Here is a 122,808-nt window from a genome sequence, read left to right as displayed (position 1 = left end):
AAATGTTTTAAAACAAAGTGCAGTAAAAGCATCATCGCTCCCTGTCTGTAAGCTGAAACAGAAATGGGTTTAATACTATGTTCACGTCAGCTTTTAACAGAAACAGCACACAGTAGTAGGGGGCACTCACCTGTACTATTATGGCTCACATGGTAAATTTAGCATACAGCACTCTGCTGTGGAAACCACTGTTTCTCTCTGAGGTCTGCTGTCATAAATGAGCACACAAATATGAAGATGTTGGATCCAATGGTATGCCAGATTAACCGTGGACAGACACAATGATGCACATACACACACACACACACACACACACACACACACACACACACAAGTAAACACAATTGAACGCACAATCTGCTGGCAGAGATACTTAAAGTTAAATAAGTGTTAGGAGCAAAGGAACAATTATGTATCAAATGGGACTATATTCCTGTTATTGTGGCTAAAGCTTTGAAACAGTATTATGACCATCATGTTGGGACAGAAATGTATTGAAAATATAATTGAACATTAAACACTAAAATCGTCTATCTCTAGACTGCTGGCAGTGGACACCACACCTTCGCCTGTTATTTCTTGCTTCCTCACAGTCATTGGCGCCTGGCAGTATTGACAATGTGCGCTGGATAGTCTCCCCTCAGGATACTATGACTTGTTGTTTTATATCTGTTTTATATCTCATTTTTAGCATACGGCTCCCTTGGTGAGGATGCCGGTCCACACATTTGTTGCCAGTATCTGAACTGTGAATCACAATGTCGGGCCAAACTGGATGGCAGCTCTGTGATTTGTTGATGCTTTCAATGGAATGACTCACGCCGTCTTGCTGTTTGGCTTGCTCTGTTGTTTCCCACCTTACAGATGGCCATGAATTATAAGAGTCTTCTAAGTTGTAATTCTGAGCCCCGACCAGCAGGTGGCCCAATGAAGGGGGTAAATTCTGTACAGGCACAGCTGCAAAGAACAGCCTTTCTCATTATGTCAAACACTTTGTAAGAGAGTCATGAGACTCCCTCACTTTTAAATATGTGAGTGTTCTGACCTACAGAGAGCAACAATAACACAGGCGGGATGCATGAATAATGGATTACATTCCCGCAGCACAAACACTACGTAGCAATTAAGCCTCTGCACTTCTGTTAACTGTTGAAACCCCCATTTGTTAGCGGTGATCATTGCTTTCTCTGAGAGAAGGTCCCATTATGTCTGTGCCGAAAACAAGTCAACAAAAACACACAGGGAATGAACAGAGTAGAACTACAGCAGCATGATATGTGGCTGCTCTTGGTTATCTTGGTGAGCTTTATGAGAGGTGAAGTGGACCTGAAACTTAAATAGAGTAACATGAAGATCAGGCTGCCACAGTGAAGGAAAGCAGGACACGCATAGGAGCCCTTATGTATTATTTAACAGGTGACTGATATCATTACACCCTCCTACACAAATACAACATTTGCATTGTAAATCACAAGAGTTTACTAATGTACTCATTGGTAGTCCTGCTGTTGGTTGAACACAACAATATGTGATAGAATATAATATATCGTAGGAAATCATCAGGAAAACTCACGTTGATTGTGCTCTCTGTATGCAGTCTTTCCATGTTTGCACTGTGTGTTTCTGCAAAGCTCAGTCAGAGCAAGAGACGTAGTGAAGCAGCCATTATTGAAAGTTACGTGGTATTATAATGAGTCAAACAAGCATCAAATCCACTACGGGTGGATGGGAGTTCTGGTGGATGGGTCAATCACACACAGGACTTTCACCCAAGAGATCGATTTTCGTGTCCTCTGTGAAACCAAAACGTTGAGTTTGAGCTTGCTATGTAATGTTGTTATGGTTGTTGCACAATGGTTTATTAGAAATTCCACTAACAGCAGTTGTCATTATGTACAGTAGTTACGTTGTACTTGTTGTTACATTATTATCATCAAACCATGATGTTTTTTCTAATCTTAACCAAGTAGTTTCGCTGCCTAAACCTAAACTTTCAATTCAAAACATCAACCACATGGCATTGTGTGTTTCCGCAAAAGTGATACGCACTAAATACCAAATACACCTAAGACTAATGGGAACTTAATCGGGACAGAGAGACGCAGGCCGCCATATTGGCAATTTTATAAGATGGCCGTCCTCTTTTGTTTATGTGCAGTCGTGAGCCATTGGCTACAGTTAACAGGAAGCTAAACTGTTAGCATTATTTTCCCTCCATCTCTGAAACACGTTGTGGATACTGTGTCATTGCGTTAAGTCTGACTACCTTATTTGGGTTGTTTTGCAGTGTCTGCATTTGTTGCCAATGCTGGAATAGCAACTTTTTCTGCAGAATTTTGCACCACTGTATGGTTAGGCAAAGTCTCCTGTCACAAGCTACATTTTCTAATGTCAGAAAACAGAGCCAAGTGAAAAATGACTACATGTCAAGGGGTTTTTATTACATGTTTTATTTTTTCCCAATGACACCAAAAACCTGCTTACTCCAGCTTTAAGACCATGTAAGTGATTCCAATCATCAGGTGATTGGCAATACCAAATGTGAAATGATAATCCCTCCAATAGATGAGATATTTCAGTTGAAAATGGTGGAAACTGACATTGCCATTGCCAGAACCATGCCTACATGTGCATTATTAGAAAGTTATTTGTTAACAGGGTTGTACTGGTTGTGACACCCTCAGTTTGGTGCAAGAAGATGCAAATAGACCACTGAAGGAGAGTGAAGACAGACAGCTGCTCGTGAGATGTTTTTTCTAGAGTGCGGTTCACAGCTGGAGCCTGAGTTTTCCCCGGGGCTCAGATGATCGTACTGTGAAAATCATGAGTTATATCCAAAAATTCCTTGATCCCTTATTGTGATTGTTGGCGCCGGTGCACAGTAAGCAGCCTGCTTTCCAAGGCTACACATTAAGGAGAGGCAATGAAGGGCAAATATTTCTCAAATATTTTTGTGGATTCCTGTCTTACTGTTATGAATTTGCACCCTTATTTTCTCAAAGGAAAGGATAAACCTCAAGAAGATGTATGTAGGTGTGTTGGAGGAGGTGCAGGACCACACAGGGCTTCAGAATGAGCTTTCATCATTCAATCCACCAACAGCCGCATAGAGGTGGCTCTCTGCCATGATGCAAACCCAATGATAATCAATCACGCTGTTGACTTAATGCACTGCAGTCTTTGAGTGTGTAGAGGAAGTGATTTGGTTTCTTCTGAGAGATTTCTTCTTTTTCTTTGTATGCCTCCAAACAGCAGTGAGGGTTCTGACCTTCTGTGCCCAGAAATCATGTGATGTGATGATTTCACACAATGTTAACAACCATGAGACACTGTTGAGTCCAGTTTTCTTTGGCGGGAGCACGATCTGCTGTTCACTTAACAGTTTAGATTTTACTCTCAGGAATGCACCAACACATTGGGAAATTTGTGGACTTGCTGTCTTACTGAGAAGTGGAAGAGAAGCTCAATGTCGACTCAATGCGTTTGGGTTAAATGAGATTGCCCCAGGATTTGTTTAGCCTATTAGCTTATCCTCAGTGTGACCTTGCTAAGCTTTGATCAGATCTGGGAGTCAAGATTCTTGACAACGCCACCTGGTGCCTTTCACACCAAGATATACTTTGTAAGTGAACTACTAAATACCTTATCTGAGGCAAGCAGGTTCATAGAAATACACAGAAAATGAACTGGACATGGCCACTGTCGTGATAGCAGCACAATCTGTGTTAAAAACACCTATTGTTCTAGAGGGGAGAGCACTACTGCTATTGGTTGCCACCAGGGACAATATCATTAACACAACAAGAAAATACTGATTGGCTGTCAAGGTAGGTTACCTGTTTGGAAAAAGTATGAAGTTCACCACCCGTGTTCTTGACTCTGGTGCCTACAGTCATATGCACACACACACACACACGCACACGCACACGCACACGCACACAGGCACAACCACTACAAGCAAGTGATACAATCAATATTGTGAGGTGCAATTTACCACTACAATACACGTGCAGTGTGCGAAGACGGATCCAGGAACCTACCCTGTCCCTGCCCCTCTGGACCTTCTTTACATCAGCTTCCTGTTTGTCTTAGGATGGATTTTAAGATTTTATTCATTACTTTTAAGGCGCTTCATGGCCTGGCTCCAGACTACATATTAACCCCCAGTTCTTTTGTTGGAAGCCCACGGATAAACCGGAGAACTCTTTAGTTCAGAGAGATAATATTTATTCAGGTCACAGGTAAAGTATGGCAGTGCTGGGCTCGGAATGGCAGAGCTCCCGCAGGATCTCAGTCAGAGCAAGCCCCGTTTCCGGGTGCTGGTCACATTTTATCTTCTTGGGCTGGGACTGCCTGTACAGAGGTTGAACTTTCACGCAACCTAGTCTCACTGGTCAGTAATTTCTGACGTGAACTTATAGAAATGTAATATGAAACATGTATGGGTGTTGTCCTTGAGGCATGTATCTATTCTAGCAAACTTACCTGTCAGAACAAAGAGGGCCTTGAAGATTCAATGGATTCCTGCTTATCAGGTTAACTGTCACACTGTACTAATGAGCACAACCAGTGATATACAGTATATGAGTTCAGTGAAAAAGTACAAGTCTAAAGTGAACAAAGTAAAAGCCAATTCTAACAGAGGTCAAGAGGGGGGTTGTTACCACCAGAAGGCTAGATAGAGTATACCACTGTACAGAAACTTAGCAGGACTATATGAAAGTACTGGGGCAACCAATACCACATGAGTCAGAGGTGGGGAGCCTAGATGGCTGCCATGGCAAAATAACTAAACGAAAGAAAATGTAAAGGAAGGCACAGCTATTATTATACTTAATTTAAGTAAGGCAAAGCAGCAGGAGCAATCTGCCTGCGGACACAGAATCATTCAAATGAATGCGTGATATAATCACGATCAGATAATTGTCACATTGAATAACAAACATTCTCTTTTACCTCAATGTGACTCGGAAGGACAACAATTGACAGATGAAAAGCAGCCCTTGCGCCAGTCTTCACGATCCTACATAACAATTGTTATACACAGCATATACATTAAATACATTTATATTGAGAGTTGACAATTAACTCAGCCATGCATTAATTTAGGATCGAACTTGTTGTATATGTGTGCATAACACACGGGTTCTCCTAGGAGCATAATAATCATTTACATTGAGGTGTTGCTTCTTTTAATTGCTGTGCAAATGCCTGGCGGGTGCCTTGCCCAGGGTTTAAGTGCAAACATGCACATTAAAATAGATATAATGGCCCAACAATGAAACCCACATCATAATTAAAAAGTAACATGCACAAAGTACCTTTGGCATTACACAGCACGACTACCCGGAAGTGCTTGGCAATCAATCTGACACCTATTTTACAATAGCCCAGTATTAGACAAATAGAGACTTAGTTCGTTGCATTGTATAAACGTTTATACATACCTTTGTTACACCAGAGCACCACGTATTCAAACATACAAGGCTGTAGAATTATCTGGCATCGGGGGATCTGTCCTAATTCGGCAGTAGGGACTGTTTTATAACAACTGGACTAGCCGCCAATGTATTATATGTTAGTCACTCAGCCGCTAGCTAGGCATCGTGATGTCAGGGGGCTACCGGGGCTGCAGAGGGACAAACTTCACCCAGACCGTGACTATTCTGCCGGTTACATCAGCACAAACGCTGGACACAGGGGGGAAAAGTTAGCTTGTGTCAAGGTAAAGCGAAAAACTGTTTCATGATGTCTTCTTTACGAGAAAATTAGTTATGATACCATAATTAATCGGCCAGGTTTTGAAAGCTAAATGCTAATTACACTGCTAGCTGTGGCTGTTAGCTGACAGCTGCTTAAACTGTGGCTCTGTCAGAAATCCCTCACTACTACTACTATAGAGTGGGTTTGCCATGTTGTAATGCGTTCCTAATGTCTTGTGAGAATTATACCCTAGTTGACTCAAAGTATCCCACAATTCATCTCAAACCAGATGGTCACTTAGTGGGAAATATATACCATCATGCATTGCTCTAAAGGAAAAATGACAGACGGAGGAAAGCAGAGTGATTAAACAATTCTATGAAAAATATATTTTATGTGAGCAGCGCATCACAACACAGACAGTCACAAAGTAGCCTACTTTGTGTTTGTTCATTAATTTAGGAAAATACACGTATTGCCTCCACATTTACCACTTCTTTTGTTCTTACCTTTCACAATGAAAGCCCTAGACATCACTGCTTACCAGGCTAACTTAAATTCACTCAGCATGTCTATGAAAGGCAAATTAAATAAACCATGTCACGTTTAAAGCAGGCAGGGCAGTCAGCGAAGCAAACTTAACGTGAATGCCACAGGCAAAAAAGAAAGAAATAAATCCAGCAAAAGTCCAAAATCAGAACAGGGCAGTAAATCTTCCAAGACATTGGTAGTCTCAGAAACCAATACATGCATTTGGTCAACAGAAGGGCTGGACTTGGACGGCATGCTCGAAGGCTCCACATGAAATGATTCAATCCGACAGGAAGTGGTGTGTGAGCAGGTGCATATACATGTATACTGGGTTGGTGATTGGTGATGAGTTGCAGGTGTGGAGAGTGCAGTGGCGGGAAACTGAACCATAGGAGGAAGCTGGAGTCCACAACACACAGTGTGTGAAATACAAAACGGACAGTCTATACTAAACACGTATTTGTGTTTATTCATGCACGTGAACACGTTTACACGAAAGATGTGTTAGCATGTGAAATAACCCCAATTTAAAGTGTTCAATTCAGTTAACAGGTTTATTTCCAACAAGCTCAGATACATGATTGTATGGGGAGATTAGTAGTCCCTCTGTGGCAGCAGTTCAAATAATATGCGTGAATGTATGTTTTACATGAGGGTGTTTACGTTCACAGGTCAAAAATATGCAGGATCAGTGGTTCCCAAATTATTTGCCAGATACCGTTCTACATCCCAGCCAATCTCTTCCACCTAAAGGCATCAAGTTCAATCCTGCACAAATAATCAGAACACACATGTTAACCATTCTTGCTTCAGCTTCCAGACCGTAGTCAGGAACCACAGGGAGACTTTGTTTTGCCTCGAGGGCTGAAGTTGATCCTCACTTCAGGGCTAACCGCCTTCACTTCAGCCTTTACTGCTGGAGCTGTCGGAAACTGGAACATACACCGTACGTTTACTTCCACTACACAATCACCAATAAATGAAAATGCAGATTTCAGGTCGTTTCAAACACAAATCAATGAACATTTTATGGAGTTGCGTGAGCAGCCAGGTGGATCTCTCACAATGTTGTTTATGATGCTGATAAATATGTCCTGAACCCAAGACCATCGGAGGCCTCAGGGAGCACTTGATCAGCGGCGGCAGGGTGTTTTCAGCTTAATAACACACCTAATAAAATATACCCGGCAACAAAGATTCAATAAATGTAAGCCATTGCTTTTAAAGAGCAAAGAGGATGGGTGGAGGCGAAGACGCACACATAGGCCCAGAGGAAGATATCATGAGAGAGAGACAATGAGAGAGAATGCCTCTCCACCTTCGTGACTGATGTCCCAATTGACAGTTTCCCCGATTTTTGCCAGTTTTCGGCTCAGCTGATGTGCTGGAGCAATGTTGGGTCAACATTAATTCATTATTTTAAATTATTATGTTAAATTAAAATTGTATTATTATGATTAAAGTTTACACAGGATATTTTTACATGTTCAGTCTACTCAGAAGGAGTTTGGGTTCCTTCTGTGTGGAGTTTGCATGTTCTCCCCGTGTGAGCATGGGTTCTCTCCGGGTTCTCCGGCTTCCTCCCACAGTCCAAAGCTTCAGTGATTACTCTAAAATTGAGCGTGACCCTGAATACAGGATAAGCGTTAGATGATGGATGGATCTTTATATCTAGGACTTCCATAAAACTGGTGAAAAGAAGAACCTGGTGAGAGCGTGTTGTTTCTGTATAGGAGACGAATGCCGAGGACGGTTGTAGACTACGAGGTTAATTACCTGAACCATTAAGTATTCTCTGGGGAACCGACTGACTATTATTTGATGGGCCTGCTGGTGGGCCTCGGATGGGAGCCAGGCTTTGGTATTCATTAGCCCCAGACAGAGCTGTAGGGGAAACCACCATGAGCAACTGGAGAAACCACTGTCCACACCCAAGCTGCCACAGTCTGTTAGGACCAAAGAATTAGGAAAACAATAGGTCTTACATAACAAGGCAGGGTTTAAGTGTTTTCTGCAGACTCCACTGTTGGAATGCATGAATCATCAACTTACAGGACAGTGACTGTGCACTCACAGTGTCCTTTAGCTAAGACATGCTTTGTATGTAGATACACAGTAATAACAGTAACAGTGAGAGTGGATTTTCATTCTGAATCATGGGCGTACCTGAAAAGCTTAATCTATCTGCAACACTGTTTGATTGATCGATAGTTCAACCACATTCTCAAAAAGTTCCACTGTATGTTCCACTTTCAGAAGCGTGCACTAGACTTCTAGGGTTTTCGTTTGATTGATTCACAAATTGGCATGAAAGAAAAAAAACAAGTTATTCTTACAGTCGATTCAGAGATGGCACATCAAGGAAGGAGCCAAACACATCCAGATGGTGCCGCCTGGAGTCCCGTCCACAGTCCTGCTGCTGCCGCTCTCAGCTTTCATCTGTCATCTCACAACACCAATCGCAAGAAAACTTGGCGAGACGAGACAGAAGAAACACCTGAGCGATAAGAAGAAACAAACAAACCCTGTGATGAATTCAAGCAACACAATGTCAAGAGTTGCAAATTAGAGCTCAGGATTTTTAATGTAGCTGAATACATGCTGACTATTTGGGGGATTATTTGAATTTCCCAAGGATTTTAATCAAAGGCGGGTGTGCATTCAAAATGTTAATGTGCTCACTAAAGTGTGATGACTAGGATCAAGGCTGGCCAGTATGGCAAGTCTGAACTTCTAAACATCCATCTGGAGCCAGCGAGGAGACTCATTTTGAACTAACTTGCAGAGAAGGTTGAATTGCATTATTTTTTCTTTTAAACCCAGACAAAAACTTCCCCAAATGAAACAAAAAAGAACATTGTTTTTTGTGTGAGGGCGTCAGGGGCCTGACCAGAATAACGCATATACGATGTGTTACAATCAGGGCGACATCATTTGTCACCTTCTAAAAGTGTCACATTTTCGGAGCTCAAATTAGGACCAAAATGCAGAAATGAGTTTGAATTTAATATTAAAAAACAGGGCAGGGAAGACACGGAACTTCAAAATAAAACAGAAATTAACTAAAAACAACCCAAGACCATAAACCCTCATAAAATGCTATTGTAAAAATAAAACAATTTTCTGGTCTGACCACTATGGTGAAGGCTTGGTTAGGTTTAAACAACTTGGTCAGGGTTGGGGAAAGATTGAAAATAAACACTTGGTTATGGTCAGGAAAGGATTGTGGTCATGGTAAAAAATGTCCTGGTGTCCGCAGCAGCAAAGAGCATACCTGTATTACTTTCACAAGGTATTCCCGTTTCTTTTTTCCCTCATTTCCATTCATGCTCCTTTGTCCACTATCATATTAAAGGAGTGAATGTCCCAAGAAAGACGTGTCCTTGATGAGTATGAGGAGCTGTCTCGTTATTGACTATCATACATATTTTTCCTGAAGTAAGGTTCCAGGTTGAGAGGGGCATGAATTTGCCTGTCTTTTCTTGCTAATGCTTCTACTGGATTGTGTCAGCAGTGCTGAGCTACTTCAAGGTGACATATTTATGAAAGAATATTGTTAGTGAGGGCATTTTTAAGAAAAGAAAACGAGTTTCCTGCTGTTCCTGTACTTATGAATATACATAAATCTTCCTTTTTCTACTTCCCATATGCAAATGCAGGAAAGGATTAAACAACAGAATTGATGTGCTCCTGACTCAGCTGCCACAGTCCCTGCGGAGAAACCATAAAAGCAGCACATGCCCCCATGCTGTCCCTGCCGTCTTTGCAAAACCTCTTATTTTGGCGGGACAAATGGGCTGTCAGGGACTTAACAAGGGTTATCAAAGTCAGCGCTGACGCCTGAACACCTTAAAGGAAGTGATCAAGAAAATGAACGCTTCAAGCATTTTTGTCATTCTCTTGGAGCGTTTGAACTTCCCTTTGTGCCACACTTCTCCCACAATGCATCGCAAGTTTGCCTACATAGAGGTTGAATATGTGTCAAGTAAAGAGTAAAGAGTTGCAGATGGCCTGAGTATTGTGGTAGAAGCAGATGTCATCCTGAGAAACAAAAGGGCATTTACTGTAAGGATGATACTAAAACAAAAAGGAAAGCTTACAACCAAAAAACGGAAGAAAGTAAAGCAGTCGGTCTACAGAGAGCGCAGGAAGTTGTGGGACACTGATTAGCTGCTGAGACAGATGGCGTTAGCTGCATTCCCAGTGAAACACTGCAGACGGCCCACTACCAGTCCTGGACCACCTTTAGGGCCCTTACAACTTTTCTCTCTCATTAATCTCTTTTGTTCCAGACTTTGGCAGTGTATTTTCTGATTATATTTTTTTATTTTTTCGCATTAATAGCTTGCTAAAATTGCTGTAAGTAAAACAAATCAAATTAAATTAAGGGGAAAATGCAAAAATAACCAATAAAATACATTTTAATTAGGGGCTGCCACCTTTAGAGTCACACACATTATTCATAGAAAAGTACATTTTGTGCACATATGTACAACAGAACAGTTAACATGCAAATAAATAAAAAAAAATGATTGCAAAACGGCCTCTGGAGCTTTCCAGTCCATTGGGTTAGATCATTGATTGTTGGCTAAGTGATGTATTAGTGGCTGCCTGCCATACATTTATAAAGCTGCTCATTTCCTTTTATTTTGGCACTGAGTCATTCCATGAAAAGTACTCTGAATATTTCTTTATACCATTGCATTATTGATAGTAAATAGTATGCATATTCTGGGGGGAAAGTTTTTTTTTAAACATCCTCCAGAGTCTTAGACTCATGCTTTAGATGGAAGTCCCAATAAAAACCACCCTGGATATTACATTTCAGATTGTACTCATTTGTTACACATGTTATACACAGAACAATGTCGGCTGTGTTTCTGACGAGAGTTCTGTTTTTTTTTGTTCTGGAACAAATCAAATCCAGCACATATTGCGCTATTGCATACTAGATTCCTTCTACATGCTTTGACACCATTAGCCAATCAGATGTGTGCAGAGAATATCTGTGAGCCTTATCCATTGGGGAACCAGCACATGCTCCTCCCTGTACAGAGGAAGATATGTGCTGGCAGCTGAGCCAGTGCAGATGAGGAAATGCCCCAGGCCCAGATGGCATCCAGGCATGGATGCTTCAGCTCTGTGCCATGGAGCTCAATTAGGACTGCCTCAGTTTTAAAAAAAAGCAACGTGGAATCACCATGTACCGACATCGTAATCCCCAAGAGGATGAGAATCACCCTGGTGGGATTAGATATTCAAGCTGGTGTGTGGGGGCTTCGGGACCAGAAAGAGCTGAATGAAGTGGCTGGGGACGTCTGGGCGAACTTAGCCTTCTGCCACTGTGACCAATGGATGGAAAATGTATGAATGAACTACTGTCCAGTGCAGAAATAAGTTCACTTCAGAGGGACAATCGATCTGTAAGAAATCTGTATGACTTACATTCGAGATGAAACAGAATTCCAAGAGTATCTATCTTCTGTATGGTGACGTATTTCTGAATGAAACAGGATCGGCAGGTCATAACGTTGGAGGGAACAAGATTTGATTGCTGATTGTCTTTAAAAGTTGCAGATTCGTTGATAGATGTCATGATATTATTGGATGAAATGAGTTGGTACTATAACTGATGTAAGCGTGTGTCATTTGTTTTCAAGGAAGAAAAGTCTTGGCATATTGTTAAATAGGTGCACAATATGAGCAGGGATGTGATCTATAAGGATTCAAAAGAAGATTTGTCATATCAGTTCAACATTAACATTATCTATTTATTTTTATTTAAAAAAAGGTTCCAGGTTTGTTTTTAAAATACATATATTCTGTTTGGGATGTAATCAAGTAGTTAGGTAACACAGGACTGGAATGGTGTCTGCTATGAAAATCAAAAGTCAATGTTGACTTATTTTGAGTTAGATGACTTAACAAACTGACTTTGAACCCACACCATAATATTTCTCTTAAACCTAACCAAGTACTTAGGTAACACAGGACTTTCACCCAGGAGGCCAGAGTTTAAGTAACGTTACGTGATGTTACTCTGTTGCATAGATAACATAGCTTTCTTACCTACATAACAAACAGAGTATCCGACCCACAGGCTTGTGCTAAATCTAAACAAGTAGTGATTTTGAACAGACAGTGTGTAAGTAGCATACATTGCACACATGCCAAACTGATGCTAGAGGTGCATGAATAACATCATGGTTTGAAGCGGAGGGCCACTGACCAAGCTGTGGTTTGGAGCGAGAACATAACAATAGTGTCTGGTGTACAATTACTAATCATTAGCGATGACTATACTCCAGAAAGTCTCTTCTATCTCATCCTGCCGGGACATCAAAGATGTCTATTCAGACACACAAGCAGATGTTCTGTGTTCTAGTGCCCAAGAGCTGAGGACCTCCAAAATGTCTGCCTGGTGGTGCATTATGTCATCCGAAAGCCCTTTTTATCATCATGTTTTAATGTTCTAAAGGAAAAGACATCACATCAAGAGTTTAGAATTCACATTAACCACTAACAGTCCTTAAATGCGATTGTGAATGACCTAAGGGACCGGTCAGGCAGAACCGACCTGGCCCATTAGGTTTCCTTACAAGGCTCCAAACCTTACACCATCCATTCCCAGGCACTTTGAGGGAATGAATGAACGTGCGTACTTCGTTGGAGGGTTGATGTTGTGTGCCAGGAAGAAAAAAATAAAAGGGATGCAACATGATCATCACAAGCTGGTGTAATAACATGATTCTGGACACAAACAACAGCAGCTTTAAGAAGGTTTGTTATTGTTTCTCCCTGTAGCTGCTGCGTAATGCTGTCTGGCAGTTAGAGGTGTAGCGCTCGAGGCCGGCTCGTGTGGATCTGCTGTCCATATGGGAAGAGATCCTTTGTCCTATTTTAAACACAATCACTGCTTTTTCAGCTGGCCTTCGGGGACTGAAAACAATGCAGCTTTGTCGACATACAGCGCGACTGCTGATTGGGTTGACATTTGCAGAGATCAAGGGCTGCTCATTTGAATAACTGTTATAATTAAATTATTTGAGAATAACAGGCAAAAACAAACTGAGCCCAAGTTGCATGGTTTGTGTCTTTTTTTCTCTCAGTACAATGTTACATGACGGCTTAAATAGTTATCAGCAAATCAATATGACAACACAAGCCTGTGATGTTTATTACATTTATCATCTGTAAAGTTGAGATTTAAAGTAGACATGTCATTAGGGGTGAGGGGAATCAATACGGGATAGTATTGCGATATTTTGCGTTGCAATATTCTATCAATCTACTATGATATAAACTATTAATATTGCAAATACAAATTAGACCTTTTGGTAACAATTGCGTTTTCAATCCACTAGATGGTGCTGATTTTTGTCTGGTGCCATCATGGATAAAGTCTGCGTGATTGGCAGGAAGTTAAAAAATGATTGAGATGAAGCCATGTAAACTTACTCTTATTGGATAAAACAGATGTTGATAAACTGCATCATTTGTAGCTGAAAGGGGGTAATAAATTGCAAAATATTTAAAATTGGGATAATACTGTGTCATGGCCCTGGTGATGTCATGCTCATTGCATACTTGTGTTTTGGGTTTGAACATTGTTACATGCTTTAATGTAAAAAAGCTGTCTAAAACACTCTGTTTTAGCGCCTGTCTTTTAAGCCCTCCTCCTAAAAAAGCCCAGTTTGCTCTGAATATGGTGCACTTTCTCGAAAATGTTCTCAGTCTGTGGTTGGAGATACTCAGATAGGGAGCCGGTAAAATTGTAATGAGCCTCCATGTGAAATCTGAATGGCTTGTTGTTTTCTGTTGTGGCAGCCCACAAAAAAACTGCCTGATTTCTCATTTCACAGCTTCAGATACCCAAATGTATGTGCACAAGCACCGAAAATTGAATATATAAGTAGTATAGAAGTATAAGTAATATATCCCCTTGAAATAATTGGATACAGATTTTGAAACCTGTGGGGGGGAATTTACCAAAGCGAACAACATAATATCTGACATTTACGTTTGGTTGCCCTACAGCAGCACAAATTCACTTTTTTCATTTTTTCTTTTAATTCAAGGTAAAGGTCAGAGTGATGAAGTGGCGTGTTGTTTTTCTGCACCCAGACACATCACTGAGAGAAGGAACGAACAGCTGACTACATCTACTGCTACTCCAGGGCTTGGTTTTGTTTTTTCATGCTTAAATGCTGGCTTTGTCCACTAGCTCGGTGTTGGCCTCCATCAGCACAAAAGGAGACGACAACCCAGGCCATGGAGGTTCACTTTACTTGAAGGTCCATCCATCAGCTGGCGACAGGAATGCATCTTCCTATCAACAGAGGGGGTTTGAATCAACGCCGTCGCAGCCGGCCTTCAGCAACACCAGGGTTCAAAGGACAAAGGAGCATTTGAGGTGATTTGTAGCCCTTCATTTTGGAGTTTCACAATCTGAAACTTTAGAGCTGTGATGCCATGATGCAGGTTTTGCTGCAGTGTACAGGGCTCGAGACACAGGGAGCCAATTTGGAGTGATGCATAATTTGGATGCCTCCTCCGTATCGAGCAACATCCCCTGGAAACCAAAGCTCCCTGCTGAGCGCCTGCTGCTAGCCCATACATATTTCATGAAATCAGAAGCTGATTAACTGAATGGGTGTGAATAGTTGCATTCACCAGAACAATCAGCAATATCAAGAAAATACCTTTTTTCATCATTTGAATTCAAGTTTTACAGCTCCATAATACGTGACCACGCACGAACACTCATAGACATACACAATTATTTCAACTTGGTGGTGCTGAGATAAATGTTTATCCACACATGGCTTCATGAATTCAAAATAAAAGCATTTATATAAATTGATATTTTTAGTCACCATGTAAACAGTGATTGCATCATGTAGAATTTAGATCAACTATAAAAGGCTGTTCTTTGTTGATACAAAAGCATTTTGGCAAATGTATTGACAGAAATGGTGCCAGGTGTGCCTTGTGTTTTTCTAGCAGTTTTTAGATGAACATGAAATATTAACTTTTCAGAACCAGCTGGAGCGCACCGCTTGTCAACATCACACTTGGATCAGGGAGCCATCAAAGAGGCCTTCTTGACCAATTCCTTCCTTTTTGTTGCCGCTACATGTGGTAGGACAATGCTAATACAGATGAAAGGTTGTAAAGATTGCCATCAAGTCACCTTTTTCTGGCTGGGATAAATGAGGGTATGATGCATATGTATGTATGATAAATATGTGTTGTTATTTTGCTCATTGAATATTATGCCATTTATGTCTATTTGATGGTCGGCCAAGTGTGTGGAACGCGCGTTGGTGGATAGGGCCGGACTTCTATGCCATTGTGGGGACGGGGAAAGCGCTCGCCCCGGGGGCGGAAATGCTTGACCGAAATCCGGTACGGGGAACCTGCGCACGACTGAGGGCCGACTGCTGGAAAAATACCGTGACCCTGTCGGAATCTAACTGTTTTTGTTGATTGCCTTTTTTGGGGGATCATGAGAGTGATGCAGGACAAGGACATTTTTTCTGACTTGCCTTCATGGAGGGATTGCGCCGCGTAACAGGATACCCGCGGCGGCGTCTCTTCAGACTGTGAGGCAAACATTTCACTTTTCTTTTTTTTTGTTCTTTTGCCGGGAGTTCAGGCTTGGACTCAGGACTCGGTTTGTTTTTGGACGGTTTGATTTTGTGGTTGAGGGTTGGGGTGTATGGACGCTGGGTTTGCAAGGGTTGAGCGTGTGTTAAGAGTGTCTTTCAATTGATTGTTAACGAGTCGGCTTTCGCCGTTAAAAAAAGAAACATTACGTGTCAGCCCGCCTGCCCGTTTGTAAGTGCAATAATTCTTTCCATTCCTGTCACTGATAGGGAGGCCAGGCCTTCCGTTGGTTTTCATTAGTTGGTACTGCGGCCATAATTTTCGCAACATTGTACAACCGATCCTCCCGAAACCTTATTTGTGCGTTGTGGCAGCAAGCGTCTAATTAAATAAGGGCGTGAACTGTTACAAGGTTGGTATCAGCGTTTTTTAATTATGATGAATTGTATATTTTTTCAGTAAGTCCTGAGCCCAAAACCTCTCTCTTTTATGGTCTATTTTCCCTCCTCTGCATCCAACACCAGAGCAACACCGAGAGCTCCACATCTGCTTGAATCCACGTTTGAGCGCCTGGTTGCACACATAGCCACTCTACAGGCTGATCAGCTGTTTTGCCCAATGTACTTTGCTAAAGGGTGTTTTTGAAGCAGCCACACATTTTGCGACGCATGTCGAGTTGAACGTGGCCTTAGAATGAACCATCCACTCTGACAATTACAAGGGGGGAACTCACATATAGCATATTTTAAAGGGATAGTTCGGAATTTTGGACATAAGACCTATTTTCCAACTCAGCCGGTGTGTTCGAGACGTCTGGAGACGTTTTCAAGACATTTCATTCAGTTCTTCTAGTTGCCGAGTTCGCTGTGCTATGGCTAGCACAAATCAATGGTTCTAGTTAGCATGGCATTAAAAACACTCATACCGACTCCACAGTGCACCCGAGGCAAATCAATTGTAACGGCAGACTATCAATGTACATATCTGTGTTGATAGAATGTTTGAAATAAAACCAACCTTGTATTTAAGGATTTATGTCTCAGCAGCAGCAGCAGCATGTCATACTTCCTAGTAGGCTATGGCAGCGGCGGACTGATATCACCTAGCACTTATAAGTTACCGGTTCTATAATAGTTTGTTTACCTGCTGTCATTGCTACAGACGCAGAGTAGCCTGGAGTGCTAGTTTCTTCAATCTAACAGAAATGGACACTTTTGGAGAATATACTGAAACTTTTGAAGACTCTGATGAGGAGTTTTTTTCCACCCAAACCCAACCGTACCTGTACGAGCCTGAATATACAGAGGAAGAATTGCGCGAGAGGGATGCTCAAAGGACAGAACGTGAACGAGCGTCTGTGGAGACCGAGATAGCCCCCGCTGGAGCTGAGAACCGGGACCGAACAAACGGAGACTGGTGGTGCCAGGAGGGACACCTCCTCGAGTCCGAGTCCGAGCGTTTACGGTTCTCCGGACGGAGCAGAGGTTCGGGTTTGCGGTGCGTAATTGTGGGTTGGCTGGGCCGTGGGCTGCCCGGTGTTTGCGTGAGGTCCAAGCGCTTTTCACCCAGGTCTGAGGGCATGAGGCCCGACAATTCGGCCCGGTTCAATTGCCTATTTACGGGCAGTATTTCGGGCGGCGTGTCTTAGAGTTTTGAGTCTGACGGAGAGTCCGCACGTGTGGATTCGTGGAGCCGCCCGCTGCCCGTTGTTGGTCTGAGCTCCAACGGCTTTTCACCCAGCTCTGAGGGCACAAGGGCGGACAATTCGGCGTGGGTCAGGTTTCTATTTAACGGCGGGATCCCCCGTAACACGTCCGAGGGTTTATGGTTCTACGGACGGAGCGGAACTGCGTGTTCGTGGTGCGTAATTGTGGGTTCGCGGGGTCGTGTTCTGCCCCATGTTTGCGTGAGGTCCAAGCGCTTCTCAGACAGCCTTGGGGGCCGACTAAAGGCTACTGTGTCCCGCCGTGCTTCTGTCAGGTGCTTCTCTGTTGTTGTGGTTACTTCACAACTAACCAGAGCAAAGTAAAATTCCGCTGCGGCTGAGAAACTAGTCCCTCAAAAAATGGATGATTCATGCGATGCGAGGTTAGTTTTGTTTCAAATATTATTCTATCAACACAGATATGTACATCGACAGTCTAGTGTTTTAATTTATTTACCTCGGGTGCACTGTGGAGTGGGCAATACTGTTTTTAATGCCTGGCTGACTAGAACCATTGACTTGCACTAGCCATAGCACAGCGAACTCGGCAACTAGAAGAACTGAATGAAATGTCTTGAAAACATCTCCAGACGTCTCCAACACACCGGTTGAGTTGGAAAATAGGTCTTATGTCCAAAATTCCGAACTATCCCTTTAATGACATGTTATGGTCAGATTTTAGGCTAACAGATAGGTGTCCTGAACAGGTCTATTTGGGAATAAAACTTTTCCTTTTTTCTGATCCCAACTTTTGGTATTTCTATTTGATGCTTTACTTTCTGTGCTACAATAATCTAATGTTTTGAGTTTAAATACATTTTCCAAACAAATATGAGTATATTTCATTGTTTGTTTATCAGCCTATATAAATATCTATTTTTGCAAACCCTTGAGATCTCCGTGCAATCACATGCCCTTCATACCTACCGTAGGGAGACCTGAAGGTCAAAGTAGTTCTCGACCGGCTTGGAAAGGGAGGGGTGAGCGGAGGGGTGGAGCAGTGTGTAACATACACACTGCTCCTTAATAACAGCACTAATCCACTTAGTATCTATTGTATTAACAGTGTGTGATGGGAAAGAGGTCACAGATGATGCAGAGACAGAACAGATACATTCATGCAGCTGCAAAGCATGTCTGTTTTGTTTTTTTCACAACAAGCTTTACATCACACTCACATTCTACATATTATGAGCTAATAAGGGACCATTTGGTATTTATGGAATGGACCACCGGAGGATAATGGGGGGTGGGGGGGTATGTCTTAATATTCTTTATTGAGGGGTGGGTCACCCAACAATTTTTAGTCATAGGGGACGTACCTCAGCTTTGGTCATGAAAACCGCAACATTTCAAATATAGTATAAAATTACATCTCAGCAACACATACATTTTTTAAGTTATATTGTTGGTCTTTTATTGTGGGAGGACAGCATGAGAGTGAAGTGATCAGAAGTCCGAAAATCCCTCCAGTGGGTCTTAAAATAAATAACGTATATAGCAAACATTAGGGTCCTGTGATTTAAACGTGGATGGAATCGCGGGACTGAATTCCATGGAATTTGTCAAAATATGGATCCAATTTATAAAAATGTTTTCTCTAACATTATAAGTGTTTAAGCACCTAAGCTGAAAAGGGGGGGGGGGACACACCAATATGTTTTATGCAGCAAAATATATGCCCAGATTTGGTTTCGTGATTTGCTGTTTTTAATTAATCTCAGTGGAACGCTGAGTATTTTTGTACAAAAAAACCGTCTGAGGGTAACGAAAAGGTGATAAGATCTGTTGACCTCCCCAGGTAATGGGTTGATATATATGCTGCTACATGTGCAGCCCATTCACAGATAGAGTTGATAGAGCAAACGCATATGGGCCACAGCAGGGGTTAAGTCCATGCAGGGTTCACCTGAGTCTTGCAAAGTCTTCATTTCACTTTGTATTATTCTTATAAAACGGTCCACTGACTGAGAAGCAGCGCGGGGCTAATGGAGATTCCAGAGTACGACACCAGTCGCTTCTCCTCTCTCTTCACTTTTGTTCTGCAAATCGCTGCTCTCTATCCTAGAGATAACCTTTCAGACTGAGGCCCATGTGAAGGTCCCTCCTCTTCAAACCTACGGAGCAGCACACTAGAGGCAATATCTCCTCGCTTTGCAGAAGTAGATACATTTCTCTGCTGCTGCATTGATGCTTTGACCAGGTATTCACATTTCCTGTATATCATTATCTACAAACCTTGGCGTGGCTTCTGCAGGGAATAAGAATTTGCAGTTGAGCCGGTGCCAGAAGTTAATTGCAACCTGCTGCACGTATCATCGTTGTTCGCAGGGAGGCAGCTATTTCCGAACTTTTCAGTCTCCCAGTCAGTCGGTGATGGGAAAAATGTTTCTCAAATATTCTATTTATAATTTCAATACACATCTAGCGTCTGAATATAGTTAGTCTGGAAGCAATTTCATGCATTTATTCACTGAAAGGTTTTTAGCCAGCACAGACTGACTGAATTAAGAACATTCCAGAAATTATATATCTCCATTGTTTCCCACTGTAGATTCGTTTCGCTTCCACAATCAAATAGTGCCATTCAAGGACAAATCAACATCCATAAGTTGGGACATCTGCAGGAGTGCAGGAGTGCATATTGCATTATGATACAGTTACCGAAAACAGCGCATCTTAAACAGTGTCCTGTTTCTAAAAACAGCACAGTTGTGATACATGTATGAACGCCAGGATGTGCGGATTATAATCATTTGCAGTTGCAGCCAAACAGGATATTGGTGACCTGTGTGTGAACTGCTCAGCAGATGGAGGTGGAGCTGTGTGCTGTATGTCAGGCTGTTCTCATACACACTGTGAATACCAAAGGTAATGTACTATAATTCATACATAACCCGTATAATCAGTTTCTGTGTAATCCACATCAAAATCTGTGTAGGGAAGAAGTTGATATTGAAGGATGGGTCTAAAAACACAGGACTTTCACCCCGGAGACCACTTAAGAACGCCATTTTCATAGTTGTTAGTCTTTTCTTTACCTAACCAGGTTGTTGTTGTTCCCTAAGAAAATGCATTCAATTATTTATTCTTAATTCTTTACATCGTATTACAAGATTTTTTACAAACTGTTTTTCTTTTTGTATTTACTTGCCCCATCCTGTCTTTTGTGTTTTCTTTTGTGGCAAAATGTCTGCATTTAAAGTAAAAACAACAACAACAAACAAAACGAGGAAATATTGTAGAATTTGTCCTCTAATCATAGGAAGCCCACAAACACATTACACCACAAGACAAACAGATGTCATGTGAATTGCAATAAAGGCCTCCGTGTGCTTCAAATGAAGAGCTTGTTGGATCGTCAAACTGTTTTTCAAACCCCTCCCTCACAGCTTGCCAACATTTGAATTGGCGGATCTGTACGACCACTTCACTCGCAGCCATTGGTCAGATGTACAGTGGAGAGAAAAGAGCCAGGATTTGAAAGTCTCTCTCTTTCTCATTATTCACAGAACTACTTCCATCACGTGTCCAGCCGACAACACAAGGACAGACCGCCCTTCTACATTTACCCCATTTACAATTGATCACACTCTGATCCAACACAGGCTACATCGAACGCCCGTAAGTGATGTCAGCTTTTGGACCAATGGTTTAATAAACAAGTTTGTTCCTTGCAAGCTTTGCTATACCAGCCAGAAATGAACGGTTTGTTCTGGTTCACAGATATGTTATTGATACGATTTTGTCAAAAACTACTCTTTCCACAAAATGAAGGAGGAGCAGAGCAGCTTGTCAGTAACTCATACGAGTCAGAAGGCCTTCAAACCTTATATGTGCTCACTTTACAAAGAGAGACTCCCGGTAATGAAAACAGCATCATACATTTCCAACATATCTATAATTTGGACATTTTGAAAGTTGTTCAATATATCTTTTAATTGAAAAAAGATTTTCCGATACCATTTTTATCTTCCTTATAACAATTCTGAGGGCTGCACGGTGGTGTAGTGGGTAGCAGTTTCACCTCACAGCAAGAGGGTCCCGGGTTTGATTCCCGGATCGGCCCAGGTTCCTTCTGTGTGGAGTTTGCATGTTCTCCCCGTGTAAGCGTGGGTTCTCTCCGGGTTCTCCGGCTTCCTCCCACAGTCCAAAGACATGCAGGATGGGGATAGGTTGATTGATGACTCTAAATTGCCCGTAGGTGTGAATGTGAGTCTGAATGGTTGTCTGTCTCTACATGTCGGCCCTGTGATAGACTGGTGTCCTGTCCAGGGTGTACCCTGCCTTCGCCCAATGACAGCTCCAGCCCCCCCACGACCCTGAATACAGGAGAAGCGGTAGACAATGGATGGATGGATAACAATTCTGAATCCCAAAACGTACGCATCGACCGTCCAGTACAGAACTGATTTATGATAATTTAGAACAGATTTATATTACTAAACCTGCATGAATGTGGTATGACTCTTATTGTTGCATGTCCTGGTTCAGGCTAACCCTTTGTAAAACATCAATAAATACATACAGATAATTAATTCCATTTTCAAACTTTCTTTCTTAACTTGCTAGCTAGACATTTGCTCACTCTTGCCGACGTTACCTTCTCTGCTGGCACTTGGAATCGGAGCATGTGCATCTCTCAACGGAGATGAGAAAGAGGCGAGATGACTGCGTACCCACTTCCATCATGGATATTAGATGCAATGATTGTGTTGTGTTCGGGAGCGGATGATTATACCCCTGCATGCTATGCCATCCACCATTTCAGGCTGCATTAGAGGTACTTCCTATACTAGAATCTGGTATCAGAACAGCTCTAGATAAGATATGTTTGCATCTCTCTTGAAAGCTTGAGGCCTGACATAAAAACATGCAATACCGCTTGTGTCCTTCGGAAACATTCTACTGGAGAGATAACATTCACTGCAGCTGCTCAAATGACACAAGTTCATTATGTCCAAGCACATCTTGCACATATATAACGTGATCTCATGCTCCAGCTGTTTTAGAGAAGACAGCGATAGTAATCTAATACGCCAGGCGAGCTGAAAACAAACGTTATCTTAATATTGTTCAATTTCACTGACTTAAATGTTCCGATAAATGTTCCGACGTACAGTATTGAGATGTGTCTTGAATCCCGAAGAGGCCATTTGTTTGAGGCGCCTGCCAAGCCTCCCTTCAATCAACCATACGAGAGGGACATCAGTGAGTCCTGAACCAGATTCTCCCCGGTGACCCCACACATGAAGCCTGACTCCCCGAAGCCTTTCATAGGCTATTTCAAAGCCTTGTCTGCGGTCTGGCAGCTTTCCCTGGAGATCACACTGGGATTCCACAAATCTCACCCATGTGTTGTCGAGTCCCACTCAGTGTTTTACAGCGTGGCTGAGCCTGATCCGGTTATGTGCATGCAAAATCCACGTTTGTTCACCACACCATAGCAACCCCTCGGTGATCTGTTATCCTATACTGTGTCGTCTGCGCCACTTCAGACCAAACTGCAATTAACTCCAGGGATTCGTTCTGTCACAGCCAAGTCTATTTTGACGTGTGAAAAATAAAGCGGTCCACCCCATGGTTAAATAAAAACAATTGTGGGAGTATAAGCATGTTGCGACATGTCCTTCCAGGGCCCCAGCGCACTCGGAATGCAGGTCTATTGTTTTACCTCGTCTCTCATCTCTAGTTGGAAGCTGGCCCACTGGCAGTGGCCTTATCTCTAATCTGTTTATCACAGCAGCGGCCACCACTTCACCCCAAGCCCTGACAGCTCCTCATTAGACCCTTTATAAGAGTTGCTGAGAGGGGACCAGACCGCCGATCAGGTCAGCGTGATGAGCGAGTCCACTCAAACATCGAGCACGCCACATTTGATCCCAGACAACACTCGCACTCCCTGCGCTCTTTGAACTCAAACGTCCTCTGGAGGTGCCAAATTTATGACGCCTCTCTCCAAAGGGGCCGCTTCCAATAAAGCAGGGAGTGTCGTGAAAGTGGGATGCAAGACTGGTCTCAAGTCGTAAACGTACTTACTCTTCTGGCATTTGGAATTGCAGGTCACGCTCCCCTCCGACAGGTGAAGATATATGATAGGATGAATTATTCCTTTACCAAAGAGGCACACTCACATGAATGACATGCAGCTTTATGTCTCTGGGCAGAAGAGCTCAGCAGGTAATCAAAAACAGGCCTGTTTCTGGAGGAGATCTCTTCTTTTGTGAGAAGTCGAGGTAGCCTATGGCCTTGTGTTATACACGGACTGCAACTGGCAGGAGTCGGACAGCAACATGAGTGATGATGTGAGTGCACGGCTCTTGTTTAGCCAAGGTTATGGCCTTCCATTTAAGACGTACATGTAAGATCCCTGAAAACACAGTGGTGGACAGCAGCTAACGTTAACCCTGGGGGCCAACGACAAGCCTCTAATGGGGATTAAGAGAGCAGCAGCAGAGCAGCAAGAACTTACAGTGTGACTTTATACATAATAAAAGAGAGTAATCATTTTAGAAGAAAAACACTGATTCGTACACATCACAGTCATGCTTTATGTCCACTTATTTCTTGGTGCATCATTTTGGGAAAATGCACTGATTCACTTTCTTAGACTTCGATAAGATAGATACTGTTTGTTATGTGCTGAGTTAGAGCCGACTCACCTATCTTAGCATAAAGACTGATAGAAGGGGAAAAACTTTGCCTTGCTTTGTCAGAAGTAAAGAAAAAACTCCTACCAGCAACTTTAAACGTCACTTTTAACACTTATCTCCTTTGTTTTTTCTGTACACAAACAGAAATGTAAAAATGTTTTATGGGGAGTTACATCTTGTAACTTGTTTAGCGCATTCTTGTAACACAACGTGCAAGTTAATATTTCTGTTTGTGAAAGGACTTTACAGCTGAGATAACGTACCAGTTCAAATTACAGGCCTGGTGGAGAGGCGATGCACTGCTGGAGCATCATAGGACCTTATTTAGAAAGAAATATATGGTATAGTGGTGAGAGGCAAAGTTTTTTTTTTAACCTGTTTGAAATGAGCCATCAATAACACATTGCTATGATGTTTGTCAATTTAAAAAAAAATGCAAGAAAGTTGCATTTTATTATTTAATTATTGACATTTAAGAATGCATAAATAAATAGACTACACACCCAAACGTCATGTAAGTGACGTCTCTCACTGAAGCTTTGATGCTTGTATCTTTCATACTCGGATGTTCTTACTCAAACAACAAGTTATCGCTCCTTCTTTCTTTTCCTGGCTGATAAAAAGAGTCACTGGATAAAACACTTCTGGTAAGATAACATTACATTTGTGATGGAAGGTAGCTAAGTTAGCTAGCTCACTAGTATAGTTCACTGAGCGGTTTCACACAACACAAGTGATGCAACGACAAACTGTGAATTTCAAAATGATCTTTTAAACCATATGTGTAATTTCCAAGGGGATCAAAGAAGGTATTTGTTTCTCGCCACTAACTTCCATATATTGTTTCCCAAAATAAGGTCCCAATGGGAACACCAGAAGGGGCGTGACTTCGCCTCTCTCACTGATTGAAGGATTGCCTCCACACGGCTCTCAACATGGCGACAGCTGAGCAACAGATAATGGTGCTAACAGTGCTAACTGGGCAAACAATGGCAACAGTGCTGACAGAGACACCGTTGAGAGCAGTTAGTACGAACCAGTGGAACACAACAGAGTAGGAATGTAAAAATGAAGCATACAAACTAACTGTTCACTGACAAACAGACCAAACCATGGGCTTTGTGAGAGTAGTAGAACAAAGCAAGGAGAAGGTGGGATTAGCCTCTACTCAGGTAGCCAGGACTCCATTATGTTTTCATTGCAACTAGTTGTTTGCTGCCCTATTAAAGGTCTTTATACGGCTCTGAATACCGTATAAAGACCTTTAGGGCGAAGGTATAGGCATATTTTTGAACAGAGCCTAGCATTTTATCCTAAACATTAGATACGCTTCAAGCGTTACTCAATAGACGTTTATAAATGAGTGTAACAAAGTAGTTTGTTCCCCAATTCGTTACAAATGACACTGAGAATACAATGTCTGCCTCTAACTAAATCATTTATGTTCGAGGACACAAAGGACACACCACTTTGCTGTCTTTTGTGAACAACCCTGTCTACTTTAGGCTCTTTTATTGTGTGTTGCACTAATAACTTTCCCCCCCTCTACACTTAACATTTCTTATAAGCCTACACGTTATTCTGGATTAATTTGTTCCGTGTCTGTCCACAGACCAAAACTCAATCTGTTGGGCTGTGTTTGTGTGGGCTCAGCCTGCTCTTCATTATGAATCATGATGGGATCTCCTCCGGAGTCTCCAGAAGGGAAAAATGTTCGTACCTCCCCCTCCCCCCTCCCTCCCTCCGCCCGCCTGGTCCCAGCAGCGCTGCGACGGTCAGAAGACCCACAGTTGCGGCGCTCAGAGGACCGGCAGCCGGCGGCTCTCCAGCCCATCTGTCCGCACACGACAAGGTAACACGACCCGCTGTTCCCCTCGTAGAGAAAAGCCGCAGAGGCTCCGCTCGCCTGCTGGAAACACGCTGTTTAATCCACCTAGAAACTTTAGGAGTCGCTCCCGACTTTTTAAACTGAAGTTTGATTGAACTTTTTTTTACTTTGCATTCAGTGTTTCAGTTTAGTTTGTTTCTCTCCAGTTATCAGCAGGAAAACAATAACAGGTTGCAGTCTCTTTAGTCGTTATGGTCGGATCTATCCTGAATGAGTCATTTAGAGGTTCTCGTGTTGCTAATTGCACCCACGTGTGATAGAAAAGGTTTTAAAAGTTCTTAAAAACGTCAGTGTTGTTACTGTTCGTCTGCAATACACTAAGTGATTTGTTAACAGCGCTAATTGTGTATTTAATGGATCAAACTGCGCACATGAATCTCCCAGTATGCGGCTCAGAATGACATTTATAGAATTTTCTGCAAAAAGGAAGGTGCAAGTCTTGCTGAGAATTCAGCACTATTTGTTCTTAAGTGAAGCTTTAAATGATCCTCTTTTTTCCCATGTTGGCAGAGCTGCATGACATCAAGGATTGTTTAGAGATGAGTCTGTGTGTGTGTGTGTGTGTGTGTGTGTGAAGGGAGAAAACAGAGGAATCCCTCACTGCTCTGGGAAACACCGGGGCTGTGCAGGCTCCTCAGTTTGTCAGTCAGTTTCTCTTGCAGTTTTGCCTCAAGTGCCAACTGTTATTGTGTCTGGTAACGCTGCATGTCGCTTCCACTGACAGGACAGTGGTGATCCTCACCTCTAGGCTAGAAATGAACTTAGTTTGGTGACAGAAGACTGTGGGGATGTGCTGAAGGATAGTCAGGAAGAAGCTTCAACTCTGAAAGTTTCAAAGAAATACTGATTATTACTATCAGACTTATTTTGTGGTGCAAACTGTCTAGCTTTGACACTGTGAAATATATTTAAACAACTGACATTTGAATGGTCTGGAGGCCATTTAATATGTCTTTTAAAAACTTGAAAGGAATATTTTACTTACATATTTGAAGAAAACTTTGTTTTTGCCTCCGCAGAGAAAACTCATGAATTTAAGTAAACGGGGGCCACATTTAGTAACAGCAAAACTTTATCCAACTTTATTCAAAACACTTGGGCATAAACAGTCAGTGTGAGTCAGAGCTCTTTTAAATAGTAAGGTTTCAGTGCATGTGCATGTGAGCATACAACTGGATATGGAACTTGGATCATGCTGCACGTGTGTGAGAGCTTTTAAAACTTTTGATATCATTTGATTCCTTCAATACTTTCCTCTGTTTTTGGGAGGCGTGAGAGAGAAATAACCTCTTCAAGAATTCAAGGTAAGACAGGGTGAGTCATTGATTACTTTGTGGGGGGGGGGGGGGGGGGGGGGGTATTACTTTAAAGCCTCCACAAGCCCAATAATACCTAATAATAATACCCCGCACCATTAGCCAAGAACTATGAAAAAATATGTTGCAGTTCCTTCTATAAACTTTACAACTTGAAGCAAAGTTTCATCAAGAATTCAAGGTAACACAGGCTGAGTTATTGATCTTCAAATTATCATTTTGGGGGAGAAATATTCACACAATAACCACAATTTTTACCGTTCAGTTTGCTGGTTGGGAGAGCCTGGGACACGAGAGAGACTGGCAACGAACAAATCACCCCTGTAGAATATTATCTATTACTCCATAAATGCAACGCTGTGTCACAACATTCTCTCAGGGCAACGTGTCAAGTTGTTCATGTGTTTGGATCCTTCTGTATTACGTTAGGCATAGTTAGCAAAGGTAGAGAGCTGTTTTTATTACTGTGAACTGTTCCCAAAGCTGTTAAGGTCTGCTTCCCACTTGAGCCATTTTTACACAGAGATACTGAACTTTGGTTTGTGTCATAATACCGCATCGGTGTCTCCTTTTATTTGAGTATTCCAGCCTTGCGGAACCAGAAAGAGAGCAGCGTGTAACAACAATGGCAGGCATACCAAGAGTTGACTTTCCTTTGCTAGTCGTGCACATTAACACGACTCTTCAGGCGTAAGCGAAGTTGCTGTGCATCATAACTGGAAACTTCTCCGCGCACATAACACGTCATCTCAACGTCACCCTCTGTTGCAGCTTCCCGGCGCTCCCCATTCACACTGAGGTCATCTCGCCGCCGTTACTTCCTTTATTGCCGACTCAGAGGCGAACCACTCTGACACCCCATTCCGTCTCCGTGCCTCGGTTGCGGAAAAAAAGGAGTGATAATCCCTTCAGGAAAAGGCAGTGTTAAAGGGGATTTTATGTTCGACTCATGAGTCACATGCTTATTTGGAGCTTTCTAACGGCACCATTTGTGAAAAATCAGTGTTGAATTCAGCACCTCATAGATACTTCATGAATATCAGCTCAGGAATAGAGCAGTTTGAGTTTGATGCGGGGGTGTGTGTTTACTTGTGGAGATGTCCTACAGTCTGTAGCCAGCATCCATTGCCATGGGAAAATATGCCGCGTGTCTTTGATGAGCTATCAGATCTGCCGAAAACATTTGGGCAAAAAGAATAATGTGTCGTTTTTGGAAGAAAACCGAAGGGATTTGTGTCAAGTTCAAGGCTTTGATTCTTCTGTTGACTCTATGATACGAACTCATGATTATATATGTTAATAATGAGCTTTGATTTCTGCGTTTTCACAGAAATTAACTTATGAACTGACTTCCAGAATGGAGCCCGTCACTTTGAGTTTGTCAAACGCGTCGTTTAGGACAAGAATGTTTAGTCAAAGCAGACGGTGTACACTAATTACTTCAGGGACTGTGCTTCCTATAAAGCGTAATCGTTTTTCCAACAAACTCGACTGCTTAAGCATTATGAAATGTTCAGTTACACTTCAGTGTTGATTGCAAACGAGATTGTTCTGGCAATTGATCCTATGGAGATAATCAGCGACATGGCAGTAATTTACAAACTTGGGCAGGTTCCAAGTTTCATCACGAGAGCCTGCGTAATGATTTAAAGTGCTGTCACAGCAGCTGGTGTTAATGAGGATTGCAAAGTCATAAGCTAGGACAACTGTAAGAATTGGACTCTCGTGAGCTCAGCAATTGAGCCAGATGTTGTTCTGTTTTCCATTTTGAGTAATACTTCTCCGTCTCGCTTTCCTCTATTTCTTGCAGAGTAGAGATGCTTCACATGGGCAGAAGACGCCAGAATCCTTGAAGATAACCTGAAGGCCGTGTAGGATACCTGATCTTCTTTGGTTGTTGTTCATACGGCGGGTGCAATGGCTGGTCTAATAGCTGAAGTCACGCTGCTGACGTGTTCTTTTCTCGTTCTGTACGTGAGTGTCTGCTGGTGCCAGCACGACTGCACCGGTGTGGACTGTCCCCAGCTGGACAACTGCATCGAGGAAGTGCTGGAGAGTGGCAGCTGCTGCGCCTCCTGCCTGCTAAAAGGCTGCAGTTGCGAGGGTTACCAGTACTATGACTGCATCAATGCTGGATTCAAGAACGGCAAGGTGGCTGAGGGGAAGTCTTACTTAGTAGACTACGGCAGCACGGAGTGTGCCTGCCCCATGGGAGGCGGTCGGATCAGCTGTGACTTCATCAGCTGTCCGGATATGCCACCGAACTGCATCGAGGTTTCAGACCCGGGCGACGGTTGCATTGAATGTGAACGCGTCGGATGCGTCCACGGGGAGCAAAAGTATGACGCCGGACACTCCTTCCACATGGAGCCTTGCCGGGTCTGCCACTGCCCCAACAAGGGAGGGAAGCTCATGTGCTACACTGTGCCAGACTGTGACCCGCACAAACCCCATGAACCGATTTTAGCTGCACCAACGGGGGAGGACACAGCCGGCACACGCAACAGTTACCCCTCCAGGTTTGACCAATTGGATCAGTTCTCCACACTGCATCACCTTCCTCCTAATGGGAATCTTCCTCTCTTCAAATCGCCGCCGGAGAAGGGGGAGCCAGAAGATTATGATTACGGCCCTACGGATTTCCCAGAGACTTTCCCTCATTCCCTAGACTTCTCCACCCCGTCCTTCTCCAAAAAGGTCATCTCTGTGTCCCGAGGTTCTGACAGAAACTTAGACAGGCAAAGCAAGCTGGAGCTGAGAGAGCGACACGGAGTTCATGACCATCCAGACCGAAAGGAAGTGACAGAAAGACCCCTGAGTGTAGAGCAAAGCACTATCAGTCCTCAAACGCACAAGGACACTACTACCTCTTGGCAGCCCTCGCAGGGTCTAACAAGTGGGCAAAGTGCCTCGTTCAGTGATCTGACAACACAGTCAGATTTTCAGAATCTATTGCATGCACTCAAAAGTTCAGATAGTGTCATCATTCCACTGACGCGAGGATTGGGGAGTGAAAAACACCCAGAGTATCCACATACAAGTCTAGAGAGTGTGACTCTTCATCAGAGTAACTCTGAGAGTAAGACACATCACCAAAATGCATCAGATGTTGTGACACCCAGTAGTTCAAAGAGTGAGATCAACGTTAGTCATCCGGTGAGAGGTACCGACAGTCAAACCAATCAGCAGAGACGATCGGATAGAGGGAATTTTCCGCCGTTCATGCCGGAAAGCCCACAGAGCCCGATCCATCCCCAAGCAAGTTCAAACGGTCAAGAGGAATTACAGGGGACCATCACACCGGATAGTGGGCAAGGGGAGCCTGAAGTAGAGGTGGTAGAAGAGGAGGAGGAGGAAGAAATAGTAACATTTCATAGTGTGACTGAGCCTGAAGGAAGTGATCTTCCCTACGAGATGAAGCCAGAACAACAGGAGACAAGCCACGTGGAGTCAAAGAGCAGTGATCCAACCAGCAGCTACCAAAGGACCACACCCGAGGTCAGCACCAGCTCCCCCAGGAGGCCCGAGTACCCCACAACCCCCACCGTCCAGTATATTACCACTTCCCAGCAGCCAGCGGGGGTTGAGCTGAACGAGAGCGAGCCCAGCAGAGAGCCGGGTCAGAGGCTGTTCAACCTTCCCAGCGAAGACCAGGAAGAGGTGACGGAGCGAGTGGAGGGGAGGCAAGATCGGACTGATGTGCTCGTCACACCTGATGGAGGTAAGACGGAGCAAGATGCTTCTTCCTATTTTAGAATGTATTCAACATCAGTTGACTACAGATAAGTTTACAGATTGGACACACTTGTGTTTTTCACTTTAATTATCAGCTGGACGACAACAAGACATTGATCTTGAGGAGTTGTAGCATTTATTCACCAACAGATAAACTACCCACAATGCACTGCTACATTCATGCTGTAATGTAACTCTGTAATGTTCATAAACACCGTCTCTCTCTCCACCCGAGACCCGCTAACATATCACCAGGCTGGAATACGTCGGTGAAACCATGACAGATAGAACTGATAAATGAACTGATGTGGTGGAGACTCACTAGACTGTCTGTTGAGCTTCATACTGCAGCTGCTGATAAATGATGATTGTTTGTACATCAGGTTATTGAAGCAACTGGGCAGCTTATTAGACTCAATGATGAGATGTTAACGTCACGTTACGTTAGTGGGATCGGGTAGTAGTTTTATGAATGCGTGTATGAGAACAGTATCAGAAACAATACCCGATACTTATTATAAAACATAACTTACATTTTCTCACCAAGTTACAGGACCGTCTCTTGCTCTCACTCAGACAAATACAATCCACCTGAAAATGAATCGTGGTATATCCCGCTTCATCAACCATGTGTTGCTTTCCCAGAAGAGATCACTATGTGATTTAATACCCAGTTGACCTGTTGTGAGAGACTATCTGTTCCAGCCAACCTGCAAAAATATCCGTCCGAACCTGCAAAGTGCAGATTTTATTTGTCATAGACATGATTGTCAGGCGGACTGAGGAGTGTGCGTTTGTGTTTGAGAGAGAGAGAGAGTGAGCGAGAGTGAGAGAATGTAAGAGAAGGTGGAAGGTGAACTATCACACACAATATTTCTGTTGGATGCTGCTTTGTCACCTGCCTACCCAAACCAGTAATGGCAGATCAGCTGACAACCAGATGACTTTGACCAGTGACGGATCAGTGAATCTCGTCTTGTTGTTAGTCATCTATTTGCTTCAATTTCATTTAGTTTTGCTGAATCGCTTTGTTTGAGGTCATTTTTTTTTTTAATAAACACCACTCTGTTTTGACCTTCTCATTCTTATTGACCCGGTCCTTAAGCATTCTTTTAAAGAGAGCCTGGTCAGCCGATTTAACCGGCCAATATATTACCCTACTGCAGATATATTGAAATCATCAATAATTGCACATACAGGTAGATAAAAAATTGTAGGTATTTCAGGCAATGGTAGGGGCAACACTGACAATTAATTGATAACCACATTTGTGGCTCCAAAAATCCTATAATAATCTCATAATCCTCTTCCCTTGAAACGGGGTGGCAGCACTACAAAACCATAAGTAACTGTTATTGCTGTGATATGAAGACTATAAATGGTTATAACAGGTCTATAACAATTCTTTGTTCACTCCGGCATTTAGCCCCCCATTCTGAATCCTACATAAATCATTGAAAACGTACTCTTCCTAATGTTTAGTTATACAGCATTGTGCCCACAGAACAAGGCTCCCTTTCTCTTCTAAATACCAAAGCCAGGCCATACGTCATGAGCGTATAGGAGGAGTGGAGACACAGTCCGGTCCCCAGGTACCTAAACGGGAACGTAAATAGTGGGCCTCTGGTCTGTCTGGAGCAGGGAGTCAAACACTCGTCCCGCGGCGAACATCCTCTCACAGCAGTCTCATACTAGTCCCCACCATCGCTCACTCAGCACACACTGCCTCGCCACTGTTTCCCTGCAACTTCCCCAGAGGAGACCGACACGGGAGCTTGAGGATCTGGATTTGGTTATAAATCCTCTCCGGCCTCCAGGCCTTTAGGTGGTTTTATATCAGAAGTGAGTCTTAGATTTAAAACGTTTTCCACGTGAGATTTAGGATCTATATATCGTTGTATTTGTTAGCTTCCTGATGCCTGAGGTGTTTGTGGTGTCCATCAAACAGCGTAGGCGGTTCTCTGACGTCTGCTTGTTGGATTTTCTCTCGGAAAATAAATATCCAGTTTCCATAGGTACCACCTTTTCAGTCATACAGTATAGAAACAACTGCTGCTCATGCCCAATACACAGTTCTACTCTTTACTTCAAAGAAAATGGAAACACATCTGTTCCTGTACATTTCACAACAGCAGATGTTAAAGCTCTCATGAACTGGCTGTACATTGATTCACAGATGTGTTAAAGTGATGCGATAGGACATTTATTTAGCTGAAAACGTCACAGACCGCTGTTTAAACGTTCGGTCCAAATAGTTTAGCAGGTCGTTGCACTTTACATGGGAAAGCGGAGTTATTTGATCGGTTGCTGATGCACATGAAGTGGCTTTTAAAAGGTGTGCAGCACCAGGCAGTAGCAGATCCAGATGTTGGTCCCCTGGAGGGTGGACATAAACCCAGATAGACTTTAGACTACTGTTGACTCTTACAGGGACTGAGCACGATGTGATGCATTACAGTAATCTTGCACACACTGCATACATTGTGTGCAATGAATATGATTTTCATCCAAACTCTACAGTAATGCAGGGAGATTATGAATCCAGTGAGTGTGCATCTATGTCTGCCTTTCTGTCTATCCACAGCTAATCTTGCATACTCCTGGACCTGTTAGCCTAATATTTTTGGTGCTTATTCATGACCACGTGCTCAAGGACTTCCTGTTGTTGCAGTGATTCACACTTTTGAAAAACATATTTTATTGACTGTTACCTTACATACCAATACAGCTAACATAGCTAATATCTAAAGGGGTTAACTGAGATAATTGCTCATGGAGCTAATATAGCTAACAGCTAGCGGGCTTATCAGAGCTAATAGCTAATGGGGCCGATACAGCTAACAGAGCTAACAGCAGGAGTCCCAGTTTTCTGATCAGAAGAAGCGTTAAACAGTCAACATGAAGCGTTACACAGTGAACACCAGTTTAGCTAGATTCAAATAAGAGAATATTTGTTGCGCAGTGAAAAATATATCTGATAAACTTGCGGTCATGACGGGGGTATTTGTGGTTTGTATTCATTCCATCAAACATTAGACAAAATACAAGATCACTCTACTGAGCGCCCTTTTCAAGTTGTTTAAATCATTAACTTAGTCAAAACAACAAGTAAATATTTGACATTTTGTTGACTGCAACAATTATTTGATTACCAAAATATTAGTAATTCATTTTCAGTCTGTTAATGGACCTGCATAAATATGGAGCTGACCTGTCTGCCCATCACGATCTAATTTAACTAATTCATGCACATTCACATGCCGATGGCACAGCCTTCGGAGGCAATTTGGGGTTCAGTATTTTGCCCAAGGACACTTCAGCTTGCGGATTGGAGCCAGGAGTCAAACCACCAATTGTAATCGAACTAGGACTAGCTATATGGAGTCAGTTCAGTCTCATTAATAATGAATGCACAGAGAAGGATTCACAAATGTATTTTGTTATTTATATATGAATTACTCTCTTCTCACAAATACATTTCGTTTTAAATAAATGTAATATAAATCCATAAATATATGAATTAAAAAAATATTTGCAATTTTCATCAAAAATGTATTTGTATGTTGTTACATTTATATACAAACTGTTAAACTTGAATTTACAAGACGCTTTTCATTTGTGAACTTGTTTGCATTTGTTCGTGAACTGGTCTGTATTTATTTGTGGATTTTTGAGACTCTCCTGACGTGGCTGGATTCACAAATGCATTTTTTTCAACAAGCCAATCAGATGCCTCCCTCGTTTTCAGCCAATCACATGACTGCATTCCCACGAGGGGTACCTCACCATGGCCAGAGCACAGCTTTTTCTCTGCGCATTTTGCGCATTTGTGATTGGCTGAAAACGAGGGAGCCTGATAGCTATCGTCAGTCTGATAGCTGATGGGTCCAAGATTGAGGTCACCGTGACCAAATATGAGTCCCATGTTAAAATTGTGTTTCGTTAGGTCACAGTGACCTTGACATCAGACCACCAAATTCGAATCAATTAACCCCCGAGTACAGATTTGTGCCAAATTTGTAGACATTCTGTACAAGATTTTCTGACCATAACTCATAACATTCATATACCACTCTAAAAGGATAACATTTTGGAGTGATGACATTTTTGGACAGACATGCATTTAAACGTTACTTTAATTTAGACATAGATAATTAAATATAGATGGTTTTGAGGCTGGTGCAAAAAAAAAAAAAATGAAGAAGCTCCTTTTTATGGTAATACATTTTTTAAAGGTTGATTAATCCAAAATGAAAATAATCATTAGGTACAGCCCCATCCATTTTAAGACATCATGCTGTCTAACACAGCACCACATACTGGACTGTAAAATGAATAATGTCTTTTCTGGCATCTCAACTCATATTTAACATGTAATTGAAGGATGGATCACAGGAAGGTTGTATTATAGTGCACTAGATTCCAAGTGTGTAAAGCTCTACACTAACATGACACAGTGTGAGACATATACACTCCACACATTTAATCAAAGCACTCTTTAAATAGAGCATGTGGATGATGAAATGCTCCAGTTCTTCATCCATTAGGAGACTGGTCTTAATCAATTAATCTTTTGATGAGATAATGAAATTATATAATCACTGTGCGTCACATTAGATTTATTTTCAGGCCATTTTGCACATTGATTCATAGTAATAAAGAGGCCGGTGGACTGGCTGTTGGACCAAGACCTGGGGCCTAAAAACAGAACAATCTCTGCCTGTTTCATCTCAATTTAGGAAGCCATTTAGGATATTAAACAATCTCTGTTTGATGCTTTTAATGCACTCTGCAACATAAACGGCATTACGATAATGATGAAGAGAAATTAAGTGCCCATCATATTAGAAATCCTACTACAAGATAACTTTTTACACGTCCTTCACTTGGAAAATTACGATCTTATTCTGACCTCTACCTACACTCTGCCTGTTTTCCCGTCAACTCTTCCAGTTACTCAGCGCTGACACAGTTGGTTTAGAGATCTGCATTATTTTGACAATCTGTTATGTCAGGAACACTATCGCACATTTACACACATTACTTTTTTGTTGAACTCCACACCTTTTGAATTTATATTTGGGGCTTCAGTCAAAACCTTCAGAGCTTAAAGTGAAATGAAAAATGCCTTTCTAACTCTTTTCGTTCACATCCCCATGTTGTACACAATCTGCAACTTTTAGCAGCACAGAGCTGGAGAAGGTTGTGAGCTCATCTTTTCAATGATCAAATCATATTCCTCCCAACGTCACCGTACGGAAGACAGATACTGGTAAAATGCTGCTTCAGCTCGACTTTAAGCCCCGAGAAAATTACCTGGCTGATTTAAATGCTACTTAAAAACGAATGATGACGCTTCAAATTTCCCAGACCATCGACTGCCAAGACGATTCATTCACGAATTTGATTGCTATGCCACATCAGGCTCTGCAGAGGCCTGAATGGAGGCACGGGGCTCTGACGCTGGTCCTGGTCACACATCACCAACACACTCGGCTTTTATTTGTTGCTAAGGGTGACGTTCAGACTGAGGTGGCAGATCTGTAGATCTGTCTTTAACATCACAGCCTTGCGTCTCAAGCAAACATCACACTCGACTCACTTCACCTTAGTTATCTGTACTCAAGCTTCCCAATATTTCACATTTCTAAACATAGATACAGGCTTGACAGACACCTGGGCCCGGTTTCCCGAAGCCTTCTTAAAGCCTTCTTAACGCTACGTCATTCGTAACCCCTACTTAGAGTTCCTACTTAACATTTCGCGTGTTTCCAGAAACGTTCTTTGCTACGAATCTCTTTCGTACGCCATATGTTGGTAAGGTTGGTCTGGAGCGCTCTTAGAGCCTTCTTAGCTCTACCGTAGCGATGTTTCAGCTCCTGACGCTAGTCGCCGCCACTGTACGGTAATCCAGAAATCCCTGTTGTGCATGGAACTGCACATTGGCAGTGTTGTGTTTCACCAGTGGTTTTAAGTCATTCAGGAAGAAAATAAAAATAAAATACGCATGCATTTCATCACAAGGCTCAGCTTTACCTCAACCTCAAAAGTAGCCTAGGTATATTAGAGTGTCATTTAATTAGCCCATTATGCCTAGTCAATGTCAAGGCATGCACAATCCTGCAAGCAATTTGGGAAATTGGCACATCGTCAAACAATTAAAAAATGTCATAAATGGACGCCGGTGACGCTTGTGAACGGTGGCAAAACTATGGCAGCGATACAACGTATCCTCGTGCTGAACCAAAGACGTCTCCGACCTCGGAGCCGTTTAGTTGGAATACATAATTTCATAAGGATCAACTTCAATCCCATAAATATGTTGACCGACGGCGCGGCTATATTGCATAAATTTCGACTACAACGGCAACAAATACGCATGTAATTAAGGATGTAATTCGCTCAATCTCCTCTGCTGTTTCTATATTTATTATAGGGCTGGGCGATATGACCTCAAATCAATATCACGATATATTGAGGAACTCACCTCGATAACGATAAATGAACGATAAGTACCCCCCCCCCCCCCCCCCCCCCCGCGCGCCTAAAAAATGCCACTTTAAAGGACTGTAAAACTACACTGTAGTTAAGATTTATATTATTTATTTGGTAGTATAAAATAACAAAGTATTAAAAATACAGTCTCTATAAACAAATTCAAAATATGGAGTTGTCAAGTAATCAGGTTCTCTATAACGGGAGAAACAAGTTGCATCCCTTGTAAACAAAATAAATTTCACATTTGCCACTGGAAAAGTAAACAATGACTTGTGCAAAGGTAATACATTTCACATTTTTCTGATCGTCATCGTCCTCGCTGAACCCAAAATGTTGCCAAACGATCGATGACGCATTTCTTTTGGGAACGAGGTGCTCTTCCTCCTCGACCAGATTTATGGTGCGTGTCCACAGGGGCGATTTTAAACGTGAGTGGACGCGCCGCTTCCCAGTATTGCACGCTTGGCAGGCTGCCACTAGAGGATGATTGACAGGCGCTCTCCTTTAAACAACAAATTTTTGCGAGCGTTCGCGAGCGTTCGCGAGCGTTCCCGAGGCGGCGAGTCGAGCCCGGCGCCTCTGATTAGCATAAAGTAGATTCGACTTCAACTTTAGGCAAATGAGGAGCGGCCAACTCGCGCGCCGTCTCTCGACATTCGCCGGGACGCTACCAGAATGCAATGCACGGCCTTTCACATAGACAATGAATGGGACGCGGGGAAACACCGCAGCCTGTGGACACGCACTTTTACTTCGGCTGCCGCGGCAGCAGCCGCTTCATCGTTTAAACCGGCGGGCTCCATTTTCGTCTCACCCACACTTTCCCTTCTTGTTACAGACTGGATGGGGTGGAGTCACGTGACTGCACACGCTGTATACGTAGTACAGTACAGCCGAGCATCTTAAAGGGACATGAACATACTGGTAGCCTACCTACACACACAGCCAAACAAGAAAAAAACGACTTTTCTTTTTTTTTTTTTTTAAACCGAATATACCGACATGGGCAAAATGACGTCGGTTGTCGTCGTAAATTTCGGTATCGGTACATTTTCGGTGTATCGCCCACCCCTAATTTATTATATCTTTTTTTTAAATCAGTATAGGCTATGGTAGTATGTTCAACCATGGTTAAATAAATGTTTAGGCCTCGAAGGATTTCTAGCAATGTTTTATTCTCAAACACTGCAATATCCTACATTTTATAATATAGTGCTGTCATGCACCTGCACATGAAATGGAAAATCGAACTCTGAGCAATCGATTTCAGCACTTTCTTTCTGGACAGCGCTGTGTACGTACGACGTAAGGAGTGTTTCTTAAGAAGACTCCTAAGAGACCGTTCGTGAACCGCGACTATAGAGGTAAACAACTTTGGTAAGTCATAACGTAGGAGTCTTCGTAGCGCGCTAAGAGTGGACGTTATCGGGAAACCGGGCCCTGTCAATTAAAGAATCATAGTTACAGTTATAGGGCCCTAGTTTCGTGGCGCAGCGCAGGGCGGCGCAGGGTGGCGGAGCCGGCGTAATGCAAGTTTCGACCCGCGCAGCCTTGCGCACGGTCAGTTTGGCAGTTTGGTGGATCGCCTGCGCCAAGATGGGTGTGGCGGCGCAGCAGGGGGAGGCGTCACAGATTCAGCTTGGCGTAGCGGAAGTTTCGTGGCAAAAAGCCTCGCCGAGACTGCGCTGAAAGCTCGCCAGCTCCGACCTGGTCTACTCTCGGCGCAAGGCGTAAATAAAGTCCATTCATTCAAGGCGAATCACAGCTGGCGGAGTGGAAGTTTGGCTGATGGCGCGCAGTGGGCACACGTCACCGAGACCTCACAGGCAGGTTTCCACAGTTCCAGGCACATTTAAATGCAATAAATAATCACAACAAATACTATTTAATGCAACTAATTGAATCAACACGTGAATTTATATCTATATAGATTGTCCCGTCACATCTGACGTCAGATCAAAGGCGGATGGCACGCGTAACGGAAACTCAGCCTCTCAGAACAAAACATCTCCCTCTCTCTCTCCTGTTTTTTATAATATCGGCATTGTTATTATTATGATACGCACGCACAGCGCGTGATGCGCGTGGTGGGAGCAGCGGCGCTGCTTCTGTCATCGGGTTGTCAAGTGACGGAACTTGCACTGAACCTCCCCTAACGCATTAAAGGAGAGGAGAGGAGCTCATTTGATTGGTGAAGATCTGAATCGGCTGTATTAATCCCAGTCCACGCCTCGTCTCCTCCTCGTCTCCCACTCACGCCTTCTTCTCCTCCCTCTTTCCCACTTGTGCGGGTGGGAGTGACGGGAGGCGTGCCTGCGCGAGCCTGCGCGGTGCACGAAACTTGCAAAGTCCAGGCGGACACACCCCGTCGGCGCGGCGCAGGTGAGCTGAGAGCTGACTGCGCCTGGTCTACGAAACTAGGGCCCATAGTTAGGATTTCTGAAGCCCACTTTGGGAAAAGACTATATTTAGTATGAATAGGAAAATGCCACAACATTTGATCTGATTCAAGTCTTGAAAGTAGGATAGGATAGGAATTTATTTATTTAAAAACAGGGACAATGCACAAAAAACATTAATCTCGTAAAACAAGAAAACATGTATTGAGCCAGGTTATAGCAATTTTGCTAATTTCCGCATGTAGTCCCTGGGCAGGTAAGAACAGATGAAACAACAACAATAGTAAAATCGTTGAGATGTGACAGAATAAAAAATGTGATGGCCATAGTATTCTACAGGCATATTTTAAACACACTAACATTGTGTTTGTTAAATGTTTTCCATATGAAATGCTTTTCACACTGTATGCGTGTATGTATTTGATATTTGTTATATGTGGTCATGGATTCCAAATTCTTGAAGGTGATATTTTCCTTCAAAATATCATGAAATATAAAGAAAAAGCATTTGACCCCTGTGCCAAAGTCCTGATGTAGCATGACAAGAATTTTCTGACAAAACTGTCTTCAGATTTGAGCTCAGGCAAACACAGAGAAAACTTTCACTAAAGTAAATTCAAAATGTGTTCCAAATGGGTAAAAGTTAGGACACAGCCTTGAGTTCTGCAATAGCAAGATATCAGTTGTCCTCCCTTTCATACTTTAGTAAAGGCCAGACGGTTTGGATAAATTTCTGGCCCCTGATCCCAAAGTTTCTTCCAAAAAGTGACACATTGCTGTGTCCTCTGTCGCATATGCAGGAGGATAAGCTGAGGAGGAGTTATCTGTTGGGGTGGCAGGACTTAGTCCAGATAAACTGCTTTCTCCAGATATCGAGTGCAGACAGGTGGCAGCTCATAATCTTTCTAGTGGAGATAGAGTGGAGGGCCGGGCAGGGCCTCTCTCCAGGCTGTTGATAATGAACTTTATTAGTTCTGATGACACATCGTCTCAGGATAGCACCAGCAAAGCATGCAGGATTTGGCAACTCTGCAACATATGACACAAGCGGAACAAGTTTTTGTTTTTAGTCATCTTAATGTTTTGGCATTCGTGACAGATGTTTACTCTAAAACACCCAGTTATTGTTGTCAGGTGAACGGCTGCTGCTTCTTATACAGATGCTAAAGGCGGTCTCGTGCTTGGTATCAGGCGGTGATTTCCTGGACTTGACTGCAAAGTACACCATTGAAGGCATAAAGAGATTAGGTTTTCTTTTCTATAGATACAGGTTTTTCCACCAGATATAAAAGACGTTCGTCCACTGTAAGTTAGTCCATCATGTTGGATCGGTTCAGGAAACTCACCACATTAATAATTATTATTTAATTCATGTCCAGTCTTCTGCTGGATTACCAGTAAAACAGAAGACGTCTAGATGGTCCATATTCATTTGTGATTTTGGATACAACAAAATAAGCTGTCAATGTTAATGGACACAAAAAAGGTTTATATACCATCATGCATTGCACTAAAGGAACAATGACAGATGGATGAGATTAGAGAGGGTTGTGGCACAAAAATAAGAATTGAGAGAAAAGGATCACAACACAAATGGCTACAAAGTACTGTTATTTATTTACTTATATGGGAAAATAGGCTTATTGCTCCTTTCACAATAAAAGCCAGAGACATATACCCGTCATCACTGCTTACTAGAGGAACTTAAATTCACTCATAGCAAATCAGATTACAATGTATTTATTCTTAAAAGAAAATCTGTATGTATATCATTATTATATTATTGATATAGAACTACCTCGATAGTGTGTAGGGAGTAGTGAATGAGTGAGTGTTTTTGGACACAAGCCAGGTGTTTTTCCTGGGATAAGAGAGTTTTGTTGAAAACCAGGACTCTCAATTCCCAGTACTCAACCCTGAAGCTCCTCGTCAGTTTTCTCTAGATAGCAAACTATTTGACACTTTTTTTTGCTGTTTGCAGTGCAGCACTTCAGCTGTCCCCCGTGTGATAGTTGTATAAACGAGGCTCAGCCAGTCACATATTGTGATCAGTCTGTCAGCGTGACAGAGTGGCCGGTCAATCAAACGAGGATGATTTATCTGCCAGGTAGCTGCTTCACACTCTGTCGCAGGACTCAGGTGAGTCGGTCCTGAAGTGGCTTCTCCAAAGTGAGTGACACGATAAATCATCTGTGATGACAACAGTTGTCTGAGCGAGAGGCTTAGAAGTACAGCTGTTTCATCTCTCTGCTTTTGGTCGGTTTGAACGGCATTCGTGCTCATGTTATTTCTGTGCATTGATTACATCTACGTGAAAAAGAAAGATGAGAAAACTCGACCTGGCACATTAAATACTGAAAGTACGCTTGACAATCAACTCTGCATTGAATACAGTTTACAACAATTATGGAAGCAGATCTCAAAACATTTTTCTATGAAACAATGGGTCATTGATTCCAGACAAGAGGTTTACAGAAGCAGCGTCTTATAGACCATCACTGTTGCTGGCTGAAATGACATTGACATGAATAATCCCCAGCAGATTTAATCAGCTTTAGCAAGGTAAAGCCAGCTGATTTTAACATACAAACCATGCCAAAGCATCATCAAACACACTTTAAAACGACACATAGGTCTGATGCTAAAAGACTCCATACATGTAGTCCTATAAGTCCCTGGCCAAAAGTCAGCAGCCTGCTGGTGATCCAGCTGATGATCCATGTGGACGACGTGGTGATTGACACGATGATTCCACACGTCAGCCCAGAAGCTGCCAAGTGGAATCTCATTTTATTACTGCAATTTCCCCCCCGCTGTGTCATTGTGCACAGAGCAACACAGGATGACGGAATATCAGGCTCTAAAGCATAACCACCGGAGTTGTCTCAAAACTTCCAAACTAACTGTAATGGGGAGATGGAGAGGGTGATAGAAACAGAGGCAGGGAGACGTAGCGCAGCGTCTTGGTTATTTTACTGTTCCAACAAGCAATCAAAAATAAATCTTGTGTTTCCATTCCATTGCCTTGGCCTCAACAGGTCCCCCCGCCCCCCTGTAAGAGAGAAACAAAGAAACTTGCCTTCCTGTGTCCCCACAGGACCTTATTTTTGGAAAAGATACTTACATCCATCCATCCATCCATTTTCTACCGCTTATCCTGTATTCAGGGTCACGGGGGGGCTGGAGCCGATCCCAGCTGTCATTGGGCGAAGGCAGGGTAAAGATACTTACAGTCATTGTCAAATTTGATCCTGTTTAAATTGTACATGAATTACAGATAAGGTGTGTAGCTAGGGCTGCCACAAACGATTATTTTGATAGTCGACTAATCACCGACTATTTTTTTCGATTAGTCGACTAATCGGATCATATGTAAATTGAATGTATAACATACAGTTTATCGCAAAAGCATGCAGCTGCTATTATATAACAATCATTAGCTTTCAGCTTGAAGTGTTTAAGGTATATGCTAACTAAAAATGAAGACAATTAAGATGATAGTTCATTAAACCTTTAATGAAATATGCTTGTAGCAACAAACAATTGTAGCATAAAGTGCAAACAGCTGAGAAAACCGATAAGGCACTGGCCATGTCCGTCACCAACATGTTCAGTATGGACTCAGTCAGAACATTTGCTTGCTGAGGTGTGCATGTAGCTGGCTTTGTAACAAAGCTGTCCATTGAAGAAGAACGTCCTTTTTTAGCTGCCGTGAAAGGCAAGTTCTGTCTTGCAGATATTGCATTGCACACTTTTTTCTTTTGTTTTCTTAAAATGCTCCCACACTTTTGAGCTCCGTTGCCGCCGGGTAGCCATGATACCTGAGAGCCCGTCGGTGACATCAAGGCTGACCCAGATTACGACTACTGCGCATGTGTGTCAAGGACGCAAAGGCAGACACGGCAGAGGAAGGTGCCGCAGCAGTTTTGAGAGAGAAAACAAAGTTTAAAAAAAAAAACGACACGTCGACTATTAAATTAGTTGTCGACGATTTTAATAGTCGACATAATCGTGACTAGTCGACTAATCGTGGCAGCCCTATGTGTAGCCTCTAATTACTTGTATTCACAGTCTTCTACTTCATCAATTTCTTGACTTTTAATCTTTCAATCTTTTAAATTGACAATCATCATATGTGTAATTCATGGCACAATTCAAACGGGTTGAAAATATATTTGTCTCTTGCCGTTGAATACTGTACATATTTTACAAAAGGTCCCCTTGAAATGATGAGATTTTGCCACTAGCTGCTCTGTTTCAACAATGTTAGGTCTACGCAGGCTGAAATTCAACCACTGTGTTCTTTTTGGAGATTGCAGTGACTTCAACCATGTAAGGGTAGAAGAACTATGAGTAAGGCAAAGTCAGTTAGCCTAAGCTAATATGGTGAGCAGCCCCACACCCCTCCCCAACGCCCCTACATCTCCCACACCGCCCCACTCTGTCGCCACACGTCATGTGTCGTCACATGTCACATGTGCCACCATTTCATCTTCATCTAATCCCAACCCTGGATCCTACAGTACGTAGTGAGTGTGTACGTCTTGAATGAGTCTTTTCCTAACATGACCACAAAACAAAGCAGTATGTCAACAACACTGCACAGATACAATAAAAAACAATACTTCTACATTGAAACTACACCACCCTCCAAACTGTTAATATAACATGTATTGCTATTGGTAATACAGGTAGCTCCTGGGAGCGTGCTGACACTATAGCTGGGGACTATTTCTTCTAACTGACAGTACAGCCTGGAAAGTGTATTGAAAGGTCTAATGTCATGCTAGGCTTGCTAGTATCGATAAAAAAATCGTTGTATCGTTATTTATTATGCCCATCTGCTATAGCGCTCTAAAACCTTAGTTATAGCTTCTTTAAGAATAAGATTCACAACTAAGGAAATAACTGGCTATATTTTTCCTTAACAGAACACATGTGTTTTCCTTAAATCAAGCCTCGACAACCACTGTGTGTGATCCAGATTCAAGGCCCCCCAGACGGTCCCCTGAGAAAAAAAAAAAAAAAAAAATGCAATCAAAATGCCAGTCACACTCCCAGGCCGTGACAGATAGGATGGTCATGGGATATGCCTCCCGCAATCTTGTCTGCTCATGGCTGTCCACGCCGCTACAACCCCAAAGAGACAAAAGGAGTTGTCACATCATCATCTCCAGAGAATGGGGTTTTCAGCTCTATGAGCAGGGCCCAGCTAGCAGACTCCACCGCGCCCGGCGAACGCAACACACAATTCCATCTGTTCACCTAGAATCACACGGCTTCCTGTGGGATACACAATAGCAAACACTGAGCTTATGTGCTTTATAAAGAATGTGACTTTCATCCGAAATCTGGAGTGGATACAAGCAACAGAGTTAACACGGAGCTTAAGAGACACATGTCTATATGTGTGGATTAGAGAAAGTCTTTACCTCTTTAAAGGAATTACCATACAACCAGTTCAGACTGGGCTTTGTTTAACATGTGCTGTTGGCTGAAGTGGCTGTGACTCCATTTCCTGGCTGGGTGGACATTTATCTCACTTTACATCACATCACTTACAGTTGCGTCATGTTGAAGCACTTGTTTCATAGATTAAGGGATTCACAGCACCCCGAGAGCGTGGATTCACTTGTTTGTCATGCAGTTGGCTGACACAGCGTCTGTTCCAAGAGTCACGTTGAAGGTTGGAATATCCAATTAGGAAGGGACTGCTGCCAATTTAGCAACTCTCTCATTATATTTGGCGATATTCAAGACCCTTTAACTAAAGTGGCCAATGACACACTTTGTGACTTTTTGACTGTCGTGGTCTTGGGTTTTGTTTAGTTAATTTCCTGTTTTATTTTCAAGTTCCCTGCCTCGCATTACCTTCCCTGCCTCGTTCACTCCTCCCTGTCCACTATTCAGGGATTTCTGTGTAGAGGACTTTATATTGAGCTCATTTGTAATATGAAAAATCATTTTTGGACACTACTCCCACTACCCTTTTTCTCTGTGCTGTCAATTGCATCACTGCTCCCACGCAATTATTAATTATTAATTAAAACAGATCAACAGTGGCTGGTGGACAATCTATCCTTTGAGTCCATTATAGATGTATTCATTCTCATTATACAACATTGCCAACTCACTATAGTTCGCTATATAGTGAGTCATGAGTGCCTTTTTGGTTTTCCCTCCTTTGTTCTGTGTATCATGTTGTATTTGTGTTGTCAGTCTTGCTCTATTCCCTGTTTCTTCCACCAATCAGTTGTCAGCCTGCCCTAATGTCTGCCCACCTGTGTCTTGTCGGCTGGATAGTTTCATGTGTACAGTATTAAGTACTGGATGCGGTCAAATAGTCTTTATTGCTTAGGAAGGTTCCTAACTGAAGAAATGACCCGGAAGTAAACAAGTGGCCGCCATGATAAGAGCTGTTCAAATTCTCTAAATGCAAAGGAAAGGAGCTCCAATGCTTCCTTTCAGAGCTCCTTTAGCATAGGATGCAACGGACCTTCCTATACGAAAGGAAAGGAAATCCACAATTCTTTGCGAGAGCAACATTTAAAGTGCCGCACACCTCGGCTGTTCATGAAAACAAACGATATGTGCATTTGCATATTTAACAATTACTTTCATGCAGACATATAGTAATTGGAATTGTGTTGATAAATGTGTGTGGACAGTGATAATAATTTAATGGTATTTGTATTTATTAATTTCAATCATGTTACAAATGTTTAAAAAAAAGAAACCAACACAACAAATTAAATTAAATGTAAACACAAACAGGAAGGAGGAGCTGCTGGAACTGAAGCCGGTCAGTGAACGAGCTGCTTATAAAATCAACATGTGGAGAATAGAAGTGGACGATGCGCTTTTTGTAGTCCATTATTGTAGTTTCTCCAACGCAGACCCACGTCACTCACCGGTGTGGATCATCAGCTGTCAGTCATCAGCAGCATTCTAATGAAGTAGCTTAGTGAAATTCTCTGAGCAACGCGGTCGTCTTTTCCAAAAGTTCTCTTTCCACCTTTCGTTGATCTTGTGACGTTTTCCCTCAAGGTCAAGGAAAAGGCATTAGTACCTCATTTTTTGACTATTCGACTGCAGCCCCTGTCTTTCAGTCAGTGTCAGGTCGTCTGCCTTGGTTTGCTTGTTGGGTGACCTGCCTGTTCTTATGCAGTGCCACATTGTCTTGAGTTTGGTCATAGATTTGGTATTTTCCTTTGTACCACCTCAGCCTTCTCCCCCGGTTTATGTTGTCTGTCAGTTCAGGTCTGGTACCAGCTTTTCTTATGAAAGCTGGCTTATGTTTAGTTCTGCCTGCCTGCCTCAAGTCCTGTATTTGGGTCTTCCTTTGAAAGGACAACCTTAACCTAATTATATTATCTTAACCTATCTTTTAAAAACGACTATACTTATGTTTTTTATTTTATTGAGTTGTGTACTTGTGTTATCCCATATGTTTTTCTAAAATTGTAAAACATTTAAATTTGGTGGCCTGTCAATATCCCCCATATACCCTTTGTGCATGTGTCAATGTTGTTGTCTGCCAGAAGCTGTTAAGTTATCAGAGACACAAGCTGAGTTAGTGGCATTAGTGGGAGCTCAGCTGCTTTTTCAGGGTATTTACTAGTTTTAATCACTAGGTTCGTTAGAGAGGAGGAGACCTCTGCAAATCATTTGGATTAAAAGGCGAGACCCTTGCTTCAATACATCGTAGGTAAGTTCATCTTCTTCACCGCCGACTTCATCAGCTCAGTGTTTCATGTCAGTTTGCTAACAAATCCGTCACGGTGAAAGGCAGAGCGAGCACATTTCTTTGAGACACAAACCAAAGAGTTAATCACTGTGATCGATCTTGGAGAGACAGAATGTTTGTCATCAACTCATCCTATCTATAACTCTCAGCACGGCGCTGCCACCTGGATCCTTGTGCCGTCGGTCAGCTTTCTAATTATATAAAAATGGGATTTATTACATTAACGTCACCCTTAAAAGCTTGCAAATGGACAGTTTTTTAATTACAAAAACAAATAAGTAGTGGATTTAGAGTCATTACAGCTGTTTGCAGTCCGTCCTTGGCTCTGCGGCCTGCAATTTGAAGCCAAACTGGTTTTTATCACTCAAATGCTTCCTCCAACAGTTGTTGATGAGGGGCATTTGCATTTGATTATTTATAATGACTTCCTCAAAATGGCAAATCAATTACAGTCGGAGTTTGAGAGGGAGAGAGAGGCTAATTTTGGGACAGGGACAATATTTAAATTGTTTTTATTCAGAAGCAATTAAATCCAGAGACATTTTTCCACAACGGAAGGTCAGTTTTTCCTAATTCTTCTCATTAGGTCATGTAAAACAGCAGTGTTTAACCGAATGTGTCACAGAAGGTGATCAAGTTTGCTTTTTTTAATAATTTGGTATGCATTAGGGGCGGGTTCAAAAGCTATACAGTAAATTAACGCAATATTTTGCATAGCAATATTGTATCAATACAAATACGCCAATCAATCTTTTATTATGTAATATATTGATGTTAAAAATACAAGGTAAACCTTTTGGTAACAGTTGCTTCTTCAGTCCAGTAGATGGTGCTGATTTCTTTCTACCGCCGTCATGGATTAAGTTGAGATTCACAGGAAGTTGTTCAAAACAAAGATGCAATAAAATGCATGAGTGAAAACTCCCGTTGTTGTTGACAAACTACATTATTTGAAAACATATATATAAATATCACAATATATGATATCCCAATACTAAAATGTTAAAAATCACAATAAGATTGTATTCTGACTTAGCCCGCCGAGAGCCTAGCAAGCTCGGCCTGACCGACAGCTGAGAGCAAGCGCAGCGGAGAGCGAGAGCAGCCGACCTACAGCGGAGAGCGAGCGCGACCGACAGCTGAGAGTGTGCGCCGCCTGACCGGCAGCGGAGAGCAAGCGACAGCGCGGATGGACAGCAGGGACGGAGAACGTGGACCGACAGAGCTGTGGAGAGTGATGGGTGATCCGGCTGGTGCTCCGTGATTAAATCTCTGTGCGGGTGAAGCTGGAGACAATCCTCCCTGTCTCACGCGCTCTGGTGCGTCTTCGCTGCTGCCTCCAGTCTGACGGAACCCGGGGGTGTGTGTCTGACAGCGCCGTGGATGATGGTCCGGGTCCGGTCTCTTGCGTTTCATTTTTACGGCTACGGTCCGTGTTAGCTTGTATGTGTGTGCTAACCACTTCACACCGGACTGCTTCAGTAACGAGGGTCAATACAAAGCTGGCTTTGCCTCGACACTGACCCTCGTAAAAGGATCTGTCCCAACTATACGGGACCCAGGAACTTCACCTGAGCCACATAGGCGAGCCATAGCGATACATCCACGTAAACATTGGTGCATGCTGCCGCTAGCGTAAGCATCGTCTCCGTAGCTCTCCGAGTAGGCTAACAGACGGAGCTCATTAGCATTTAAAGGTGCAGACACAGAAGCAGCCTGTTCTCAGCAGAGATCATTTGAGCAACTTTTAGACAGCTGAAATTCAGGACCATGGATGGGTTTGAGGCGATGCATATCGAAAACAGTGTTGTTGGAGCTCTGACGGCTGTGTGAAATTGATGAAAAACAGTATAATATGGGACCTTTAAGTTTAGTTATAATATTGTATCATGGGGCCTCTGGTGATTAGTAGCAGTAGCTGCTATGGCTGAAAAGACAAAGAACTGAGCTCCACTTAAAAACTCAAAGACATTTATCAAACTCAGTCATCTCCAAAAAAGTCACCTACAGCCCTCTTATGTGAGCACTGGAGACTTCAGAACAGTTTGCGACTGTTCTCAGCCTTCAGCCTGCGTTTCGTTTTTCATCAGAATTTGCTTTCAAACTTGTCATCATGCATCTGCGATTTAAGAATTATTAACCTTTCATGTATAAACTCAGCCAAAACACACTGTGGCAGTCTGAGCCAAAACAAACCAACATCAGTTTCTTCCAGATGGTCGTGTAATCCTCTCGCATTATATAAAATGCTTTCAGTGCAGCATTGTGCTTTGCACATTTCAGCCTCGCCTTCTCTCCTCTCATGCAAGGCTATTTTTTTGGTCTTCAGATCACCTTGATGATTCAGCTCCAGGATAATGTGCATTTTTGAGGGTTCAAACTTTGAAAGTCCCTGTCTTACCTTTAGCCTCCGACGGTCTTGGCCTTGTGGGGAATCATGTATGTTATTCACCTTCTGCTGACCCACGCATTTTTTTGCAGTTTTAACACAACTGTATTTGTTCTTCCGGTTAGCATACTCCTATTCAGCAACTACACTGAGACCATCGGATCACCACATCCATCAGCCATCACTGACTGGGAGGACGACATCTTAAATAATTTAAAACGTGGTGTTTCACTGTCTCTCCGCCAGGTGCCCATGTTAATGTATACCACAGATATATGATCATAGAGCCTAAATTACAATTTGTGGAGACCAAATTAAACCCATCTGTCCATCCAATCAACCATCTATCCATCCATCCATTCAATGTCCATCCATCCATCCATCCATCCATCCATCCATCCATCCATCCATCCATCCATCCAAGCAAAGTAATCACACTTTTGCTCTAAAATTGAAGTAAGAACGCAAAAAGAAGTAGGGCTCAAAGGATTACAAAAAATGCTCGAGGCAAAAACTCTGCCTCGAAGCTTCGGTAAATTCCTATCTCTGCGTTATGCGGCTGCTCAGCAGGGATCATTGGTCCACAGGGACCGTTTTGAGGAAGCCAGGACTTCAGAGTGCGACTGTTTAGGACACACATGCGACCCAAAATCAGTGAAGTGCGGCAACATATGTTCCTTGGTTGCACCGGCGCTCCAACATTCAGCTGGTCTGTTTATGTGTGTAGCAAAATATTTTTTTAACCACAGCATACAGAGATGAATCACCACAGTCTGAGCCAATCAGAGGTCGAGTAGGGGTGGGCCTTCGTCTCTGATTGGCTCAGACCCCGGTCTCTTCTTCGCTGAATGTTTGTGAGGAAAAGTAATCAGGTGGAGTGTTTTGAGCTTCAAAAATGAAGACAACTGGCGATGTTTTTTTTCGTACAGAAAAAAAGGAAAAGGCATTTTGCTGTGTCCGTAACACCTGTCTCCCCTCCCGTAAGCTACTGTATCTGTTGTCTCACGCGTCTCTGTCTGAGCCGGTGTGGTGAACCGGGCAGTCCGGTCAGGTGTAGTTTTAAGAACCGGCCATTTGATTCGATCTCCGGTTTGCAGCGGATGGGCCAACAGTATGCAGTACAGCCAGAGCTGGGCTGGGAACGCTGCCTTTACTGGCGGAGCGTCATCTTCCAGAATCGTTAAAAAGCACCAGAAACACAACCGGTACTGGGACAGGTCCGTGATGGGCCGAACAGCCCCCCCCCCCTCCCCGCTTTCGTCAGGCAGCCACAAACCGAAGCAGTGAGCAGTCACACATGATAGTAACACATAGTAACACTGCTTATAATATCACCAAAGACGCATTTTAAGTTTATTTTTAAATCATTTAGGTTATTTTAATTATTTGTTTGTGTTGAGATTTAAATAAAGAAAACACATTTTTTCCCTTTCTTTTTTCCTTATCTTTATTCCTGTTTCTAGTCGTTGACCGAATGTGTGAAGGAATTAGCAGTGTATATAGGAACTATATACAATGTAAATGTTTTATCCAATTACTCGATCAATCGATGGAATAATCGGTAGATTACAAAAATATTCGAAAACCCTAAAATGAAGCAATTAAGAAGCAACTCAGTTCAGGCAAATATATCATTATCAAGGTCAGTAGGCTGCTAAAAACAGAAATGTTAAATGTTCTTCTTCAATTAATCTGTCAAATAGCAGTGTGATTGTAAAGGTGTTCTTACACCTGGAAAGTTTTGTTTAATTTTCACAGTTGCCACTTCTTCGTCACAGTATGCAGCCGTCCTTCAGAGGACTCCATATCAGCTGTCGAAGGCTTGACTCTTGGTAGATTGACCTTTGCCGGATCAAGCTATCGAGGTCTAAAGTCAAGAGAAAACCCCTTAAATTAAGTCAACCAGGCTGAGCAGCAGGCACAAATCATCAGGCTCTCCATTAGCGTTGCCGACAGTATTGACTTGGCCGCGGCGGGGTGACACTGACTCGAAGGCAAACGGACCAAAGGGACACGATCCCAGTTATTTACGGTGTCAGTGGAAGCGTCTGATTGTCAGCTCCAAGATGGACGACCCTCAGGTGTCCTTTGCTGGGGCAGGGCTGCAATTCCCCAATTTAGCACAAGATCTTCAAGTGGCCAAGTGATTTTTTTTTCATTTGAAATCAGGGTGTGAAAGCAGCTTTACATGTGATAGATGGGAGGGTTGTGCTATTGCCTTGGGGAGTCAATGCGACCCCCTTGAGCCTCAACAGTTCTTGCGTCCTGCTGTCCGGTGTCAGCCCGACCGACTGAACCATCCCAGTCACCAAAACAATACTGCTATTCTGCAGCTGAGCAATCTACACAGATGACTCCAGAAGGAAGACGATTTCCACATTGCAGAATGCTCTTGTGGTAATGAACAGAGCATGAGCCAAGAGGAACATTTAAAAAACACTGATCCCAACTAGTTTCTATCATCGTATCGTACTGTCAGAATGTAAGACACAAGAGAGCACGTACTTCCTTTATTTCCACTGCCTCCAGCATTCTGCCTCGGCTCTAAATGGGAAAAAAGAGACCTTTTTTTATCTCACTATTGTTATTCCCAACAATGGAGAGAGTAACTGCTATAGATATTGTGAATCATGGATATTGATTCTCATCGCCTTTTATATTTCTGACATATAACTCAGCTTGATGGCTTTATTTTACATATCTTAAATGGATCTGTGAACCCCCCGCGCTTTGTTCGCGGCCAATGTCAGAGCCATTTTGCTCGTGGGGCTCTTCAGCAGTAAGCAGATCGTCTACATGAAAGGGATGATAATGCCGAGTGGGTCCCTCATATGTCACTAGGGTCCTTCTCCTTATCTGTGAATGCGTAGGAATAGCCGGGTCACGAGCACCGGCTGCCTATTTTCCACTACGACCCCGGTCACGTTGCTTTCAGTGTCGCCCGCCAGCTGTGAAGTGGAACATCAAGCAGCTCATCGTGCAAAAACTGCATTTGCTTTTGTGTTGACGACTATGAATATGAGACAAACACTTCGCACCTGCGGTGGAGGTCGAAACAAATCTTTGTTCCAGTGTTGAGGAGAGGAGGTGATTAGTAAACATTCCAAGCAAAATGTGGGGATTTGCAAACAAAAAGTGTTTTGCATTCATGCAATTTGCATTGCTAGATGCCAAGAAGGATTCATGAAAAAAAGTTATTTTGTATTTTGGATGAACCAACCATTAAACCTTCATTACTAAGAACAGATATTATGGTTCACCATACATATATACAATACATAGATTGAAATATGCTGCACAGTTTAATGGGATTTCATAATGGTTTAAAAGTATTTAGTAAACCAGGTGGCATTGACTTGGTTTGGTCGAAATTGGAGGTTGTAATTGAATAGCAGTAGAAAAAGTAGCTTGAGGCATTTTGTCTTTACCGTATTATATTTGTATGATAATGTATCAAATGACTGTGAAAACAAGGTGAAAGGGGTTTCTCGTGGTGATGAACCAACAGAGAATTAGCAGTTGAATCTGCATCAATATCCTCGGCTATTCGGCTCCGTTTATCTGAGTTCACGATCGGCGCTCTCATCATCACGGCGTCATTTTCGTTCGAGACAATTTTCAGGGGCAAAAAGCTGTTGAAAGAAAGGGCTCAGCAGTAAACGGCTGACTTCAGCAGTTTGAAACTAACTGGTGAACATATCTGGAGCTCAGAATATCAGGTGGCTACAAACACCACTCCAAATGGTGCTCTGTATCTGCAGGATGTGTAAAGAAGAAACTATATGCCAAGAAGTTCACTGTGTCAACCCAAAGAGGACCTAGTAAACTGTGTTGCGTTTTCTCTCTCCTTGTGTGTGTCTTATATTGTTTTTTGTGCATGTAAGTCTCCAGAGTGTCAAAGCCCAAATCTAGTAAGAGTGCAGCAACTGACGGTGTGCAAACGGAAATGTCCTTTTATGGACTTCTAAAGGAAGTCACTATCACTATTCCTTAGCAGTAAAACTCCTGTTTTCTGGTTATGATAAGGGGTGTGACATTTCTGACAAACACACTAAGCAACTGACCAATCACAACAGTGTGGGCCAGCTGACCAATCAGAGCAAACTTGGCTTTTTGGGAGGGAGGGGCAGGAGATTAAACATTGTTTCAAAGGCTGAGAAGAGCTGCTGCAACACAGACTGATGGGAAAATAAAGCATTAAGCATTTATTGAGCATTAAAATATGTAAGCATGTTCTAGTAGTAACCTTTATATACAAGTATGCAGCCGGAAAGGAGCATAACAGTGACGAGTGTGTTCACAACTCGTTTCTGCCACCCCCAAGCGACCAGAAAGATTCAAATCAAATAAAAATAGATTTTGACACAGGGCTCTACTTTACGGGGCAGAGCTGCCTGGTTCAACATTATGGTAAATTACCCTTTTTTTCCAGGAGTGAGAGGTGAAGACCGAAACCACTCTCGTGTCTGTGCATTACGTAGCTGCGAGATGGTGGCCAAGCTTAAACACTGAGCAAATGGAAACAGCTAGCGTGACCCTATCCAAAGTCAATAAAACACCTCTAAAGCTGATGAATTTACACATTGAATCATGTTTTTATTTTCAAGTCTCTTCACAATAGAAATGTAAAAATGAGAATTTGCGGTTGTACTTAGTGGAAGTGTTTTGTGACAAACAACAGTTTAAGCCTGGTAAAGATGTGGTCAGCGAGGACAAGGTTGGGTTTGGGTCTCTGAACAGACTCAATGGCACCAAACTTTGCAATGTTTCTGTGGTGACACATTCCAGGATGCTGCATCAAGTCACCAAGAAGTAGTTACACCACGCAATTCCACAAAACGGTGGGTTTTACATTTGGGTAATAAGCAGAGTACGTCACTTAGTGAGCTGTAGAGGTGGTGGGCAGAGCCAGGCTAGGTGTTTGCTCTGCTTCCAGTTGTTATGCTAATGAGCAACTCTGTCTACTACAAAATGATGTGTCCATACAACTAAACTGCACTCTCAATTACGTTCCCAGAGAAACTTATTTATTCCCAGATTGAACGGTCACACTTTTAAACACTTTGAAATGTGGTTAACTAACATAATCTCATCTTCTCATCTTATCTTCTTTCTCGCCTTTCTATAAAGGTATTTGGTAGACGTAAATGGTAGACAATGTGTGAGAATATAATAATAGGAGCTTGGAGTCTGTTTCTTTTCTCTCATATGCCAGGATATTTCCCCATTTAACTGTTGAAATGTTTCTTTTTCTGTTCATTTTCAACATTGGGACCCTGACTCTCCATAATGGATCCGCTCTAGCTGGCAGATGCGAGAGGTTGATTTGAAAGAGAGTCTCTTCTTTTTGGTGCCAGACGGGTAGTTCTTTCTCTGCTTACAGGGCCATGTCTGGTCCACAACTCAGCTCTAATCCAGACTGCTGCTGCTGCTGCTGGTGGACTCCTACCAGAATGATCCAGCCTGAAGCTGGCAGCGCTGAGCATAATGAAGTGTGACAGAGAGAGGATGTCCCAGGACATAAAGGAAATGACTCATTAACTCTTCTGGCGCGAAGAAGTTTAGAGTTGATTAACCATTTCAATGTTTTTATGAACCACATTTGTACAGTAAAAGCTAAATCAGATGTAGACCCCATTTGCTTACTTTTACTTGCTTGCATGCTTATCAAAAAGAAATCACGTTCCTGGGCCACATTTGGAGCATTGGTCTTTGTGATTTAGCCACCCTGCTGGCTCATATTTGGGGAGAAATGCAGCAGCCAACACTTCTCACGAGGCAGCTGGAGCCGGGCCCAGGGCGCCGGTGTGGACAGGCTGCTGTTGACGGCCGTCTAGGGCTGATAGATTGCCAGACATGAAAAGGGCTGACTGGTGGTGGGAGGCCGGATGGGCACGCTGGGCATCGCAGGAGATTAGCATTTCGAGGCAAAGAGCAATAATTGTGGAGCGCAACAACAAAGCCACTAGCCGTTGTTTCAGAAACAGGCAAAAGGGAAGTGGGAAATAATGTAGTGTGTGGTTTTACGAGAGTGTGAGACAAAGAGAAGACAGGGCTGGACTGTACAGGCTTTTCTTTTTTTCTTTTAGTGAAACCACATATTTCAGGGGCAGCCCTGAATCAGGGTAAAGACAACCCTTTCAACCCTACAGTCCATTATGTTCCCATCTGTTTTACACCCCGGCACCATACATATCGCCGTGGTAATGTTGAAACCTCTTCTGATGATTGGGAACGCATTTTTGCTTTTTTTTAAGCTTTTTATTCTTCTATTTTAAGTGTTTTCAGTTGGCGAGAGTTGGCGCTAATGTCAGTGTAGATCCTGAAATATATAATTGGATCTTGGGCAAAGGGCAACCTCTGTTTCTGAAAAGCCAACGCTGAAGTACCTTAAGACTTGCATTCTGTCTACTTGGCATCAGGGGGCGACTCCTCGGGCTGCCAAACGACGTTCAATTGTGTAGTCTGAGAAAATCCCCATACTTCTCACTTGATCTATTATCTCAGTAAACATTGTAAACATGGGTTTATGGTCTCAATCTCTCCATTCAAGTCTTCTTCAATCCAGCATGATGTTCATTTGGTAAATTGATGGTCCATTTGGAGTCAAACAGACTAGACAACAAGGTATACTTTAGTGCAGGGCTACCTGGTGTTTGACAGGTCGCTACCACGGGTTTGCTGCTCTGGGAGTTGTCTATGCTTTCGGTTAAGAACTCTAACTCTTCCACAGCAAGTTTTCAGCTTGTGAAAGTTCATTGCAACATTTGGTAAATATTTTTGAAACTTCTAAAAATGAGTTGTGTTGTATTTAGATCCACCTTCTCATATCACTTGTGGTTGGCAATCAACAATTGCGATGACCAAAAACCAAAATGGGGACGACCAAAAAACAAGACAGCTACGACCCAAAGAAACCAAGATGGCCACAGCCGAAAATAGAAAAGGTGATGGCCAAGAAAACCCAAGATGATCACGACCAAAATGCCAAACTTAAGGCTTCAAAACGGTAGTCCACAAACCAATGAATGACATCAAAATGACTATGACAACTTCTTATATGCAGTCCATGGTCTGGGACCAGAATGAATAGCAATAAATATTACAATATCAATATCAACAAATGTATAAATGAACAATGACTATTATTATGACTTCACAGTAACAGTTGACAGTCAAAGACAAATTGCCTCCTTTAACATGAAACAAATCCAATGATAGCCGTACATTAAGCATTGTAGAAGACACTTGTCAGCCTGTAATATGACTGAATTGCTATTTTCCTCGCCTGGCTGGTGGCCAAATGAAAAAACAGATGCCATACCTTACGAAATAATGAAAAGCAAAATCAGCGAAGATCCCTTACGCTCTGACAAGTCCTTTATCACGGAGCTATGACAGGCTAATGATGGAAACAGGAAGCAGGTTTCAGCTTAGTTGTAATAAACTGAAATGACATTTGGTTTTGATGGTCGCCATTAATCAGCGTGTTGAGCTTCGCTGCTCAGTCTGCTGCTCGGATGAGAGGAGGAGCAGCCGAACTCATCCCGCCCTGCTTACACCGCACCGAAAAGGTCAAATACTTTGTAATTGTTCTTCCTGCTGTAGTAGTCGGCGAATCCACATCTAATATGCCACTATCGAAGCTGCTGTGGTGTGTCATCCTGACAGCGTCCTCATATTGTTGCAGAGAGAGGGAGCCAATTCCACTCTGCCTGATTTACTGGTGTCGGAAGCATATTGATGAATGGCCGTGTTCCTGTGTGGGCGAGAGAAGCTTGCTTCCGTGCCAGAGCAGCGGGAGCAGAGGCAGTTAGCATCCTCTCATTGTTCTAAGCCATTACTCGCTCTGGCCCGCTCCTATTGTTACATGGTAAAAAGCGACACTCCCTGAATGCCTTGAGTGCCTCGTCGTTCCATTGATGGCGGCTGCACAAATAAACACGTCGAAACAGAAAGCACTCAGAGGCGGGAACGACAGAATCCATTATCGTTTCGCGTCCAGGAAAGAATATTTTTGCGACAGAGGCGGTTTTTGTTTTGTCTCGCTCAGGCTGGTTTGTAAGAACATGCCGTTCAACTTTTACTTGTCGCCGTGTGTTTTAACAACCTCTGAATATATATTTATTGGTTTGTGCAAGTTTACACGTGAAAACCCCACTGGAGTTTGACCAATGACACGAGAACTGCACAGTATAATTCATGCTATTATATGTATAATATTACTGCTTAAAAGCTGCACCAATCAATATTTTTATAGCAGTGAATCACATAACAATAATGTAATGTAAACGGCGTCGCTTATTGTGACATATGCCTTGCATTTTAGCGTTTTCCAGATTTGTTTTGGTGCCCACGATGTTACATTGTAGTTCATCCATCTAATTTAGTTTTCAGTGACAATGCTCTGATTAATTCACTGTTAACAATCTGTCAGATTCTTTTCTCAGGAGTGTGTTGAGACTAAAAGGAGAGTGAACATTGGACTTATGTTTATCAGATGGACAGAAACACGACTCCAAATTAATGCTAATGTAACTCAGAGCCCGGCTTGATGCATAAATTAAACTTTAAACTTTTTGCTAACACATTCACTGTCTTAAGAGGTGATGAGTTTGAATCATGCGGGCGGGTTAGGGCCATATGCATTGGCACATACATAGACCTACATCGCAGACATATGTTATTAATGACATGAAGAAGGAAAACACAGATACAATTCAGCCTTGTTCATAAAAATCTAATGACTCCAAAAAACAATATGCCAAGATGACAAAATCGCAATGCAGTTTTTATAGACTTACTGTTATTTAATTCGGTGAAGAACCTCCATTAACATCACTGTTGGTCGAAACTAACTGGCTAATATTTCTAGACAGCAGTGTGTGTATCAACGTGATTCATTAGAAAATTAAAATATTGTCTCTTCACAAGCATCCGTGTTATTAGTGGCTGCAGACTCACGTCTCATTGTGTGCGGATGTTGTTATAGGCTGTCAGGCGGTGCAGATGTGTCTGACATGTGTCTCAGTGTGGTGTGAGACAGTGTTGGGCCAGACGGAGTAATGATGGCGAGCAGTGTGAGGCCAGGCTAATCAGTCCACGCAAACCCCGCGGGAGCTCCTCAAGTGGACGGATGTCTCTTAGTTTTGGTCCATCTGCTACATAACAGGCCAGTGTTTGGGGGGGGGGGGGGGGGTTGGGGCAGTGGTGCCGTCATGTTGGCTCTTTCAACAGTAGATATTGAGAGGAAGTGTAAAGCTATAAATATATGTTTCCATTGTTTCTCAGTTAATTAGTAGTCTACTCCTGACTGTTGACCCTCTAGCTGAACCTCATGTTTGGCCTTTGGCCAGCACTCCTGGGACATACTTCAGCTAACAGTGGGGAGCTACGCTGCTTCCAACCTTCTCATTTAGCTTCAAATATAAATACAGTCTCGCAATTTCCTTTTCCTCTGTAGAAAAACAGACCAGGATGGTGTTTTTGCTCCCTGAAAACATTCTCGAGATCGATGAAAAGCAAACCAGGGGCCCGTTCCACGAGAAGAGTGGGGCTTAAAGTCCAAAACCTGACTTGAATGGAGCTCACAGATCAGCTGGGATAAAGCGATTGCGATCGATTTCAAATTCACACAGATTAATTACCATTCCGATTAATTCAAGACAGGTTTAAATGGTCAAGATAAGTCAGCGTGCACATTAGTCCCCGAGAGCAACTGTGAATGTGAGTCAGATGACAAGTATCATAGATCGAGACATCCTCGAAAAGTCATGTCCATTAAATGAATTGAATGGATCAAATTATTAAGTAAAACCTTACTATAAAACCTTACTATATCTTGGGTACAATACATTCTAACACTTAGTAATAACAGAAACAGAGTTTGCCTTCAGCTTCACTGGATACAATCCATTCTGACTAGGGCTGCACCAGCTGGTAAAAGTAGCATTCACATTGCATTTTGTAGGCAAACCTAAGAGTCTAGGTCAATCAATTCTGCTCTTTAGTGAACAAATCAATCAACCAACCACCAGGTTGTATGGATATGAATGGTGATGACAGGCTTTCCAAGCCGTGGGCCACATATGGATGAAATGCACCCGGCAAGGGCCACCAGGGAGAAGATCCTCCCACACTGAGTCCAATCCCCCAGGCGGACCCTACTTGTTTTATAGAAAAAGTGAAAAAAAATATCAACCTTAAATAAGATAATCACGAATAATATGGACTCCTTGCATAAATAAATCATGCATACATTTAAAAAAATGTATTTTTGTATCCTGTATATTTTAAATCAGCCTCTATTTTTCATGTCTCTACCATAATAGCGAGCTAGACAACTTTTTCAAGTCACCCATCACCATATTCACCAGCATCGATTATTGTGAGTATATATATATATATATATATATATATATATATATATATATATATATATATATATGGTATGATACATAAAACCCTATATGTCCCATCCAGAGAGACTCTTCAGCTTCACACATCACTTTACTTGAGATGAAAGTATTTTTCTCTCAACAAGGACATGAATTAAAGAGTGAAACACAGATGTTTTGCTGGTAAAATAAGACTTATCTTCTTCTCTAAACTTGACACAATTTTCTGAAGTCAGTGCTCATGAATTATGCACAGCAAGCTGACAGCCTTTGCTTTAAATGATTGTTTACTGAGCTTTAAAGGAGCTGCGACCGGGATGGATATAAATGCATAAAACTACTTTCAAAGTGAAGCTCAGAGCAGCAACTATTTAAGGCGTTCCTGGCTCTGTTTTTTTTTTTTTTTTAATCTGAACGTACACTGTGCAGTATGGGATTAACATAGTTTAGACGCATTCAATTTTGAAGTGAACACAATGGATATTACATCATGGAAATAATACAGAAAAGTGCTTAATCTGATCACAATGCTTAATTTGGCTCCCTGTGGGTCATTTCTCTCATGTAGCTGCTTTTAATTACAAGAAATCAGCTTCATGTTTCATGTGTGTGTGTGTGTTTGGATGCTTTTATGCATCACAACAATATGAGAGCTATTGACATTATTTTACATAAATTACCTAAACTTAATTTCACGGCAGTGTGAATATGAAGAACATGCAAATGTTCCGTACAGTATAGAGCAGGTTTATCGAGTTGCAAAACAAAAAGCTCTTTGTGAGTGTCTTTTCTTCAAAGGGCGCACGGGGAAGGTTGGGTGTGTGAATGAGTGTGTGCTGGAGAGTTCATGCTAATACGTGGATGAAAGCAGCAGGGCGAGACGGCTGCCGCTCTGCCGTGGATGTGACGGGAGGCCGAGGAGCAGCTCGGCTCGCGGCGTTCCATCCTCCGGCCGAGCTCCATCAGAGCAGCCGGGGAAGCTCGCCGCTGCACGCTCAGCAGCACGGTGGCCTGATCGCCATGATGGCTGCCACGTCAGCGGCCTCACAACGCAGCTCATTGGAAGCAAAAAACATTTTTCTTTTAGCATTACCAGAAATGTGTGGTTAAGAAACATGAAAAGCTTTCATTCAGTTCTGTGGATTTTTGATGGGTTCCTAATTTAACACATGTTTTCTGCTTATGGTCTTCAGTTGATCACATTGAAACAAAGCCATTTTTCCTGAGTGAGTGGATGGTTTGATGAAAAGCGAGCCCTTACTGGAATTGTCGTTAAAAATGGCTATTAATATTAACAACTGATTGAATTTACAGAGCCGTTCATGAAGCTATCTCATACAGATAATAAAACGTGTGGAAAGAAAACATCCAAAATACACATTTAGGTTTATATTTTATTATTTGTTTGCATCTGTGGATTTCTCCTAAATTGACCAAAGATGTTTATCTGATAACGCTTCATTTTCACGTTTAAACATAGCATTTTAAAAAACTTTTTTTACTGGGGAGGTTCCATCCGTTAAATAGTTTTACTCTATCCACCTGCAGTGTCTTCAAACGTACAGAATTATACATTCCGACCGATTTCTTTGTTTCTCTGAGCCAGAAACCTCCATTTTCCTGTTTCATTCCTCTCTGTATTCTGAAGGTTTTAACAGAGGGGTTAGTTCACACATTCACAGCCTGTTTTGTATGGCTCTTAACAGTATTTTCTGATTTATGGGGTGATAAAAAGAAATATTCAATATTATCTTCTCTATAAAAACCTTTGACTATAAGATGCCAACAAACTGAAACATGAGTTTTGAACCTGGCTGTATCTAGTGTTTATTCTGCCTAATTTGCATATTTAAACATAACATTTTTAGGAAACTTGTGATGCAAGAATTGTCTTAATGTAAGTAATCAACTGGGGATGACTCATGGTGACTGTTGGTTAAAATGTACCCTATTCACCTTTGTCTCCACAGGCCTCCACAAGTATTTTCACTGAATAGAACCCAAACACTAATGTCTATTTTTCTCAAACCTCATGTTTAAACTTAACTTCAACTAAACCGTTGTGAAATTGGAAGAGCCTGTGGTTCTGGAAGTATTCATTTTCCTTATTGCAAATTCCCCTTTCAAAGGTTTCTTCCTTTGATGACATCATCTGTGCTCCTCAACACAGAACTGCAGCAGTCTTTTGGATAATTCAACAACACTGTAGGTCTCTGTTAAGGTCCTCAGAAATCATGGTTCTTCCATCAACGGCTGGTGGCTCTAAATACAAGGCTGCCAAAGGCTTTATCAGGTTTCTACAAAGTAGAAGTCAGTTTCCATTTGCATTTCATGTGGAATTTCTAAGCTGGCTGATTTTTTAATATTCGTTGGCGTGTCCACCACTATAGTCCAGACTGAAGTGTCTCAACACATGTTGGATGTATACAGTAGCTCCATGCATGAATCCTACTGACTTCATTGCCAGGGGGTGAACGTTTTCATTTTTCCAGTGAAACCTGCCACAGGATGAACTGTCACCACGTTAGCAATCCCTTAGTAATAGTATAGTAATTATCATTGATTAATGCAGAAAATAATCATCAGCTTTCTGACTCTAATGCTAATATGCTGAACTAAGTTGGTAAATATTATTCCTGCAAATCATCAGCTTGTTAACTCTGTTATACACCATATTGCCAAAAGTATTTGCTCACCTGCCTTGACTTGCATTTAAGTCATAAGTGACATCCTATTCTTAGTCCATAGGGTTTAATATGACGTCTGTTCACCCTAGGGTTGGGCGGTATGAAGGTATTATACCGTGTGACGGTATAAAAGTGTCTACCGGTAGAGATTTTGCAATACCGTTTATACCGGAGAAAGTGCAGATGTCTGCTGCATCGCTCTGAGTCACTGTAATTACACCGCCTCGACACACGGGGCACTGCAGGCATTGCAGCAGACTGCTTGCGGGGTTGCATGAGCACGACGAAGAAGAAACAGCTCCTGAGAAATAACAATCATGGGGGAGGCGGAGAGTGAACGTCACAAGGAAACGGAGGCAGGGCGACCCACCCATGACGAAGAGGAGGAACTCGTTCTGAAAAAGGGCGCTACGTCTGTTGTGTGGAACTTTTTCGGATTTAGAAAATCCGACAACGAACAAAAAGCGATACTCTGCGCGACTGTTGCTGCTGGATGTGGAAACACCGGTAACCTCTTCCACCACTTAAAGTTAAAACATGCGAAGCAGTATTATGAGTCTTTCGCCAAAGGCACCCCGTATGACAATAAATCACATTGATGGAGGGAGATAACGGAGGCCATCACAACGCATACTTTTTCTCATTTGTTATTTTTATTTCTTATTAAGATGGAGCTCTGTGTTTACATTTGCACACACACTATAACTTAAGTTAAAGCTGGAGTTCAAATGTTTACCAGACATTTGCACATTCTTTGTGGCTTATTATTTATTATGTTATTATATTTTCTTTAAAATGATGTTATGCTGCTGTGAGAAAATTTAAATAAAAGAGGAAAATGATCAAATGCGACAGTATGGTTATTTTCAAGCCATTAATTGAATTTACAGGGGGAAAAACCATACCGTGATATGAAATTATTCATACCGTGATATAAGATTTTGCTCATACCGCCCAACCCTAGTTCACCCTTTGCAGCTATAACAGCCTCAACTCTTCTGGGAAGGCTTTCCACAAGGTTGAGGAGTGTGTTTATGGAGTGTGTTTTTGACCATTCTTCCAGAAGCGTATTTGTGAGGTCACACACTGATGTTGGACAGGAAGGCCTGCCTCTCAGTCTCCACTCTAATTCATCCCAAAGGTGTTCTATGGGGTTGAGGTCAGGACTCTGTGCAGGCCAGTCAAGTTCATCCACACCAAACTCTCTCCTCCATGTCTTTATGGACCTTGCTTTGTGCACTGGTGCACAGTCATGTAGGAACAGGAAGGGGTCATCCCCAAACTGTTCCACAAAGTTGGGAGCATGGAATTGTCCAACATCTCTTGGTATGCTGAAGCATTCAGAGTTCCTTTCACTGGAACTAAGGGGCCAAGCACAGCTCCTGAACACCATAATCCCCCTCCACCAAACTTTACACGTGGCACAATGCAGTCAGACAAGTACCGTTGTCCTGGCAACCGCCAAACCCAGACTCGTCCATCAGATTACCAGATGGAGAAGCGTGATTGGTCCCTCCAGAGAACGTCTCCACTGCTCTAGAGTCCAGTGGCGGAGTGCTTTACACCACTGCATCCAACGCTTTGCATTGCACTTGCTGATGTATGGCCCACCATGACCTCTGAGCACTATGTGCCTTAGCATCTGTTGACCCCGCTCCGTCATTTTACGTGGTCTACTTCTTGGCTGAGTTGCTGTCGTTCCCAATCGCTTCCACTTAGTTATAATCCCACTGACAGTTGACTGTGGAATATTTAGGAGCGAGGACATTTCATGACTGGACTTGTTGCACAGGTGGCATCCTATCGCAGTACCACGCTGGAATTCACTGAGCTCCTGAGAGCGACCCATTCTTTCACAGATGTTTGTAGAAACAGTCTGCATGCCTAGGTGCTGCTTTTATACACATGTGGCCATGGAAGTGATTGGAACACCTGATTTCAATTATTTGGATGGGTGAGTGAATACTTTTGGCAATATAGTGTAGCAAGCATGACCTCACAGAGCTGCTGGGTTGGCTGAAGACCAGACTAGAACGAATACTAACCTGGGTCAGATTATACCATGTCAGCCCATTCTAGCCCAGCGGGCTTGGATCAGGGATGATAATCAATGTCATGACGTCCCCACAGAAAGTCTCGTTGGACTCTTTTTGCCTTTTATGACGTGCTCCGTCACCGCTGTCACTTTGGCCAATGGGAAAGCACAGAGCGATCTCCAGTAACACAATGGTGAAGCGAAAGACGAGTGATGTTTGAGCTGTAGCCCTGCCTCTTTGATGCATAGGGTTGGGATGATATGGTATTAATCGTGGATATGGATAAAAAACAAACACTCTCAATAAGTTCATCATGGTGAATTTGCATTATCGGGATAATCCCAAATATCACCACAAGTGACTTGAAAACGTCTTGCTTGTTCCCATGGTAGACAAGTGAAAAATAGAGCCTGTTTTAAAAAAAAACTGGACATAATGATTCATTATAAACATGTATTTATACTTTATTTATACTTAATTCATTCTTATTTAAGATTATTTGATAGTTTTTCACTAAAAAGGATGTTCACTAAAAAAAGATCTGTGTTTTATCTGTGACGCAATGACAAAACAAAATGTAAAGTGTTACCAGCATGTCTAAGTGCCATTCTAAGAGTTTTAAGCAAATTGATGGCAATCAAGATAATATCATGGATCACAATTATTATTTAAGAGAATAATCGTGACATGAAAAGTAGAGATGACATCACACATGGTAAAAGAGGACCAGCTATGATTGGTCTGTGACCGATGTGTAGTCTTTATTGCCTTTCTGCCGAGTCCCAACTTTTTGACTCTATAATCACCTGATCTGACATAGTGACCATTGTACCAACACAGATAGAGTTTTGTCTTGGAAGCAGGGTTGTCTGACAAAATTCTTGTTTCGCACAAGTGGATTTGTGAGACACAAACCTCCCTCTTCCCATTTGGCTCATAGCTGAGTTTCAAGATTAAATTTGTGCTGAAGAAATCAGTGCAGAGAGGCGGACTAAACCACTTTGCGACTTTTATAAGGGGTGAGAGGGACTAGAGAGCCTTCACCATTTATTTTTTTTACAAAGTTCAGTGTGTTAACCGATATAAAGTCAGCCAACTTGAAGTTAGTTCTAATGCTAAAACAGAGCAAACAAACCTTTCATGCAAAGCTTGTTGAGGATCTACGCCTCCACCCGCCCCAGTACATACAAGCCGGAGCCCTGGATAGTCAGGCTCACTTTTCCACCCACTATGACACCGCTGCTTGCTCCAGATGCCTTTTGCCAGACATTATGCAGAAAATTTTTACTTTTACCCAGAACACCCCACCTCCGTCCGCATTGCTGCCCTATCGTTTGAGGCCGACTATAAGATCATAAACACCGACTCAATCTTGTTCACAACCCCATGTGTGGACTGCCATTCCACTTAGGATAACTTTCCTCAGACCTGAGTTTCCAGTCATAACATGGGCTACTGTATTCTGGTAACGTGACTGCTCCTCCTTATTCATCTGTTGAAATCTTAAAGGCGCCTCTGAGGCCTGGTGCAGTCTACCATATGTGTCTGTCTCACTGAGTACCGTGTTCACTCCCCTCTTCGGGCTTCTGGCCGTTCCATTCAGCGAAGCTGCGCTGACACCAAGGATTTACTGCTGTTTTTATTCCATCATTCCGTCTTGTGTGCTGGTGCTGATGTATGCATCCCCGCATGTGTCTGGGCCGCAGGTCCAGGTGTCTCTGCTGAAGATCTGCTGCAGCGCTGCTGCGCCGCCGGCCAGAAATGGGCCTCGGAAAACCGCCACTGCAACCACATGCCCCTGCTGAACAACGACATGGACTCCATATGCAGGTAAGCCATGTGGCCTTCGGTGTCAGACTAGTGTTCGTTTTTGCGAACATTTTTGGAAGCTGCTTCGGGGGGGAAAAAAATGAACATTTGTATAATTTGTTGGAGGAAAGAGTGGGTGGATCCAACAACCACAAATCCTAGTTTTTACGACTTTATTTTTCCCCCTGAAATACAGCTAAAAAAGTTACAACTTTTTAAAGAGATATCACACCAATTTTACACATGAAGTTCCATTTGCGCATCATAGGGACTACTACTACTAGCTCTGGAGGGAGCTTCCACGGGTTAGTTGGAGTTGGAGGTTTGAACAGAATCCTTGAATTCAGAGAGTTCTCTCAGAAAGACGTAGAATCGGGGTCACCATCATTCGCTACATGTGTTGGAACAGATCCACAGCAATAGACCATACCCTTACAAATAACATTCAACTCATGTGGCCGGTATGCAAAAAACAGATAAATCACAGCTGGTCTAATTTTGGTAAAACTTAGATCATGATGCAAAATTATTTCAATACGTGAGCGCTTAACATTGTGAAATGGTGGCAGTTAGGTTCAGGCAACAAAAATACAGTAATACGTAATGCCATGTGACTCAGTGACCTAGTGTCACGTGACATAATGCCATGTGACATAACCTTGTCAAGATAAAGATGTACATTTTTGGTTGCACGGTGGACATGAACGCAGGTCACCTGAATGAAACTGTGTTTGTCCACCACTTCTCCCCCTAAATCGTGTTCACCTGTTCAAATCCAGGCTGGTCTGTTGTCTGGACTAAAAAGGAAGCAGGGCTGCTGATTTTCATTCAGTGTGGTGAATAAATGTGTGTGTGTGTGTGTGTGTGTGTGTGTGTGTCCGTGTCAGTGTTGCAGGGAAGCAGTGCTGCCTCAGCTCTGTGAAGGAGAGCCGGTGTGAGTCAGGCATGACGTCAGCCAGAGGAGGGGACACCTGTGAAGTGGAGGAGGGGGAACAGTGCACCGATGACTCCTACCAGGTACAGTACTGTCTCACCACCACCAGAGAAAAGGTTTCTAAGGTTGGAGCATCGGCCATAGAGGTTCTTCATGAGAGCACCAGCTGGAAAAAGAACAAGGGAAGGAACAAGAGGAAAGTCGTGACTGAAAAACATGATGTCATGCGTGGATGGGACGCACATTTTTCTAGACAACAATTTTTATGTGGACCAAATTGATTAAAGGTGCTGCTTCCTCTTGAATAGCATATTAACTGTTTGTATGAGTCATGAAGGGTATAACGACAAAACTAGACCGTGCAAACAGTTGAAACGATCGGCAGGAACTGTGACTCCTTTGTAAATTCCATGATAACACGAACACGGTGTATTTTAGACATCCCCTGGAATATGCTGTTGTTTTGGCCAGGGTGAGATGTCAGATACCAATGCCAGCAGAGAGGCTTTTCTTCAGGTCAGACGGTTTATTTCTTGTTATTGGCAAACAGGTTGAATATATATTGATCAAGAACGGCCCGGGTCCCATTTCTGTCTGCGCCCTTCAGACCTTTGAATGCTTCCATATGGCAATGGGAGTCATGTCTTTTCTCAGAGTCGGCTCCAACAGCATTCCCCAATTCTCCAAGAGGAAACCCGGTGGTTTGGCCCGTGAGCCAGCTGTTTTTTGCCAGGTCATTGTTTTAGAAAAAAAAAAAAAAGGTGAGAGTCTGTTTTGTATGACATGTGGTTCAGCTTTAGGCTGAAATCCTTTACAGTGTGAATAAAGGGATGAACTGCTTAGTTGTTACAGTTTGTTTCCCCCTCCTCCGCTGGTAACAGGGCTTAATGTGGTGGCCATAAAGAGAGGTGTTGATTACAGACGTGAAGGGCACCCCAGTGACACCCTCCTAATAGGCTCTGCTGCTGTGTCTGCATGGGCAGGTGTGCTGCAGCTGCTGTGCCCTTGGCCTACGTGTGCGCAGTGAAGGACGGGGTTGCCATGCCCACCATTACCTGGCTTACCCCTGCGGTCACATCTTCCTCACCTGCTGCGAGGAGGAGGAAGGTCCGAGCCAGATGCCGCTGAGGAGAAAGCAGAAGCCCAGACCGACGTCCGTGCCCAGAGAAGGTATCTGTTACACACTGCACATGGAAAACATTAGTAATGTTGAGATTTACTGTACTGTACATTACAAACACCTCCTGGATTCAGATCTCTTGTGGAAGAGGAAGCTAACAGAGAGATGAAGTCACGCCCTTATTTTTGTAAAATATATGGTGGTAAAATTATCTTTTAAATTGACAAACATCATACGTGTAAGTCATGATAAAATGCAAACAGAATCAATAAATGATCTGTCTCTATCCATTGACTACCATACATATCTTTTCTGAAATAAAGTCCCATGAGGAACACCAGAGGGGCAGGATTTAGCCTCTCCAGAAGGCTGCTTTATAATATTGACAAGAATTCAATATCGGTTCTGTTTTATATTTTATTCATTTATTCAGCCTGTAATTATGACTCAAACAACATTTATTATTTCAACAAAGTAAACTTCCATGATGACAAACGCTGTATAAATGCATCATTATTCCCATTATTCACCGAGGTCTTGGTCTGTAGAGAGCAGGTGGAAACCTTTGAAATGTGAAGCTGAAGTGCCTTAAACTTGCATTCTCTCTGATGGCCATCAGGGGGTGACTCCTCTGGTTGCAAAAAGAAGTCTTATTGCATGGATATATGAGAAAATGACTCTTCTTCTCTCTTGGTTTATTATCTCAGTAAACAATGTAAACACAAGTTTATGGTATCATTCTCTAGTTCCACGTCTTCTTCAATTCAGCATGATGCTCATTCAGTAAATTACGGTAGATTTAGAGTCAAAGAGAAGATGAGGGTAAAGCTTCAGGGTGGGGCTACATTGTGATTGACAGGTTGTTAGCACAGCATGTTCTGGTCTGGGAGCTGTCCATGTTTAAATAAAACCATAAAAAGGAAAAGATTCAACACTCTGTTTTCCAAGATTTTTCTCAAGCTTTCTAACCACAACTGGCAAATTGATTAATGTTTTGCAGCTGTGAATAGCTTCTCCATGTTCTCTATGCATTTCACAGGGGGACAACAGATATTTGGAGTTAAGTTTTTCAGTTTGGATGCACCACAAACTCAAATCCTGCTTAAAATGAATATGTAGTATGGCACAACACAGGAGTCTTCAGACGAGATAAGCTATTCTACTTGTTTACATACATCATTCGTCAAATCTGGACGCTTGGTCAGTGGCCCTAGCTTTCAACTATAACATATAAGTTTCACCTCTGGCCTCAGATTCAGACCTGTCAGGGATGGCGTGTCAGTGTCTTGTTACATGCATACAGCCTCTTTTCAAAATTAACTTCCAATGTAGGTCGGCCCGCCACAGTTTCATGATGAACTCTGTATATCTTAACACTTTTTACATGGCTGCTGGGTGTGGGAGGATCCTCTCCTAAATGAGCTTTGTTCCTCGGCGCGTGCGCCACAATCGGTTGTAGGTCAACCTTGAGGTTTACAGCACCCCTTGACTTTACGTCGCTACTTCCTGGGGTGTGGACGTATGACTAGCCCCGCCCCCTCTCTGCCTGCATGTGCTTAATCTGACCTCCTCAGCAGCTCTGTGGATGAAGCATTTCACTGTAACCACATTGAGGGTTGGGTTGAATGTCACCATTTTGTCCCACATTGAAGTTGATGTCAGTCGAGTATCGTCCGAGTTTGATCTCCCAAAAAGGACAGATGCTCTAGCTTGATTGGTCAGGAGTCACGTTACCATTCAGAATGGTGGGACAAGATGCATGCAAGCTGTGATGAATCAGGAACAGATGGCAGCTCAGGCTGTTGTCTCTCAACTTGTGCCAGCAAACTTTTCCTCCATCTCTGATCCATCAAGTTCACAATACCAGCAACATTTTTTATCAATGAGATTGTCTCAATGCAAAAGCATCCGGATACCTTTTTGCATCTCCTCATATCCACTAAAACGCGGCTGCTTCTGTTCAGTGCATTGGTCTCAGACTCTGTCTTGTTTGCAGCTGTGCGCTTCATTAAAAGGAGTTTGCATGTTTTCCATCAATGACATCAGAGCGATGGGTGATAAAAGACTTTAAGAAGATTACTGTATGACACCTCATTCATGAGTGTTTGTCTGATCTCGCCTGTGCAACTTGATTATATTAGGAAAGCACAATAAAAGAGCTGAGAGGTTTTTGCAGCTGTTTAGTTTATATATCGGGACCAGGTGCGCGGCGTTTATTCACAATGCATTATTAGTCTGCTTTTGTGGCTGTTTTTTAATGGGCATAGTTGTCTCCAAGTGTGACGGTGAGGTAAGGTCAGCCTCCTCTCCTTAGCCTGTTATTTCATTCACAAGATCAGAGGAATTCCTCCTAATCCCGCCCTTAATGGGCCCTGCTCTAAGCATCGAAAGCAGCTAATTTCCTTCAGCTTTAAAAGGGAATTTAAGCGATGTCATTCTGAGGAACCAAACAACCTGCTGAAAGCCGTGAAAGCTTTAGGAGCAGGAAGTCTTCACGCTCTCAGTTAGTGTGTTTAACTCTCACACATGCTCCCAGAATGCATGAAAGATGAAAATATGGGTGACTATTATTATTTCCATGAGTTTTCAGTCTTATGACTCATCGCCTTTTAATTAAAACTGGAAACATTTTATCGCCCCGCTCCTCTGAATTTTAACCCAAGGTACTGGGAGATATTGACTTAATGCCCAGAACTGGATCCATCTCTGCAGAAATTTACTTTTGGGCCTTAGCCCTTGGTGTTTGGGGGGGTCTGTGATGAATTGACATGCTCATGCTCAGTACTGTGGGTTGTTGATTGTATTTTAGTCCAGGGGGCAGAGAGAGTGGATTATGCGTTCAGCAAATCTGATGAATCGTTATGCGAAATGCATAGTTTGCTATTTCTTGTTGTTTTTTTTAATGCAATTCTTCATCCGATGGAAGTACAAGAGGGCTGTAAATTGCGAAGGTGAGGTGGTTCAGGCATCTGATCAGGATCCTCCTGGCTGCCACAAGGTTTTCCGGTCACGTCCACGGGGTAGACCCAGAACACGCTGGAGGGATTATACATCCCAACTGGCCACCAAAGTATTAAGGCACCTAACACAGCTGCGGCTTGTTAGTGTGAGCGCCACCTAGCTGCTCACTGGAGTAACTCTTTAGTAATTGACAAACAGCAGGCAGCAAAACACTGAAAATATGGTTAACATGCAGGTGGCATCCTGGTTGTGAAAAGTGAAGCCAAACCTGAAGCGCCTTAAACTTGCATTCTCTCTACTGGCCATCAGCGGGCGATTCCTCTAGTTTCAAAATGTTTTTGTGTACCATGTGGAAGTCCCTCAAGAGAAAGTGTCATATTTTAGGTGAAAACTTAAAATGCTATTTTAAAGCAGCCTTTGTTATTGCTTCTTGTAATGATCTAAAACACTGGCTGTAAATGTAAAGGAGGAGTAGGTGTTGTTTTGTGTCTTCAAGTCAGTTTCATGACATCATGAATTGTGCAGGATGAATCATACCCTCCTCTCAACCCACTTAGTCTCAGACAGCAAGTTCCCCAAGGAGGCCTTCTCCATCAGTGCCACGGATGAAGCTGCCAATGCAGTGGAGGAGCAGAAGGATGTGGATGAGTGTCAGCTGTACCCGGGCCAGCTGTGCCAGCACACATGCACCAACATCTGGGGCTCCTACCGCTGTGGCTGCAACCAGGGCTACATCCTGCAGCAGGACGGACACTCCTGTGCACCAGGTACGGTGACTCACCTGGAAGGCTCACACGACTCTGTGACTTACGTCATCATGTTCCTTGTCTTTTTGAATCAGTTGATTTATTATCTCAGTAAACATTGTGATCTATAGTTTAAAGTCTTCTTCAAATAGACCTTACATCAGGGGATGCTTTAGGGCGGGGCTACCTTGTGATTGACAGGTTGCTGCCACAGTGTTGCTACCATCATTAACACGCTACCAATGCAATAAGCTTCAAAGATGACTTGAACACATGGCTGTAAATTTTACCTAGAAACTTGGTAAACAGCTTCACACCAGAATCCAGATGGATCGAGATCCAGTAAGGATCAGATCCACCCGTCGCTCCAAGATGGCGCCAAAATGTCAAACTCTTCAGGCTTCAAAGCCCTAGTCCACAAACCAATAAATGACCTCACAATGACCACGTCCAGTTCTTATGAACAGTCTATGGTCTTATCCCAAAGTCTGGTCTGTTCGGGTTTTCTTTCTACTGTATATGTGGGTAATCTTCACAGTCTTTAAAATTCTATTCATGTTGTTTCCTGTTTGACCTTGTGTTCCTTCACTTTTACTAACACCCCCAAAGTCTGACTGGAATTCACTGATGAGGATGATGAGGGATTTGCTGAACTATAAAACTGAAGTATTTTACTTCCAATAAAAGCTTAAACACAGTAAGCTTAACGTTAATGTGATGTGTATCTATGGTATTTGTACTGTGATTATAATGTGGTTAAACCAACAACAGATTTCCCCATCATACTTATGGCACTTGAGAAAGAGCCGTTTAAACGGGCTCATCAAAATTCCCCACAACCTCAAGTGAAAGATAATTTATTCACAGACCTCTATAAACAAGTTTAATGGCAAAGACATGCAGCCTGGGTCCAATTATGTCCCGTCATTGGGAAGTAGATATTATGTGGAATAAAACTCTTTTGAATATTGGTTTTATGCACCACAAACATGTGACTCTGAATACATTCTGCAGCGTTTTCAATTCATTTGAAGGTATGAAGTAATTTCCTTTTTGTAGTTCAACCCTTCAATTAGCCAGAGTGCTTCATAAAGTGACACGTTCTCGCCGTTTCCATGTGCAGTGAGTCCTGAAGAGGACAACGGAGTCCCAGAGTACAGTCCCGCTGTTGTCCATACACACACCACGACATCCAGCGCAACTACCAGCAGCCCGGCCCGCCCCCACCCATGTGCAGGTAATGCCAACTCATTAAAAAATACACATTCAGTCATATTTGATACTTAGATTCAAGCAGTTTTTACAGACTGCTAAAGACGAAAAGATAACGCAAAAAAGGCGGATTGCATTTGTAATGTCTAGGGAGAATTTTGATTTATATGGTTGTAAAATAAGCTTGTAAACTATCTCCTTGAAACAGTCCGGTGACCCATGTTGCCAATCGGACTGTAAACAGTGAGCAGAGCAAGAGAAAGGAAGTCTGAGCTCAGATATTCTGGCTACACTGACACCAGAATTTTACACCTTTGCTCCCAGAGGCCTGTCATCATCACACCAATGTCCAATGGGTTGCAAGATTGACCCTTTAACCATTGCTGTTATTAAATACCTGGTATACCTTCAGGCTTTTTTCACTACATTATTTCTCTGGTGTTGAGATATGGTTTATGTATGTCAGGACTGTGTGTGCATCAGTTACTGCGACGGCCTTGTTTTGCTCCTCGGTGGTCGTAAGATACACGTAGGTTGATAAAAACCATCTAGTCTTCTCAAACTCTTCTCAAAAACTTGAGATGTCATCAAGTACAACATCTGGAGCTGCTCCAGAGACAATGAATGGGAGACTTCTTTGTGGACCCCAAAAGCTTTCTTTTCTTTGCTCTCAGCATCTCAATAACATATTTACCAATTCATCTCCATGGAGCAGTTTCACACCTACTCGATGACATCACAAATTAGCATTTTCAAAAGGGATACACCGATTCCGACACTGGGTATCGGTCCGATACTGTGTGTGTGTACTTGTACTGCAGTGATATCGGGTAGGCGGCGGAGCAGGAGCAATGTCAGCCGTGATGTGATTCACAGCTGTAACGGCGCCACACGCTCTCTGTTGCTAATGTTGGGGCTAACTGCTACATTCACAGCTGTAACGCGTCTTTCCTTTAGTGCGCTGGAGCTGCTGACTTCATAGTCACCGTCATGCGCTCTCTCTCTCTCCAAGTAATTATAAGAACTGTTACAACATTATTAATGTGCATTTTTGGACATATTTTAAATTTTGGAAGGCCTATTGTGAGTACTTGTACTTGGTCTGAAAAAAGGGGGATCCCTAGTTTTCAAATTTGCGTTTTTAAATTTGGGAGTCATTCATGTCTTAAACCAGAGGAATAATGTATGAATTTTAAAATTGACAAAGTTCCCTTTCAAAGACTTCAATAAAGAGCCTGTCAAGCTTTTTATCAGCCAACATGTTCAAAATGTTGATAAAAACACTTTTAATGTCAGGTTGTTAGACAAACATCCCTATGTGGGGGTCTACTTTGTTCCCTTGTTAAATATGTCCTTGTCACTCATGAACTTTGATGACCAAACTACACCAAATTATATCACAATAAGCCTGGCAAAAATAATTGCCAATCACAGTATTAATATTTACAATATTTATACTGATCATCAATATTGTTATCACTTATTACAAATAAGGCGCACATATTTTTAAAGTGAGGTGAAAAACAGTTGAATTGTGTTAAATAAGAGTCATAGGTTTCCCTGCATGAATAAACTATAACTATTTACATTAAAAAAATATTTTTGTATTCTGTATTTTTTTAAATTAAAGCTTTTTCTAGCAACTAAACAATATTTACAAGAATGTAAATTCACCACGATGAGCCTACTGTGTTTGTTCCCTTGTTTTCGTTCCATCCTTACTCGCTTGCCGTTATATAACAACAAACATCCAACAAGTGCGATGCTTGTCAGAGAATAATGTTTCCCATTAAGACAGAATGTAGTCGAGAGCTGGAGGCGGGACGCAACTCAACAGAGGCGACAGTATCCTCCAGCTTTAGTGTTTTGGGCTGAAGAGAGTGTTTCATATAAGGCTGTGAAGTGTACAAGCGGTCGCTGGAGTCTCCAGCCTCAAACATCACGTACAGAGTCACCAGGATGCATCTGCTCAACAAATCAGCTGTGCTTTTATTGAAACCAAGCATGCAGGGCCGGCCGAGACCACTGACATGATGTGTACGAGTGCCTTCATGAGGCGAATAACTCCCTTATGAACAGAAGTAAAAACAGTGGGAGTCGCCTGGCTGCATGCACTCTCACTGATAAGCTGTTCAGTCATAGACGATGTGCGGTGTCTATGGTGCTGCACCTTCATGAGCTGAATCAGATCATGAGGAGATCAGCAGCCCTCGAGTCTCTCCTCTACCCTCAACACAAAGCCCTTCTCCTCCTCCAAAGTGTCTCCGGTTGTTGCTCATAACAATACCCTGATCAATTTATCAATGACACTCTGGTGAGACATTATGTGGAAACAGTTCCTCTTTGCAACAGGACCATCGGGCTGTTTATTCTATTGTGTTGAATGCGATGGCTCATAAGAGGGTGTGAAGGTGGGGCCCCCAGGAGCCTCAGGGAGCAACAACAGCGTAATGGATTACAGAGACGGCAGAGAAATGTAAGACATTACGGGTGAGCGGCCGTCCTGGAGGCGTCGCTCTGTGGAATCCAGAGATGACTGTGATCATGCTGCAGGTTTTTTTTTGTGTCCCGCAGAAAATGGTCCATGCAGTCAGCAGTGCACAGCGGTGGCAGGCCAGGCTCGCTGCTCCTGCTTCCCAGGGTTCTCACTGATGACGGACGGACACACGTGTCAAGGTGAGGCCGATGCTCCTGCTGGTCGTTCGCCAGTAATTGGACGCTCGTATGTATCCCTAAAGCTGTGGTCTGTTACCTCGTGCAAACCCTGCTTGAGGGATCGAGCTGGGTTTGCATGAGGTATCCAAACAACCCAACACAACACACAGCCGCATGAATGAACAACACATGTAGCCATGGCAACAGAACAAAAGTGCAATTGAGCATTTTGTCCAGAAACCAGGACACCTTTTAATTGGATGCAGTCACTGATGAAGGAGGAGAATGCAGGTCTTGTGATAATAAACAATGCACTGACTGATGAGGCTCCGGCGTCATGGTGCTGGAGCCTGTTGCCTGGAGCATTAGCCAACCATAGCCAATTACCCTGTGGCAGCTACAGCTGCAGTCACCAACACATAGCACCTGTGTACTTAGCTACTTTACAACAGTTGTAGTTTAGATGACGATAATGAAGCTCGGCTGGCTGCTGCTGGCAAATTTGTGAAGAAACTTATGGAAACACTAACAACTAACTTTTTTAATTAAGACTTGTTAGTAGATTTATTCATCGGTTTAGGTCTTTGTTATAAACAAGAAAATAATGAAGAATATCACCAGTATATCAATAAATGATCAGTTAAAAAAAAAAGTACCAAAGGTATTATATAATATAATAATATCACTAACTTCCAGGCTACGGTGTGTTGGATTGGATGGTTGCAGATTGAGTTCTCCACGCACTCCTCCCTTTCCAAGACTGCGGTGACGTGAGCCACCAAGTGTAAAACCGTGGTAACGCCGTCTGCATTGCTCAGATGCCATCTTTACCGTAGCAACACTACTCTAGGAACACAAGTCACAGCATCTGGCGTACCACGGTTTTGCTCTTATTTGTTTATTTGCTCTCACGGTTACCAGTGGACCCGACTGTGTGTCTTCTCAATGATGATTCCTGCCCTTCACTTCCCAACAAAACGCGAAACGTCTGGCTTCAGAGCCAATAATCGGTGATGCACGACCAAATACTTGATATTTACATTAAAGGTCTACAAATGTCTCATACTGTTGGATGGTGGAAGGGAAGGGTGGAAAGGGGGTTAGGGGTGTGGTTCGCTGGGTAAACCATCAAAATGTAACCACTTGTATTTTCACTCATTTTGTGTTGTGACAAATGGTTGCAATTTAAAAAACATCAAATATGGTCACTCCTGGCTCCAAAAAAGCCAAGATGGCGACGGTACAAAATTCCAAACTCAAGGCTTCAAAGCGGTCGTCCACAGAACAATGGGTGATGTCATGGTGACTACGTCCACTTCTCATATACGGCCTATTTTGTTTTACATCTGAATCACTTGCTGGGAAGAATTAAAAGTTTGATTAAAAAAAATAGCACTGAGCACTAAATAAACAGCTGTTGGAGCTGAGAGTTTCACTGTGGACAAAATCATCACATCGATAGACCATCGATTGTGGTGCGTTTCCATTAATGAGTAGCAAATACACTGAGCCATGAACAGGGTGAAAACTTGGGGTCAAATTCCCTTTGTGGACAGAAAAAAGACACATGGTTCACCTGGAATTCAACACACAGCAGCTCGGTACGTGTTGCTTGTCCACATGGACTGATGCAGTGACACATACAGATGGGTAGGACGTGAGTCAGTGATATTCACATGAAAATAGTTGGTAAGAATACATTTTCATGTGCTGCTTAAATGACTGGAGGTCTGCTTCCCTGCACGTGTGAGGGTGAATGTATACAGGGGAAGTGCAGCCTGGCTGAGTTTATTTAATCTGTCCCTCCGTCAGCAGACGGGATAATACCTCTGGATGCATAAGCACTGAATGAGAGTTTGGGTTTCCCCTCCGATTTCACTCCGCTCAGCGAGCAGAGGGAGGACCCAAAGTGTTCCCACATGTGAAGATGTGGGTGGGCAACTTCTGCTTTAGCCTGGAATGGAACAAAGCAAATACCAATACAATGCGTGTGAGGAGGGTATTTGAGGATTTACCAGAGATACATTGTGACATAATGTATGGAGTCCTTGTCGGCGTAGCAACATCATACAGACATGGAAAAATCAGTGATCTGACATTTGTTTAGCAAGAAATAAGAAATGATATTAATCCAATATGGACACAGTGTGATCTCTTCATGTACGGGGAAACTAAAGCTGCTTCTCTCTGCATATGAATGAAGAGTTTAACACAGTGGAGATCCTTGCCTTGTGTTTCAACCAGGATGGGATGTGTGAGGAGGGTTTCATACACATACCAGAATAATGTTTTATACTTTAAAGAGTAGTTCTGGCTGAAGTTCCTCCAGTCTGGAGATTTAAAAAAAAAAATCAGGCCTCCAAAACATGAAAAAGTAGTATGAACATATTGGGAGGGAGGGGAGAGGGACACACCCAGTCATCAGGCGACTCATTCTCTGTAACCAGTGAAGCGTAGAAACACAGTACAGCTCATCAGTGGAGGGATTTATCCCGTTTGCATGGTACCAGGAATTACACATGTTTGTCAATTAAAAAGATTTTACAAGCGTATTGTCTCGTGGACAGACTTAACAAACCATTACTTCTGACTTTTTAACAATTGCCGTCATTATGTCGTTACTTCGGCATAATCTTTATCCATTTGTTGCAATTAAATCACAACAAATCTTTTTGATTTCGGCACATACGGCTGTTTGAGGAAATATGAGTCCTGTTATTCACACTGAAAACAGCTTAATTCAGTTCGCCGAGCACCTCTGGGCGATGCTACGAGCTCAGACAGGATGCCGTTTTATTCAGCGTATCTGGGACTCCACAACATGTACAAAGAAGCAATGGTGGTGATTTCAGCCATGATTGATGAAACATTATCGATGTCTACACAGAGTTAAGTCCCGCCTCCTCTCCGGCGCGCCCAGCCAAGGCGATGCTAAGAAACACAAATGATCACGCAAATAAATACAACTGATCCTGCGACCAAACTCTAACGAATTGCGACATGTAAATTTGATTAAGCCTTACCCTTAATGCTCTCTCTCCACAGACATGTCATTTGTATAGGCGAGGGGCAAAATATACCCATATACGTTGGTTATTAGCTAGGAAAAAAATGTTGGGGGTTCAGATCCTTTGTAACAGTAGCCACCATCCTCAAATTCACCTCTACAACATGTTTTGGCAGCTTATACCTGGTGTTAACTATGGATGAGGCTGCGGGTGCTATCGTCTCCGTGGTCACGTGGCTAACATGGGATTGAGACATGGCTCAGATAGCTGGAGGCTGATATCACTCTGCTCTGCTGGAGCTCGTGGAGGATATTAACCCTGATCCACCACATGGTTCTCAGACTGGTGGTCCCGCCCAGCCAAACAAAGAGGAGCCTTGTGGACCGGTCCAGGGTCGTCTTTTTAGCCACTGCATTCAAAATAAATAATCAAATTGATATAAATTCCCTTCATAGGGCTGAAGAGATTTTTCAACAGTGTGTCCTTTAAGAAAGTGTGATAGTCTCAGTCTTCGTGCTCCGTATTCACAGAAGCACAAAGACCAGTGCAGGCAGCACGACTACACCATGATGTATTCACAACCATGAAATGCTTTTTGATAGTTTAGCACCCTGCAGGTCATATGAGAACAGGTAGCATTACAGCACACTTAATTGATTATTTTGACTTTAACTAATTCTCCTCACAAGGACATTCAGCTATCATTCAGCTGATAAAGCCTGAAAGAAATATTGCTCACTGCGTGTCGTTGATGGAAATGACCACACCAGTACTTAAGAGATGCCGATACCAAAGAACTACTTTATTTGACATTTAATTGTTTTTCTACTTAATTCAATACTCTCCATGTGAATGGAAACATTAATTTAGTGTGCATTTAATGCAGCAACAAATTGGCCAAAATTAAAATTCCAGTATATATAGTGTTTAGTATACAAACATAGGAGTCCGTGTTGGCCTGACATCGGTGCCTCATTAAATCCTGCTCACAGCTTGTGATCCTCCCCGTCCCACCAGTCTCTAACCCTAAACCTCCCGTCTCAAACCCAACCTGCAAACAAGCCAAGGCTGACTTCATCTACCTCAGCTTGAACCTAATGACTCTCTCCTGCTGGGTCCTGGTCCAGTGTGGAGAACAGCAGGCTGTGTCTGCTCCTGTGTAATGGGGCCTCCTGTCAGACACATCCCCGTACACAGCCTCCTCAAAGCGTGTTCCCTCCGCTACAGTCGACAATACGCATTTGTGTTTTTCGAAGAGAAAGCTCTTTCTTTCCTCCATGTATTGGATCACTTCACCCCTCACAACTGTGTAATGGGGCTGTCCCTGGGGACTAGTTGAGTGGGGGAGGTAGGGACCTTGAGGCAAAAGAGACTTTTTCCTTTTTTATTTCTACTTTTCCCCTCTTTGGATGACGCAATGGAAATAACGCTGGCCACCAGAGTGGAAGGAGAAGGCGACTTTCTGCACCACTCGCAATACCCAAACACTGGAAACGGTCCCGTCAATGCTAAGGCTAACGCTAAGGCCGGGCCCAGAGGAGGCATTCAGTGTGACTCGCCCCTGAAATATACTACCAACAACAGACGTCTCCCAGTTGGGGGGAAAAACGGGGTCATTTGCAAAGGCAGGCCCCAAAACCAGAGTATGTCACCAGTGCACCGCCTGGACAGCATGAGGCCTCTACAGAGTTACACCACGTTAAAAGGGGAAGTCGTTCATTTTAGTGGGTATGATGAATGTGTTTGCTGCAGCTCCATGGAGTCCCGTATAATCCATGTTCTGTGGTGTGAGAGGTGATGTTTGTGTAGTTCTCTGAGGTGTGAAAAGCGCTGCAGAATGTTGCTCACACACCTGCTGGAAACCTCAGATCAGTGGTGCCGGTTTTCTTTCCTCCTCCCGCTCCCCGTGGGAAGGTGTTGCAAGGCACACACACGTTCTTGTGAATTCCCCGTGGCAAAAGCTTTCAGCAGGGACTGCCGGCAGATCACAGGCGACACGGGAGAATATGTTCCCCTCGTTTTGCTGCCTTTTGTTTCGCAGCCATTGGCTCCTTCATGCAGATTTGTGCAAGACCTTTTTCGCCGCGTTCCCTGTGGAATGGGCCATATTTCGGGATGATTTTGAAATATGGATGACTGCCACACTCCCCCTCGTGCATGCACACGGATGGGCAGATACACGCACAATGACTCCTAGTCCAACGCTATCAGCGCGTCCAGCTAATCGACCACGCGCTGCGATAAGGGAAGTTTGTGAGCCAAGGCAGAGCGGCGATCCGCTGTCTCGGCATGAGCCCACCATCATAAATCAACAGCGCCTGTTTACTGGCTTGTTTGACTGATAAAGATTCACAGGTTTCAAACTGTGTGTTTTATTTCACACAAACAAGTTATAACAAGAACAAATGTCTTTTTGCCTTTTGCCCAGACTGATATTCTGAATTTAACTTGGGCTTTAGAAAGCAGTCGCTGTCCAAAGTTGATATGATGTCCTGCCAAATAGGACTCCAGGGTCGATTCTGTGAGAGCGATGTGAGCTGAGTCTGAAATCTTTATCCAGCTAGAATGGAAACGGCCTGTTCGTTGGGGTGGAGGGAAGCTTTTGAAAAAAAAATAAAATGTGCTTTAATGTTATTTGGTTTCATGCTGGCATACTATCTGGTACTATCATCGACATACAACTCACTAAATAATCACTGTAATTATCAGAAAAAACAGACTCACACAATGTTATTTTTATTTGTCCTTAACAATAAAACATGTTTCTTAACAAAATGTGAGGTAAAGTGAATCCAGCATGTGGAGATCCTGAAGTGCTTGTAAGCAATGGAATCATCTGTGAATCGTCATCGTAGCTGAGTTTAGGCTGCTGATAGTTCACCACCATCATTTATTTACATTTAAGGCATTTAGCAGAAGCTTTTATCCAACGCGACTCACAATAAGTACATTTGTTGGAAGAAAGTGCAACAGCATATCAGTGAATCTCAGAGACTGTAGTGTAGATGTAGTGAGGAGAGAGAAACGAACCCGTTTCACATGCAGCCAATAGGAAAACATGTCATTTCCTCTTCTGCCTGGTACTCCTAGATGTAAGAATGACTTCCTTTGTTAGTGTATTTCGCTGACGTCGGTCTGCTGCTGACTCACGGAGCCCCGTCGTGGTTACACTCGAGGGCACGGGGAAGAATTATGCAGAGACCCGGTCCGTCACGGACCTCCGAGAGTCGGCCTCACCTCCACCTCATCATCATGCGCCCTCTGTCCCCGACTCCCTTCCCTCATTTCACACACAGTCGCTGTTGTTGTTCTTCCTCTCCTGCAGATGTTGACGAGTGTGCGACCAACACCCACAGCTGCCGGCCCGGCGAGCGCTGCGTGAACACCGTGGGTTCATTCGTATGCGAGCTGCAGCTCACCTGTCCTGCAGGCTACCAGCTGAGGAACAGTGTGTGCGAGGGTGAGTTCATCGTTCCTGATGCATTTCATTAAGCCAATTTATCCAGCAGTCACTTTCAGCGCCGCTAAAGGAGTCGGCGGAAATGCTGATGTTTTGTTTAATATGCAGCACAGGATGTCTCACCTTCTATTTAAAAAGAGAACGGAAAGAAGACGCACTGTAAAGTAGAAACCAGAACCCTGTCGCCAGACAATGACGGCAACTTTGGATGTTGTTTCTTTGAAAGTAATAGTTCAATATTTTGTATGTTGTCATGCCCAGAGTTAGATACTAACAATGATACCACCCCAAATCTGTTTGGATCATATGAAGCACATCTAAAGCTCACTGGTTACATACATACAAATCAAGGTGTAAATTATGTGGTTTTATGGGTGTTTATTTGCTGGCCCGTATCCTGGTCAGGCACATTTACTTCCTGGAATCTCTGCTGGTTGCCTAGCAACCTCACAGGGAGAGATCATTTTCAATTTTGACATGTTTAACTTGTTCTCTGCTGCTTGTGATCGTCAGATCCACCCGTCGCTCCTCCACAGTCCAAATATGGTCAAGATTATAATGCCTTCATTTAAGGCTTCAAAACTGTAGTCAATGGGTGATGGGTCACCATGACTACGTTCACTTTGGTATATATCTGGCTCAGACCAATAATACTCATTTATATGTACTTACCAGTGTTGGGCAAGTTACTTCAAAAGCGTAATGCATTATTTATTACTTGTTACTGTCATTTCAAAGTAGTTAGTTACATTACAATATTACTGTCTTTGAATTGTAAGGCATTACACTACTTTTACATTACTTTTGCATTACTTTTCGCCAAAATAAAAGGAAATATGGATTTTATGTTCTCAATAGATCTTCTTGTGTTCAATGCAGCTCATTACACAGCAGGATGTGATGTTATTCGCTTCAAAATAAAAGAACGAAAAACGGAAAATGACTCGTATCCCGTTATTCGTTTTAAAAACGGAAAACGAGAAACGGAAAACGACTCGTTAACTGATATTAGAGGATGAAACTGATATTCGGGGATGAAATAACAGGGCTATTTTTCATTCCAGATTTGCCGTACGTCCTACCTGAGACATTTAGGGGAGCTCTAAAACACTGTTCATAAACGCTCTGACAGCGTCTGACGCTCGCGTTTTGAAGTAAACCTACTGTTTTAAACTCGCACCAAAAGCGTTATGACGCGGACATGAAAGCGGTTCAAAACCGACGGGGAGAATCGGAGCCTCCGCCTCCTCGCCGCCCCTCAGCTGTAGATCCTCGGTGTGACCGGCTTTCACACTTTTCCAAAAGTGGAGCGTTAGCCCATCTCACGATAGCGAATGTAGAGTCCGACTCTGCTGCTGCCGTCATCTTCTCCTCAATCACTAGCAGTAAGAGGAAGTTAACATTTGCGCGGATTTATGTATCCTCTGTGGATCTCGCAGTGATGGCGAATTTGTATAAAAATAACACACCAATTGATTTTGGGTTTAAAATGCATTGTAACGCGCGTTACTGAGATTTGTACCGAGTAAATTATTACCAATTTTTTTTGTAATGCCTTACATTACCGCGTTACAGCAAAACGTAATGCATTACAGTAATGCATTACTTTTGTAACGCGTTACTCCCAACACTGGTACTTACATACCATCTTCAGGTTGAGAGGTTCTAAACAGTGTATTTCTTTGTGTGGCGTGGAGTGTGTTCCTCGACATTGCCAGTTTCTCAGCAACTTAAAGAGGATCCAACAACCGACAACACACAACAGCTCTGGAGTGTGTCGTTGCTCTTTCTCATTGTATCAAATCCAAGAATAATTTGTCCTTGAAGAGTCCCTTGAGCACTCACAAATCCCTAAATAACAGACTGCAGCGTAGTGCATCATTGAATGGATGTTCCCAGCATTATTCATGTTTTTAAAGGAACAGCGTTTAATCAGACGGCTCATTTTCACCCTCCGTCCCTGTTTAAATTAATATAATCAACATTAATGACAGAAATCTACACGAATGGGCAGAGCAATGCAGTTATGTACAATGATTTTAATTCTTAGACCATCCCGTGACAGTTATACGTCTGTGGTCATGACTTTAACGCAGCGCAGCCAGCAAGGCTCCATGGAGAGCTCCGCTCCTGTTTGTGGGCCCGGTAGTGATGCTGGCGCTTCGGTTCAGTATGTGACAAGATAATCATCCTGAGAGGAAGCTCTGCGCCGGCGGGAAAGCACTTTGAAGCTCTGTGACTCATGTCATCAGCGTTTGGCACCAGGGAGGACTAATCAATGTTGCTGGATAATGAAGGTAATATTTAGTCGACCATCAGACGGGGGGGGGGGGGAACTAATTAGCTGCATGAAAGAAAGAAGAGATGTTTGCTGTGACGTCAGGAAGATGTCACTCTGATGCAGATTGCAAGAAAAAAACCCAAATTAAGACCTTCGGCTTGTGTGTCACAGGACGAATCTCAGAGGAGCCAACATAATGTGAACTCCAGAGAAGCAGGCTGGAGGCACGGGGCAACAAATCTTCCATTTAAATTCCATCCATCGCTCATGAGATTCAATAACTGTCATTTAAGAAGTTTTGTTCAACTTCCGTTAATTACAGAGTTCTGATAGTTTTTTTTTTTATATACGAGGGGGATTTTTTTTCTTCCTGGAGTTGAGTTGAGTGAAAGTTTTTGAGACGCTGCACATGTTTAGTCTGTGCTTGAGCCACAGTGCCACCTGCTGTACCGCCGACTCGTGAAGAGAGTTGACAGCACTTTCAAACTTGTGTTTTGTGAAGATTGCATTTATGTAACCTGTTCTCTCTTGCAGACGTGGATGAATGTGCGCTGCGATCCCATAACTGCGGTTCAGGCTCCGTGTGTGAGAACACAGTGGGCTCTTTCCTGTGTAAACACAAACACAAGTGCATCAGCGGCTTCACAGAGGACTCCCATGGCAACTGCATCGGTAAGAGACTGTCACAACTTTACTAAAAGACATCATTTTAAATCCATGTTTTACTGTTTAAGCTGAAAAAAGGGAGTCTTCTCTGTTATGGTAGATAATCGATCACATCACAGGAGCAGGAATCTTGTCTGCACTTCCTTCTTCCATGCACATGTGACACTAAAACCATGATGATCTGAGGGCTCCCAAAGAATTCAAGGTTCATTTATTGTCATTGTGCAACACAGGGATGCAATACAAAATGCAGTTGTAGCCCATTTGCTCCACAAGAAAAACAAGAAAAAAACTAAACAAAGCCAGTCAGGGCCGGCTCTACCTAATTTTGTGCCCTAGGCGAGATTGCTCTCCGGTGCCCCCCCCCCCCCCCCCCCCCACACACACACACACACGAATTACACCAGCCAAATGAACAATCACACATGTTTAATTTGAACAACAACAGCAAACAGCAAAAAATCACAACTTTCAAGTATTGAATTACAGCAACCACAAGAACAATCACAACAGTTTCATTTGAACAACAACAACAAACTTTCAGGTAACTCTTTCCAGCGTGTCTTTCACTTCAACTAAAATTGTACACGTCTGGACTTCCTTGCAGCAAAAGCATCTATGGTATCATCAAATGACACCTGCCTAGACACTTCACGGTTGATGCTCATCAGTGCAAGTCCATTTAACCGCTCTTGAGACATGGTGGATCTCATGCTGAATCAGCAGCACCACATTTTAGGAACATTATTGTTTATTCATTTGTTAATATTTATTATTTTCAAGAGAGAACACACAAATGACTGGGAATAGATAAATACATTGCCTTGCGGCGCCCCTCCAGCAGATGGCGCTCTAGGCGACCGCCTATATCGCCTATGCCAAGAGCCGGCCCTGAAGCCAGTCATTCCTGTAGTACATTTCTAGAATTTGCATCAGAAGGAATGTAAACAAAACAACAAAAACGATCTCTGGGCACAAAACATGGTGGTCAAAGGTCACTGTGACCTCACAAAACACACGTTTGGCCATAAATCAATAATTAATATGCTAATTATGACAATTTCACATGAATGTCGAATTGCAAAAATTACAAAATGATGACATTTTGGACGTTGATGTACTGACACTTAAGTACTTGGTAGATAATTCTATTTTTTACATATTTTTTGATAACATGTATTATAACTGTATTGTATTATCTAGATTATAAATATTATATATATATATATATATATATATATATATATATATATATATATATATATATATATATAAATCCCACCTAATGTATTATTTTTTAAGGCACTAAACCTCGTCAAGTAACCTACTGCTTATAATGCGAGAACAAGGTTTCCAACAAAAGAAAGGGGACCTTTACAAACTATTGTCTGGGGAAAAATGAAATGCCACTTGATGTTGTCAGAAGTCACAACACAGAACTCTGATGCTTGCAGCCAAACAAGAAGGGGAGATCTAAAATTTGATATAAAAACACAATAATGACTAAATAAAATGAATGCTTTTGAATGCAAAGTATTCATAGAAATTACAAGGCTTCGTTTTTATGAGACTTTCCAAGATTGTTCTTTTTTTCCATTTACTTTTACCAATTTTAAGAAATAACATTTTATCATGTTCTAGTAATAATTCATACAATAGACAGCTAATGGAAACTTATACCCCCTGACCTTTAAATAGCTAATAAAGTGGAGGGCGAGGTCCTATTTTGAGAACAGATTCAGTTCTTTGTCCTGCTGTCTCACTAAGGTTGGATTAACCTGGCGGGCAGAAATGAGCTGCTGGGCCCTCCAACACCCTCCAACACCCTCCAACACCCTCCAACAACCCCGTCCCTACACTTTCTGTGACGTGTACACATTTTTAGATTCTGCAATAATACCCAGATGTGTGGCAGTCATTGTGTGTCTGACCACCCAGAGAATATAAGTCATTTATTTTAAAAAAATGTCTTGGTAACCTTGACAATATGAAATATACAATATAATTGACAAACTCATCCATCATCATCGCTCTCTCTGTCTCAAACACAGACAAGCCGCAGCTGCAGAGCTCAGACAGAACATACTCTTGCATGTTGGCCGATGCCGATAACAGGCCTGGTGAACCTCACATCACTAATAAGCACCGCCAGGAGAAATAGGAGTTACTGACAAGATGCATTCTTAATTATTCCACCTACATTTTCCATCAAACAATGATATATGTATGGTATAATTATTTCAGGAAATAAGTTTGACTAAAATGACAAAATTATTAATTTGCCGAGAATGAAATGTTCACTATAATCTGAAGACTAAAACATCACATGGAAATGAGACTGAATAAAATAATAGCTGGTAAAAATGAAAAACATTTAGACTTTTAGTTGACTAAAACTGCACTAAAACTATGAAAGACAAAAAAAAAAGTAAAACCAATACGCATTTCTGTCTACGACTAAGACTTCATCTAAAACACTGATAGTGATATTAATTAACACAGCTTCTGTCTTTTTAGCTGCTGAATGCTCCACTCTGTTCACTAGCAGGTCCTAACTGTGTCTGTCTGCTGTTTGGTGCTGAGCAGGCAGAGAACTCTGGGTTTTTAGTGCTTTCTCTCTGAAACATCTGCCTGCTTCGGCCGCAAACAACACTATGAGAACGGTGACAGCGAACCGAAACTGTAAGGTCAACTGAGCTCTATAAAACCAAGATTCAGTTCATCATCCAGTCCATCACTATGAGGATTTACTGCTGTTATAGTTTTCAATGGTCACTTGATTTAATGTTAGAAAAATATGTACCAATCTTAAACAACAATGTCCCTTGTTGAACCTCGATTTCCTGTCATCTCTCTCTCGACAGGTATCCAATAAAGCCATAAAATGTTCATGTTATGATAATTTTGTGTTTAAATATACATATTTGCATTCTTTTCGAGACATATCAGAATTATCTTTCTGATCAATATAAGCTACCGCCAGGAGACGCTTAGCGCATAAAGACTGTAGGCAAAGGCAAACTCAAAACAAAAACAAAAAATGACACGTTGTGGTTTCGTTGGCTTTTGTGAGCGGGATGATTTCTTGCTGCAGTCTCTCCACTGGTTGCCTGGTAACACATAACCCTCAATAAAACTGCATGCGTGGAGTGTTACTCTTCGGTCTGTGTACGGATTAAACAAATCCTGCTTTCCTTTAAATGGCTTCCTAATTTGTTTAGCAGTGTGCAGGGAAACTTCATCATCTTGGAATGGGGGCTTTATAACGAGGTAGCCATAATGTTCACCCCTGGGTGCTCCTGATGTCATAAAAGTGTCTCATAAACCTCGACTGATACAGGCATGCCGCGCAAAGTAATCATCAAGACTAATGACTCACAGCAGATGATTGCACGTACATAACAGATCTATCGCTGATGGTGGAAGGCTTCCTTTAGCGTTCTCCCATGTAAAGTGTTTATTGAGATTTTTTCAGAAGAACTCCTGTTTAGACAACTGTGTTATTCCTCAACTCATCCGACAGATATTAAAGCGTAGTTTGGCATTCCTGTTGGTGTCATCAAGGTGCTTGTATCACTTCAGATAAACTTATCCCAGCATTCAGGCGATGGGAGTGGCAAAGCCGGGGGGGTGGTGGTGACACAAACAGGGAATCCTCTGTAGACTAAACCGTCTCATCTGTTCAACCTTCGCCGACTTCAAGGCCAGAGGGAGCAGCCACTTAATTGGGACTCTTCTGTAGTGATGTTAAAAAGCTAACAAACACGACTTTAAACTTCAGGTTGACCTTCTTTGTGATACTCATTCAGTTCAAATCTCTCTCTTGTACTTTGTCCACCACCCACATCCACCTGACTCCATGCATTAAATGGACAATTCATAATCTGCTCCACAAGTATTTACTGACTATTTATTAAGACGACTTGATAAACATCAACAAGTGAATACACAGCTTCATAATTGTTCTCTCAAAATGACTGGGAGGAAATGGACCTGTCAATCAGGATTAAACCTCCCAGGAAACATTCTCCTGAGCTGTCTTGTGTCCTGATCTCTCTCTCTCTCTCTCTCTCTCTCTCTCTCTCTCTCTCTCTCTCTCTCTCTCTCTCTCTCTCTCTCTCTCTCTCTCTCTGCAGACATAAATGAGTGCAGCAGCCTGAGTGAGCCGTGCAGCTCAGGCTTCAACTGTATCAACACGGTGGGCTCCTACACCTGCCAGCAGAAGATCATAACATGCAGCCACGGCTACCACAGCAGCTCTGATGGAGTCAAGTGTGTTGGTGAGATTTACCTCGCTGGTGACGTGAATGAAAGCATTGAAGTTGTTTTGGCAAAGACACAAGTGCTCAACTGCTTCGTTAAAAAAAAAGAAGCCAAAATGAGTTCTTAATAGTTCTTAATTCTTAATAATAGAGCAGTTATTAAATAATCTGCACGGGCACCTCTTGTCACTGATGCCCTTTGTGGTTTAAGTCACCTTGCTTTAGAGCCCTCCTGTCCTGGGCCATGCACAAGTTACCAAGAACATGGCAGATGGACTTGTCTTCTTCAGAAATGGATCCTCTGTAGATCTGATGGATCTCTCTCAGGGCGGTCATCATGTAGACTGGACACGGCAGACTCTTTAGCTACAGGGACGATGGTGGCTGTCTAGAAGTAGGTGGTAATATTCTCCTGTCACAGTGAAAATATCAGTGATGGCATCAGTAAACTGATGGCACATAGTAATAAATTACATGGGATGTCGTCAGGTCCCTCATATCCCCTCACAGTGATTTTCTCATATCAGTTGTGGGTAATGACAGAGTCCTGTGGAGACAGGGCAGACTTGATAACTGACTCTCTGTTGAGAAGGTCAAAAGGAGCATAAAAGGCCTTTACCTCATCTGGCTCTATAACCTCGCACAGGATGGTTTTGTAGCCTGTGATGACCTGAGAAAGTCTTAACACAGGGTCTATTAGTAAGGCTACAAAGCTGTTCTGGAGCTTTTGGTATTAACACATGATCTTCATCAGCAGATTAAGTGCTCCGGGGGGCAAGTCCCCTAAATGAATTGTCTCTAGTCTACAATGTTAAAAAATTGGGAAAAGATACCCTAATTTCCCAGATTCCACGTTGTCATTCTCAAATGGTTTGCTCTGTCCGACCACCAATCCAAAAGTTTTCAATCACACTGATAACTGCTAGGCTGGATAAATGACACCAATGATGAATCAGTGATGAAAACTGTTTGGCTGTATCAGTTCGACCGCATCAGGTATAGAGGGGGTCAATGCTGACGTACTTTCTCTTTCTCTTCGCCTGTTCAGACACTGATGAGTGTCAGATGGGGACACACCGCTGTGGAGTGGGCCAGATCTGTCACAACCTCCCTGGCAGCTACCGCTGTGACTGTCAGACGGGCTACCAGTATGACGCCATCCGCAAAGTCTGCACCGGTGAGTACCGCTGCGTCAGGTCTGGGAGATGATGACTAGCAGATTGGCGAGTTAGTCATCAAAGTGTTTTTGAAGCCAGATTTGCTCCTGAGAAAACTTCTCGCTGGGTCATTAGACAGACGTCAGTACAGTTTTTGTGGTAATTGTGATGTCAGATTTGACTAAATAGGACAGGGGTTACACCTTCCGTCAGCTTTTTGCTTCTAATTAGTGCTTAATTTGTGAGGATTTCAAGATATTTTGGGGAATGCAGCATAGTGATAAAAAGTACATCAGTTAAGTTCGAATGAAGTGGAAGCATGCATTAACCCGGAGAACAAGCTGCAGCTAAATAAAACTTGCCCATCCTCTGAAGTGTGCAAGTATTTCAGACAGAGACCCATGGCTCATCACTTCAGTACAACCGCTAAACATGACCTGATGAACCCAACTGTTAGTGTCACAGTCTGCATGGTCCAATCCTGCTTACTTTACCGATGAATGCACCAGAAAAAAACTTGGACCATCCAAAGTTATTGTTTCCAAAAAGGTTTAACGTATAGTGTATATTAGGGATGCTCCGATCGATCGGCCGCCGATCGTTATCGGCCGATATGGACCCTAAACAGGTTGATCGGCGATCGGTCAAAGTGCCGATCAAAAAAGCCGATCGCATATTTATATATTTTTATTAACCGAGACTGTTTTTCTGCGCCTGACGCAGGGTGGGAATTTCGTGGCCGGTGGCCTGTCAAAGTTCCAGTGTAAACAACGCTAGTGACATGTGGTGGGCTTTTATCAGCCACCCTCGTGCGCACAGTCGGCTCGTACGGGACGAGCCGACTGTGTGTGTGGTCTGTTGATCAGAGCGCTGCTCCGCTGGGATTGTCATAAAACGGCTCTATTATTATTATTATTATTCTCCCATCCATTCTGTGATTGGTGATTGGTATCGGTATCGGCCGATTTATGATTTCTGTGATTGGTGATTGGATCGGCCCCCAAAAATGCTGATCGGAGCATCCCTAGTTTTATTCATTTTTTTTTTTCTTAATGCATTGCCAAAATGTATATGATCGGGAAAAATGATCGGGAATGATTGGAATTGTATCGGGAGAAAAAAAAAGTGATCGGATCGGGAAATATCGGGATCGGCAGATACTCAAACTCAAACGATCGGGATCGGATCGGGAGCAAAAAAACGTGATCGGGACAACCCTAGTGTATATGTTCACTCATAAAGTTACTCTTCCGTACCTTCTCACTGCCTGTAAGAGCTAACACATAACAAGTGTGAGGATGTTTCTCTGCTCTTAGCTTCTTAAAGTGATGGTTCGGAGTGAAATGCACCCTAGGTAATTTCCACCATGACATCCAGCCAAATACCCCCTCGGAAGCATTTTTAGCGATGGTCAGCAGTGGTCAAGCTGGCCGCTATCAGCCGAATGGCTTAGTACTAGCGCTATGGTACAGAGGGTATATCTCGTAAATTACCCCACTAATAATGCATGGAATGTTACCAAACTTCTGCAGTAGTACACATAGGGTCTGTACTCACAAAACGAGGCATTTGAAAGTTTGTAAGTAAACCAGGAGTTTATTTAAAAGAACACTTGCCTGATAGCTTCTATCCTCGGCTACTAACGCTAACTAACGCTACCGCAGCGTAGACGCTACTTCCGTGTTTACTCAGCCGATGCAGTGACGCGAGTTTCACGCGAGAGTATGAAAAGGCTTCGCTAAATGTTTATAAATGCTTGTTTTATCAGGTCAACACTTGTCAACACTTGTTGACCTGATAATACAAGCATTTATAAACATGTGTTGACCTGATAATACAAGCCTTTATAAAAACTCAGCGAAACTTTTTCATACTCTCCCGTGAAACTCGCGTCAGGCCATCGGCGGGGTAAACACGGAAGTGGCGTCTACGCTGCGGTAGCGTTAGTTAGCGTTAGTAGCCGAGGATAGAAGCTATCAGGCAAGTGTTCTTTTAAATAAACTCCTGGTGTACTTACAAACTTTCAAATGCCTCGTTTTGTGAGTACAGACCCTATGTGTACTACTGCAGAAGTTTGGTCATAACAACAAGTTTTGGTAACATTCCATGCATTATTAGTGGGGTAAGTTACGAGATATACCCTCTGTACCATAGCGCTAGTACTAAGCCATTCGGCTGATAGTGGCTATCTTGACCAATGCTGACCATCGCTAAAAATGCTTCCGAGGGGGTGTTTGGCTGGATGTCATGGTGGAAATTACCTAGGGTGCATTTCACTCCGAACCATCACTTTAACTTGAGCAGTAGGGGTCAACACATAATTACATTTTGTGTTAAGAGTTGGTGTTATTCTAAATGTAGAATAAATTTATTCTAAATAAAAAGCTTTCCACCTTTTGACACTTTTCTTTACTGCAAACAACTATGGGTTATTGGTCTCCTAGATGTGTCATAATCGATATCGGTCGACCTCCATTGAGCAGCAGGCAAACAACAGGAGTTATATATGCAAAAAACATGAGCTATAATAGGGTGAAAAACGTCACCCTGCACATCTCTGGGTACGTGTCTGAATGAGAAGTTGAGTCCTGGGTGGGCCGGAGGTATCTGTCTGCTGTCTAACAGCTCCTGCTCCTGCACTGACAGACGTAAATGAGTGCTGGCGCTATCCTGGCAGGCTGTGTGCCCAGACCTGTGAAAACACCCCGGGCTCCTACCACTGCTCATGCACAGCTGGCTTCTCCCTGGCATTAGATGGCAAGAACTGTGAAGGTAAGCTGGACTGTTTTTATTTTCTCTCTCTGTAACATATCAAGAATTTAAATGCCAGCTTGTTTACGTGGACGTATTTTCCTTAAAGCATGTGAAGCGTAGATGTAAGCCCCCGGGGTAGAGCATTGGCATCGAAAGCCAATGCTCTGCCCCCGGGGTAGAGCATTGGCATCGAAAGCCAAATTATTTGGAGATTAGAGATTATTGATAAAAAATGTTTATGTGGTTTTTGTATGTCGTTGTTACCAGTGAAAACTGTTTGTTGTTGCAATTCAATTCAGCCTCCATCTCTGGGATGTAGACGTGCATACATAATGGTTTCCAGCTTAAGGTGCTGAAGACGAGCTGACCAGCAGCGTGACTCACATAGCATTCAGCTCGTCACAGCCTTTATTCTGGGATTTAATCTGGTTGTGATGGTTTCTGTTCACAGTCCAAAGGTGAAGCTTTGCATGTTATCAGGGTTGTTTTTTTAAAAAAGCTTATTCCAGTGACATGATTAGATTTTGATTAGTGCTTTTCAGAGGAATTCGTTCCAGACACTTGAAGCTTGTCTCTCTCGGATAAGCAGGTTAATAACCAACAGCATTAGAAACATCATCCCACATTCAAAATGTCTGAAGTGGTAATTCCACAATGCAGCTCCCCAGAAATATCAACAGCTGCATTTTTCTTTGATTATTTTCTGTTGATGCTGATTCTGAAGGTGCTCATTTCTCTATCTGTTGAAATGGTGAAGGATGAGGCTGGTGATATTTAATTTTCCTTCCAGTAAACAAATCCCATGAAAAGAGCAAAGCAATCAATTCTACTAACAACTTATACATGTGTATGAAAGACGTGAAGACATTTTATATGTTGACTCAATTCCCACATAGAGTCCTTCTACTTCAGATACTCAGAACACCAAATGTTTATTAGACTGTAAAACAATTTAAATTGTATTTTTGACACATTTTTGGAGATTTACATCTTTTAAAGGAATCAATTGGCTTGGGGCCACCAGAGAGTAAATATGATAACACATTTTTAAATGTAGTCTTTTCATTGGATTTGTTGACAATAAAAAACATCCTCCAAGACCATCTTTTAAAAATAGTAATAATTCTTATCTTTTCTTTTCTTTTCTTTTCTATACTTAGATGTAAATGAATGTGACAAAAACCCCTGTAGCCAGGAGTGCGCCAACATCTACAGCTCATATCAATGCTACTGTCGCCAAGGCTACTTTCTGAAAGAGGATGGACACACATGTGAAGGTATTTTCTACCAAAATTACTAGATAGAAACTGGTGGCGTTGGTGGAGGCCAACTGGACTGCTATGTTCTGAGAGGTGTTTCTAATGTGTTGCAGATTTCATTTAAATTCACATGGAAGGAGGAATATTAGAAAGACATTCACACCACCATGAACTACGATCACAGTATCATAATCACAGAGTTTAATTAACTGGCCATTAACGCTTCTAAAGATAAAGATGTCATAATATGTGACATAGGGAGCCTGATTCGACTGCCAATTTTACAGTTCAATCTTTGCAGTGGTGACAAAATGTAGTAATGAGACGAAGGCTCATTCATAAATAACAAGACAGTGATTTAAAAATCAAAGAATAGGCCTACAATTATATATCATGGTGCTCACATAAGGACTTATAATAATATTTGTTTTTCATTGTTTAATGCGAAGGGCAGGTTGGTTAATAAGGTGATCCAAGTATAGAAGAAATAGCTTCTTGTTATTTAACTTTTAACACTATGGGCCCTAGTTTCGTAGACCAGGCGCAGTCAGCACTCAGCGCACCTGCGCCACGCCAACGGGGTGTGTCCGCCTGGACTTTGCAAGTTTTGTGCACCGCGCAGGCTAGCGCAGGCTCGCCCGTCACTCCCACCCACGCAAGTGGGAAAGAGGGAGGAGAAGAAGGCGTGAGTGGGAGACGAGGAGGAGACGAGGCGTGGACTGGGATTAATACAGCCGATTCAGATCTTCACCAATCAAATGAGCTCCTCTCATCTCCTTTAATGCGTTAGGGGAGGTTCAGTGCAAGTTCCGTCACTTGACAACCCGATAACAGAAGCAGCGCCGCCGCTCCCACCACGCGCATCACGCGCTGTGCGTGCGTATCATAATAATAACAATGCCGATATTATAAAAAACAGGAGAGAGAGAGGGAGATGTTTTGGTCCGAGAGGCTGAGTTTCCGTTACGCGTGCCATCCGCCTTTGATCTGACGTCAGATGTGACGGGACAATCTATATAGATATAAATTCACGTGTTGATTCAATTAGTTGCATTAAATAGTGTTTGTTGTGATTATTTATTACATTTAAATGTGCCTGGAACTGTGGAAACCTGCCTGTGAGGTCTTGGTGACGTGTGCGCACTGCGTGCCGCCGGTCAGCCAAACTGCCACTCCGCCAGCTGTAATTTGCCTTACGCCAAGAGTAGACCAGGTTGGAGCTGGCGGGCTTTCGGCGCAGTCTCGGCGAGGCTTTTTGCCGCGAAACTTCCGCTGCACCAAGCTGAATCTGTGACGCCTCCCCCTGCCGCACATAATCCAACAATAATTCCTACAGATCTAATATGTGTCCTAAAAGGAGCATTGAGCATGCATCTATTCTATAGTAAAAGTGTAACAGTATAAAAACATAGGCTAACCCTAACCCATTTTAGCCGAGGCTGTAGCTGCAATTTTCTCCCCAAAGACATTGGGTTGAGAGAGCCCATAGTATTTGACATTGGTTTTAGATTCAAAGATATTTCCTTTTCCTGCATCTTTACCAGATACTAATAAGGTAGAGTCATCTTCATAAAACATCTGCACAACATATTATTGACAGAAATTAAAGACAACAAAGGTCCCAAATTGGAGCCCTGTGGTACCCCATATATGAACTGTGGGCATGGCCTCACCAACTTTACACACCAGTTACTGTTTGCCATGTAGGATTGGAACCATTTTACTGTTATGTCTTCAAGGCCAAGGTATGAAAGCCTTTTGTAAATCTAACATGACCATTCCCATGGCAACTAGTTTCTGATGACAATATATTCGTAATATAAACACGCACAGTGCACCAGAGGTGAGTACAGTAAATGAACAGGACACACTTCAGCACCCAACAAATTCTCTGCCAGAGACAGATTCATGAGTCTGCAGCACTAAGCATGGAATGGTTTCAACATAAAAGGACAGAGAGGAGAACAGAATATGGCAAATACAATGACACATTTCAGTCAGGATCAATGGGTCAAGGAGTTAAACCTCGACAACAACTTGAATTGTTTATATTAAGTCCTCATTGATCCAAAGAAATTGAATTTGGTGTTAGGAGACGAGAGGTAACTCCTGTTGCTAATCCTTAGACAGGGAACACACACACAGACAAAAAGTCAGACTGCTTTATTTGAACGTGCCTTTGGTTTCCTCACAGGGCTTTAATGTGACTGATGAGATGTGTGTGTGTCTCCTTTAACAGATATCGACGAGTGTTCCCAGAGCATCGGGAACCTTTGTACCTTCCAGTGTGTTAATGTTGCTGGCAGCTACCAGTGTGCCTGTCCTGCTCAAGGATACGTCATGTCGGCCAATGGGCGCACCTGCAAAGGTAAGACGTCAGTGAACAGTGTTATGATCCTGACCACAGCAAATACAGGAAGCAGAGGGAGGGATAGACTGAAATTAAAAATGTATTGAACAAGACTTGAATGAGTTGAACAAATGTGAGAAAATATTTAGAGGAGACACGACAGGTAAAAAAAAGTTGACTCAGTTGCTCATGCAACTTCCCCAGATGGTTACATTAAGACTTTTCTTTGGGTTCTTTTTGTAATACAGGTTTTCTGAAATTATGTTCCAAATATGCAAACCAGGCTTTGTCTTTCAAGAACAGAATGACATATTTGAGTTTTTTTTTTTTTAGCAGAGGGTAATATTTCTTCATATGCTTCCATAAATCAGAAATAACTCAACAGCAATCCATTTTCACCATGTTTTTAGAGTAAAGTACTTTCTTTAAAATCATTTTTAGCCCCAAATATCACCTTTTTTATCACAAAATCTCACTGTTTTTTCAAATGAATGCTCCCTCATAGTTGACAGACCAGAATTCCACCTTTTATTTAGCTTATTCTCTCGCTGATTTGCAGCTTTATTATACCTTCTTCTTCTTCTGCTTCTTCTTCTTCTTCTTCTTCTTCTTCTTCTGCTTTTGAGGTTGCATACAGCTCAGTATGTGCTATGATTCCATCAATAATAAATAGCTCGTGGAAGCTGTAAAGGGAAAAGTTCAGCATTTTGGGTCATACTTGCAGAGAGTTAGGTGAGAAAATCAATACCTTTCTTGTCTGAGAGTGGCACCAATCTCCTTGCCTAAAAGGTGAGTGCCTGCCAACACAAACAAGAAGTTCCAAGGGAAGAAAATGAAATCAAAACAGTTACTGAGCTGGAACTCCATCTGCTGATGAAGACCATGTGATATGGCTGTCTGTCCACGGTCAAAGCAACTTGGAGAGTCTGCTGTAGACTGTCTCCCATATTGCATTCCCCGTCTCACATCTCACAGGCCCCCGTCTGTCCATATCCCTTTTGTTTTCCCTGCCCTCTCGTATTGTTATTGTTTTTTAATTGTGTTGTTTGTATTGGCAACATTGTATTGTACGAAGTCATGACAATAAAACCAATTAAATTGAATTTAGTTGAAAGCCCTGAAAAGAGATTTTCAAGTCAAATGTATTTATATAGTACAAAGTCAAATCCAAATCTCAACCAAAGAAGGATTCTGGTTAAAATCAAACTACTTACTACCGTCAGCTTGGTTAGCCCTTTTATTTATTTATTTATTTATTCTGTTTCCAGATATCGATGAATGCACAACTGGCAGCCACAACTGTTCACATGGACAGAGCTGCTATAACCTCCAGGGAGGCTTCAGGTGTCTCTCCTTCGACTGCCCTCACAACTACAAGAAGGCGTCAGACACGTGAGTCACAGTTTTCTTTCTCTAGAGTCTTGAAATGTTTACCAGAATAGAATTTAGCATTTTCTGTTTTATTGGTGAACGTAGAGTTCGACTTTTAGATTAACTGTATTAAGGCTTAAAGTTTATTAATTGTTTTTCTACAGATGTAGTCCCCTTTTGCTACACAATAATAAACAAAGGATTTATGTAGTGGAGTAGGGAGGATGCATTAAGTCAGACTGAGAGAAGCGGCTGCTCAGTAGTGTGCTGGTATGACAGCAGGTACTCCTCTATCACCGTCAGGCAGCAGCAGAGTGAACAGGTTGTTTTTTAATCCTTCCGGCTCTGATTGGTAGATATAGTGACAGACCATGATATTCTGGGTGGGTTTCAACTAAACCTGTTCTGGGACAGGAGGGAGGAGTAACAAGCACATCCCATGCATTCTATTGCTTCTCTGTGAAAGTGGACAGGAAATTAGCAGAGGAGTTTTGCCTTCTTAAGTTTCCTTAAGAAACACATTTTTGAGTTCTTTTCATCAGGGTGGAGGAACTTAAAACTGTTCACTCACTCCACCTCACCTCCACAGATCAAAAAATCAAATAAGCAGCTCTTTGGTTTTACTGACTTTGAGCGCCACTCTGCCAGATTGTTGATTTCCTCTCGACATGAAGTCTTGTTTTTGTTTGTAATCCGGCCGCTGACAGAGCGGCACCGGCAAACCTCTCAACAGACTTGCCTTCGTGTCGGGGGTTGCAGGATGTGGGTGTACAGCGTGAACAGGTGGGAATTGTGTACACGGCCCTGGGGGCCTCCGGTGTTAAACACTAAAGTGGAGGAGGTGCGGCTGCCGATCCGAACTGCCTGCGGTCTGTTTGTGAGGACGTATAATACCCGGTTGCAGAGTGAGGTACTCAAGGGCAGAGTTTTCAGCTTCAGGTCGGAGATGGTGTTGAACGCTGAGCTGAAACCAACAAACAACATTCAGTGACGTGTTAAGAATGTAAATGGCCTCATAAGAGGACTGTGACATCCTGGATCACCCACCACGTCTCTGTCAGTGTTGAGGAGGTGAAGCTGGGACATAAGAATGTTCCAGTATGTCCGCGTCCAACATCCATACACTGCCTTGCTCATCTACCTTCTTCCTTTCTCTCCCTTGTCCTCGACTCATCTCCAGACGCTGTGAGCGGACCAGCTGTCCAAGTAACTCCTTGGACTGCCACAACTCCCCGGTCCGCATCACGTACTACCAGCTCAGCTTCCAGACCAACATCATCATTCCTGCCCAGATCTTCCGAATCGGACCATCCCCCGCTTACGCCGGCGACCAGATCGTCATCGGCATCATCAAGGGCAATGAGGAGGGCTACTTCAGCACCAGGAAGCTGAACGGCTTCACGGGTGCCGTCTACCTGCAGAGACAAGTCCGCGAGCCCAAAGACTTCCTGATCGACGTGGAGATGAAGCTGCTGAGGCAGGGGGCCTTCACCTCGTTCCTCGCCAGGATCTACGTCTTTATCACATCCAGCGCTATCTAACACCAGCGAGAAACAGACAGGGAGAGGGACTGGGAACCTTTTATGGTGCTACATTTTTTTATATGTGCAGACTCTCTTTGTAACGCTTCCCTACAATCAGGCTTATTCAAAAATCTTGTTGATTGTTGCCAAAGACTTGTGTTTGTTTGATTGTCTTGTCTCCAGAAGGTTGTTTTGCTTGTTTCTTCAGATTTTCTACAACAATCACATTTGAGAAACATTGTATTTGTATTTAGCAGTATTTTCAGTTTGAATTTTGCTCATTTGAGGGTTTATGCACTGCCATTGTTAGCGTCTATGCAAGCTGTTGGCAAGGTGCTGCACAGGTCACTGCACACATCTGGGTCAGTGTTTTGTGTGCTGCTCTACTCTCGTTAAGAATTGCTTCGTAAATGTTCATTTTCATAAGAGTTATTCTTGGAAGTCTGAAGAAACTAATAAACCTTTGCAGCACTAGAGGTTAAAGGCAATTGTCACCTGTGGAAGCACTAAACTGCAAAAAACGGAATGCATAACTTAGTTAAAAATGAAGAGTAAGATGGATTCAGGCTTTTCTTTCCATTCAGTTGGTCAGAAAAAGGTAAATTATTTTTCATTTTTCATGTAATTTTTAATTGATCAGTTGATAGTATACCATATATTAAAAACAATCTGTATTTTATTTGCTAATTAATTTGCTGTCATAGCAATATTTTAGTGTTCATAATGTTATATTTATGTTATGATCCCGACTGATGATTTACTCTTGTCAGCTTTGGGCCTCTATAGAAATTACCCACATGCTTTTATATGGTTAGAATAAAGTAGCACATCCTTCCAAAAGTTCAGCATTTGGTGTATATTATTTTTTTTAAAGATGTGATCTGACGCAATTGAAGTGTAATTCAGTGTAGTCCACACTAGAAAACAACAACACGACGAGTGTTGGGTGGTCAATTCCAGCACTGAAACTATTAATGTAGTGTTACTGTTGATCTTTATTTCTAAGCCTCTTTCCTTTATTACTGGATGCCTCTCTCTATGTTACTGTTGTCATTATCTCAGGGTAAAAATCATACAATCACGCATCTGTCAACAAACGTTTCTGTGTCGTTTGCAGGAATAAATCAGCCTGTTGTTGTAACTGGCCTCACTCAGCCTGTACACTCTAACACATTCCATTTGTATCTATAAACCAATCAATAAATGATGATCAAACAGTTGTCATTTGCTTAGTGACAGTACAGATCAACTTCTTTGCATTGTGTGATCACTTTCATTGTATGTGAACTGTGAGCCAACAGCCCCATCTACTGGTGAACGTTGCAGCTTCACCACAACGTTTACTCCTACAGCACCTTTAACAACTAGGCAATTCAAAGGAAATATCTTGTCGTTATGGTCACCGATTCCACTGCTCCACAAGCAACGTTTAGTGTGCGTTACACCCTCCGACATCCCCGAACCGGAAAGTGTGCTTTGCCTCCTCCCAACAGATAATGGAAAGTAGGGAGGGTGAAGCTCTCACAGGTCGCCATATAAATAAACACCACAGTCTGACCCATACAAAGGTTTTAGGAGATAATATCATCATTGGGCTGAAGTTACTGGTTGAATAATGGACAAGCCGACATAAAGTTGTGTTCTCATTGGTTTATTCCAGACAATTTGGTCTTCTTAAGCCCCTCCTGTGTCGCCGTAGGCCTGTTTAGCCTCATTCTCCCCTGGACACCGGTTCTTGTGTTCCCCTCCTTTGCTCCTGATGCCTACCACAGCTCCAGTGAGCCAATCAGGCTGTTTTGCTCCTCATGCCAGCGCCTGCCTCCTCCAGCTCCTTCTCTGTAGAAAAAGAAAGCCCCAAACTCCTGCCCTGCGCAACCATGACAACAAGAGGTGTCCTGACTTTTTTCATTTCATGTCTTTACAGTACCACTGTTTTGCCTAGTAGTCATTTGGTTTCAGTGTCCCTTTGGTTTCCTGTGTAGCGCTAGTACAGTAAGGAGTGAACATTTTGAAGGTTGATTGCCATTTGTAAATGTAGGATTCAAACTTCCCTGTGATAGACTGGCGACCTGTCCAGGTGTACCCTTCCTTTGCCCAATGCCAGCTGGGATCGGCTCCAGCCCCCCCGCAACCCTGAATACAGGATAAAGCGGTAGAGGGAGGATGGATGGATGGATGGATGGATGGATGGATGGATGGATTGATTGATTCAAACTTAGCCACTTCTGCCTGGCTCAACGATAGACCTGGAGAGAATGCAGTCCAAGGCTGACTTCATCCTGCTGTGGCCTGTCTGCTCTCTCTGTGTCTGTCTCAGGCCTGCGAGATCTGAGAGTCTCGGTACGCCAAGGGGAGTGAAGTGGCGGCATTTGTCCAGGCAGGGTATGAGAACAGGCTGCACCCCGTCTATTGTTTGGAGGGGTACACCCCCATGTTGGCTCCAAATGCTCTTTGCCGACACCCAGAACAGTCCAGAACATAGCAAAAATAAGAACAGAGATCTGCTGATACAGACATCACCATACTTCTAGTGAGAGAGGGATCATTTTTATAGCAGTCGATTGTGATGGTTAATGTTCGGCCCAGGACAGGAAGGCTCTGCAGCAGGTGATTAAAACCATAGACATAAAAGCTAGATGACTCACACACACTGCTGGCCAATGGAGACCGACGTTGCCACATGGCGGCCATCTTGCCACAGGCAGCACGCCCACTCATAACATGAATGTCTATGGTGCATGTACTATTGAAATAACCATAGCTTGCTCAATTTTCAACTGATTATCCAACAGTTTGGTTTGTTATAAATGTCAGAGATGTAGTTATGATACTGCATACTTACTATTTTTTTTTTTAGAAAAGCTGCAATTTCCACATGTCCAAGCATCCTGAATCATAGCCAGGTTAATAACGTTTGTAATAAACCACGCCGTTTGTAAATCCGTAAAGATTTCAGCGAGTTAAGAGGATTTTTGTTTGTGCATGTAGCGCCTCTCTAGTGTATGAAATAGTGAGAGGTGGCTAACCTGAGCTCTTTCTTTACTCTTAAACAACAAGATAGGGTTTCGGTAATAAACTTCAACATATACAATAACAGTAGGTGCGAACAGGGAATTTTAAATGTTGTCTTGACTTCCCCGTTAAATCAAGTTTTTAACCATCAATTTTACTCTCGGATTAACTTAAATACTTTTAAAATAATAGTACTGTTTAATCACTTTTAAACGTAGATTATTCTTTTTGACCTTAATGAACTTGAAATAGTAACTCAAGTGACCACAACTGTTCAGTATAGATAAAAAACGAACCATTTACTCACAAATTATTCAGCAGGTACACACACACTTTTCAAAGACATTGCCAAACAATAATACATGTCACCATGACACTCTAATGGGCCCCATGAAAATAAAATAGCCGGCAAAGAAATGAAAACTCAATTGTTCAAATATACCGTTCAACCAGGGCACGTTGCATCCTCAAAACAAAATGCCGGCTTCGCCACAAGGGCAAAAGAAAAGAAGGAGTACCGTAATCCACAGGAACACTCCCGCGCTGAAGAACGGCCGAAGCGGGAAGAGAGGGGAAGAGACGATCCACCCAGAGGAAAAGAAGACACACGCCGTTGCCGAACCCACTGTGGCTCGGCTCCATCGTCCGCAGCTCCACACATGCTGTTCCACAGGCTCTGCCATACGGGTCGCTAGCCGCTAGCCTATTAGCAAAGTCCGTGGAAACTACTAGCCACTTGTTCAGCCGCTAGCTTCACTTCTCTTAAGTTGAGCAGTCCGCCCAACCAGGCATAGTCAAACCACAGTTACCGACATTTACAAACAACAAATAACCAACATATTGGCATAGCTCCACATACCAAAAACATCACCCAGCATTTACTCCTTACACTGAATGACATTAACTTTATTTTTTCAACCTTAAATGACATCTCTTAACCATGAACTTAGATTTTTTCTTTTAAATCTCAAATATTATTTATTATGCAACTAACCCATTTATTTGAACATATTTCCTGTTTTAATCTTCCTAAATTTCCACCGGGCTACATGCAGAACACTCACCTTACAACAGCTACCATAGAACGTACCAGAATAGTTGACTGTGGCAAGATGGCCGCCAGTGAACTACGCTGGAGACTCCGCCTTGCACCATCTACTTATATACATATCTATGATTAAAACGGCCCAGAACGTCTTTGGTACCCATCTAGTGAGTATCAGTGATATTGGTGAGGTGAGGTGCCTGCACAGAGAACACCGTATAGGCTGCTTTAGTTGAACCTGTCCTCGGCCTCCCCACAGGGCTCTAATCACGCCTGATGAGATGTCTTGTTTAACATATGTTTATAATGGCAGACCTTCGTGAATCTATATACCTCCCGGTGTGTAAATGTTGCTGCATGTATCCTCTTCAAGGATACTCATGGATGCACCTTCAGAGGAGTGAACCCACACTTTGTTTTACCATCTGGATTTGTGTTTGCTGCATATAAAGTTGACATTTTCTTGAGAAAACCCTCTTTAAGGAAGTTGTAATTACCAGCACTTGATTTATTTATGATGGATGTAATCTGTGAAACAGGTGTTCCTTACCAAATGAAGTATGTTGATGTAATAGTGTGCACTTCATTGTTGTTTATGATGGCAATTACTCTGCAATATCTTTTTAGTTGAAACATTTTCTCAAGGAATAAAACTCAGCTACTCAGACTACATTTTAGACCTTTTAATCCCGCATGAAAGTGTACATTATCTGAGATCCTCAGGCAGCGGTCTACTGGCTGTTCCAGGCACGAGGATCGAAACTAAAGGGGGCCAAGCTTTCGCAATCAAGACCCCGAGAGACTGCTTGAGGAAATAAAGCTGTCCAAGTCATCGTCACTTTAAATCTTGTCTAAAAACATTTTATCGGAAAGCATTTCCTGAATGTATCTGAATTTATTGTTTTTTTATTCATTGTTTATTATTTGAATCTTGCCATTCATGTATTTTATCATTCATTGATGAAAATGCAGTACATGTGTTTGACCCAATGTTAGCTTCTCCTTTTAACATCATTTTAAGTCAACAGACGATCCTAAAAGCACTAAATGAATTCATAAGAGCTTCTGAGCTCAAAAGTCATCTGTTGATTAAGACCTTGTGATATGGTTGAAAGCCCAATGGTTCATTGTCTTGTTGAACTGCATCAAATCTCCTCCTGAAGATGAATGAGTTACGTCCAAAATGATTCGAAACCTTTTATTTATGATTCTTTCCAGACCAACGTCCTCAGTCATCTCATTTTAACACCAATGATATGATGTGGCCCAAAGGTGTGTCATAGTAGGCTGGGTCATACTACAATATTATGCTGCTTATAACGTTAGCTAGATACTTCTGCTAACAAGCTAATGTTGCTTAGGTTGATCGAGGTTGTGATAAATAGCAGAAAACTGATATGAAATGAGCTGCAGAGTGAGAATTCACGATGATTTCATCAGTCCAACTACCGCATTTTCTTCAAAGGGCGTATTCAACAAGTATTTTATAAAAATGAAGATCATGTTTTTTACATTCCTATGCTGACATCTTACAGCACAACATCACATCTACATTTCCCCAGATCTTTTCTATCTCATTCTACTTGTTTCAGCGGTTTTAGAATGGTCTATGCTGCCCTTTTAATACTTGTATCTGTGGGATCTTTCAATAAGTTTCACTAAAGTCCTCTCGACCTGCGCTCCTCTAATGAATGTACCGTACTTCCACGTTCCTGCAGAGCGGTGTGCTGCACAGAAGGGCCTTGTTAGCGGTGAACCTGTGACAGCTGTAGAGGCTGACTAGGAAGCGAACATGAATCAGACCAAGTCAGATGGCTTTGATGAGCTCTGTGCTTCCCGGGGCCATCTCTGCAGCCCTCCCCACTCCGCGCTCCAGTGGACACAAATGCCCCCCCCCCCCCCCTCCACTCGGCCCAGGAGGAGTCTTATCAATGTTCCCAGGAGACACCTTATTAACCTCAGTGTGGCGTGGCTCGGCACCGTGACCATCCATTCATGAGCTTGCTTGCCAGCCGTGGACACACAGCTGAGATTAAAGGGTCTCCTGGTCTGCCTTTAGTGCCACCTTGTGATTCATCGAGGCAGGCTCCAAGACTTTTGGCTTCAGTCGATCAAATTTTACGGTGCGCTACATTAAGCTTCACCCCAGGCTGTAAATTATGATACGTGATGGATAAGCAGTCACAGTGCATCAGAATGCAGACTGGGAAAGCCCTGAAAGTGTCCAGTGGAGGAGGCCTGCTTTCTCCACTGGCACCGCAGGACTGTGCTCACTTCTATTCTGATTGAATCCTCCCAGCAGGGAGCAGTGATGGGGAATATCAAAGCGTCCAGTTTAACTACATTTTCCTGTCTGGTATAATACGTTTTCAGTGGCAAGCAATTTCCCCACCATGAAGTAGCAGGCTATTGCTTCATTTTCTAAATTAAATCTGCAGCAAAGATTCTCCATTGTTTTGTCTTCTGACCAACCTGATGGATAAAAAAATATATACAGTATATAATAATATATTTTCAATTCATCACAGCCTGTATTATTTTTGCAGAAACACATGTGGTTAACATCAATGTTGTTTGGTTAGGTTTAGGCAAAATTATTACTTGGTTACGATTTGGAAAAAATCATGGTTTGCTTCAAGATGAAGTTCATACAACAGTTCATAAATATCAACCACACTTAGCGGACTTTGCAGTGTAACAACACGACGTAACTATCGCAAACTTGTTTCCATTTGGTTTCACGTACAGCGATCTCCTCGGTGAAAGTCCTGTGTTTGTTCAAATTTGGCACAAACTGATTCAATTTTGGAGGTCAAAGATCAAGGTCACTGTGACCGCGTGTGCATCCCATTATCGTGAATGGAATATCTCAGGAGACGCCTGAGATAATGTCTTCAAATTGGGCACAAACGTCCACCTGGATACAAGGATGAAATGATAAGAATTGGCTATAAATCGAGCGTCAGTTCTGGCAGGCCATGTAGTCAAGAGCTAACCGCTTCCCCTGGCTAACAACAACACGGTCGCATCAGCCGATTGGCCTCAGCTGTTCTGCCTCAGCTGATCAACCCCCCTCACTCTGAGTGGCCACGCTCAAACAAGGCGCCTTACTTAAGCTGCTTCAGTTCGTTCCCAACTGCATGCTGCACCCATCTTTGCAACCAGCTCGTCATACAGATCGGATGCCTTCGCAAAAAATGTCATTCTTGGTCATACTCACCCTGTCGATGGCCATGACTTCCACTACTGCCGACGACGATCCATGGCAAGTTGACTCCATCGCTGGCACCCAGCCATCACAGCTTCAACCAGACCCACACGATGATGCTTCTCCGGACGACAACACCGCCGCCGCCGTCCGTCGAAGCTCCCGGCTGGCGAGTAAAAATCCGAATGCTCCCAGCATCGGTGACTGGCCCGTGTCCAAGATACTGGTAACTCTGTTCAAACACCACATCCAGCCTTCGATCGGCGTCTCTCACAAGGATTAGTTTGCCCTCCTCTGTGACTCCCTGGATTTTCCTCCAGCCGACGTCTTGCCAGCGCCTCCACCCCAAGCATCCGGAGAAAAGCACACCCAGAAACGCAAACACTCCGAGCCGGCCGGTGCCGCACAAAAACGTTCCGGCGGTCTAATTAATTCGGGCCCAAAAGTACCTCCGCCCAGTGACCCAGTACTCGGGGCACTGTTCAGCATCCAATCCTCCCTTGGCGATTTGAATGACAGGATTTCAACGCTGGAAAACAACACCAGGCCCGCGTCTTCGTCGACCACTTCCGCAGATGTCTCCGTCGCACGCGAACGCGAACGCTAACAGCAACACTACAAGGCCCCGTATGATGACGTCATTCCAGAGTTCACCCCTAGGAAGACCCTGGCGACTGCCGTACCTGCAGTAACCACAGGTTCGCCCTTCTTCCCACCTTCGGCTGCCATCTCCCAATATCTGAGAAGCCAGATTTTAGCAGGTAACAACATTAATCTTGTTAAGATTCTGCTGGGCTCTGAGCTGTGTGACAGGCACGTCGTGGACTGTGGTGACATATCCGTCGCATTAAAAGATGCAGACCCTAGACTTTCCAAGAGTCTGACTTTTGCCGAGTTCAGCGTAGCCTTTGGTGTATACAGGGAAGTCATGTGTGAAGTCTATCCGGCTCGCAGAGCTGAGCTCGATACTTATTGCCATTATCGCAGACCTAGCCGTATCTTACGGCGGAAAGCTTTTTTAGGAGTATCACAAGTCGTTTTCAGCAAAGGCCGCTATGTTCATTCAACGCAAACTAGACTGGTCCGTGGTCGACCTTGCGCTGATAAGGTCTTCACAGGCCACAAGTCCTATCCTGCTCCATCTGTGGCTCTCTTGCACACTCTACTGCCCTGTGTTCCAAAGCCAGCACTCGTTCGCCAAACCTTGGCCCAATCCGTAGGCCTGCCCCCCAGCTATTGCGGGGATGCCCACCCCAAGTCTGTGTGCCCGAGACGAACCCGCTTCATGAAAACAGACCGAAAGAAATAAAGCCGTCTACTCCCATCAATGTTCCCAGGCTGGGACGAGCTTTGAAGAACCATTCAAATTGCTGTTTTGTCAATTATTTATTGTCTGGTCTTGTTCAAGGTATCGTTGCTGGACTGTTACATTTACCTGCTGTGTCTTTCACTTGTAAAAACCTATTGTCTGCGAAGAAGGAGCCCGAAATAGTAGATGCCTTGTTGGAGAAGGAGGTAAAAAAAGGGTTCATGATAGGTCCATTCGATAAGTCTCCTTTTTCTATTTTTAGGATAAACCCCATCGGGATAGCCACTCGGAAATATTCCGGCAAAAAACGTTTGATCATTGACCTTTCCGCTCCTCACAATGATTCGGCTGATAGCATCAATAGCCTCATTCCTTTACATCCGTTCTCCTTGTTTTATAGTACCGTTGACAACGCTATCAAGCTCATCAAAAGGGCAGGGCAAGGAGCTTGGCTTGCAAAAGCCGATATTTCGGACGCCTTTAAAGTGATGCCACTGCATCCTTCTCAATGGCCTCTGTTCGGCATTCAGTGGAGAGAGAAAATGTATTTTTCGGTTAGGCTCACTTTCGGCTGTCGAAGTAGTCCAAAAATCTTTGATACACTATCCGAGGCCTTGTGTTGGATTCTCCTTAACAACGACAAGTTACCGTTCGTCCTCCATCTTCTAGATGATTTCTTCCTGGTAGATCCCCCCACCCAAAAATCTGACTTTTCCATCTTGGCACTTAAACGCACCTTTTCTTACCTGGGTGTTCCGCTCTCGGAGGAGAAAATCGTAGGTCCGGTTAAAGTTATAGAGTTTCTGGGCATCACTCTCGATTCCAACCTTATGCAAGCCTCGCTGCCCGTCGAGAAACTGTCCCGTATAAGACAGGTCATGCAAAATGCTCAAAAGTCGCAGTCCTTCTCCAAAAGAGAAATGCTCTCTTCTAGGCCACCTAAATTTTGCAATGAGGGTAATCCCCCAAGGCAGATCATTTATCTCCAGGCTTCTCGACGCGTCCAAATCCGTTAAAGATTTCACTGATGTCGTTACCTTAGACGCCGGGTGTAGATCAGAACTCAAATTTTGGTCTCAGCTCCTAAACCATTGGAATTTCTTTTTTCATGAATGATTTTTCGGAATCCTCTCCAGCCCTCAATCTATATACGGATGCTGCGCCCTCCGTGGGGTTTGGAGGAGTTCTCAATAGTGAATGGTTTGCAAGTGTTTGGCCGAAAGAATTACTCGCCTTACCCGCCAGTGAATCTTCAACAGCCCTATTAGAACTATATCCCATCGTCGTCGCCTGCCTTCTCTTGGGCAAGCACTGGGCAAGAAAACAAATTATTTTATTTTGTGACAATGAGGCAACCGTTAGCATCATTAACAAGGGGCGCTCCTCTATTCCATTCATCAATAGATTTATGAGGCGTCTTACATGGTTGGCAATCACGGGTAATTATAATATTCATGCAGCTCATATCCCTGGTCTGAATAATCAAGTAGCCGATTCCCTGTCCCGTTTCAATTTCCAGAAATTCCATCTTCTGCGTCCAGGAGCGGCCCGTTCAAGCCTGGAATGTTCTCCCTACAGTCAAACCTTTCTAGACTCAATGATCCACTGCAATCCTATTTGCGTACTGCTGCGCAATACATGCGTGGGGGCTTAGCCAAATCAACATTAAAAATGTATGACTCAGCCTGGTCTCACTTCACCACCTTTTGTGCTACTTTATCTATAGCAGCTCTGCCAATTAACATATCCTGTATAAGTGCTTTTATAGTCCACTGCTTCAAGTCCAGAAAAATGCAGCCATCCTCTATCAAGAGCACGGTCGCTGGCATCCAGTTCCACCTAAGATGTCAGGACACTTCCGCTGCAAGCATTCTGGAAAACCCGTCCATACGCCTCCTGCTGAACGGCCTCAAAAAGGAGTCACCTCAAGGCAATGATAAACGTCTCCCTTTCACATTACCCCTAGTTAAGAAAATTATTTCACGATTAAGGGGAGGGTGTTTCGGGCCTCACACAGATAAAATGTTAGAAACAGTCATTCTCACAGCTTTCTACGGTTTTCTAAGGGGTGGCGAATTCTCTTCACGCACATGTTCCTTCGACCCAGATCACGATCTCACCCTTTCTGATGTTTCCACGTATGAGCACCATTTCACCTTGTTTCACACTCCAAAACTGACAAAAATGGCAAAGGGACAGTCGTATACGTCTCAGAGTCTAATGATGTGTTTTGCCCTCTGTCTTCCATGTGGACCTACTTGCAAAGCCGACCACGTGCTGGATCCCAGGAGCTGCTGTTTGTCACCAAGGGAGGGAAACCAATGTCCAGAACTTGGTTTGCTTCTCACCTGCGCCTCCTCTGCCAATTCTGCAGGCTGCCTCCGGACCGCTATACACCTCATTCCCTGCGCAAAGGGGCGGCAACCACCGCAGCTGCTTCTGCTCCGGTTTCAACCCTAAAGGCCATGGGGCGCTGGACTTCTGCTGCCTACGAACATTACCTCCGACCTGACGTTCGCGCCGTTCTCGATGCTCAGAAAGCTATGAGCTCTGCGATCCCTGATGCTATAGACCAATAAACAAGCGACAATCGAATTCCTCTGCGTTTTATTTACCATCATTAAGCAATCTAAATCAGGTTGGGTTGGGGGGGTGTGTGTCTAAATTAAACTGCGAAATACCATCCTCTCATTTTATTCAATCTCGAGAGGATACCAGGTATGGTCTGTTTGGGGGGAATAATTAGCTCTCCCAGTCTTAAACTGGGTAAGCGTTCCCCAATGCTGCTGAACTCCTCTGAACAGAGCCATACTGCCAAATGTAATTAGTATTTTATCAATAAAAAATAAGTTCATACAGTATTTTTATCTCCTGTGTTTCTTGACTTCAATGGACCTGACAGAACTTAAGTATTCATGTACTAATTCTGAAGAGTTAACACAAATATCTCATAGGATAAAATTATGAAGCAGTTCTGTTTGTAGTCCGAGTAGTATTGACCAATCACATTGGAGTAGGCTTCCGTTGAATGTAAGTAAACGGTCTGTGTGGAGTACAAACGAAGAGAAAGGCATTGGCCGTTTAAAATTTGCTCGTAAACTGGCTACATGTGAAACAATCCAACTCCCGTCTTGCATCTCAATTTGCTAATCGGACTGTAAACGAGCAGTGCACAGAACATAAGTCTTGGCCAAGATATCTGCCAGTTACATCAGAAGCACAGTAATATGTAGCCCCTTGTCCCCAGAGGCTTCTCCGTCCTCAGACCGATAGCCGACGGCTTCCTGGATTGGTGTAGGCCATCTATCTATCCCCTACTATTATGTGTCACGGGATGTAGGCTACTATGAATGCAGCAGCTGTAGGCTGCTGAGACTTGGGCATGGCTGGGACTGCAGACTGCTGATGCGCCGCCTGTGCAGGGACAGGAGACTGATCAGGCTCCGCTGGTGTAGCGACTGGGGACGGCTGAGGCGCCATCGAGGCCGGAACTGGAGACGGCAGAGGCTCTGCTGATGCAGGAAGAGTTGACGAGTGGACCCCTGGCAGGATGCGTGGAACAGGTGTCGGGCGGTCCCCCGTCGGGACAGGAACGGGCGACGAGCGGGCCCCCGGAAGGCTGTGTGGAGCAGTCATCGCATGGTCCCCCGTCGGGACAGGAACGGGAGATGAGTGGACCCCCGGAAGGCTGCGTGGAGCAGGTGTCGGACGGTCCCCCATCGGGACAGGAATGGGCGACGTGCGGACCCCCGGAAGGCTGCGTGGAGCAGGTGTTGGAGAGTAGGCCTATAGATTGCGTCAATGCGATCACTCTTTAAAGCAAAAATATCTGCTGGGTCCATGTTTTGGCTTGGTCATTCTGTCACGGAATGTAATATGAATAAAGGAGGTATGGACCCAAATGCAGTTAAAATGTTTATTTAAATTATAAGCCTTCCAAAAACTCAGGGAGACCACAGGGGCAAAAACACTTCACAAAAACTAACCAAAAACATCCACAAATTCAGGGAGGCCACAAGGGCAAAAACACTACGAAAAAAACAAATTCCAATCCAATCCAATCGACGAACATAACTCACAAACAGTAATCCAGACAAGACCAGGAGACACAGGCAGGACAGATGAGGTGGTGGGCACACATTCGGGATAGCACACAGACAAATAAGCAAAGACAGAACAGAAACACACAGACTAAGTAGGCCTACACCAGGGTTGATTAGGTTCAACGACGGACAGGTGTGGAAACCCAAGGGCAGGCTATGGGGATTGAGGAGAACAAGAGGCAAGGCTGACAAGACAATGAGACACAAGTGGGAGACAAAAAGGAGGGAAACCAAGACAGGAAGTAAAGCACATGACAACACAAGACAGGAGGACTACAAAATAAAACAGGAAACCAACACTACAAAAACCCATAGTCATGACACTAGACAAGACAAGAAAAACTTGTGACAACACAAAACAGAATGACTACAAAATAAACCCGGAGACCAAAACAACAAAAACCCACAGTCATGACAATAAAATGTCCACACCCTGACCTCTCAACCCAAACATCTGTAGACAATTATTAGAAACATATTAAAATCAAATGTAATCAGGGACAAAATACGTTTCCCTTTTTAAACGTAACTGACCATTTTCAGGAGAACAGGGTGAAATATGCAACTATTTACAAAAACATTAGTTTGTAAAGTTTTGTAAGTTTTTGAGGAGATAGTTCGTCTGTGTTTTGGAGGCCTTTTGTCAAAAAGTCTAACATTAATCAATTAATATTGTTCAAATATGAAGGTTTTTATCTGCCTGCATGATTTTTTTTTTTTTTGTTTTTTTTTTGGCTGTATTATTTTTTCACTTCAACTTACAACTTTTCATTACTTCAGCCATTTGAGTTGCATCGTGACATGTTCTCTGCTTTTTTGTCCTGACAAAGGTACAGATACGGTGCAAATATTATATTGAGCACATTATTTTCAAATTAAGGGGAAAATGAATGGAAGAACATAACTGGAGGGCACACGGGTTCACTTATAATCACTAGTTCTCAACACAACTGAACACCTTTTTTTGGTTTTGGAGCATGTTACATAGGACTGTCCACCACCATCATCATCATCATCATCATCATCATCATCATCATCATCATCATCAAAACACTGACTGAGGAATCTATTCAAGCAGTACTGAAGCTGCTCAGCTGAGGGTCGTGGTGGTGGATCAACACTTTATGCTGGTTTGTCCATTCATTTATCTTCCAATAGCTTCGGCCTAAAGATATCTGTGATGATATTATCTTTATTTTGGGTCAGACTTTGTTTATGTATACACGACCTGTGAGAGATTCACCCTCCCTACTTTCCATTTGAAAGGCTATCTGTTGGGAGGCAGCAAGCAAACACACACTTTCCGGGTGGGAATGTCGGAGGGTGTAACACACACTAAATGTAGCCGTGGAATGGGTGATAAAAACAGTTAAGATAAGGACTGGTCAGACTTACTGGGACGCAAAACCTCGTCATTGAAATGTTGCTATTCTGACAGTAAAATAAATGTATAGACCCCAGTCTGAAGTAAATCCCTTTAAATTGCCTCATTGTTGAAATGTGCTACAGAAGTAAACTTGTCTTTGTGGTGAAGCTTTGTTCTGCGACCATTTTCACCAGTAGATGGGGCTGTTGGCTCACTGTTCACTCACAATGGAAACGATAATGCAGCACTACTAATGCTGTGGGAAAACACCCGATGTGCTCCTGACACACTAGAATTTGATCTCTACTATTACTATTACTATACTATTGAACAAATTAAAACATTACTCTTCCATTTAGTATAAACACACACACAGACTCCCTCTCTTCACCAACCCTTGGCCTCGACATAAGAATGAGGTGAATATAAGGTGAAGACGGTTTGGGAATATAACTCTGGTCTGGTGCAGCCGAGTCGCCAGGAAAAAATGGATACGTTGAATTTCAACATGTTTGCATGCTGTCAGAGCAAGTGACAGTACAAGAGCAACATGGAGAGCAAGTAGACGTTATTGAGTGTAACATGGTTAACAGGTCCACGTGGAAAGATCTAACAAACACAGGACTTTCACCCAGTAGACATTTGTTTATGTCCTATGTGAAACCAAACGCTGAATGACTTATTTTAATTTACATCAGTTACTTATTTTAAGTCAAACCACAATGTCTTACAAAACATAACCAAGTAATGCTGTTGTATAAACATAACTAAGTATTTGTGTTGCTGTATTTTGGTCTCCACCAAGTCCTGAAGAAAGATATAAGACCATTAAACGGGTAAATGCTCACGTTTTAAAGAGTTTTTGTTTTGTCTCCATTGTTGGTGCTCGGCACTCGTTGGTGCTCGGCACTCGTTGCTGCAGTGGTTTTGCTCCACCACTAAGATCATGTGTCCAGTACTGGAAATTTCACACTGAGAGTATTTACTGGTTCTACTTGCTACTATTCCAAATTGAAAATTACTTAGTGAAATACGTTAAATCTAATCAAAAGGGATGCAGTTGCACACATCTAAATGTATCCCAAGAAGCTAAAAATATATCCTTATGGTCCACTGTGTTCTGTGTGATTGGATCGTTTGTTCAGGAAACTGTTAAACCAGTAGAGCAGTGACACTGGTCTGCACTGGGCGGCCTCTTTCCTCTCTGCTGAAGCCCAAACACATCCGGCTATTGAGGTTGCGTCCCACACATGTTAGGGTGTGACCTCTGCTTATCACTCTCAACTTCAAAGGGTTATCAAGACTACTAAATACATGAGAAGAGCTCCCACCATGTTACTGTAACATGAGAACAAGCAGACCTCTCGTCACATTGTTCTGCTAGCGCCTAAATGCTAATGGGTTATCACCACATCAAGTTTTACTGCACAGTTCACATGCAAGTACGAACACCTGCAACCATAGCATATTTTATATTACAGTGGTATTTAGAAAGTATAAGAGCAGACTTTCTCTCAAACGATGGAGGCATGTTTTCCATAGGTGTTTCTAGCTTTTGGTCTTACTTAAAAAGTATCACCAAATGAGGTATTTTTATGTTTTGGTATTGGTTCTCTTATAAAATATCTTCATACTGATTAAATACTAACTCAACCAGCGAGATGTTTTCTTAAACAGAACCATCCGAGAAGACGCCAGACATTGGAACCTGTTTGGAAAAGGGAAAGCACTTTCAAAAAATACTGATTGGGTGAAACATCTGTCAATCAAACTCTTTTCGAAGCCAGGCAGGAGAGGATCAGAAACAATGTTTTTCCATCAAGAAAAGCCTTCGGTGGTGTTCTTTGCTCTTCTTTCAGTGAAGTAATACTCTCCAGTTGTAATATAACAGCTGTTGTTACATCTACGGTAACAACTTTAAGAGCCTCCATTGTTGTTAAATCACCGTCAGGTGCTGGTGTGTCTCTCCACATGGACTGTTCACCTGCATTCAACCTTAGCCTGCTCAAACCTAATTAGACAATATCCAGACTACCAACAGAAACCAGAAGGCTTCTCCTGCCAAAGTCCTGTAATGTCGCTGACAGATGATGCATTTGAATGTAGAATCTGCTTCAAACAATGAGTTTCATCCTGATAACAAGAATAAAAAGTGCATCTAATCTATAACCACATTTAATTTGATTTATTCTTTACAAAATCATCAAGACAGCCTTCAAAGAGCGACATCAGTTAACAACATCAGATGTCCAAATGTCTAAACTATATATTATGAAATAGATTTAAAAAGGATTTCAATGTGATTAAGTTTGAAAATGGAGAAGGGGTAGTATTAAATAAGTTATTCTTCTTACTACTCCTTTTCGGACATGTTAAAATGTTTAATATTTTGTTGGATATTTTGGGTTTTATTACTGGCAAACACAGAACAAAAAAAAATGTTATTCTGATTCTGCTATTATTCTTGTTTGTTTGTTTGTTTTTTCCTTTTCTTTACATTAATCTATTTATGTTGTTATTTCTTTCACATGTTCATAAATTTGAATTGAATTGAATTGAATTGAATTGAACTAAGGCAGCAGATGAGCGTTCAGTGGGTCCTCAACTTGATTTCAGATATTTGATATCATGAATGAGCTCAATGGAGTTATGTGTTCTTATTTATATATGGCATTATAGACTCAGCATCATATTTTATCATGTATTTTTAAAGTTTAAAAAAAAAATATGGCCCAAATCAGGGCTATATGTAGCCTAATACATCTCGGTCGAGGTTGAAAAGAACGAGGTTGAAAAGACGTCTAGTGCCGAATGGGAAGTAAAGCTGCAACTCCAGCGCTCTCCTTTTCCTTTGAGCCATAAATTGAGTCTTCATTTTCCCTGGAGATCACAATCAGACAGAGCAAACAGAACTGCATAATGACAGTGAGGCTTTATGGAACAGGTCTAAAGACAAAAGTGTATTTTTTTTACATTGTGTAATCAACATTTACTTCATAATGATAAGTTAAAGCAACACACTATTGTCACTTTAATGATGTGCGGTTCCATCCAAGTTCCCATACCAGTAAGCCGTCAGGTTCAACATTAGAATTCTGGAACATATTTTATTTTTTTTTTTTAAGTCTTTTTATTGAAATCCCCCGTAAAAACGCAAGTCAAGACGATGATAAATAACTCAAATTACACAACACATCAAAATAAAATGAAAAATATATGTATAAGTAAATAAAATGTAATAATACAGACCAGAAAAAAAGTTGCAGAATAAATAACCTATGGATTATAAAACAACCCTTCCAATTGTGTTTCTTTTTTTAAGTGTAAAGAAGTACAAGCACATTTTGAAAGACTTTGTAATTAATGAATACACCATTTACAAACATTCCACAATTCAAGGTAAACTTTACAGTTAAGTGTTGAAGTAATAGTAGCAAATTGAATTTCTAGCATGGTAACGACGGTAGCAACCTGTTCATCACAAAAAGCCCTGCCCTAAAGGATACCCTTCTTGATGGACTATTTGACTCTTAATGGACCATAATTCACTAAATGAACATCATGCTGGATTGAAGAAAACTTGAAACTACAAATTGAAACTCATGTTTACAATGTTTGCTGAGATAATAAATCAAGAAAGAAGTAGGCTCATAGACTTCCATGCAATTGGAATTTTCAACCACAGGAGTCGCCCTCTGATGGCCAGCAGAGAGAATGCAAGTTTAAGGCAGTTTAGCATTTGCTTCACTTTATAGAACCAGAGGCAAGCCTAAACCTGGCGGCAACCTGGTTGGCTGGAACAAGCTCAAAAAAATGGAATGCAGGGTTTAATTTGATCTTTTCCTTCTATTAGATGTCAATTTCTCTGCAGTGGAAAGGATCTGCATGTATTTAGTTTTTCATTGTGATAACAATTCATGTATTGAAGCTTGGAATAACATCAGCATTTTATTTTCATGTGTGAAGTCATGTAAATACCTTATCTTGTGGTAACCTCAGTGAGCTGCAGGTGGACAACAGAGGGCAGCAGACTGTACCATTCCGACATCCGCATTAAGTTGTTGAAAGAATGTTCACTTGCACAATGCACTTGCGTAACCTGTCTGAGCGTCAGCACATCAAATGCATGCCTACATTTTCCATTCCAGCACATGTGAGCACAGACACATTCTTCTCACGGGGGCTTCCTCACCAACACACCAGCCCTGACACATTACCGTTGCGTTTAATCACATTGTGCTTATCTGTCCGTCCAAGCTATCAGTAGATGGATATCATTGCAGACTCTGCGTGAAATCATGAGTCAGCTTTTCCATGGATGGATGTGATGTGTTTCTTCCAAAGCAGCCCTGTGAAAGCGACAGCAGGTCTTGTCATGGGGCTCAGGTTTAATGATGCCTTTGATTTTCTGATTATACACCATTTATCTTCCACTCGGCTAATCACAGAGACACCAAAGTCCTCTTTTATCACACCGTACCAGGCTGCAAGGCCTGTGTGTGCCAAACAAAACCTGCCGAGAAATCAAAGGGCTTCTGTTTGCGTAAGATCCTCATTTTGTTTACAACGCCGTGAACCTTGCAATTGTCGGCACACTCATGGTTAGTCACACTTATCCGAGTCTTGCCAGGTTTAATGTGTCGTTCATTTAACGTGATGTGCACTGTTGATTAATTTTTCTGTCTGAACTGCAATCACGATCAAATGCTTTTTCCAGGTTAGAGAGTATATTTCTTGGATTGGCCCATTATGGAAAATTCACTTCATTGCTCCCATTGCTCATTGATGGACAAATGAAATTATACAAATAGATGCAGAAGATTTGCAGTTCTGCAGGAAAAGCAAACACCAAATTCACCAGGTTGTATGGCAGTATGTATTTGACTGAATATAAGTCAACAATATCAACTTAGATCAGCTTCCACAAAAAACATCAGATAATGAAGTTACTCAGTTATATCCAACTAGCAGTAAAAGCTATAATTACCTGAAATTCTTGAATAAATAAAAAATACCTGTTAAGAAAAGGCACAATGAGGAAACCTGTCTCCTTCCATGCAACTAAACTATTATTCTCAATTATATTTGAGGGACACATACTTTCTATTCTCACAGTTTTAATAAGTACATTTGACTTCAAATAAGTACGTTTGCTATGTTATTTAACACAAATTAAAACAAGCCAACATTGATTTTTGATTCCTCCCAGGAATAGAGGAGGCAATCTTCTCTCCTACAAAATTACGTATGATACACTCTTGATTGGTGATTGATGGTGCACTGTTGATTAATTTTTCTGTCTGAACTGCAATCACGATCAAATGCTTTTTCCAGGTTAGAGAGTATATTTCTTGGATTGGCCCATTATGGAAAATTCACTTCATTGCTCCCATTGCTCATTGATGGACAAATGAAATTATACAAATAGATGCAGAAGATTTGCAGTTCTGCAGGAAAAGCAAACACCAAACTGCAGCATGTGGAATGTTCTCAGATGGAGATTGTGATGGGTTGGATTCACCAGGTTGTATGGCAGTATGTATTTGACTGAATATAAGTCAACAATATCAACTTAGATCAGCTTCCACAAAAAACATCAGATAATGAAGTTACTCAGTTATATCCAACTAGCAGTAAAAGCTATAATTACCTGAAATTCTTGAATAAATAAAAAATACCTGTTAAGAAAAGGCACAATGAGGAAACCTGTCTCCTTCCATGCAACTAAACTATTATTCTCAATTATATTTGAGGGACACATACTTTCTATTCTCACAGTTTTAATAAGTACATTTGACTTCAAATAAGTACGTTTGCTATGTTATTTAACACAAATTAAAACAAGCCAACATTGATTTTTGATTCCTCCCAGGAATAGAGGAGGCAATCTTCTCTCCTACAAAATTACGTATGATACACTCTAAATATGTTTCTGGAGAAACCTATTGTATTCTTGACCAAACAGAACTACATGGTTAACGAAGGAAACAAAGCACACAACAATACTACTTGGTAAAGACCTGTGTTTTTACCCTTCCACCACCCAAACCTCCTGCCTATGTGGACTTCTTTGAAGCTAATTTGTGATACATCAATAGCAAACAGACTTCACAACAAAATATGTTTCCCTTAATTCCCAACTAGATCTGGCTGACAGCGGTCTGCTGAGTAAAAGTTCTGTGTTTTTCAGAGCAGTTGAGCATCTAATACTGATGTGAATGGATTTAAACTGGAGTTACTTGAAAGCCAGGTGTGTCTCATTCAGACATTAAATTGCGCCTTGTTCGCCAGTCAAAGTTAGCAACTAGCCTAGTGAACATAGTGGAACATTTAGCAGCTAAAGAGCCAGATATTGCCCCCAGGAGCTAGTGGTGACCAAAATCGGAGATGAGATTCAAGAGTCAATAATAAGAATATAAATGCATCAAAATGACTTGAAATCAGAGATCATGTTTTAACTACTGGATGGGTAAATATGTAACTGTTTGCTGATGACTTAGCCATGTCAACTTAAAAGGTCATTAAAAGTCAGTGTTTCCACTGACCCCAAGTGGCCCAACAAATCAGTGATTTGCAGGTTTAAGGTTCAGGTATTCTTTCACACAGAAACTACCGGGTTAAGCTACAGGGATTATAACATGGTTGAAAGACAACAACATTGACTGACAGCAGGAAATGGGATGCAAACGGTGAAGTGCTGTGTCAAAGTCACATGATTTGTTGACCCAACCCTCCATCCTGACCTCCTCCCTCATAGCTTTTTCAACAAAGTCTCACAGCATCTGTCATAATTCACAGAGATAACAGGAGTGCTTGTTGGGTACACACAAAGAACAGGTAATTTTCAAGGCTCCTTCAAGGCTAACATTAGCTTCATCATTTGTTCCATCAGTCCAACTCGTGGATGCATCATGGCCACTGAATTTCAGACACATAGGTAGGAGTGATATTGTTCACCCAGCATGAAATTACAGCAGAAATTGAGAAAACAGAAGACTAATAACAGCGACACACACACGAAATCCTGCAATCCTTCAAATTATAGTAATTTTGCCAATAACCTATTGATTGCTTCAAAATTGAAACTTTCTAAATGCTTTGTGCTCCATGAACATCCCATGCTGAAACAAGTCGAACATGTAAAACCCTGCCTGTGGTCCGATTTGGTATCGTGTGAACGAAAAGGATTTGAGTGCCAGCACATTATGTACATGGATATATGACCAGAAGAAGAGAGAGACTTTCCCTGACATACCAAGCTCTGACTTTCCCTACGGCACTGACAGTAAAAACAGGGCAAAAGACTTGAAAGCTGTCTTCATCATTCCTTAACATACTTGTTTCCGGCCTTCAGGGAACCTGACTGACAGGTAGCTTATCATTGTTTGGCTCTTTTTTCTTTCTTTTTTTTCCCTTTTTTTTTTTTTTTACATGTACAGGATTGTTCAAAGGGACTATCTATCAAAAACCTTCACTATAGATTGATATAGAATTCTAGTGAAACAGATAAAATAGTTAATATTTTAATCCTAATTCTGATTAAAAAATTCCATCTAGGACTTAATTTGATTCTTAACGCTTATTTAGAGGCTTAATTCAGCTTAACTGCAGTTTAAATTAATTTGAGTTTGCTATTAGCACCATTAGCTATGAGCTGCTGGCTCAGGCATCAGCATGTTCAGAGTCGTTGAGAGGCAGTCAAAATGAGTTTTGTCCATCTACAGTGCTTCATCCCATCTGTTTGGGTCAAATTCATGTATAAGTGGACCAGTTTGGTTCAGTCTCATGGCTTTCATCAACCTCAGTATTAGTAGGCAGCTATTTTTGGGAAAGGGTTTTGATAAGCACTATCGGCAAACAAAGGTAGCAATAACACCAGTGAACAAGTGGAGCATTAACTAGCTAAAGAGCCAAATATTTCTCTAAGTTGTTTGTGGAGACTTA

At 42.6% G+C, this 122,808-nt stretch overlaps 1 protein-coding gene across 1 annotated transcript; it reads left to right on the top strand.

Annotated features, from left to right (window-relative positions):
• The first annotated feature begins 25,974 nt into the window (after positions 1 to 25,974).
• Positions 25,975 to 102,274, top strand: fbln2 (fibulin 2). The gene is made up of 17 exons (XM_084039032.1): positions 25,975 to 26,053; positions 29,216 to 31,126; positions 67,000 to 67,123; positions 67,990 to 68,119; positions 69,020 to 69,206; positions 72,675 to 72,884; positions 73,987 to 74,100; positions 76,650 to 76,751; positions 83,064 to 83,198; positions 86,014 to 86,151; positions 90,282 to 90,425; positions 91,456 to 91,584; positions 94,211 to 94,336; positions 95,479 to 95,595; positions 97,817 to 97,945; positions 99,196 to 99,319; positions 100,479 to 102,274. Exons 2-17 carry the CDS (start codon positions 29,323 to 29,325, stop codon positions 100,837 to 100,839), a joined length of 4,074 nt encoding a protein of 1,357 aa, XP_083895158.1. The 5' UTR covers positions 25,975 to 26,053; positions 29,216 to 29,322; the 3' UTR covers positions 100,840 to 102,274.
• Positions 102,275 to 122,808: the final 20,534 nt, after the last annotated feature.

This window comes from Eutrigla gurnardus, assembly GCF_963514095.1.
Source record: "Eutrigla gurnardus genome assembly, chromosome: 2".
Lineage (NCBI taxonomy): Eukaryota > Metazoa > Chordata > Actinopteri > Perciformes > Triglidae > Eutrigla > Eutrigla gurnardus.
The sequence above is the reverse complement of the archived record's forward strand: the minus strand, read 5'-3'. Positions and strand labels throughout refer to the sequence as shown.

What these genes read in the sequence shown, in the direction of transcription:
- fbln2 (XM_084039032.1), top strand. Translation starts at nt 29,323, where the DNA reads ATGGCTGGTCTAATAGCTGAAGTCACGCTGCTGACGTGTTCTTTTCTC. An exon ending in CGGACACTCCTGTGCACCAG is followed by an intron (nt 72,885 to 73,986) that starts GTACGGTGACTC and finishes TTCCATGTGCAG; the next exon opens with TGAGTCCTGAAGAGGACAAC. An exon ending in CAATGGGCGCACCTGCAAAG is followed by an intron (nt 97,946 to 99,195) that starts GTAAGACGTCAG and finishes TTCTGTTTCCAG; the next exon opens with ATATCGATGAATGCACAACT.